The sequence below is a fragment of the Triticum urartu genome, chromosome 7A (genome assembly GCF_056163025.1).
Source record: "Triticum urartu cultivar PI428250 chromosome 7A, HENAU_Tu73, whole genome shotgun sequence".
Lineage (NCBI taxonomy): Eukaryota > Viridiplantae > Streptophyta > Magnoliopsida > Poales > Poaceae > Triticum > Triticum urartu.
In genome coordinates, this window is record NC_141879.1 from 705,098,265 (window position 1) to 705,242,443 (window position 144,179).

Here is a 144,179-nt window from a genome sequence, read left to right on the forward strand (position 1 = left end):
ATCTCTTTCAAAAAAATGTTACACATCATGAAGCATAAGTAGGTGATATTTTAAAAATTATAAAAAAAGATAGTCTGTGCAGTCTGCATACAGAAATCCCTCTTAGCTCACCAGAGGAGCATGATGTTGGGGCCCAATCGAAAACACAGACAAGTTACAGATTTAGACAGCACGATGCGTATAAGTAAGCAAGCATACTACAACAGGCAAAACTATGCTATCATTAGCGTAGTATAAACTAGATTGTGAGCCTCATGCAATAATAGTTGGTTAATAGACTTCAAAGCTTCAGGAACACTTCGGCAGAGTAACTAAATGGTAGGCCTTTAATTATGTTAACTAATAGTGATACAAGTACCGAACATCAGGCATGATTATTTGGGCATCTCATTAAGTGAGGACAAATAAAGCAATTGAAAAGAGAAAACTAACTATGCCTGAAACAAACAAGGAATTGAACTATTGAGTTGCATACAGTGACTTACCTTAGCAGGTTGAAGAGGCTCAGCATAGCTCCTACTTCTCTTGCAAGGCTCCTTCCTAACATCTTGTACTTGGAAATCCTCAATCTTATCTTCATTGCACCCCCTCTGCAAGGTGACACAAACTAGTTATTCGTCTCCTTGGAAGATAAATATGCATACTTTCCAGTCTGTGAACACAAAAGGATGAGATTATAACAAAACAACACCACATAATTATGTCAACTAGTTACTCGTTTCCTTGGAAGATAAATATGCGTACTTTCCTAACATACTTGCCTACTGTAGTGTACAACCAAACCTTTATGTCACCTATGAGTTAGACAAGGCCCCACTACAGCAGCTTAGTGTTTAAATCGTTGACAAGCTCTGTTAGAGTGTTATGTCAAGAATAGCAAGTAATCAAAGCAAACAGTCCTAGTATGGCTGGCTGATGCAAACAAGCAATTGAACAGATGTGTGAGCAAATCTTACATATCAAGAAAAGAAGCAAAGAAGGAGGCTTAAAGACCATCACTTGACTGACCAGATTTAAGGGGCATTTAAACATCATGTGCAACGTATGAACTAACATAAACATTGCATATTCCAGATTCTACAATGGAATGCACATGTATTAGGTTATGCCATCTATGATGATGCCTAAATGTACAGATAGCAGGCAGGAGTGATTCATCATTGCACGCACAATTGAATTGCAGGTTAAGGGCCAGTTCGATTCTGCCTTTTCAGGACATATTGTCAAAATAAGTCATAAAGGATGTAAATAAGTCATTTTTGAGTTATGGGCTTGGGCTTAACTAATTTCGCTTTGGAGGGGGGTGTTTCGGGTAGAACCTCACTAAAAATTGAAGGGAAGGGGATTAATGAAATGACTCTGTTGTCTGCCTATATTACACTCAAAATGCAACTGCTGACGCCCGTGTCACACCTAACCCTCAAGTAAAAACAAACACACAAGCATTCATTCCCCTGCCCGCTTGCATCTCCTCTCCCCTTTCCCTCTACCTCGATCCCCTGCCTGCAGCACTAGGGTTCCTCCAGTGAGTCGTCGCCACTGATCCCATCTGGCCTTGTCCTCGATGATGCTATGTCCAGCTAGGCTACATGGCCGGCAGGTAGGGGCAAATCTCCCTGGCTTCTCCTCCCTCTAGCGCCGCCCCTCATTCTCATGGTCTCTAGTAGCTGCTCCACTTTGGTTCGTCCAACGCACTACTCCGGCGGGCGCTGCACAACTACGGCTGTTGCTACACTACGGGAGAAGGCACCTTATTCGCCCTCCCCTCCGCCCAGGCCATGGCCTTGAGGTGCTGTTGAAGGACGAGCTCATCCAACAAGGTGAGGATCTCCTCTGATTTTTTGCCAAATTTTCATTCTGATCCACTATACGATTAATCGCTATGAGCTGCTTCTGCTGCTGCTATATGATGCATTGCTATGAGCTGCTCCTGCTGCTGCTATATGATGAATTGCTATGAGCTGCTGCTGTATGATGAGTTGCTATGAGCTGCTGCTGCTATATGATGAATTGCTATGAGCTGCTGCTGCTGCTATATGATGAGTTGCTACAAGCTGCTCCTGCTGCTGCTATATGATGAGTTGCTACAAGCTACTCCTGCTGCTGCTATATGATGAATTTCTATGAGGTGCTCCTGCTGCTGCTATATGATGAATTGCTATGAGCTACTCAAGCTGCTGCTATATGATGAATTGTAGACTGCTGATGTTGTATGATGAGTTGCTACGAGATGTTGCTGCTGCTGCTATACGATAATAACCGGCCACTTGGACCATCGAATTTCAATAAATAATTGTCCTTAACTTAAATATGGGTCATGCGTTCTTCGTTTAAATTAGGTAATGGGATCTCTATGGAAAACATTGACCAAAGTAGATTGTGCCAAGTAGATGGTATCTTTGTATTTGCATTTTGAGCAAATAGTGATGGTCTGTCTTCCTATCATATTTGTGATGTTTGCAAGGCAAATTAATTTCCATATGGGCAGCAAAATGAAAAAAATATAATGCAATCTAGACTTTCCACTGATCATACCAAAGATAAGCTGGAAACGCAATGAAAAGAACTGGTTGGCTTATTACATGGAGCTTATATTCACAGGTGCTTATTTTCTTAGGATAACTCGTAATAACTGTCCCTAAGAAACTTGGCTAATCGAACTGGCATACAAATAACATGTCACGATGATTGCAATGGAGGAGTGACGTACCATGGCACATTGTATAGGCTCACCTCTGCCTCTCCTTTTTTTGCGATGTTCCATGAAATTGCCACATACATCTTGTACTTTTTCATTGTGTAACCCTATCTGCAAGTTGACACAGCTAATTTCACACATCTCTACATGATACTACATTGCATATCCCTAGCGCATATTTAAACCACCAATTAACAATTGTGTGCGTACCATAAACTAGCCATGACTCTGTATGCTGGACTAGCAGGCACTCTAAGGGAGCCTAATGTAGTGCACTGGAATTCCTACATGCCACCTACGATTTTGTGTAATGTACTGCCCTGTTCCTAAATATATGTCTTTGTAGAGATTCCATGGACCATATACAGATGTATATAGATGCATTTTCGAGTGTAGATTCACTCATTTTGCTCTGTATGTAGCCTATAGTGGAATCTCTAGAAAGACTTATATTTAGGAACGGAGGTATGAGGTAGTATCATGTATGACATCTACATATCTAATTTAGCAGCCAGTAGTAGAAATCATTGTCTGCACAAAGGGATTACTGGTCGAAAATCCTAGCTAGGCACGCTGGCAGGCACAGACCAATACAAGAGAGAGAGACGCGCTTACAAGATCATAGCAATGCCTCAGTCCAGGATCTTGGTTGGCCAAGCTGTTAGATCTAGAAGAAACATCGTCCTTGTAGTTTTTGCCAGCTGCATAATAGGTAACAGCGACCGGTTAGTATATTTGAAGTACATCAGGCAGGTGATGCTGGACGGGTTTAAAGGTGACAAGTACCTAGGCCGTGGCGGGTGCTTGGCATCTCTCCAGACTGTGGGAATCAGGTTAGAAACGTCGAGGGTGATGACGCTGCGCTTGCTGTCGGGGTCCGTTAAGGAGATCTAAAACCGTCGAGTAGGGTGTTTGTGGAGCGGCTCCGGTAGGGTCGACTACGGTGCGTGAAGCGGGTCTATGGCCATGGACGAGGGCATAGGTGAAGCTGCTCCGGTGGTTGGGTTAAGGATGGTGTCGATGATGCGGATCTGCGGCCGTGGACGGGGCGTCAGAAGCTGCTCCGGTGGTTGGGTTAAGGGTGGTGTCGACGATGCGGATCTGCGGCCGTGGATGGGGCGTCAGAAGCTGCTCCGGTAGGTTGGATGAGGGTCCGAGGAAGCGGATCTGAGGCCGTGGACTTGTGAGTTGGCAAAGCGGCCCCGGTAGGGTTGAGAATGGTATAGGCGAAGCTACTCCGGTAGGGTTGAGGAAGGTGTCGGTCAAGCGGCTTCGGTATGGTTGAGGAAGGTGTCGGCGAAGAGGATCAGAGGCCGTCGACGGGGCGTCGGTGGGGCGGCTCCGGGGGTGTGGACGAAGTGTCTCCGATGGGGAGTATGAATGAGCCGCTGCAGATGCGCGGCGGTTGACGAGAGTACCGGCGAAGCAAATCCGGCGCCATGGAAAAGGCCGGCACTGAATGGGCTGTGGTACAGTGGTGGATGAGCAGTCTACTTGTTTCTAGGGGAGGTGGGAGGGGTAGATGCGGTCGCAAAAGCAGATCCGGAGAGGTGGACGCCGCTGGCAGTGAATGGGCTATGGTACGCCGGTGGATGAGCAGTCTAGGGTTTCGAGAGGGGAGGGGAGAAAGGGCGATGAAGTACGGACGGCGTGATGTAAGATGCTCTGGTGCTGTGGAGTTAGTCGTTTTTGCGGGAGGGGGAGAGGAAATGGGGGTGCCGTGTAGTGGGGGAACCGGAAGTTACTAAAGCAGCCCCGACCTATCATGTAGATGAGGGCGGTATTGTAACTGTTGGTCTCCGTGCACCAAGGACGATTTCACATGCTAAAGACTAAGGTGGCGGAAATTTTGGAAGGAGGCGGGAGATTTTGCCGCCCGCGGGATCATTCGTATCCAGTTTCAACTAATTTTGGACCGTGCTAGCAGGAAGGTCATGCTAGACTGTGTACACGGGGCACGCGTCAGCAGTTAATAACTGGTGTGAAGTCCACCCCAGAAAAAAGACAATAACTCGGGATGATGCGCCGATAACTTGGACGTTCACACGGGCGCGACCAATCGTACGGGTGTAGTGGCGCGTTCACAAAAAAATGGATAAAATGCTCAGCCTATGTATTTCTCGTGTAAATAGATAATTTAGTGCCATTGGTTATTTACTTTAAACATAATGCATTGATGTGTTAGTGTAGAGGCGCACAAAAAGAAATGGATATTGTAGTCAGCTACTTAAAAGTGTTACCTCATATGATTACATAGCCTCCATTTCATAAATTGCGTACCCGTTGAATTCATATATGAATATTACATATATTACTTCAACATACAAACTTAAATCATCCAAGACTAATGAGTTTGAATGCAAGAGTAACAATGGTGCATGTTCATGATAGCTACATTGGTTGTTTGAAGAAACATCACTGTAACTTTGCCATGCACAACTAAAAAGGCTTATTTAAATAGAAAAAATGTGATATGTGAGTGTCCAATCTTTATAGCGTTGAATCGATATTGTACCTTTGGCCACGATATGAAGTAGATATTGACTTATGTTCAAGCGATGCACGTCCACGATCGCTAGATAGTGATACGTGAATGAATTGTGCAATCTCTCTCACACGCATACATATCTCATTTCCGTGTGGGCATCGGAATCACACACGCGCACTTCGTGTATTTCTCTCCCTCCGTCAGGGTTAAATACGTCTTTCTACCCCATCCTACAAGTCTCTCACACAGAAACACACACGCTCTCTATGTCTAACGCGCCCACCCCTTTAATTCCACCCACCCACAGCTACTAATGTCTCTCACACATATGCTATCTACCTATTCCTTAATATAGCTAGATATGTGTCACACAAACTCCTTCTCCCTACTAGCAAGATGCCCATGCGTTGCACGGATGATAACCCACAAGTATAGGGGATCGCAGCAGTTTTCGATAAGTAAGAGTGTCGAACCTAACGAGGAGCTAAAGGTAGAACAAATATTCCCTCAAGTTATATCGACCACCGATACAACTCTACGCACGCTTGACGTTCGCTTTACCTAGAACAAGTATGAAACTAGAAGTACTTTGTATGTGTTTTCGGAAAGGCTTGCAAGAAAGTAAAGAGCACAAAAATAAAACTAGGGGCTGTAAAGGTAAAGAAACAACTAAAGTAAATATAGCGAGTGTGGAAAACTGGTGGTAGGAGTTGCGAAATTGTCCCTTAAGCAATTGACTACTTTACTAGACCGATAGCAAGTATTATCTGGGAGAGGCCACTGCTAGCATGTCATCCCTTACTTGGAATTCTATGCACTTATGATTGGAACTATTAGCAAGCATCTGCAACTACTAATGTTCATTAAGGTAAAACCCAACCATAGCATTAAGATATATTGGTCCCCCTTCAATCCCGTATGCATCAATTTCTATGCTAGGTTGAAGCTTCCGTCACTGTTGCCCTCCAATACATAGTCCTATCAACATATAACTAACCCTAGGGTGTGATCCACGCGCGCAATCATATGATGGGCACCAAAGGACAGAAACATAACCACAAGCAAATTAAATCAATCATAGTAATTCATCAACCAACGATAGGACAACGAAAATCTACTCAGACATCATAGGATGGCAACACATCATTGGATAATAATATGAAGCATAAAGCACCATGTTCAAGTAGAGGGTACAGCGGGTTGCGGGAGATTGGACCGCTGTAGATAGAGGGGGAAGGTGATGGAGATGTCGGTGAAGATGGCGGAGGTGTTGGTGTAGATCGCGGTGATGATGATGATGGCCACGGCAGCGATCCGGCGCCACCGAAAGAGAAGGGGAGAGGGGGCCCCTTCGTCTTCTTCTTCATTGACCTCCTCCCTAGATGGGAGAAGGGTTTCCCCTCTGGTCCTTGGCCTCCATTGCATGGGAGGGGCGAGAGCCCCTCCCAGATTGGATCTATCTCTCTGTTTCTCTCTGGTTCTGCGTTCTCGTCAGGCTCTATTTCACCCTTTCGTATATATATCGAGATCCATGACTCCGATTGGCTTGAAACCTTTGCCATGATTTTTTTCTGAATATTAGCTTTCTTGCGGCAAAAGAAGAGCGTCAACCGCCTTACGGTGGGCTCACGAGGGAACGGGTGCGCCCTAAGGGGGGGTGCGCCCCCCTGCCTCGTGACCACCTCGGGCACTGGTTCACGTTGATTTTCCTTCCGAATTTTCCATATTTTCCAAAAATAAGCTCCATCCATTTTTATCCCGTTTGGACTCCGTTTGATATGGATATTCTGCGAAACCAAAAACATGGAACAGACAGGAACTGGCACTGGGCACTGGATCAATATGTTAGTCCCAAAAATAATATAAAAAGTTGCCAAAAAGTATATGAAAGTTGAATAATATTGGCATGGAACAATCAAAAATTATAGATACGACGGAGACGTATCAGCATCCCCAAGCTTAATTCCTGCTCGTCCTCGAGTAGGTAAATGATAAAAAGATAATTTTTGATGTGGAATGCTACCTAGCATAATCTTGATCATATGTCTAATCATGGCATGAATATTAAGACACGGGTGATTCAAAGCAATAGTCTATCCTTCGACATTAATACAATAATACTTCAAGCATACTAATAAAGCAATCATGTATTTTCAAAATAACATGGCCAAAGAAAGTTATCCCTACGAAATCATATAGTCTGGCTATGCTCCATCTTCACCACACAAAATATTCAAATCATGCACAACCCCGATGACAAACCAAGCAATTGTTTCGTACTTTTGACGTTCTCAAACCTTTTCATCTTTCACGCAATACATGAGCATGAGCCATGGACATAGCACTATAGGTGGAATAGAATATGATGGTGGAGGAGACAAAAAGGAGAAGATAGTCTCACATCAACTAGGCGTATCAACGGGCTATGGAGATGCCCATCAATAGATATCAATGTGAGTGAGTAGGGATTGCCATGCAACGGATGCACTAGAGCTATAAGTATATGAAAGATCTAGCTAAAACAAAGTGGGTGTGCATCCAACTTGCTTGCTCATGAAGACCTCGGGCATTTGAGGAAGCCCATCATCGGAATATACAAGCCAAGTTCTATAATGAAAATTCCCACTAGTATATGAAAGTGATAACTCAAGAGACTCTCTATATGAAGAACATGGTGCTACTTTGACGTACAAGTGTGGAAAAAGGATAGTAGCACTGCCCCTTCTCTCTTTTTCTCTCATTTTTTTGGTGGGCTTCTTTGGCCTCCTTTTTTGATTTGGGCTTCTTTGGCCTCTTTTATTTTTTCTAAAGTCCGGAGTCTCATCCCGAATGGGGGAATCATAGTCTCCATCATCCTTTCCTCACTGGGGCAATGCTCTAATAATGATGATCATCACACTTTTATTTACTTACAACTCGATATTACAACTCGATATCTAGAACAAAGATACGACTCTATATGAATGCCTCCGGCGGTGTACCGGGATGTGCAATGATCTAGCATTGCAATGACATCAAAAAACGGACAAGCCATGAAAACATCATGCTAGCTATCATACGATCATGCAAAGCAATATGACAATGAATGCTCAAGTCATGTATATGATGATGATGAAAGTTGCATGGCAATATATCTCGGAATGGCTATGGAAATGCCATGATAGGTAGGTATGGTGGCTGTTTTGAGGAAGGTATGTGGTGGGTTTATGGTACCGGCGAAAGTTGCGCAGTACTAGAGAGGCTAGCAATGGTGGAAGGGTGAAAGTGCGTATAATCCATGGACTCAACATTTGTCATAAAGAACTCACATACTTATTGCAAAAGTCTATTAGCTATCGAAACAAAGTACTACACGCATGCACCAAGGGGGATAGATTGGTAGGAAAAGACCATCGCTCGTCCCCGACCGCCACTCATAAGGAAGACAATCAATAAATAAATCATGCTCCGACTTCATCACACAACGGTTCACCATACGTGCATGCTACGGGAATCAAAAACCTCAACACAAGTATTTCTACAATCCACAACTACCCACTAGCATGACTCTAATATCACCATCGTTATATCGCCAAACTATTGCAAGGAATCAAACATATCATATTCAGTGATCTACAAGTTTTATGTAGGATTTTATGACTAAACATGTGAATGACCAGTTCATGTCATCTCTCCAAATAGATATAAGTGAAGCAAGAGAGTTTAATTTTTCCTACAAAAGATATGCCTGTGCTCTAACAAATATAAGTGAAGCAAAAGAGCATTCTACAAATGGTGGTTGTCTAAGTGAAGAGAAACAGGCAATCCAAACTTCAAATGATATAAGTGAAGCACATGAAGCATTCTATAAAGCCATACTCAAAAAAATATAAGTGAAGTGCAAAGAGCATTCTATAAATAAACCAAGGACTATCTCATACCAGCATGGTGCATAAAAAGAAAAATAAAAACCTAAATGCGAAAGACACTCCAAGACTTGCACATATCGCATGAACGAAATGAATCCGAAAACATACCGATATTAGTTGAAGAAAGAGGGGATGCCTCCCCAGCATCCCCAAGCTTAGACGCTTGAGTCTCCTTGAATATTTACTTGGGGTGCCTTGGGCATCCCCAAGCTTGAGCTCTTTCCTCTCTTCCTTCTTCTCACATCGAGACCTTCTCAATCATCGAACACTTCATCCACACAAAACTTCAACAGAAAACTCGGTAAGATCCGTTAGTATCATAAAGCAAATCACTACTCTAAGTACTGTTGCAAACCAATTCATATTTTTTTTTGCATTGTGTCTACTGTAATATAACTTTTTCATGAAGTAATCCACTGATATAAATTGATAGTTTCATCAAAACAAGCAAACTATGCATCAAAAACAGAATCTGTCTAAAACAGAACAGTCTGTAATAATCTGAACATTCAGCATTCTTATGATACTTGAATTTTTTTCCAAAATTAGGAAAAATAAAAACTTTATACAGCAAGACAGTGCAAAAAGAATCAGAACAATTTGACGTTCCAGTAAAAAATTAAAATTCATGCACTACAGCCAAAGTTTCTGTCCTGCACCGCACAAACCAACAAGCATCGTAAACATCCTAAAGGCAAACCTTGGCACATTATTTTTATAATACAATGGAATTTTACAAGGGGATAATTATTTTTGTTGAAAAGTTTCTGTGATCAAGATTCACAAAGTTGCCGTGAGCATGAACAAAGTTCAAGGAGCTCTCCCACTTCAACAATGCTTGTATTTCTCACTTTCACTTTCCTTTTTGAAAAAGTTTTGGGTTCCCCTCTTTATTTTTGTTGTTTTTAAATTATATGAAAGCACTCAACAGAAATAAATGACTCTCTAAAACTTCCGGGTTGTCTCCCTGGCAGCGTTTTCTTTAAAGCCATTAAGCTAGGCATATAGTGCTCAAGTAGTGAATCCACCCGGATCCCAAGGTATATCAAAGCCAATTTTAATTAACAATGATTTTTAATTTAGTGGTGAGCACAAAGTAACATATATCATGCAACAACGAAGTCTATCTCTCTTCCTATGCATCGGCATGTCATAAAAGAACAATTCATGCACACATAGTAAAGGCCAATGCATAGTATAAACAGTTTCTTGCAATTTTATCGTATTGGAAACATAGAGAGGTGGAGATATAGTTCCTCTCTCATAATAATTGCAAGTAGGAGCAGCAAGCACATTCATATTATATTCATCAACATCATCATGTGTAGTAGTAAAACGCAACCCATCAATGTAATCCTTAATAAGGGCAAACTTCTCTGATATAGTATAGTCGGGAGAATTCAAAAAGATAATAGGACTATCATGCATGGGTGCAATAGCAAAAATTTCATGTTTAACATAAGGAACTATAGCAAGTTCATCTCCATAAGCGCAATTCATATTGGCATCTTGGCCACAAGCATAGCAAGCATCATCAAAAAGGGATAATTCAAAAGAATCAACGGGGTCATAACAGTCATCATAGCAATCATCCTTCGGTAAGCACGAAGGGGAATTAAACAATGTATGAGTTGAAGAGTTACTCTCATTAGAAGGTGGGCACGGGTGATCAATCCGCTCTTCCTCCTTTTTTCTTCGCTCTCTTCCTCATCTTTTTCATCCAATGAGCTCACAGTTTCATCAATTTCTTTTTCCATAGACTCCTGCAAAATATTTGTCTCTTCTTGGACAGCGGAGACTTTCTTAATAAGTGCATTAATTTTGTAATTGTATTCATAATTCTCATAACAATATTTCAGGATAGCTAAATTTTCAGGTCTATAAACAGCATCATCAAAATCTTCAAACTCTTTAAACATAGATTCAATTTCATAAGCACCCTTAAAAGCAACAGATTCTTTTATTTGTTCCACATCATAGTAATCATATATACCATTAGCATAAGAAGCTAAGGTTTCATTATCATTAAATTCACATGAAAAGGGAACGTGTGGAGCCTTCACCTTAGAGCAACAAGTATAATCATATCTCAAGCATAGTTGCCTAGCATAACAATTCAGTATATGAATTTGATCCCATAATAGTTTCCCTTTTTGTGTCAAGCGGTAATCCCTAAAGTATTCACGTTGATCCAACGTTACTCCCATTACATAATTAAATGGGGTTTTCTTTGGATTATTAAAGTAGTACATAATATCTTTCACATAACCAGCATCGAGGGTTTTAGGAGGTTCCCCATCTCCATGAGCAGAAAGTACACCTAAATTTTTTGGTATTTCATGTTCCATATCCATACACTAGTAGAAAAAGGGCCTATTGTCCCGGTTCGTAAGGGCCTTTTGTCCTGTTTCCTGAACCGAGACAAAAGGGTCGGTACTAATGCCCTGTCCCTTCAGTCCCGGTTCAACCCAGAACCGGGACAGATGGGCCTCCACGTGGCCTGTGCGCGGAGCCCAGGCAGGAGGGCCTTTGGTCCAGGTTGGTGGCACCAACCGGGACCAATAGGCATCCACACATCAGCATTTCTGTGGCTGGGGTTTTTGTTTTTTTTGAAAGGGGGGGGGGTTTGGGGGTTTTGGGGGGTTAATTTAGGAGTTTCATATATTGTGTTAGCTAGCTATAATTAATAGAGAGAAGTGTCCTCTCTTATGTCCGTGCTTGGTCGACGCTACGTACTATACATACGTATAGAGAGGACTAGGCACACTAGCTAGCTAGTAAGCAAATGAAGGAAACAGAAGATCGTCATGAACATATATGCATACAGAGAGAAGTGATATCGACCACCTCTCCTTCTCCGAGAGATTGGTCGAACAACAAGTTCTCATATATCTATCCGACACTACCGGCTACATATATACAATAATTATCTCTTACAAATATAGTCATACGGACTCATGGTCCACATAGTATTCTCCGTCTTCAGGGATCACGTGGTCAAGAAAGAATGCCGCCAATTCCTCTTGAATTGCTCGCATGCGAGCTGGTGCTAGGAGTTCATCCCGCTTCCGAAACATATATATATGAATGAATGAAACTCAACACAAATGATGGTAATAAAATAAAATTGTGAATGTTGTTATTTACGCACTTCATATTGTTCGTCAGAGTAGCCCCGCTCACAAGTCGTGTGGCGGATGGACTCGCAAACGTAGTATCCACAGAAATCATTCCCTTGTTCCTGCCACAACCGCTTTACAAGAAATAGAGGTCAATCAAACTGATAAGCAAGAATGCCAAATGGTATTGATGAAACTAGCGCTTGAATCAATAGGAGATGCGCGGAACATGCTACTATAGTACTTACTTTCGGGTGTCTAAATTGCAGCTTATTCGGGAGTCCCGGAGCTTTTTTGGTGAATTTTTCCAAACCCTGCCAGACAAAGAAAACATTTACTTGATATATCAGGAAATGAACAAAGCTGCTGATATGGTGGATAATGATTGATTTAACTTACTTCTCGAGCATTTGAGTCATGTCCGCATAGTCCTGGGGATCTTTTCGTCTTGAGTCTAAGACGGTTACTAGTCCCTCCTCAAGCTTAATCTCTAGGAGAATATAGTGGAAACTGCACACACATGCATAACTCATCAATTACATTACTATAACCTTGACTAATATATAAGGGAAACCGAATATGCACAAGACAGTAACACTCACTTGAAGATGTAAGGAAAGAGTATTATATCTTTGTATTCATTTATTACCAATGATCGTAGCAAGTTGGCCTCGGTATCTGCGGCATGAAAATTAACCTGAGTTGCACCAATGATATTTGTGTTAATGAATCCAATATAACCGATTTGTCTTTTCTTCAATTCGACGATCTTCAATCTCCATAATATAGTGAGGATAATTATAAATACATGCAATGAAAGAGCTGAGCTATATAGAGCGACTTAATGACAGAAGTGGTACTACTTACAGACAGTAGCAGGTGACTTTTGCTTTATATATGGCCAATTGATTGAAAACCTGAAAGAACTCCTCAAATGGAATAGGCAACAGATCAATTCCAACGAGGTCATGCTCCTTTTTAAGTCTCACAAACAAAGTACTCCTCCCCCCAGACTCTCTGCAAATTTTCAAGTACCAATCATGCAATCTTCGCATCATCGTTGATAGATATCTTTCATCTTTGACGAGAGGCTTCCCGTACTCGTATCTTTGTATCTGCACCTCCATGAAATCATAATGTACACCATCGGGCAGGTAATCTCCAAGATTGTTATAACCGGGCACCATCCTCGGATCATTAGCGACGATGTCGCTAGGCACCTTGAGCGGGGGGGGGGGCACGATTGCTTCGCTTGTTCGCCGAGCTGGGCAATTTGTTTCCCAACTCCTCATTCTTTCAGCCTTTGATCACTGACAGTACTTCCCGACCGCTCCGCTTCGGCAAATTCCTTTCCAATAATGCGCTCATAGTTTCCTTTCAGCAGAGACTTGGGTGGTTTTGTCAGGGCAGCCAGAGTGCGCTTCGCTTTCACCGGATCTACCTTCTCCTCCGGAGGTGGATGTTTCTTTGCTTTCACCCCTTCAAAGAAGTTCCTCACTTCTTCTCACGCGATCTCGGCATTCTCCTCAAGGGTCCTCTAATATGGTAACTTCTCTGGAGTCTTCAGAGAAGGACCGAATCTGTATGTCCTCCCGCCTCTGGATGTACTGCTAGACGCCGGCAAAGCAGACAGAGTGGTTGTCTTTTTACTTTCTTACGAGGCGGAGGAGAAGGACTACGATGTGTCGGAGCAGCCGGAGCGGCGGCAGGTCTCTTCCTCCCTTGCTGACGAGGCGGAGAAGGAGGAGGCTGGCTGCTCGGGCGAGCCGGCGCAGGCGGAGAAGGAGGCGGAGTGCCTCCACGCACCGGAGAAGGAGCCAGCCGAGTGCCCTGATCGTCACTCGCCGGAGGAGGAGGTGGTGGAGGAGGCGGAGTGCCCTGACTCGCCGGAGGAGGAGGAGGAGGGGGAGGCGTCCAGTTCAGAAGGTTGATGAGCTCCTTCTACCATAGGCATGGAGTCTTCAGAGCAGAACCCAGCCGAGTCTCCCCTTCACCTGTAGGGTGGTCAAGCTGGAGGTCCTCAAATCCCTCCGTTATTTCATCCACAATCACCCTAGCATATCCTTCTGGAATTGGCCGGCGGTGAAAAGTTGTGCCGGGTTCAGTAGGAAAAATAGAGCCAACAGCCGCCTTGACCTTCATATTAAACCATTGCGTCATAAGGTGGCAATTTTGAGACTCCGTGATAGCATCCATGGGATAGCTGGCAGGAGCCGTCAAGACATGCTCCGGCTGAAGCAGCTCGGTGGAAGCCACGCTGCTTCTCCGCTGATATGGCGGGGTAGCTTCGGGGGAAGCTTCGGCAGTTCGTTTGCTGTGATCTCAAACTTTTCAATCGGTTGGTCGTCCAGAGGGGTTCAATTGGTTGGTCGTCGGGGGCGATTGCTATGATCTCAAACTTTTCATCCGAGCTCAACTTTCTCTTCAGGCCTCGTCTCTTTACCGAAGTTGTGCTCGATCCGGAGGGCTAGAAAAAAGAACATAGACTTAATTAATATGTGTACATACCAAAACAATGAATGCATCAATTAGCTAGTCTGTAGAAGCTTAACTAATATATATACCTGGCAGGACTCGGTTCGGTCACCGGAGACGTCATCACGGTCTCCTTCTTGTACCGGCATTGTGTCACCGGAGCCGTCCTCACGGTCTCCTTCTTGCACCGGCATTAGGTCACCAGAGCCATCATAATCATAGTCAGCTGCTTCCAGACCATCGGTGTCATTGAGAAACAACAAGCAGATGGCATCACTTCCTCGTGCAATTATGTCCCCCAACAACTCCTCTTGTACTTCATCTCGGGCGGTGTCCATAGTTTCTACAAATATTTACGACATGGCAATTATTATTCAAACATGACAGATGGATATATTAGTGGCAAACGTAGAACTAATATTAATTACTGGCCTCGACGTTGCTTCTCTAGGGTTTGGGGTGGCCTCAACGCTGCTTCTCTAGGGTTTGGAGTGGCCTCGACAATGCTTCAAGGATAAAAAAAGAACAGGAAGAAGAAAAAAAGAGGAGAAGAAAGAATAGAGGAGTAAGAACTCCTCTATTCTTTCTTCTCCTCTTTTTTTCTTCTTCTTCCTCTTTTTTTATCGGGAATGAGGGTCGTCGAGGGTCGCCGAGCGGTAGAGGAAACCCTAAATAGCAAGTATTGTGGGTGTGAGATACATGTGGCCGTCGGTGTCGGACACTACATCCACGTCCCACAAGCGACGTGGATGTCGGACAGTACATCCACGTCACTTGTGGGACGTGGATGTACTGTCCGACACCGATGGCCACATGTATCTCACACCGACGATACTTGCTATTTAGGGTATATCAACCCCCCCTCGTGTTGAAGTTATCGGGAGGTGGTATATATAGACCCCCCCTCATGTTGAAGTTATCGGGAGGGGGTATATCGACCCCCCCCTCGTGTTTAAGTTATCGGGAGGGGGTATATCGAAACCCCCCCTCGTGTTGAAGCTATCGGGAGGGGTATATCGACGACGATAGACCCGATAAAACATAAGAATACGAAGAAGAAATAGAAAGAGGAGAAGAAGAAAGGAATAGAGGAGAAGATCGAAGAAAAAAAGAAGAAAAAAAAGAGGAGAAGAAGAAAGGAATAGAGGAGAAGAAGAAAAAGTAGACTTTTTTTCTATTTTTTCTTCTTCTCCTCTATTCCTTTCTTCTTCTCCTCTTCCTTTTCTTCCTCTCCTCTTCTTCTCCTCTTCCTTTTCTTCCTCTCCTCTTCTTCTCCTTTTTCCTCTTTTTATTTTCCTTTTTCCTCTCCTAAATATATAAAACTTTTCTAGAAATGAAACTAACCTAAAATATACTAAATCAGAGAACATATATAGATAATCCTTTTCTAAATATTTAAATCTAACTTTTGCATATATGAACATATATACACAGAGAACATACAAACATATATACATTTTTATAAAAAAGCAAAATACAAAATACAAACATATATAACTAAATAAAACAGGGGGCCGGACCAACGGAGGGGCAGGGCGACGGCGATGGGCGGGGCGGGGCGACGGCGACGGGCGGGGCGGGGCGATGGCGACGGGCGGGGCAGGGCTATGGCGACGGGCGGGGCAGGGGCGACGGCGACGGGCGGGGCGGGGCGGGGCGACGGTGACGGGTGGGGCAGGGGCGACGACAACGGGCGGGGCAGGGCGACGACGATGGGCGGGCCGGGGGCGACTGCAGGGGCGGCGGGCGAGTCCACGGCCGACGGCGACGGCGCGGTCGGGGGCGACTGCAGGGGCGGCGGATGGCGTCGGGGCAGCCGGACGGCGTCAATGAGCTCGGCGTCGTCGGGGGCAAATGGTCGATGAGAAACTGAAATTTTCACAAGTCCTGGTTATATACCAAGAGCATTGGTCCCGGTTCGCGGCACCAACCGGGACCAAGGCCACCTTTAGTCCCGGTTGGTGCCACCAACCGAGACCAAAGGCCTCTTTTCAGCAGCCCAAAGGGCGGGAAGCGGCGGCCTTTGGTCCCGGTTGGTGCCATCAACCGGGACTAAAGGGGGGCATTGGTCACGGTTTGTGCCACGAACCGTGACCAATGCCCCCTTTAGTCTCGGTTGGTGCCACCAACCGGGACCAAAGGCCTGCGCCTGCCAAAGCCGCGGTGCAGTGGGATGTTTAGTCCCACCTTGCTAGATGAGGAGCGGCCGCACCTATTTATAAGCGCTGCCCCGCCCTCTCCATCGAACTCCTCAGAACTGCAGGCCTTTGGGCCTAAACTCACACCGCTATGCCTGTGGGCCCGCTGGGCCTTCTGCGGGCCTGAATCCTGGCCCATGGATGGGCTTCTAGTCGTATTCAGGCCGTGGTGGCCCAGTAGGTGGCATTTTTGTTTTACTATTTATTTTTTCGTTTCTACTTAGAACTAAATACTTATAGTTTTTTAGTGAGTTTTTTTCTTTTATGTCACAAAAATTATAAACTTTCTATTAGTGCCATTAGTTTTAAAATTTGAATAGTTTAAATTTGAATTCTTTAAAATTTGTGTGAATCACTAGTTTATGAATAACTTTACTATAAAAATTTATTTTTGAGTCATTCTTTTTCCTGCTATTTAATATTACTGTGTGTTATCATTATACTCAATTTTGTAATTTTAGTTAGTCATAACAAATATTATAGGCATTTTTTTCTTTTTTGCTATTTATTTTTATATTTCTACTTAGAACAAAATACTTATAATTTTTTAGTGATTTCTTTTTTCTTTTAGGTCACAAAAATTATAAACTTTCTATTAGTGCCATTAGTTTTCAAATTTGAAAACACTTTTTTTGTTTTTTTTGCTTTTAGTGCCTATTTTTTCTAGTTTTTTTGTTTTGTTTTCTGCATTATTTATTTTCTTTTGTTTTTTTCTTTATTTTTAAATTTTTTTGCTTTTAGTTTTAGAAAAATTATAAACTTTCTGTTAGTGCCATTAGTTTCCAAATTTGAAAACACTTTTTTTTTCTTTGTTGCTTTATTTATTTTATTTTGTTTCTACTCACAACAAAATACTTATTGTTGCTATTTTTATTTTTTTTAGTTTTTTTGTTTTGTTTTCTGTATTTTTTTTTTGCTTTATTTTTTAATTCTTTTTGCTTTTAGGTCTGCAAAATTATAAACTTTCTGTTAGTACCATTAGTTTTCAAATTTGAATAGTTAAAATCCGAATTATTTGAAATTTGTGTGAATCACAAGTTTGTGATTAACTTCACTAAAAAATGAACATAGATGCACCTATAGAGAAAATTCGACCTAAATTCATAGTTTTCAATTGAACTCTGAAAAAGTTGGCATAGCATACTCGTGTGTTACAAAGTTGGCATGGTATCATCATAATAGTTGCGGGAGAAAGTCTTCACTTTTTCTTCGGTTGTGTCATTTGCTTATTGCGCCATAACCATGGATAATCTTCATCTTTTATCAGGATGCTTGGGTCAGCCTTGACACTGAAGGGAGGAATTTCATGAAACTTTTCATAATCTTTAGACATGTCTGTCTTGCCCTCCACTCCCAGGATATCCCTTTTTCGCGAAAGAACTATGTGGCGCTTTGGCTCATCATATGATGTATTCGCTTCCTTATCTTTTCTTTTTCTCGGTACATGTCCTTCACATAGATAACATGTGCCACATCATTGGCTAGGACGAACGGTTTGTCGGTGTACCCAAGATTTTTTAGATCCACTGTTGTCATTCCGTACTGTGGGTCTACCTATACCCCGCCTCCTGACAGATTGACCCATTTGCACTTAAACAAAGGGACCTTAAAATCATGTCCGTAGTCAAGTTCCCATATGTCCACTATGTAACCATAATATGTGTCCTTTCCACTCTCGGTTGCTGCATCAAAGCGGACACCGCTGTTTTGGTTGGTGCTCTTTTGATCTTGGGCGATCGTGTAAAATGTATTCCCATTTATCTCGTATCCTTGTAAGTCAATACAGTCAAAGATGGTCCCATGGACAACAAGTACAGCTCATCACAAATAGTGTTGTCACCTCTGAGACGTGTTTCCAACCAACTGCTGAAAGTCCTGATGTGTTCACATGTAATCCAGTCGTCGCACTGCTCCGGGTGTTTGGAGCGCAGATTGTTCTTGTGTTCATCGACATACGGGGTCACCAAGGTAGAGTTCTGTAGACCAAGAATATCCGTCCCTGCATATTATTGAGTCACTTCCAAGAGTGCCTTTTCCAGTCAGTCTCCCCTCATACCGCGATTTAGGGAGACCTATCTTCTTAAGGCCAGGAATGAAGTCAACACAAACCCGATAACATCCTCTGTTTGATGGCCCGTGGAGTAGCTTCCTTCTCGCTTAGCGCGGTTACGGACATATTTCTTTAGGACTCCCATGAACCTCTCAAAGGGGAACATATTGTGTAGAAATACGGGCCCAGGATGACAATCTTGTCGACTAGATGAACTAGGACGTGCGTCATGATATTGAAGAAGGATGGTGGGAACACCAGCTCGAAACTGACAAGACATTGCGCCACATTACTCCTTAGCCTTGGTACGATTTCTGGATCGATCACCTTCTGAGAGATTGCATTGAGGAATGCACATAGCTTCACAATGGCTAATCAGACGTTTTCCGGTAGAAGCCCCCTCAATGCAACCAGAAGCAGTTGCGTCATAATCACGTGGCAGTCATGAGACTTTAGGTTCTAAAACATTTTCTCTGGCATATTTATTATTCCCTTTATATTCGACGAGAAGCCAGTCGTGACCTTCATACTGAGCAGGCATTCAAAGAAGATTTCTTTCTCTTATTTCGTAAGAGCGTAGCTGGCAGGACCTTTATACTGCTTCGGAGGCATGCCGTCTTTTTCGTGCAAACGTTGCAGGTCCTCCCGTGCCTCAGGTGTATCTTTTGTCTTCCCATACACGCCCAAGAATCCTAGCAGGTTCACGCAAAGGTTCTTCGTCACGTGCATCACATCGATTGAAGAGCGGACCTCTAGGTATTTCCAGTAGGGTACGTCCCAAAATATAGATTTCTTCTTCCACATGGGTGCGTGTCCCTCAGCGTCATTCGGAACAGCTAGTCCGCCAGGACCCTTTCCAAAGATTAATTATGTGTAAATCATTGACCATAGCAAGTACGTGATCACCGGTACGCATGGAGGACTTCTTCCGGTGATCTGCCTCGCCTTTGAAATGCTTGCCTTTCTTTCAGCATTGATGGTTGGTCGGAAGAAATCGATGATGGCCCAGGTACACATTCTTCCTGCATTTGTCCAGGTATATACTTTCAGTGTCATCTAAACAGTGCGTGCATGTGTGGTATCCTTTGTTTGTCTGTGCTGAAAGGTTACTAAGAGCAGGTCAATCGTTGATGGTCACGAACAGCAACGCCTTTAGGTTAAATTCCTCCTGTCTGTGCTCATCCCACGTACGTACACCGTTTCCATTCCACAGTTGTAAAAGTGATTCAACTAATGGCCTTAGGTACACATCAATGTCGTTGCCGAGTTGCTTAGGGCTTTGGATGAGAATTGGCATCATAATGAACTTTCGCTTCATGCACATCCAAGGAGGAAGGTTATACATACATAGAGTCACGGGCCAGTTGTTGTGATTGCTGCTCTGCTCCCCGAAAGGATTAATGCCATCCGCGCTTAAAGCAAACCATACATTCCTTGGGTCCTTTGCAAACTCAACCCAGTACTTTCTCTTGATTTTTCTCCACTGCGACCCGTCAGCGGGTGCTCTCAAATTCCCGTCTTTCTTCCGGTCCTCACTGTGCCATCACATCAACTTGGCATGCTCTTCGTTTCAGAACGGACGTTTCAACCGTGGTATTATAGGAGCATACCACATCACCTTCGCAGGAACCCTCTTCCTGGGGGCCTCGCCGTCAACATCACCAGGGTCATCTCGACTGATCTTATACCGCAATGCACCGCATACCGGGCATGCGTTTAGATCCTTGTATGCACCGCGGTAGAGGATGCAGTCATTAGGGCATGCATGTATATTCTCCACCTCCAATCCTAGAGGGCATACGACCTTCTTTGCTGTGTATGTACTGTCGGGCAATTCATTATCCTTTGGAAGCTTCTTCTTCAATATTTTCAGTAGCTTCTCAAATCCTTTGTCAGCCACAGCATTCTCTGCCTTCCACTGCAGCAATTCCACTATGGTACCAAGCTTTGTGTTGCCATCTTCGCAATTGGGGTACAACCCTTTTTTGTGATCCTCTAACATGCGATCGAACTTCAGCTTCTCCTTTTGACTTTCGCATTGCGTCCTTGCATCGACAATGACCCGGCGGAGATCATCATCATCGGGCACATCGTCTGGTTCCTCTTGATCTTCAGCAGCTTCACCCGTTGTAGCATCATTGGGCACATCGTCTGGTTCCTCTTGATCTTCACCAGCTCCCCCCGTTGCAGCATCAACGTATTCAGGGGGCACATAGTTGTCATCGTACTCTTCTTCTTTGCCGTCTTCCATCATAACCCCTATTTCTCCGTGCCTTGTCCAAACATTATAGTGTGGCATGAAACCCTTGTAAAGCAGGTGGGAGTGAAGGATTTTCTGGTTAGAGTAAGACCTCGTATTCCCACATTCACTGCATGGACAACACATAAAACCATTCTGCTTGTTTGCCTCAGCCGCATCGAGAAACTTATGCACGCCCTTAATGTACTCGGAGGTGTGTCTATCACCGTACATCCATTACCGGTTAATCTGCGTGCATTGTATATAATTAAGTGTCCAAATGAATAGAAGTTCATCATCACATTCAAACCAAAGTACATACATAGTTCTCATCTAACAACATATAGCTCTCCAGAGCATCTAATTAATTAAACCATACATTGAAACTATGTAAAACATTTCAATGCGAAAACAAATGCGATCATAATCGCAACCAAGGTAACAATTGATCTAACGGCATAATGATACCAAGCCTCGGTATGAATGTCATATTTTCTAATCTTTCTAATCTTCAAGCGCATTGCATCCATCTTGATCTTGTGATCATCGACGACATCCGCAACATGCAACTCCAATATCATCTTCTCCTCCTCAATTTTTTTTATTTTTTCCTTCAACAAATTGTTTTCTTCTTCAACTAAATTTAACCTCTCGACAATAGGGTCAGTTGGAATTTCCGATTCACATACATCCTACATAAATAAAATCTATGTCCCGTTGGTCGGCATAATTTTCATAAACAATAAATGAACCAATAGTTATAAAGATAATATATATACCACATCCGAATCATAGATAGGACGAGGGCCGACGGGGGCGGATACCAAAACCATCGCAGTATATAAGTTGCAATAATAAAAGTAAGAAAATAATACAAGTATCTATGTAAACATACAAGTAAGAATATTTTTCCTTTCAAAAAGAAGATAAGAACAAGAGGCTCACCACGGTGGTGCCGGCGATGAGCTCGGCGCGGGTGATCGACGGCGGTGAAGACGGGGACGGGGCGTGATGGACTACTAAACCTAGACAAATATTCAGGGAAATGGAGCTTGGAGGTCGAGCTTGGAGAGGAGAAAGCTTAAGTAGTGTGGCTCGGGCATTCCATCGAACACCTTGTGTGCATTGGAGGTGAGCTAGAGTACAACCAATCCCTCTCCCCCTCGGCCAGAAAAAAACCGAGCAGTGTGCTCTGCTCTTACGCGAGGGGGTATATATAGGCACCTCATTGGTCCCGGTTGGTGGCATGAACCGGGACTAAAGGGGAGCCTTTTGTCCCGGTTCAAGCCACCAACCGGGACCAATGGTGGTGGGCCAGGCGCGAGGCCCATTGGTCCCGGTTCGTCCCACCAACCGGGACCAAAAGGTCCAGATGAACCGGGACCAATGGCCCGCGTGGCCCGGCCGGCCCCCTGGTCTCACGAACTGGGTCCAATGCCCCCATTGGTCCCGGTTCTGGACTGAACCGGGACTAATGGGCTGACCCGGCCTGGACCGTTGCCCCCTTTTCTACTAGTGATAACTAAAGATATAGAACAACTAAGAACAACAAATTGCTCCCCGGCCTTGACCGTTGCCCCCTTTTCTACCGTTGCCCCCTTTATTACTTAGTGATGAAGAAAACAAGCACACACGAGAATATTCACCCCACGCTATTGCTCCCCGGCAACGGCGCCAGAAAAAGGTCTTGATAACCCACATGTATAGGGGATCGCAACAGTTTTCGATAAGTAAGAGTGTCGAACCCAACGAGGAGCTAAAGGTAGAACAAATATTCCCTCAAGTTCTATCGACCACTGATACAACTCTACACACGCTTGACGTTCGCTTTACCTAGAACAAGTATGAAACTAGAAGTACTTTGTAGGTGTTTTCGGAAAGGCTTGCAAGAAAGTAAAGAGCACGAAAATAAAACTAGGGGCTGTTAAGGTAAATAAACAACTAAAGTAAATATAGCGAGTGTGGAAAAGTGGTGGTAGGAGTTGCGAAATTGTCCCTTAAGCAGTTGACTACTTTACTAGACTGATAGCAAGTATTATGTGGGAGAGGCCACTGCTAGCATGTCATCCCTTGCTTGGAATTCTATGCACTTATGATTGGAACTATTAGCAAGCATCCGCAACTACTAATGTTCATTAAGGTAAAACCCAACCATAGCATTAAGATATATTGGTCCCCCTTCAATCCCATATGCATCAATTTCTATGCTAGGTTGAAGCTTTTGTCACTCTTGCCCTCCAATACATAGTCCTATCAACATACAACTAACCCGAGCGTGTGATCCATGCGCGCAATCATATGATGGGCACCAAAGGACAGCAACATAACCACAAGAAAATTAAATCAATCATAGTAATTCATCAACCACCGATAGGACAACGAAAGTCTACTCAGACATCATAGGATGGCAACGCATTATTGGATAATAATATGAAGCATAAAGCACCACGTTCAAGTAGAGGGTACAGCGGGTTGCGGGAGAGTGGACCGCTGTAGATAGAGGGGGGAAGGTGATGAAGATGTTGGTGAAGATGGCGGAGGTGTTGGTGTAGATCGCGGTGATGATGATGATGGCCACGGCAGCGTTCCGGCGCCACCGGAAGAGAAGGGGAGAGGGGGGCCCTTCGTGTTCTTTTTCCTTGACCTCCTCCCTATATGGGAGAAGGGTTTCCCCTCTGGTTCTTGGCCTCCATGGCATGAGAGGGGCAAGAGCCCCTCCGATATTGGATCTATCTCTCTGTTTCTCTCTGGTTCTGCGTTCTCGTCAGGCTCTGTTTCACCGTTTCGTGTATATATGGAGATCCGTAACTCCGATTGGCCTGAAACCTTCGCCGTGTTTTTTTCCGAATATTAGCTTTCTTGCGGCAAAAGAAGAGCGTCAACCGCCTTACGGTGGGCTCACGAGGGTAGGGGCGCGCCCTAAGGGGGTGCGCGCCCCCTGCCTCGTGACCACCTCGGGTAGTGGTTCGCGTTGATTTTCCTTCCGAAGTTTCCATATTTTCCAAAAACAATCTCCATCCGTTTTTATCCCGTTTGGACTCCGTTTGATATGGATATTCTTCGAAACCAAAAACAAGCAACAGACAGGAACTGGCACGGGGCACTGGATCAATATGTTAGTCCCAAAAATAATATAAAAAGTTGCCAAAAAGTATATGAAAGTTGAATAATATTGGCATGGAACGATCAAAAATTATAGATACGACGGAGACGTATCAGTGGAACATCAAGATGCATTTGTATGAGAAGTTTATCTTGTGGGAGAGAAGGATGAACGAGGGAATGCCTTATTTGCATATGCGGAGAGGGGTGTGGGTATCTTTTTGCAAAATTGCCATAGTTTCCTTTCTGTCCGTCGGATATAAATCGGATGGCCTATAATGCAGGATGGCAGGAACACCGTCATCACCAACTCTGTTTTTTATAAGAATAGAGATATGTGAGTGTCACTGCCCCCCCCCCCACACACACACCCACACTTCCCAACACCAAAGGAGTAGGGTGACACCTCGATTTTGATACTAATCTATCGACTGGCTTCTCTCTCAAACATACACACACACACTACCCGGCACCGAAGGAGTAGGGTGGCACATCGATCTTGATAATAATCTATCTACTCCTCTTTCAAACACACACACACACACTCGCTGGTTGTGCCTCTGTGCCTACCGCGCACACTCTCAATACGTCTTTCTCTCCCCCCCCAACAATGACAGCAAAAGGGTGACAACTCGATCTGATCATAATCTGTCAATTGGTTTCTCTCTCAAACATTGTGTCTCGGTGCCTCGCTTAGTAGCCCCCTCGATATGTAGACTTCTTGCGCGCGCACAACTGTAGTGACGATGACGCTGAACCCAGTGTGCCTTGTTTTTACCGGCCTCATGTGATAGTTTTCACGTTGTTTTCTGTTAATTAACAAGGCAGCCTTTTCTTTGTTACTACTAGTGAATCTCAAATCATTCGGGGCAGACATAAAATATATCACTTCAACCTAATTATTATAGCAACTATTTTAAAAGAAATTAGCTAGCTGCCCGTGCGTTGCACGGAACATCAAGATGCATTTGTATGAGTAGTTTATCTTGTGAGAGAAAAGTTTGAACGAGGGAAGGCCTTATTTGCAAACGTGGAGAGACGTGTGGGTATATTTTTGCAAAATTGCCATAGTTTCTTTCCTATCCGTTAGATATAAATCCGACGGCCTATATTGCAGGATGGCACGCACACCATCATCACCAACTCTTTTTCTACTCCCTCCGTCCGAAAATAGTAGTCATCAAAATGGATAAAAAGAGATATATCTAAAACTAAAATACGTCTAGATACATTTCCTTTTATCCATTTTGATGACAAGTATTTACGGATGGAGGGAGTATTTGTCTTTTTAGATATTTCAACAAGTGACTATGACCGGACCTTACCAACATACTCGAAAAAGTAGTCCATAATTTTGATGTTACCCTTTTTGTTTTGGCGGTGCAGTGCCATCTGGATACCTCATAAATAAATCAAGGACAAATCTGACCCCTTCTTGAAAAGACATACGGAGCAAAATGACTGAATCTACACTCTAAAATATGTCTACATACACATCCGTATGTGGTAGTCCAGAAATCTGAAAAAGACAAATATTTAGGAACGAATGGAATATATATAAGAGTAGACATGGAGATATATCTCCAGCATGGTGTACAACAAAAATGTGCTGGGCTGGTTAACGCCGGATGCTCGCAACACGATGACATGAGTTCGAATTTTGTCTTTTAACTTTATATATTTATATTATATATTACTCTACTTATTTAATATATACTTCTTTTGCTACTGTACTAACAGTGGAACCCACAGAGTACTTAGAATACAAGATTAAGGATGGACTTGTTTCTTTTTAACTTTCTGTATGAAGCTGTAGCCACCCTGCAAGTCACGTGTACACTGTACATGCAATTAACTTCTTATAGAGGGACAATCATACAGGCAATTAACTCAAATGGATTTGATGTCACCAACATAAAGAGCATCTCCAACGGCAGCCAGCAAATTTCCTCCCGCTTCCTCAAGCGGAGGACGACATCAAACGCCAGAGGCATACATTTTTACAACTCTAATCAACCAACCAGATGAAATTCGTGCAAACACGGACTGATTTCATATAAGCATGAAGGATTTCGTATTAAAAAGTCGGATCTTCATATAAACATGATGGATTTCATTACATTTACATGAACTAAGAGGTGCCAATCCGGCTCTCTTGTATAATTAGTACTCCCTCCGTCCGGAAATACTTATCCTAGAAATGGATGTATCTAGACTTATTTTAGTCCTAAATGGCCGCCCGCGAATCCCGTTGTCTTCCTCATGTCCATCAGACACTTGCGGTGTCGACGAAGGTCCTTGGAAGAGACGAAGCAGCAAAGAAACCACCTGAATCCGCAGTCGTCGCCTCGGCGGTGGCTTTCATGGGTCCCAAGTGGCGGCGGACTCCCGTGTTCTACTTCTCCTCGATGATGGCGGCGGACACGGAGAAGCTGGCCACCTTCTCGTCGCTCTGCACGCACCCGGCTTCTGTCTCTGCCTGCATGGCGCTGCCACAGGCACGAGAGGCGCGCCCACAGACATGGGAGGCGCGGCCACCATAGACACTGGTGGCGCGGTACAACGCGACAGGGACGGCGCCCGTACTGGCATGCTCGCCGCCGTGCCGGCGTGGAGCAACTTGCCACTCCTCATCAAGCTGAACTGGACCGGCGAGTTGATGAACCACGTGCCTGCTTGGGGCGGCAACTGGCTCCGTCGGGCCAAGCGAGGTTGGTGAAGCACCAAGCGGTCTTGCCTGTATCCGGAGGGCTCGGCGGGCCACCCAGCCGGGTAATATGCCGGTGAACGGCTCATCGGAAGCCATCGGAAGAGTGGAGAAAATGGTGAAGTAGGAGATGGGGAAGCGGTGGAGGGGTGCGATTCTTGCCCGCTGTCTGTCTGGCCTCGTGTAAATAGAGGGCGGATGGTAGGAGCTTGCCCGGCGTCTGGCCTCGTTTAAACTGAGGGCGGACGGGAGGAGCTCGGGCGGTGTTGCGTTTAATTCCGGCCCGCACATGAATGGACATGTGGCTAGAGTAGGATTCTCGGTTTTCATGCGGGTTTAACGGAGGGGTTTAATGGAGGCGCCGGGCGTGCAGCGGGCGGCGCAGTACTATTCAATTTGACTGCAGTAATGAGCCGGCAAATCACAAAGGCCCTCGCCTCTCGTGAAACCGACCGAGCTAGACTGCCCCGCCCTCTAGCCATTTAAAAAATGCATATACTCCACTTTTGTATAGTAGTACTATTAAAAAGGCTTGTCACAATAATGGTGTCCAGCATTAGTGCACAACCCACCCTTCAAATAAAACTAAGCACCCTGGAATTCTTTGACAAAACTAAGCACCCTGATATTCTTTGACAACTAAACTGCTGGCTATATGATGTTGGCCATATATATTGTACGTATATAATGTGAAGAAACGAGTGGTTTTCGTAAGATGAATTAATACTCACCTAGACGGAGGGAGTACTCGATTTGACAGCAGGCGGTGCAGTTCCCGATACGGCTTTAATGCAGACGAGGGAGGGAGTAGCGGTTCCCGATATGTTGAACGGCCAATGCATCCTCCTTCAATTAATGCATGAGGGAAGTAATGGGAGGAGGTCCGGGAAAAGAGGCTGCATGATGTGAATGCAACGCAGTTGGCCCTCATTGCCCTTATATAAAGGCGCCCCTCCATTCCAATGCATCTACCACATCGTGCGCACATAAGCATTTGCCTAAGCACCTACACTAAGCGCAAAAGAGCTCACTCCAGACCCATGGCGGCGATGCGTGTGAGCGGCCAGCGGGTGTGCCAGATGGTCCATGACGCCGGCCTACGGCATGGCGCCGAGGATCGTCTCCAGACGGTGTTGGAGACCGGCTGGTGGATGGCCGCTGTCGACGCCAACTACGACTCTCAATTGGACCAGATGATCGTTGCCACCAGCAACAAGTTCACCGTCCTCAAGAAGCTCGCGGACGACATCGCCGTACTCCTTCAACCCGCGCACCCGGGCTCCTCATTGTCTGCCACCCTAATCGGCCTCCATGGCTGGAACCTATTTCAAGCACTGGTGGCCCTGCGACTGCCCGTCAATGCCACGAAGAATGTCCACCTGGAGGTCGCGCTCGCCGCGAGGCGCCTCGCCCTGCAAGAATTCGTCGACCTACACATCCACGTGTATGAGAAAATCATGTACATAGGTATCTACAAGGCCAGTGAGGACGCTATGACGTTGGCCTTCCTCAACCGGCTGGAAGCCTTGGATGCCTTTGTTAAGAAGCACCTCAACCTCGCCACAAAAGCCGCCGCTCCTTAGCTGATGGTCGGTGGCCCGGCGCACTAAGTTGAGGAGGAGGAGGTCGTACGTTCGTGGATCCATCTTTCTTCTTGCCTTCTATAACCACCACTGCGATCGCAACATCATGGCCTTAATTCTTATTGTGGTGTTGCATTCTCGTTCCAGTCAATACCGACATGTGTGATTCCTTTGCTTAATTATATGCATCACTGTAACTAGTACTCCATCCATCAATTTATAAGTTGTTCTTATCTTTTCCATCAACTTCGTGCAACGCGCGGGCATCTTGCTAGAAACACCAGAATATGTCTATATAATTCATATGTGATAGTCCATTTGAAATCTCAAAAAAGACAAATATTTAGGTACGGAGGGAGTAATATATTAGGAGTATATCAAAACAATAGTGATTTCTTTCAAGTTTGTGAACAAATACTACTATTCTACTACTTTGGATCCGTCGCAACGCACGGGCACATTGCTGGTAAAAGGAAAAGGCCTACCGCATTCGCGTCGCACCCCCACACGCCCGGGAATCAGGAGTACAACACGGCCCGGCCGGCATGACACATAGCTTAGGGAAGGCGGGTTGCCTAGCATTTTCACTTTCATGTGGGACCGCCGTTGAGCAAACCGACACCCCACCCACCGCCGGGTTGGAAAACAGAAATGAGGGGAAGATCTAGCTGCACGGAAGCCAAGAAATTTGGTGTCAGACGGGGCTCGTTGATAGATTAGGAGCATTCCGTACTAGTACTACTCCTACTAGTACCAAGTTTGTACTCGTAATACTATATTACTAGTACTAACACTATACAACTAGTAGGTACGTGCACGGCACAGCATCGTAGGAACAAAAAATGGGAAGATCTTGTTTTGGGTGATTTATCTTTTTTTCAATCAACATAGTATGAATAATATGATGTGGGGGGCACCCATGAAGCTTATGTGGCTTGGTTGCATGGCTACAGAAGGTTAGAGAAAAATAAATAGATAATGTGTTTAGAGTGCACTCCACTAAATAGATATACTTTGGATCCATTGCAATGGACCGACACATCTATATCTATACCCCCTATATAGTGTGTGAAAAACTTTGAAAGTTGGTCGTTGGATGAAGCCAATCCGACAGTACAAAGATGGAAAATCCAAGCACTATTGGCCGTTGGATATTATCCACCAGATTCTGCCACGTGTATAATCTAGAAGACTCCATGGTTGAACTTAATTCATGACTAACTTTGCCACAACTAAGCTTAGGCGAAGTTATTAGTTCTTCAAAATGAGAGCCACAAGTTGCAAGCCTAAGGGAATCTTGCCACATTTTTGTGTGTATGTAATGTGGGGCCTTTGTGTGGCTTGCCTAAGGTGTGGCTTGAACCAAACACTCACCTTAGTTAATCAAACTTGCCTAACCTTACATTCCACCAGATTTTGCCACATGTTAGAATCCAGAAAGCTCCACATGTAGAAGCATAATGCACAAACCACCAGAAACTCATGCTTGCAATGCACGTGTACCTTACTAGTACTAGTTGGTAGTAGTAAGAAACTAATTCCAGTTTTGGCATGAGCTCGTACTGCGGGAGCACCACAAGGCCTGCCGCAGGAGTTACATTTCCCTCTCGGGGCCGACGGGACCGAACTTCAGTGGCTTAGTGCCCGGCCTATGAGTCAATGACATGCGGACCTTAAATGCGGCTGGCCCACATGTCATTCTCATGGTGGTGGCATGGTTTGCGACTCACTCGTTCGAGATGAACTAGCCGGTGGTGGCGTGGCCGTGGCGAGGGCGCCACAGCTGGGCGTCGGGGCGTTACGAGGCATAGATGGCCACACCGGCGGGTACTACATGTAGTACATAAGTACTCCAGCTGAGGATTGATGCCCGAGACGAAATGTGTCACAGCCGCTGGATGAAAATTCGATGGTGCGGGAGTACGGATCGGAGCACGGCAGCGGAGCAGGCAAACCGCGTCCAATCGGGTGTGTCTGTGGTAGAAAGTTGATGGTCGCCGCAGTTCAGCTGGCCCGCATGTCATGCACACAAAGGCAGAGGAGCGGTGGGCCCAAGAGGGATGAGGGGCACGTCGGGGGGATGAGGACCCCCTGACGCGAACAATCCTACCGTTCTGTCACTGACATGTGGGACCCATAAGCGTGGGTCCCACCTGTCAATGAAGGAAAGGCAGGGTAAGGCAGTGATAGCCACGTGAGAGGATCCATGTCCATGTCGGGGGACGTCGTGCCGTGGGTTGGAGCGGCATCGTGGGAATCGCGTGTGGGTGTGGCAGTGGTAGAAACAAGAAACGTGATGGTCGTCGTGGTTCAACTTCCATGGACAAGCTGTCATGTCTGCTGACACATGTATATCAAAACTAGAGTGCTTATATTTCAAGCACGTGAACAAGTATTATTCTACTACTTTGGATCCATTGCAACGCATGGGCCAGCACATTGGTAGTAGCAGTGTCCATCTCTATCTCTAGAGGCCTTCCCTCGTTCATCCTTTTCTCTCACAAGATAAACTACTCATACAAATGCATCTTGATGTTGCATGGAACGCACGAGGATGTTTCCTTGGGGGTCTCTCCAGCGTGGCGTGGCCGTAGTTGCAAGTTGACGCCCCTTGAGATGCCGACATTGAGGGGCACTCGGATTTCCTCCGATGAGCAGGTAAGATGAGTTTGATCATGTAGTAAATGCATTCTAAAGACTACTTCTGTGTCCATTTCCTAATTCTCCCCCTGCCCACGGTTTCATAGGTTAGGCTCGGTGCGAGTGGAGATTGGCTTGCATATGTACGGGAGGATACCAACATCAATTTGCACAACATTTACAACGGTGAAACCATTCCCGTAGAACCTTTGTCCAACATTGGGATCAGCCATGCAACGGGCCACCGTATGAATTGGTACGATGGAACCACGGTGAGATTGAATAAGATAGCACGAACCTTGCACATGGCGGTCAAAGGCGGACCATGCTGTCTGCGGCTGATTTGTTGCCGTACGAGTAGGAAGACGTTGTGCTCCTTTCTAACCGCATCTTCGCGGTGACAAACCAGGGGACTTATTTTGTATGGGACACATCCTACGATATACTCCCTCTCTCCCAGTTTATTTGTTTTGAATCTTTTCATTTTATAAGTTTCAAATTCAAATTTAGAGCTCCCCATCACATGTTGAGATTACAATGCCCATTAAATCGTTGCGTGCATGTATAGTAAAGAAACAAATCTTGAGTTTGGCACGAGTTAGTGCTGCGGGAGCACCACAAGCCCTGGCGCAGGAGTTACATTTCCCTCTCATGGCCGTTGGGACTGAGCTTCAGCGCCTTACTACACCTACCTTTGAGTCAATAACATGTGGACCCGATAGGTGACTGGTCCACATGTAATGCTCCCGTAGGCAGAGGGGCAGTGGGGCCAGGAGGGGTGAGCCGCAGGTCGGGGGACGTGTGGTTTCATGGGTTCGAGCGGCGTCGTGGGAATCACGGGTGGCTGTGGTAGAAACTTGATGCTCGCCGCTTTTTAGGTGGCCCACATGTCATGCACACAAAGGCAGAGGGGCGGTGCAGCATAGATGGGTGAGGCGCACGTCGAGGGGCGTGGTGCCTTGGGTTGGAGAGGCGTCGTGGGAATCGCGAGATGAAACGTGATGGTCCCCGTAGTTGAACTTCCATGGACAAGCTGTCATGTCTACGGACACATGCACTGCATACCGATCACTGGAAGGAGTAGCAGAGAAAGCTATATATGCGGATAAATAGTTCCTTATAGTCAAGCGGACCCACCCTACTACTCTGTTCCAAAGACATGCACACCATCGAAATAGTCCATCTATATCAATATACACTGAGAGGGAATAATTTTTTTTACAAGAGAGGAAATAGTTCATCCATCCATAATGACCTCCTGCTGGTCCAGCCTTTTCTTCTTCTTCCTCTTCTTCTTCTTCTTCTTCTTCTTCTTCTTCTTCTTCTTCTCATTCTCTGTGGGAGACGGCTTCACAGCATGCTCTTTGGACCTTGCAGCTATCTCGAAACTCACATGGGCATCGAGGGCAACATATTTTATCCGCTCGTACGTCAAGGGATAATTCTCCCATCCAGACGACCTTAATGCCACCGTCTCGTCACCCTTCTGAAGATTTGTATCGAGCACAAAATTTGCTACGTCGAATAGGGATGGTGTCTGTTTATCACAAACTTCTACAGGAATTTTGATTCTGGTTTGTAGGTCAGGATGCTATTCAAATTAAGGTTGTACGGCTCCAGTTTCTGTTTGTCCCCTTCGATGGCTTCCCCATAGAAGTATACGTCCTCCCGAGACAAGAAATCGTGAAGCTCACATGGTATGGAGGGCGAGTGTATGATGTGGTACACCAAAACTTCATCTTCTAGGCATGGCTGATGGACGGCGGCGCGCTGGATCTTTCTAGGGGCACGCTCCGTGTACTCTGCGTCGGGACCGATGACCCTCGTCTCTACCTTTTCGAGGGAGTTGGATACATTGTTGATCCACTGCTGAACAACCCTTGGGTGGACCGTGATGGTGGCAACTATGCGCATCGAGCCTTCGACGAGGACATGTTGGACGCTAAAAACCTGCATCTCGATCTCTATCACCATTTGGAACCGCTGGAATGGAGGGCTATGGTTTGGAGAATTAGGATTAGATGGCTAGTCTAACTGAAGTAGTAGATGATTATTTAAAGAGGTTAAAACAATGTGAATGTAGTGGGGTTTGGATGCAAATGAAGATGAAGGGGAGGTGAAGAAGCCGAGGAGAATCGGTTCCCGATGGAGAAGTAAATGGGAGAAGTGGCGTGCAGGCAGTTGATTAGATGGCTAGGTAGACTAAACGAAAAGGCTATGTGGGTAGACTGATGAGTCGTACCTATTCGTGTATGTGCCCATCCTTCCTGATAGGTGGGACCTATGCAAACAGATAAAAAATGTGTCTTAGTTTTTTTTTGAGGGCGTGAGTGGGAGACACAACATTCTCTGGTTAAGGAATACTCCCTCCGTTTAGGTGAGTATAAGTCACCTTATGAAAATCAGGTTTTCCCAAAACCTTTAGGCATGGAGCATTAACTTCCTGCTCGATCCCCTCCCAGCCTCGTTAGCCAGCGTTCTCTTCCTCTGCTGCCGTGTTCTACCTTTCCATTTTTCCTCTTCTCAAGTGTGGAACGATCTGCATTCCGTCCTTGATCACCAGAACAACCACTTCATGCATCGCGGCAGAGCGTTGATTGGGCATGCACGAGAATTTGGTTTTGCTCGCAATATCGATGATACCTGAACGATGAAGTGAACAGGCATGCTAGAACGGGAGACCTATTTACGCTATACAATACTGGAGTAGTCATGTACCTACTACTAGTAGTAGTAGTAGTAGTAGTAGTAGTAGTAGTAGTATAACTCTGGTACACTTGATGGTCAAAATACTATTCATCCGGTCCTCATAGTGAAGTGACAACACCCTGTGCCTGACACTAGTCCAGGCGGCGTGTTCAGGTTACCAAAGTCAGCCTCACCCTGTGCACAGTGCAGTCTGTCACCGCCGCTGTACAGCACATTGGCGCCTCGCCTCGTGTCTCTCTCCGCTCCCATAGCATCACTCCATCTCCATCTCCTTCTCCGTCTCCATCTCACTGTGCCCCCGTGTACCGTCGCTTCACTCGCCTCCCCAGTACCACAATTCCCTCGCTAGCCGCTCCAGCACCGACAAACTTCTCCCCCGTAAATCAAGCCCCCTTCCAAACTCCACCATGGCCGAACTCGAACCGCGCAGCATCCATATGAGTCGCCATTGGAGAAATCTCCCCAATGACATCCTCGACCTCTGTTGTTCGTGTATGGATATGTTGAGCGCCCTGCGGCTGGCTTCATGCTCGAGGGACATGCACATGGCCATCGTCGAAGCGAGGCCTAAGCTTTTCAAGACACCCTGTTTGCTGCTATCTGGTCTTGTGAGATTAGCTCACCATGATACGGAGGCGTGCATGATGCCCCTCGACTTTAATCCGATCTCCATTAGCCGAAACTTCTTTTCAAGTATGTAGTGGGTCGCCGTACATCATTTCCCTCGACATCGATCCGATCACCATCGCCCGAAACTTCTTGGCAGGTATGTACTGGGTCGGCATGAACCCCAACTGGATGGCTGCCTTCAGAGAAGACGGTAAAAAGTTGGTGCTCGTGAACTTCCAAACCTCCCATGAGATTATCCTTCCTCCGTTGGATTATATAGAGTATTACCATCGCGGTCCAAGTCATCTAGATTACTACATCAGTTGGATGGACCTTGTTTTGCAGAAGATTATAATCTGCCAAGTGCCCACACGACATGCGAATTACGCAGACTTCAAGCTAATTGCCTTGTTCGACCGCGGACACGCCTATCTTTACGCCGGTGCCTTCTTTAGCTGGAGACAACTCGGCTCGCAGTGGATCATCATCAAAGCTGATACACACTTCTGTGATGCTATTGAACACAATGGCATCATCTACGTGATCGACAAAGCAGATGGCACCACGTATTGCTGGGACGGCGCATGTAAGTTGTTTCCTCTCATGTTAATGATGACGCCATGACACTGTTTGGACTTTTTGTGATGATTGGCATATCTCTGTTTGAGCAGAATTTGAGTAGAACTATGGCAATGTATTAGAGATGCCATAAATCAACTATATTTGGAATGAGTTAATTCATGCGATTGTGACCATGTCATTACAGCCAATTTGTACCCTGAATAATCAAACGGTTAGGAATATATGGATATTATTCGTATTTTATAGTAATCTATATACTACTACTAAATATGAGTGTGTATCAATGGCCATGTTAGTTTCCTCGTTTTCATGATGTAAAAACATGCACCACACTGTTGGTTTCATCTAACCATACATTAGGGAAGTAAATGTGCATATGGAGAACTCTATATTTGGAAGTAGTGAAATCCTATAATGCTTACCATGTGTACATACCTATATTCGCCCTTCAGCAATCAATGGCTAGAAGAGTATCCTCACAAAATTTTTGTCCACAGAACACGAGTATATAACAATGCACGGTCTGTTAGTTACCTTGAAGAATTTGTTTGTGAGGATAGAACATGATTACATAACATGCATGACATGGTAGTTTCCTGTGAAGAATCGATTGCGAGATAACATGAGTATAACCATGCATGGCACTTCTATATTTTCGAACCCAGTATACATTTCCCTGTATTTTCCTCCCAGTTCTAACAGGGACATATCAATGTTGTTTCTTGCATTATCCTACTCATACTCTGAACAATGCTAATCTTACATTAACAATGCCTGTCCTGTTTGATATGATGCAGTGTCCCTACAGTTACTGCCCTTTGTAATCACACCACCTTTGCCAAAAATAGGGAAGCACAATTGGTTCCTCGCTCGATCAGACGATGGCAAAAGACTGATGATCATTCGGACACATGAGCAGGAAAAGTTTTATTGCAAAAACCCCCACTGTATACAAGCACCGTGTAATACGTGAGTATCCGGACAATGGCTGTTACGTCTATGAGCAGGATACCGGCTTGTTGGGGCCTTTAGGATTTTATAGTTGGAGGCGGGTAAACAGCCTTGGTTCACACTCTCTATTCTCGGACTCAATTATCCGATTAACCAGGAGATCACCGTTGGCAAGAACCTTGATGGCAGAGAGGCTCTGTTTGCTATGGAAAACTGTGTCTACACGGTGAGCCCTAGGAGTTCGGGAGCAAACTCCCCTGATTGTCAACGATACAACCTGCAACCAAAAGAAGGTGAGAATGGCAAAGGCATCCGGATTAACTTTGATCCTTGGATGTCTCAATTACGACAGGCAGTGATGTGGTTCGAGCCTTCAGGTTGATAGGTAATTGGGCTGTTGCATCGAAAGGGTGGAGTACTGGTGTCTCCGGATCACTGGTCGCTGAAGCGGGGCTGCAAATTATGATGGTGTTGGATCATCTCTTCGAATGACTTTGTTGTCTTTGCTGCTGGTTCTGGATGGGTAGTTCTTTCTTTTGTTATGCATATTCCTTGTCATTTGGTCATCCTCGTCTATGTCACTCTTACTATGTAATAGTTGCTTCTGTTTAGAATGTCATTCTCGTCTGGATCACGAGAGTCTGAGCGCTGCAGATGGGTGCGTTTTGGTGGTGTAGCAAGATTTCTTATGAACTATCATGTCTTGCTGTTTATGTCGGTAGTAGTCACTAGTCAGTGTTTGAATGTTGTATATATCGTTGTTTCGAACTTTTTATTGTCTCGAACTACTGGTGGGCTAAATGAGGGCATCACCATTCTCCAGTGTTCAGAGTATATCTCCTTTTTTCAAGTTATATAATTTGAGCTCAGTGTCTTTTCGATGATGTACACTTGTTTGGGCCAGTGACGTGTCGTTGAATATGGGCCGAGTAGTAACGCAATGCCAAACAGGTCAATTATGACTCTCAGGCCGGGCTCTCAAAAGATCCTGGAAAAAAAAGGTCGGGCACTCCAAAAAAGAATGAATAAGAACTCTTAGGCCGACATGTGGGCGCCACCGGTGTTTTCGTGCGCTTGCGCGCCGAGAGCATATTGGCGCGTACTCGAAATTCATGCTACCTTTTCATTCGCAGTCTCCCGCCCCTCCCCCACCTCTGGAATCTCGATTCCTACTCCAGTTCCCCAAATCCCCCTCCTGTACTCCCTGTACTCAAGCGCACTATCATGTCGCCGGTCAACGCGGATCTCCGAGCCGGAGATCCTAAGGTCCGTCCAACCTTCGGTCGCTGCGTACTGTCGCTCAAAAGTGGCATGGCGGCGCTTGACGACCAGTTTGCCGGCAAAGTGCTGATGGTAACCATCAACGGCGACCGACCTCCCGTCTCCCCGGATGACCTTGTCAAAGCTCTTGGCATTGCGCACGGCATCCAAATAAGTGACTTGCTCGTCGAAATCTGTCCACCACCGGCTGATTTCTTTGTCAAGTTCCGGATAACTTTTGACTGCAGTCATGTGTTCGAATCTTCCAGGCGTTTGTTTTGCAATGGCACGCTGGTGAGCTTTGATCGGTGGCACCCAGGATGGAGGTCGGTGCCCTCTGAGCTTGAGTTTTTAACAAAGCTTAACTTCCACGGCATGCCTCGACGTGCTTGGAACAGCGAGTCCATGAATGAGCTTATCAATGACCTTGGAGGTGAGCTCGTAAGTATGTTTGTTCCTCCAGACAGCTGGGCTCTGACAGTTATGGCATGAATGAAGAAGCCGTCCACCATACCGAAGGTGATTGGTGTTGAGATACCGGTGCAGGAACCGGGGTTGTACTATTCGTCGCCACCAAGGCCGCCGCGGACCACGTTAGGGATGTACCTGTATCGAGTGTTCGTGCATGTCGAAGAAGTGGTCAATCCATCAATTGAAGTCCTGCCGCCGCCGCTGGTGCCAGGGTCCATCGACGACGTCCATTACTGGAGTCAACGTCAGAATTTCCCCGTGTTGCTCGGAACGATGGATGGCACAGGGCCTACTCCATCGCGCGGCGGAGGCCACTGCTTCTTTGGGAGAAGAGGCAGGGATGGCTGCCTGGATGTGCTCTAATTTGAGGTAACAACTGAATCTTGTCAGATACTAGTTAAATCCGAGCTATGGGTGTGAAGCACTGATATGCCAGTACATTTGATTGTGACCTGTTCTAATTTTGTACCTGAACTTTTTTAGAAAGGACTGTAGGTCAACTTAATGTGCTAGGAGAACTTATTGTGTTGTCTGTCTGTTTTATTTGCACAACATTCAAGATATTTCCCCGTCATTGATAAAGACGATGAAACGTTATGTATGACTTCGTTGGTTTCAACATAGCCCTTCCCGTAGCGATCCACTGCTTCCATCCTGATTGTGCCGCCTACGTGAAATTTTTGTATTCAAGTTCAGTGTGCTATGATGTTCTATATGATTGTGTCAACTATCTAAGTTTTTACTGAGCATCAGCAATGCATATGGCTGAAAGATGTATTTACGAGCATCGGCCGATGGGTCTCTCTCTATCTCTCTCTCTCTCTCACACACACACACGCGCGCGCGCGCGCACACGCACAAGTGGGACCCGTTGAAATATTTATTTGTTCGTGACAGCTTTTAATTAGGTTCCACTATAATCTAAATTTCTTCTTAAGTTATTAATTGAGCTCAGTGACTTCAAAAAGTTGTACAGAAGCCTTGTTTGGGCCTTTTCGGCGTCACTGAATGTGGGCTGAGTAACCATGTTAGGTTGTACTGTACTACACATGCCTTTTTTGCTATTTTTTTAAATAATACATTTTTTAATTAATTTTCATAAATATTACGCTGGGTAAAAAATTTCGAAAATAATACACCGTCGGCCCGCTGCAGGCCGACTGGGCCTAGTCGGCCCACAGCAGGCCGATTGGATTCCAGTCGGCCTACAGCTGGCCGACTGGCCCCTGTCGGCCCACTGTGGGCTGATTGGGTCCTGTCGGCCCACTGTGGGCCGACTGGAGCTAATTGGCTCGCTGTGGGCTAGTTGTTTTTGCAAAAGTGTTAATCATGTATTTAAAAAATATGTGTATTGTGACCTCCTCCGCTCGCTGTGGGCCCACTGTTGACTAAAAAATATGTTTTAAAGTGTTAATCATGGATTTAAAAATTGTTAAATGTGTGTATAAAAAATGTTCCTTATCTATACAAAAAAATTATACGTGTGTATAAAAAATAGCTTTTTTTCAACATCAGTAATGCAACTGGGCCGACAGTTGTACACAATATCCGGGTTAACTTATTATTCTCCACCCCGCTGGGCTGCAAACTTTCCTAGTAGGTATGCATTAGGCTTAACAAGAAAATGGATTTTAACAAATAATAAATGAGATGTCTATCTGTCTGTCTATCTATCTATCTATCTATCTATATCTATCTATCTATCTATCTATCTATCTATACCTTTCTATACTAATTACCGACTCCCTAGAAATTATCACATTAATTAGAAATTAGGAGCCGTTAATTTTGTGGGACCTAATTATAACGGTGTAGATCTACCTAATTTTTTTAGGTTAATCTAATCAAAACCTGAGAAAATCTGTGGAGATCTACCTATTTTTTAGGTTAATCTATAATCAAAACCTGAGAAAAAATAATGTGAAATAAACTTCTAACCATCAGATTATGCTTGGAATCATCTCTAGCTATTAGATAGTCCCACGCACCACCCCCAAAAAAAAGATAGTCCCACGCGCATACGTCTCCTGTCTGCCTCTCCCGCACGTCTCCTCTCCACCCCCGTCTGCCGCCATCTATCTGTCATTGAAGATCTCTATTGGCAACCTCCTCCGTCTGCTGCTATCACCCAGCCCTCTCGCTGGCCCTAATCGGCGCACGTCTCCTCTCCACTCCTCCTTCAGAGTATGCGCACATGTGGAGGCCATCGATTTATCCATCATGGACGATTTCAATGGCCGCTTCGTCTGCCTGTTGCCGTCACCCTGCCCTAATCCATCCTCTTACCTCCGTCGATGGTGCCGCAGGTTAGCACATCCTCCTCTGCCCTCTTTCTCCATCATCTCCCTCGCCAATCCTGCTCTAGGAAGTCTCCTTCTTCTATGATTGATGTTGTCCTTCTCCAGTCGTGAGTCTCCGCAGGTTATATGTCTCCTCCTTAGATTTCCCTTCCATTGCAAAAGATAGGAACGCCTTTCCCATACCTTCAATAGTGGCTTCAATTCAAGTCGCAAAAGTTTCTATAGAACAGGTAAACTTCCCTACTCTATTTTTGATTTTTACTGTTTTTTCAGTAGATAAGATCTGAATCATAAGTTATGATATATGTGTTTCGATGGGCTTCATGATATGGATGCTTATATACCTCCATTGAAAAATTTCTTACATGTTCTCCTTGATGTTTCAGTTCAGTTGTCAAAGTTCCATTAGCCTGCAAAACATTCTCTCAAATCTGGAGCCTACTCAAGCATGACGACTCCACCGTTGTGTGCTCACCTTCTTGGCTGCCACTTCTCATCAGCTTAATCTTCTGTCACAAACTCATTTCGGCAGGGAGCTCCACACGCCATAGTCCCTCCCTCTCTCTCTATATGATTACGACTCCCTCATAGATACCACAATCGCTCTCCGATGTGCACATATTAGCCATGGTGTACCCATCGTTTATACCAGTCAATACTTGCATACGAAGTTAGCACACCTGCATTGGCATGGGTAGCCCCAATGCTTACACCAGTCCATCCTATAAGGTACGCAAGGATCAATAATGTAGTAGGTTTTCATTTTGTGGGTTTTTTATGTTATTCATCCTGTAGTTTCAGGCATGGTCTGTAATGAGCACATACAGTCTAAGTTTTCGTTTTGAGGGGATCTTGATCACGTGCATTCATTAGTTTCAGACCTGTCATAGATACTTTGATGGGTAAGATTTGTAGGTGTTGTACAGTTCAGTTTGGGGATTCAGTTCGCTAAAGATGTGGATATACATCTACACAGTGAACTCGACCATCTCTTCTTATTTTGTTGATAAGTGGATAAGTCATAAGTGGATATACATCTACACAGTTTGTTAAATCTACTACTCTACATTTTTTACAAGCTAAATATATCGTTTTGTTAACTTGGATCTGTTTTTCTATTTTATGCCCATGCAGTGATCCAGTAAAGATACGTGCATCTGAGAAGCATAAATTATGCTCTATTCTAATGAAATTTCTTTCAACAGTGCTCTTTGCAAACTTGGAGTGTATATGAATTCTGAAGGTCAAGAAGGCAGCACCTTAGCAATATTTATTCAAAGCAACACGGAAGATCGAAAAATGATGGGTAAGTTAACCTCTTGGCAGTTCTTCCTCATAAATTTTTCTACTTTGCTATTTTAAAGTCACCCATTTTCTGAATTGGTGTACTAATATAGAACAGGTAAGAGTTCGTTTTTGTACATTTACGTATTCTGTTGTATATATAGTGCTCTGACTTGCTTAGTAAGATCTGCTTTGTACTTAAGGTCTAATTGGTAACACCAAGCAACTTCCAAGAAATTTATATCTACTGACTAATTCCATGATATTAAACTGTATGCTGTTGTCGTTGATATATAGGTTATACATACATGTACAGACTTTACTAGACACATATTGTCAGATAAAGTTCAGTCTCTTTTTCTTTGTTTAAGCAAAATAGATGGCCTTATATGCATCTATTTCCGTTCTGATATAACTGAAAGGATCATGTTGTATGATCTAATACGTAATAGATAAATGGAAGGAGTAGGGTCACTAGTAGAAAACAAGGCTATGGTCCAGGCCGGCTCAGCCCATTAGTCCCGGTTCAGTGTAGAACCGGGACTAATGTGGGCATTGGTCCCGGTTCGTGAGCCCAGGGGGCCGGCCGGGCCACGTGGGCCATTGGTCCCGGTTCGTCTGGACCTTTTGGTCCCGGTTGGTGGGACGAACCGGGACCAATGGGCCTCGCTCCTGGCCCACCACCATTGGTCCCGGTTGGTGGCCTGAACCGGGACCAAAGGCTCCCCTTTAGTCCCAGTTCTTGGCACAAACCGGGACCAATGAGGTGCCTATATATACCCTCGCCCGCGAGCAGAGCACTCCAGTGCTCTGTTTTTCTCTGGCCGGCGAGGGGAGGGGTTTGTGGTGCCCTAGCTCACCTCCTATGCACATGAGGTGTTCGATGGAATGCCCGAGCCACACTACTTAAACTTTCTCCTCTCGAAGCTCGACCTCCAAGCTCCATTTTCCTCGAGATTTGTCGAGATTTAGCGGTCCGTCACGCCCCGTCCCCGTCTTCACCGCCGTCGATCACCCGCGCTGATCTCATCACCGACACCACCGCGGTGAGCCTCTTGTTCTTATCTTCTTTCTGAAAGGAAAAATATTCTTACTTGTCTGTTTAGATAGATACTTGTATCATTTTCTTACATTTATTATTGCATCTTATATAGTGCGATGGTTTTGGTATCCGCCCCCGTCGGCCCTCGTCCTGTCTATGATTCGGATTTGGTATGTATATTATCTTCATAACTATTGGTTCATTTATTGTTTATGAAAATTATGCCGACCAACATGACATAGATTTTATTTATCTAGGATGTATGTGAATCGGAAATGCCAACCGACCCTATTGTCGAGAGGTTAAATTTAGTTGAAGAAGAAAACAATTTGTTGAAGGAAAAAATAAAAAAAATTGAGGAGGAGAAGATGATATTGGAGTTGCATGTTGCGGATGTCGTCGATGATCACAAGATCAAGATGGATGCAATGCGCTTGAAGATTAGAAAGATTAGAAAATATGCCATTCATACCGAGGCTTGGTATCATTATGCCGTTGGATCAATTGTTACCTTGGTTGCGATTATGATCGCATTTGTTTTCACATTGAAATGTTTTACATAGTTTCAATGTATGGTTTAATTAATTAGATGCTCTGGAGAGCTATATGTTGTCAGATGAGAACTATGTATGCACTTTGGTTTTAATGTGATGATGAACTTCTATTAATTTGGACACTTAATTATATATAATGCACGCAGATGAACTGGCAATGGATGTACGGTGACAGACACACCCGCGAGTACATTTAGGGCGTGCATGAGTTTCTCGATGCGGCTGAGGCAAACAAGCAGAATGGTTTTATGTGTTTTCCATGCATTGAATGTGGGAATACGAGGTCTTACTCTAACCGGAAAATCCTTCACTCCCACCTGCTTTACAAGGGTTTCATGCCACACTATAATGTTTGGACGAGGCACGGAGAAATAGGGGTTATGATGGAAGACGGCGAAGAAGAAGAGTACGATGACAACTATGTGCCCCCTGAATACGGTGATGCTGCAACGGGGGGAGCTGGTGAAGATCAAGAGGAACCAGACGATGTGCCCAATGATGCTGCAACGGGTGAAGCTGCTGAAGATCAAGAGGAACCAGACGATGTACCCGATGCTGATGATCTCCGCCGGGTCATTGTCGATGCAAGGACGCAATGCATTAGTCAAAAGGAGAAGCTGAAGTTCGATCGCATGTTAGAGGATCACAAAAAAGGGTTATACCCCAATTGCGAAGATGGCAACACAAAGCTCCGTACCGTACTGGAATTGCTGCAGTGGAAGGCAGAGAATGCTGTGGCTGACAAAGGATTTGAGAAGCTACTGAAAATATTGAAGAAGAAGCTTCCAAACGATAACGAATTGCCCGACAGTACATACGTAGCAAAGAAGGTCGTATGCCCTCTAGGATTGGAGGTGGAGAAGATACATGCATGCCCTAATGACTGCATCCTCTACCGCGGTGCATACAAGGATCTGAACGCATGCCCGGTATGCGGTGCGTTGCGGTATAAGATCAGATGAGATGACCCTGGTGATGTTGACGGCGAGCCCCTCAGGAAGAGGGTTCCTGCGAAGGTGATGTGGTATGCTCCTATAATACCACGGTTGAAACGTCTGTTCAGAAACGAAGAGCATGCCAAGTTGATGCGATGGCACAGTGAGAATCGAAAGAAAGATGGGAAGTTGAGAGCACCCGCTGACGGGTCGCAGTGGAGAAAAATCGAGAGAAAGTACTGGGATGAGTTTGCAAAGGACCCAAGGAATGTATGGTTTGCTTTAAGCGCGGATGGCATTAATCCTTTCGGGGAGCAGAGCAGCAATCACAGCACCTGGCCCGTGACTCTATGTATGTATAACCTTCCTCCTTGGATGTGCATGAAGCAGAAGTTCATTATGATGCCAGTTCTCATCCAAGGCCCTAAGCAACCCGGCAACGAAATTGATGTGTACCTAAGGCCATTAGTTGAAGAACTTTTACAGTTGTGGAATGGAAACGGTGTACGTACGTGGGATGAGGACAGACAGGAGGAATTTAACCTTAAGGCGTTGCTGTTCGTGACCATCAACGATTGGCCCGCTCTCAGTAACCTTTCAAGACAGACAAACAAAGGATACCACGCATGCATGCACTGTTTAGATGACACTGAAAGTATATACCTGGACAAATGCAGGAAGAATGTGTACCTGGGCCATCGTCGATTTCTTCCGACCAACCATCAATGTCGAAAGAAAGGCAAGCATTTCAAAGGCGAGGCAGATCACCGGAAGAAGCCCGCCATGCACACCGGTGTTCACATGCTTGCTATGGTCAATGATTTACACTACGTAATCTTTGGAAAGGGTCCCGGTGGGCTAGCTGTTCCGAATGACGCTGAGGGACACACACGCATGTGGAAGAAGAAATCTATATTTTGGGACCTACCCTACTGGAAAGACCTAGAGGTCCGCTCCTCAATCGACGTGATGCACGTGATGAAGAACCTTTGCGTGAACCTACTAGGCTTCTTGGGCGTGTATGGGAAGAAAAACGATACACCCGAGGCACGAGAGGACCTGCAACGTTTGCACGAAAAAGACGGCATGCCTCCGAAGCAGTATAAAGGTCCTGCCAGCTACGCTCTTACGAAAGAAGAGAAAGAAATCTTCTTTGAATGCCTCCTCAGTATGAAGGTCACGACTGGCTTCTCGTCGAATATAAAGGGAATAATAAATATGCCAGAGAAAAAGTTTCAGAACCTAAATTCTCATGACTGCCACGTGATTATGACACAACTGCTTCCGGTTGCATTGGGGGGGCTTCTACCGGAAAACGTTCGATTAGCCATTGTGAAGCTATGTGCATTCCTCAATGCAATCTCTCAGAAGGTGATCGATCCAGAAATCGTACCAAGGCTAAGGAGTGATGTGGCTTGATGTCTTGTCAGTTTTGAGCTGGTGTTCCCACCATCCTTCTTCAATATCATGACGCACGTCCTAGTTCATCTAGTCGACGAGATTGTCATTCTGGGGCCTGTATTTCTACACAATATGTTCCCCTTTGAGAGGTTCATGGGAGTCCTAAAGAAATATGTCCGTAACCGCGCTAGGCCAGAAGGAAGCATCTCCATGGGCCATCAAACAGAGGGTGTTATCGGGTTTTGTGTTGACTTCATTCCTGGCCTTAACAAGATAGGTCTCCCTAAATCGCGGTATGAGGGGAGACTGACTGGAAAAGGCACTCTGGGAAGAGACTCAATAATATGCAGGGACGGATATTCTTGGTCTCAAGCACACTACACAGTTCTACAGAACTCTACCTTGGTGACCCCGTATGTCGATGAACACAAGAACAGTCTGCGCTCCAAACACCCGGAGCAGTGCGACGACTGGATTACATGTGAACACATCAGGACTTTCAGCAGTTGGTTGGAAACACGTCTCAGAGGTGACAACACTGTTTGTGATGAGTTGTACTGTTGTCCAGGGGACCATCTTTGACTGTATTGACTTACAAAGGATACGAGATAAATGGGAATACATTTTACACGATCGCCCAAGATCAAAAGAGCACCAACCAAAATAGCGGTGTCCGCTTTGATGCAGCAACCGAGAGCGGAAAGGACACATATTATGGTTACATAGTGGACATATGGGAACTTGACTACGGACCTGATTTTAAGGTCCCTTTGTTTAAGTGCAAATGGGTCAATCTGTTAGGCGGCGGGGTACAGGTAGACCCATAGTACGGAATGACAACAGTGGATCTGAAAAATCTTGGGTACACTGACGAACCGTTCTTCCTAGCCAATGATGTGGCACATGTTATCTATGTGAAGGACATGTCTACCAAACCGAGACAAAGAAAAGATAAGGAAGCGAATACATCATACGATGAGCCAAAGAGCCACATAGTTCTTTCAGGAAAAAGGGACATCCTGGGAGTGGACGGCAAGACAAACATGTCTGAAGATTATGAAAAGTTTCATGAAATTCCTCCCTTCAATGTCAAGGCTGACCCAAGCATCCTGATAAACAATGAAGATTATCCATGGTTACGGCGCAATAAGCAAATGACACAAGCGAAGAAAAAGTGAAGACTTTCTCCCGCAATAAGCAAATGCTATGTGGGTGAAATTATTATACCATCCCAACTTTCAACTTTTTTAGAGTTCATTTGAAATGCTTTCATGTTTTATGGTTCGAAACTTTGATACTTCGAAAGTGATTGTCCATTTTGTACACGAAGTGCATCAGGTTTTTGTCGTAACCCTCTCTACTTTTTGGAACATGCTATGTGGGTGAAATGATCAGACCATGCCAACTTTCAACCTTTTCAGAGTTCATTTTGAAATGCTTTCCAATTTCAGAGTCATTTAGCTCAAAGAATGAATTAATAGCAAACAGAATGAACTACAAAACTTTTATGAAAATAAAAACAATCAATTAAAATATTATGTTATGATCAACTAAAATAAAACTATAATATTCTTCAATAGCAAAAAGAATATAATTTGTGTGACCTAAAATCAAACTATAATTTGTGTGACCTAAAATAAAAAATAAATATCAAAGAAGAAAAAAATAAATAGAAAAAAAATTTCTAATTTTATAGTAAAGTTATTCATAAACTAGTGATTCACACAAATTTTTAAAAATTCAAATTTAAACTATTTAAAATTTAAAACTAATGGCACTAACAGAAAGTTTATAATTTTTGTGACCTAAAAGCAAAAAGAAATCACTAAAAAACTGTAAGTATTTAGTTGTAAGTAGAAATAAAAAATAAATAGAAAAAAAATTCTAATTTTATAGTAAAGTTATTCATAAACTAGTGATTCACACAAATTTTTAAAAATTCAAATTTACACTATTTAAAATTTAAAACTAATGGCACTAACAGAAAGTTTATAATTTTTGTGACCTAAAAGCAAAAAGAAATAAAAAATAAAAAACCAAAAAAATGTAGAAATAAAAAAGAAAAAACCAAAAAAAAATGCCACCTACTCGGCCTCCACGGCCTGAATACGACTAGAAACCCTACATGGGCTAGGATTCAGGCCCGCAGAAGGCCCAATAGGCCCACAGGCAAAGTAGTGTCAAATTAGGCCCATAGGCCTGCAGTTCAGAGGAGTTCGAGAGGGAGGAGGCAGCAGAGCTTATAAACTGGTGATGGGCGCTGTCAACTAGCGATGTGGGACTAAACTTTTGGGCGCGGGGCGCACAAGGGCATTGGTCCCGGTTGGCGGCACCAACCGGGACTAAAGGGGCCATTGGTCCCGGTTCGTGGCACCAACCGTGACCATTGCCCCCCTTTAGTCCCGGTTGGTGCCACCAACCGGGACCAATGGCCTTCGCTTCCCGCCCTTTGGGCTGCCGAAAAGAGGCCTTTGGTCCCGGTTGGTGGCACCAACCGGGACTAAAGGGGGGCAATGGTCACGGTTGGTGCCACCAACCGGGACCAATGCTCTGGCTATATAAGCCGACACTTGCGAAAATTTTGGATCAGTTCTTCAAGCCGCCCCGACGACGCCGCCAGGCTGCCCCTCTGCTCACCTCGCCGTCGTCGCCGTTGCCCCTGCCCCGCCCCCGAGCGCGCCCTGCCTCGCCTCGTCCGCGGCCGCCCGTCCACCGCCCCTGATCACCCCCTGCGCCGCCGAGCACCCTCTGCGCCTCGCCCTCGATGCCGTTGTCCCTGCCCCGCCCCCGAGCGCGCCCTACCCCGCCGTCGTCGCCGGCCGCCCGTCCACCGCCCCCGAGCACCCCCTGCGCCCCCGAGCCCGTCCGCCGTCGCCCTCGCCCTCGCCCTCGCCGACCCCGAGCCCGTCCTCGTCGCCGTCGCCCCCGACGTCGGCCGCCCGCATCTCCTCCCCGATCCCTCCGGGAGACGTAGCTACCGCCTCCTCCCCCCTTCCTTCCTTCCCTGCTCCTGAATTTGCAGATGTATGTATGTATGTATGATGAATTTTGATATTTGTTCATATATATACTGTAGATGTATGTATGTATGATGAATTTTGATATTTTTTTGTTCATATATACTGTTCATATATACTGTAGATGTATGTATGATGAATTTTGATTTTTTTTGTTCATATATACTGTACATATATACTGTAGATGTATGTATGATGAATTTTGATATTTTTTTGTTCATATATAATGTAGATGTATATGTATGTATGGAATGATATCGATGGATGTATGTATATAGAACATTCGTAGAAAATATAATGAGAGGAAGAAGAGGATAAAAAAGAAGAGGAATAAGAAAAGAAAAAAGAGGAGAAGAAAGAATAAAGGAGAAGATCTCCTCTATTCTTTCTTCTCCTCTTTTTTTTCTTCTTCTTCCTCTTTTTTTTATCGGGAACGAGGGTCGTCGAGGGTCGCCGAGCGGTAGAGGAAGAAGAGGATAAAAAAGAAGAGGGAGAAAAAAAAGAGAGGGGTCGACGGTCGCCTAGGAGTCGAGGGTCGAGAGGGGGTCTAGGGTCGCCGAGAGGGGAGAGGAAGACGAGGAGAAATAAATAAGAAGAAGAAAAAAGAAGAAAAAGAAGAGGAGAAGAAGAAAGGAATAGAGGAGAAGAAGAGAAAAATAGAATATATATTCTATTTTCTCTTTTCTCCTCTATTCCTTTCTTCTTCTCCTATTTTTTTCTTCTTTTTTTTTCTTCGACACGTGGGGGGGGGTCGAGAACGTCGGACATTCATGAGAGAGGCGAGGACGAAGGGGAAGAAGAGGGAGAAGAAGAGGAGAGGAAGAAGAGGAAGTCTTCTCCTCTATTCTTTCTTCTCTTCTTTTTTCTTCTTCTTCTTCCTCTTTATTTTATCGGGAACGAGGAAGAAGAGGAGAAACCCTAAATAGAAAGTATCGTCGGTGTGAGATACATGTACCGTCGGTGTCGGACACTACACCCACATCCCACAAGTGGCGCGGGCTTCGACGCCCACGTCACTTGTGGGACGTGGATGTAGTGTCCGACACCGAAGGCCACATGTATCTCACACCCACGATACTTGCTAGCTATTTAGGGTTTCCTCTACCGAAAAGAAGAGGAGAAATAAATAAGAAGAAGAAAAAAGAAGAAAAAGAAGAGGAGAAGAAGAAAGGAATAGTGGAGAAGAAGAGAAAATAGAATATATTCTATTTTCTCTTTTCTCCACTATTCCTTTCTTCTTCTCCTCTTTTTTTTCTTCTTTTCTTCTTCTTCTTCTTCTTCTTCTTCTTCTTATTAGCCGGAAGTAGAGAGAGGTTTCCTAGTGTCAAAGTGTTGAAGAAATCCATGCCTTCATCATTAGCCGGAAGTAACCAGGGCATGTTGGTACGAAGTTCTGCAAAGTTATTCTGGAATGGAGTCCTGGATAGAATAATCCGCTTTTTGGTACGAATTCAGCAAAGGCCTTCCAAATAGCGATATTCGGAAGGCTCTTGCTAAACTTTGTACCAAAAAGCGAATTATCCTATCTGGGACTCTGTTCCAGAACAACTTTGAAGAGCTTCGTACCATCATGCACATGTTACTTTCGCCTAATGATGAAGACATGGTTTTGTTGAATCCTTTGACACTAGGCAACCTCCCGACCCCTCGGCGATCCTCTTGAACATGAGAGGAAGAATAGGGTCGTCTAGGGGTCGAGGGTTCCAGGGTCGTCGAGGGTTCGAGGGGTCGAGGATCGCCGAGGGGTCGAGAGAGGTTTCCTAGTGTCAAAGTATTGAAGAAATCCATGCCTTCATCATTAGCCGGAAGTAACCAGGGCATGTTGGTACGAAGTTCTGCAAAGTTGTTTTGGAATGGAGTCCCGGATAGAATAATCCGCCTTTTGGTACCAATTCAGCAAAGGCCTTCCAAATAGCGATATTCGGAAGGCTCTTGCTGAACTTTGTACCAAAAGGCGGATTATCCTATCTGGGAGTCCGTTCCAGAACAACTTTGAAGAGCTTCGTACCATCATGCACATGTTACTTTCGCCTAATGATGAAGACATGGTTTTGTTGAATCCTGAGACACTACGCAACCTCCCAACCCCTCGGCGATCCTATCGAACATGAGAGGAAGAAGAGGATAAAAAAAGAAGAGGAAGAAGAAAAAAAGAGGAGAAGAAAGAATAGAGGAGATCTTCTCCTCTATTCTTTCTTCTCCTCTTATTTTTCTTCTTCTTCCTCTTTTTTTTATCGGGAACGAGGGTCGTCGAGGGACATAGATGTAGTGTCGTCATTGTCGATATATACCCCCTCCCGATAGCTTACTATGATTAGGTAGCTAGTTCTACGTTTGGCACTAATATATCCATCTATCATGTTTGAATAATAATTGCCATGTTGTAAATATTTGTAGAAACTATGGACACCGCCCTAGGCGAAGCAACAAAAGAAGCGTTGTTGAGGGACATAATCGCAGAAGGAAGTGATGCCATCTCGTTGTTTCTCAACGAAACCGATGGTCTGGAAGGAGAGGGTGAACAAGCTGGCTACGGTGACCTAATGCCGGTGCAAGAAGAAGAACATGAGGACGGCTCCGGTGATCGAACCGAGTCCGGCCAGGTATATATATTAGTTAAGCCTATGCTGACTAGCTGATTGATGCATTCACTGTTTTGGTATGTACACATATTAATTAAGTCTTTGTTCTTTTTTCTAGCCCTCTGGATCGAGCACAACTTCGGTAAAGAGACGAGGCCCGAAGAAAAAGTTGAGCTCGGATGAAAAGTTTGAGATCATAGCAATCGCGCCCGACGGCCAACCTATTGAACCCCTCCGGACAAAGAGCGCATTTGTTGCTCAGTGCGGGGTTCTGGTTAGGGACAAAATCCCGATAAGCATCCAGCAATGGTTTAAGCCGGCTACAGAAGACCCTGAGGTCTCTTATGTCAATGATATGCAGAAAAATGATCTTTGGACTGAGCTGAAGTCAAATTTCACCCTACCGCCTGAGGATAATCCAGAGAACCCAGTTAAAGAGAAATTAATCAAGTCTTTTGCTATGAAGAGGATGGCAGAACTATTCAGGAGGTGGAAGAAAGAGCTGAATAAGTTTGTCGAAAATAATGAGACACCAGAATTTAAGGGCAGATATGAGAATATTAGAGATCACTGGCCCGCATTTGTGGCCCACAAGACATCGGAAAAGAGTAAGAAGATGTCGGCGACAAACAAGCAAAATGCTGCGAAGAAGAAGCTTCACCATCGCACGGGGTCAGGTGGCTACCTCGTAGCCCGGCCTAAGTGGTCCAAGACTGAGAATGATCTGGTTCATAAAGGGATCGAACCAGAGACAATTAATGGCCAGACCGTTGCCGAACTTGGTTCTTCGGGGCTGGCGGAACACTGGACCCTGTAACAGGGAAGTGCATTTGGACGAACGATCAAATGGACATACCAGTCAGTAAGCTTAAGCAGTATATCGAAGCAGCGCAGGAAGGGACGTTCTTTCCAGACAGAGAGAACGACGAGCTCACAATGGCCCTCGGGAATCCTGAGCACCCTGGATGGACACGAGGCATGCTAGGCTCCATTCCGTGGAAGGTTGGGTTTCCGGACGCAGGCGGTTACAAATCCCATGAGAGGAGGAAAAAAGTGCAGCAGACCCAAATGCAAGCACTGCAAGCAAGGGTAGACGCGATAGAGGAACGAGAAGCAAATCGCAGCAAACGTACTGCCGAAGCCTCCCCCGAAGCTACCCCGCCATCTCAGCGCAGAAGCAGCGTGGCTTCCACCGAGCTGCTTCAGCCGGAGCATGCCTTGACGGCTCCTGCCAGCTATCCGGTGGATGCTATAACAGAGTCTCAAAATTGCCACCTTATGACGCAATGGATGAATTTGAAGGTCAAGGCGGCTGTTGGCTCTGTTTTTCCTACTGAACCCGGCGCAACTTTTCACTGCCGGCCGATTCCAGAAGGATATGCTAGGGTGATGGTGGATGAGATAACGGAGGGATTTGAGGACCTCCAGCTTGACCACCCTACCGGTGAAGGGGAGACTCGGCTGGGGTCTGCTCTGAAGTGTCCATGCCTATGGCGGAAGGAGCTCATCAACCTTCCGAACTGGACGCCACCGCCTCCTCCTCCTCCTCCGGCGAGTCAGGGCACTCCGCCTCCACCGCCTCCTCCTCCGGCGCGTGACGATCAGGGCCCTCGGCCGGCTCCTTCTCCGGCGCGCGGCGGCACTCCGCCTCCTTCTCCGCCTGTGCCGACGCGCCCGAGCAGCCAGCCTCCTCCTTCTCCGCCTCGTCAGCAAGGGCGGAAGAGACCTGCCGCCGCTCCAGCTGCTCCGGCGCGTCGTAGTCCTTCTCCTCCGCCTCTTAAGCAAGTAAAGAAGACAACCGCTACGTCTGCTCGGTCGGCGTCTAGCAGTACAACCAGAGGCGGGAGGACATACAGATTCGGTCCTTCTCTGAAGACTCCAGAGAAGTTAGCATATGAGAGGACCTAGGAGGAGAACGCCGAGATCGCGCAAGAAGAAGTGAAGAAATTCTTTGAAGGGGTGAAAGCAAAGAAACATCCACCTCCGGAGGAGAAGGTAGATCGGGTGAAAGTGAAGCGCACTCTCGCTGCCCTGACAAAACCACCGAAGTCTGATTCGCCGAAAGGAAACTATGACCGCATTATTGGAAAGGAATTTGCCGAAGCGGAGCGGTCCGGAAGTACTGTCAGTGATCAAAGGCTGAAAGAACGACGAGATGGGAAACAAATTGCCCAGCTCGGCGAACAAGCGAAGCAATCGTGCCCCCCGCTTAAGGTGCCTACCCACAACGTCGCTAATGATCCGAGGATGGTGCCCGGTTATAGCAATCTTGCAGATTACCTGCCCGACGATGTACATTATGAACCCATGGATGTGCAGATACAAAGATACGAGTACGGGAAGCCTCTCGTCAAAGATGAAAGATCTCTATCAACGATGATGCGAAGATTGCATGATTGGTACTTGAAAATCTGCAGAGACTCTGGGGGGAGGTGTACTTTGTATTTGAAAGTTAAAAAGGAGCATGACCTCGTTGGAATTGATCTGTTGCCTGTTCCATTTGAGGAGTTCTATCAGTTTTTCAATCAATTGGCCCTCGATAAAGCAACTGTCACCTGCTACTGTCTGTAAGTAGTACTACTTCTGTCATTAAGTTTCTCTATATAGCTTAGCTCTTTCATTGCATGTATTTATAATCATCCTCACTATATTATGCAGATTGAAGATCATCGAATTGAAGAAAAGACAAGTCGGTGATATTGGGTTCATTAACACATATCTCATAGATGCAACTCAGGTTAAATTTCATGCCGCAGAAACCGAGGCCAGCATGCTACAATCGTTGATAATAAATCAAAACAAAGATATAATACTCTTTCCTTACAACTTCAAGTGAGTGTTACTGTCTTGTGCGTATTCGGTTTCCCTTATATATTAGTAATGTAATTGATGAGTTATGCATGCGTGTGCAATTTCCACTATATTCTCCTACATATTAAGCTTGAGCAGGGACTAGTAACCGTCTTAGACTCAAGACGAAAAGATCCCAAGGACTATGAAGACATGACTCAAATACTTGAGAAGTAAATTAAATCGATCATTATCCACCATATCAGCAACTTTGTTCATTTCCTGATATATCAAGTAATTGTTTTCTTTGTTCGGCAGGGTTTGGAGAAAATTCACCAGAAAAGCTCCGGGACTGCCGAAGGAGCTGCAATTTAGACACCCGAAAGTAAGTACTAGCTATAGTAGCATTTTAAGCGCATCTACTAGTCATTCAAGCGCTAGTTTCATCAATACCATTTGGCATTCTTGCTTATCAGTTTGATTAACCTCTATTTCTTGTAAAGTGGTTGTGGCAGGAACAAGGGAATGATTTCTGTGGATACTATGTTTGCGAGTCCATCCGCCACATGACCTATGAGCGGTGCTACACTGACGAACAATATGAAGTACGTAAATAACAACATTCACAAGTTTATTTTATTACCATCATTTGTGTTGAGTTTCATTCATTCATATATATATGTATTGACCCCCTTCTTTAAATTAGATGTTTCGGAAGCGGGATGAACTCCTAGCACCCACTCGCATGCGAGGAATTCAAGAGGAATTGGCGGCATTCTTTCTTGACCACGTGATCTCTGAAGACGGAGAATTCTATGTTGACCCTGAGTCCGTATGATTATATTTGTAAGAGATAATTACTGTATATATGTAGCCGGTAGTGTCAGATAGATATACGAGAACTTGTTGTTCGACCAATCTCTCGGAGAAGGAGAGGTGGTCGATATCACTTCTCTCTGTATGCATATATGTTCATCACGATCTTATGTTTCCTTCGTTTGCTTACTAGCTAGCCAGCGTGTCTAGTCCTCTCTATACGTATGTATAGTACGTAGCGTTGACCAAGCACGGACATAAGAGAGGACACTTCTCTCTAGTAATTATAGCTAGCTAACACAATATATGAAACACCTAAATTAACCCCCCAAAACCCCCAACCCCCCCCCCCTTTCAAAAAAAAACCCAGCCACAGAAATGCTGACGCGTGGATGCCTATTGGTCCCAGTTGGTGCCACCAACCGGGACCAAAGGGTCTCCTGACTGGGCTCTGCGCACTGCCCACGTGGAGGGCCTTTAGTCCCGGTTCTGGATTGAACCGGGACTAAAGGGGGGAGGTATTAGTACCAACACTTTAGTCCCGGTTCAGGAACCGGGACTAAAGGCCCTGACGAACCGGGACTATAGGCCCTTTTTCTACCAGTGGGTATGCCCTAATTAACTCTGACATCATATTCGATAATCAGTGTCTTTCTTTTACATGGACGGGATACTTATGAAGAGAATCTTGGCATGTATTCTTTGGATGCTCTCAAGTTTGCACGACACATTTAATTAAATTTAAATTTTATCAAATGATCAAATGCTTAGTTGGGAAATTATTAATTTGTAATTCCGCTCATCTTTTAAGTAGAGGCATACTTGGCTGAATTTGTTGCAACAGTTCATTATTCATGGCAGCTCTTATTTCTTTTCTATTTTCATGTGAGCTCAATTAATTAATGGGCAGACAAATAAGATGCTTCTCCATATAGATGGTGCTACTTAGTATAAAATGATATGTTTTGGTTCTACACACACATGCTAGATTATGCATCACTTTAAGAATTGACTGAAGTTATTTGTTAGTAGTACACAAAATGATCTGTATTTTTGGAACGACCACATGAGCGTCTTCTGCAACAATTCCAAGATAACCTATTATTCTTTCTTCATAAATATTTATTGATCCAAACAGATTGTTCCGCCCTATTTATATGAGATTATGGATGAATATATTTCCAAAATTTTCAAGCTTGCCCTAAACTCTTTCAATTGCTCTACAATTTCCTGTATTCTAAACAAATAGTGCATCCAGACATTATTGTAAGCTGAACAAAGTATTGACCTCCACCACATGTACAGATTTCCGGAATGGAAAGGGTCTACGGACATATTGGGTGAATGTGTCAATGCTATTACGTAAACATATCAATATCACACTTATCATGTTGAACGGTTACTTTCAATAATCTTACAACTATTTTAATATATTATTTATTGTATGCATAAAATATATCTTAAATGATGCAATATGTGTTTCCTCTTTCTGACAATAAGCGAGTGTATTTGGTTGTTTGCATTATTTGTAACTATTATTTTGATCTCTAACCCTTAGTTTCTGCAAACCTTTATATCGTAGTGCCTCGCTGTCTTGGGTTGATTTGCCAATCAAGTGCTATTTTTTATTTTAGTTCTGGAATATCACCATGATGGTGCAATGAGAGTTGATTTCCCTATTCACTGCAATATCGGAGGAATGGCAGGACTGCTAGAGAACTATAACGTGGGTTGATTTGACATAGATAATCCATAGCTTGGTGTGTCGTGTGCACATCCATCGTCGGGTATGTATAATAGTAATCCATCTCATCATGGGATGTTAGTGTTGACAAGATTAAGGCGAAAGATAAAAAAGGAAGATTTATGGGTGCATATTACTACATAATCTTGCTGCATGCTCTTCCTTCGATATTAAGTATTTGTGTTTTGGCATTACAATCTACTTTACCTTTGAGTTTCTCATTTACTTTTTTTATCATAAGTTCATGTTGGCATATATTGTTGAAATTTTTCTTCCACTTAAATATAAAATGCGAAAAATCACATTATAATTTTTTAAAATACCAAATAAGTGATATTGCTTTAACCAATGCATTATTTATATAGCTGGTAACACGTAGCGGTATAGTTGACAGCGTGATACATTCTCATGTAAAAGAGCTTTTTTGTGTACATGGTTTATTGGTACTACTATTCCATCATTTATTGGAAACTCACATGTAGTGCTGGAATGTAAATAACTAGCCCGTGCGAACGCATGGGTTGACGACTAGTAATTATAATAACTGGATAGTTACTATGCACCAAACACGTAATTAGTTTGAAAAATATAAATTTTAATTTCATTACTTGTTGCGCGCGCAATATTTCGTTGGATTTTAACGTAATACAACTTTATTTGAAATTATATTTAACCTGACTAGAAATTTCGGATAAAAATATTTCGGATCCCATCAAAATGTGAGAATTTTTTTTGAATTCTATTTTGACCGGTTGTTTGAAATTATCAATCATTGTCCTAGCTAGAAGTTGGGCTGTACTTTTAACAAACTGTAAATGGGCTGTAGTAAATTACATTAGAATTAAAAAATAGGCTGTACATTCTTACAAATTGCAAATGGGCTATATGTTCTATGCCAAATCCGAGCTGTGGGCCTACTAAGTTGACGCGTACCAAGGGCTTTGTCAACTTAGTCAATATAAACGATTCTAGCTACAGCGATCGTACGATGTCCATCCAACGGCCGTAGTGCATTTTCAACCTCTGGTCTTCTTGCTCCAGCCGCCCAAAGCAGCGCCGGTCGTGTTGCATGCTCCTGCCTCCCGTGGCCGGCTGTGATGCCGCGGAGGCCTCACCGCCCCGTACTACTCCCACCGTTGGTCAGGCCATCCCTCTACTCACCCACACCCCTTATTATTCTACGGCGACGGCAGCCTCACACCGCAGCCGAACCAGTGAACCCTCGTACTCCTCTCCGTGTGGGCTTCCACTGCTGCGTCTTCCCCGGCTCCGCGTCGTCCCCTTCCTAGGCCTCGCTGTCGTCCAGACCACCGCCCTGGTGCTCTCGGCGTGGCGTGATCAACGACCGACTTCCATCGGAAGAGTACTGTACGTGGAGAGGCTGACAGCTGGGTCCACGGCAGCCGCAAGGAAGTGCCTCCTTATTACACGCAAAATAATTATTCCTCCACCTGACAGCGGGGACCCACCGGAAGGGCCACCGTATTTCGCGAAAAAATGATTCGCCCCCTGACTGCTCCGACCCATGAGCTACATCTTCGCACGCAAGAAAGTGCGTCCAGAAAAAAATAATTCACCCCCCTGACTGCTGGGACCCACCAGCCCCCCGACTGCTGGGATCCACCAGCTACACCTTCGGATGCAAGGAAGTGCGTCCGGGCAAAATAAACGATTTTCCCCCTGACTGCTGGGACCCACCAGCTACATCTTCGCAGGCAAGGAAATGCCTGACAGTCGGGACCCATCTGGTCGAAGCATACGTAGCGTTGTCATTCTGGTCGCAAACGTGTACGTACATACTGGTCGATGTAGAGGCGCGCACGTGTCGTAGTAGAGGCGCGCACGTGTCGTAGTAGAGGCGCGCACGTAGCATGTACACGTACGTACAGTGACCATGGTGCAAGAAAGAAAATACGGCCATGTATGTGTACATACGGGCGGGGTCTCGAACGCGTACTCGCGCATACGTACGGCCAGGGCACGTGTGCATGGCTGGGTCGGAACGGAGAAACAGCGTCGTAGTCGTGTTCATGGGGAGGCAACGAAATGTGTCGTGTTCATGGGGAGGCAACGGAATGCGTCGTGTTCATCGGGAGGGCTTGGACGGAACAGGCGATGGAAACGAGGCCTGGCGTACCGCGGAACGGGGGAAACGGCCTTGTGTTCGACCGGCCACGTTCGAAACGGGATCCTGTTCATTGGGAGGGGTCTGGTGTACCGCAAAACGGAGGAAACAGACCTCCTATGGTCGAAACGGGAGTCCCGTTGATCGGGAGGGGTGTGGTGTACCGCAAAATGGACGAAACGGACTTGTGTTGGAGCGCTACGGTCGAAACGGGGGTCCTGTTCATCGGGAGGGGTGTGGTGTACCGCAAAATGGGACTCCACGGGATACTGTTCATCTCCACCATCGACCTCCTCCAGCCTCGACGGGCTCCTGTTCATCCAGCCTCCACGAGCTCCTGTTCATCCAGCCTCCACTGCGCGCTACTCCACCAACTACTGTTCAACCATCCCTCCACCGTCTATCGTTCATCCAGCCCTCCACACTATGGGGTCCTGTTCAAGTACCCCTCCACGGGCACCCATCCACCGTCTACTGTTCATCCAGCGCTCCAGACCACGGGGTCCTGTTCAACCACTCCTCCACCGTCTACTGTTCATCCAGCCCTCCAAACCACGGAGTCCTGTTCATCCACCCCTCCACGGGCACCCCTCCACCGTCTACTGTTCATCCTGCCGTCCACCATACCACGCGGTCTTGTTCATCCAGAGGCAACGCCACCGTTCACTCTTCATCCAACCCCCCCCCCGCAACGTTCACTGTTCATCCCATCGGTCGGCTTCACTTAGCAGCAGTAGCGAAGGAATCGCTCGATCGGGTTCAGTTAATAGCCATCAATCGATTGCTCGGGTTCAGTAACGCGTAGCCTGCAGTGCAATCGCTCGGGTTCAGTTAGAGCCCAACGCCTCGCTCGGGTTCAGTTAGAGCCAACGCCTGGCACACACGCGCGTACGTGTACGAGAGAAACGCGCATCGCTCGGCCCCCGACCTCCCACCGTAACCGGGAACTCCCCGAAATTTTCCTCGCCCTCGCTTCTACCACGGTTTTCTCCGTCATGGACGGCCCAAAGAATGTCATGCAGCTGCGTCTCCGGCCCGCCCAGGACGAAAAGCCCATTTTCTGTCATGATTTTTTGTCATAGAAGTAGGAGCCCACCACATCTATGATGATACCGGGTTTTGTCACAATTATCGTCATAGAAGTGTCATATGTATGACAGAAAAAAAATTCGTTCGGCCCAAAATGTCACGGATGTTTTTTTTTTGTAGTGCCGGGGTGCCGTGAATCTGACAGAGCTTGTCGAGAATTTTTTTAGGCCAGATTGTCTTTCTCTGCTGCCTTTCAAAGGCTTTTCCTGCTGACCTGGTCGGGAGCCCCTGAATCCGGCGTTTACCGCCGTATTATCTGGGATACCTTCTTTATTTCGACGCTTGTTTTTGTTGCGTCATGGTTTACCATTGCCATCCCTTACTTCGGATGTGCTTGGGTCGCTGGTGCTGCTACGGGCCAACCAGCTGTCCTCGCCCGCACAAAAGCGGGTCATGAGGCTTGTTAGAGCTGCCATTGTTCTTGGTTTTTCTTGACCGAGGTGTCTGGCGAGCCATTCATCTCGGACGCTGTGTTTAAAAGCTGCTAAGGCTTCGGCGTCCGGACAGTCAACTATTTGGTTTTTCTTGGTGAGGAACCTGTTCCAAAGCTTTCGGGCGGACTCTCCGGATTGTTGGATTATGTGACTTAAATCGTCTGCATCTGGAGGTCGGACATAAGTCCCTTGAAAATTGGCCCGAAAAGCGCCCTCGAGCTCCTCCCAACTTCCAATTGAGTTTTCGGGGAGGCTTTTCGGCCAGTGCCTAGCTGGCCCTTTAAGCTTGAGGGGCAAGTATTTTATGGCATGGAGATCGTCTCCACGAGCCATATGAATATGGAGGATGAAGTCCTCTATCCAAACTCTAGGGTCTATGGTTCCGTCGTGTGCCTCTATGTTCACTGGTTTGAATCCTTCTAGGAATTCGTGATCCAGCACCTTGTCAGTGAAACATAGTGGGTGTGTAGCACCCCTGTATTGGGATGCGCCATAGTGTTCGGACAGTTGTAGTATTCGGTGCTGGTTGTGTACCGTAGCGCGCTTCCTAGATCCATAGATAGATCTAGTCGCGCCGGATTTTTGACGCAAGTTCTCACGTAGAACGTGTGTTGACTCATGCGTGACTTTGTTAGTCGCTCTATCGCGTTCACAGGGCGGTGGATCCGGCCGGTTGGCCGTATCACTTATCGGTTGTATGGGCTCTAAGGACTCGTCATCGAATTCCGGTAATGGCTTGCGCTTTGGATAGCTATTTGGGTGGTAGCTTCTACCATACTTTGTTACTTTGTTCCACTTGCTGTTGAGCGTATCTTGTGCGACCTTGAGCCTTTGCTTCTGTTTCTTCAGTCCTCTCGTTGTGGCAGTAAGCCTTCTGCAGAGGTTCTCTTGCTCCAAGTGTGTTTCCAGGATGATGGGTGCATCATCGTTCGGACTATTTTCTTCCCTAGATGGGGATTGATGATCCTTATCTTTGTCGTCATCGTGTTCAGACGTCGGATCTGTACTATGTTTGCTCTTTGCATCTTGATCGTTTTCTGCCACCGGGGTGGTGCAGTTGTCGTCTTTTCCGGAGTCGTGTAGACTATTGTTATCGCTGTTTTTGCTATGGCGGGACTTAGGGTGGCGCCGCTGACGCCGGCGCTTGGGTTTCTTCTTGGAGGGGTCATCCTCCGTTTTCTCGTTGCCATTGGCTTCGTTTGGGGTGTCCACCATGTACACGTCATGTGATGAAGTAGCGGTCGAGCGCCCTATGGGCGGTGGTTCCGGTTCGTCTCCGGCTTCGTCGTCCATACCATCGAAGTCCTCGGAGCCGAAGTCGAGCATGTCGGTTAAGTCGTCGACAATGGCTACTAAGTGGGTGGTGGGTGGGCGGCGAATTTCTTTGTCGTCCGCATCCCATTCTAGCCGGACATAGTTCAGCCAAGGTTCTCCTGACAGGGAGAGAGACCTTAATGAATTTAGCACATCTCTAGAAGGTGAGTGCTGAAAAATATCCGCGGAGGTGAACTCCATGATCAGCGCCCAGTCGGACTCGACGGGCGCGGATACAAGCGGCTCGGAGTCCGTGACCGAAGATGGATCCAGTGGTTCGGCAACACGGCTCTCGTAAGGGGTGAAGTCAGTATCCGGCTCTATCACCACTGAGAGTGCGGCCTCCATGGCGGGGTCCATCCCTCCGTTCTCGGATGGCGTGACTTGCTCCGGATTGATGGACGGAGTGGCTGCGGATGCGATCTCCTGAATACTGTCCGATGGCAGAGTTACGTCATGCTCGTCAAGACTGTACGACGCGTCCGACATGGGCTCGAATCCGTCGAAGATCAAGTCTCCGCGGATGTCGGCCGTGTAGTTCAAGTTTCCAAATCTGACCTGGTAGCCAGGGGCGTAGCTCTCAATCTACCCCAGATGGCCAAGCGAATTGGCCCGGAGTGCAAAGTCGCTGAATGTGAAGATCTGTCCGGGGAGGAAAGCCTCACCCTGGACCGCATCGCTAGCGATGATCGAAGGAGCCATCGAGCCTTATGGTGACGACACAGTGGAACTCTCAATGAAAGCACCAATGTCGGTGTCAAAACCGGCGGATCTCGGGTAGGGGGTCCCGAACTATGTGTCTAAGGTGGATCGTAACAGGAGGCAGGGGACGCAATGTTTTACCTAGGTTCGGGCCCTCTCGATGGAGGTAATACCCTACGTCCTGCTTGATTGTTCTTGATGATATGAGTATTACAAGAGTAGATCTACCACGAGACCTGAGAGGCTAAACCCTAGAAGCTAGCCTATGGTATGATTGTCTGTTGTCATACGGACTAAAACCCTCCGGATTATATAGACACCGGAGGAGGCTAGGGTTACACAAGGTCGAGTACAAAGGAGGAGATATCCATATCCGTATTGCCTAGCTTGCCTTCCATGCCAAGTAGAGTCCCATCCGGACACGGGACGAAGTCTTCAATCTTGTATCTTCATAGTCCAACAGTTCGACCAAAGAATATAGTCCGGCTGTCCTGAGACCCCTAATCCAGGACTCCCTCATTTAGGTTCAACACTAATCCCGAAGGTAGAGGGAGTATGCGATGGTGATCTTATCGACCATGGAATCTCTTCCAACACACGTCATCACTTTGCCCTCAACTAGTCTTTGTTCATTTTGTAACTACTGTTTCGAGTTACTAATCTTAGCAACTGAACCAGTATGAAATACCATGGGGTTGCGATGAACATTAGTAAAGTACACATCAATAACATGTGTATCAAATATACCTTTCACTTTTCCATCCTTCTTATCCGCCAAGTATTTGGGGTAGTTCCGCTTCTAGTGACCATTCCCTTTATAGTAGAAGCACTCAGTTTCAGGCTTAGTTCTAGCTTTGTGTTTCTTCACGGGAGTGGCAACTTGCTTGCCATTCTTCTTGAAGTTCCCTTTCTTTCCCTTGCCCTTTTACTCAAAACTAGTGGTCTTGTCAACCATCAACACATGATACTTTTCTTGATTTCTACCTTCACCGATTTCAGCACCGCGAAGAGCTCGGGAATCATTTTCGTCATCCCTTGCATATTATAATTCATCACGAAGTTCCAGTAACTTGGTGATAGTGACTAGAGAACTCTGTTAATCACTATCTTATCTGGAAGATTAACTCCCACTTGATTCAAGTGATTGTAGTACTCAGACATTCTTAGCACATTCTCTCTGGTTGAGCTATTCTCCTCCATCTTGTAGGCAAAATACTTGTGAGAGGTCATATACCTCTCGACTCGGGCATGAGTATGAAATACCAATTTGAGCTCTTGGAACATCTTATATGTTCTGTGGCGTTCAAAAACATTTTTGAAGTCCCGGTTCTAAGTTGTAGAGCATGGCTCACTAAACTATCAAGTAGTTATCAAACCGAGCTTGCCAAACGTTCATAATGTCTGCATCTGTTCCTGCAATAGGTCCGTCACCTAGCGGTGCATCAAAGACATAATTCTTCTGTGCAGCAATAAGGATAATCCTCAGAGCACGGACCCAGTCTGCATCATTGCTACTTTCATCTTTCAACTTATTTTTCTCTAGGAACATATCATAAAAAACGGGGAAGCTATACGTGAGCTATTGATCTACAACATAGATATGCAAATACTATTAGGACTAAGTTCATGATAAATTAAAGTTCAATTAATCATATTACTTAAGAACTCACACTTAGATAGACATCCCTCTAGCCATCTAAATGATCACGTGATCCATATCAACTAAACCATATCCGATCATCACATGAGATGGAGTAGTTTTCAATGGTGAACATCACTAGGTTGATCATATCTACTATATGATTCACGTTCGACCTTTCGGTCCCAGTGTTCCGAGGCCATATCTGCATATGCTAAGTCCGTCAAGTTTAACCCGAGTATTCCGCGTGTGCAAAACTGGCTTGCACCCATTGTATGTGAATGTAGAGCTTATCACACCGATCATCACCTAGTGTCTCGGCACAAGGAACTGTCACAACAGTGCATCCCAGGGAGAACACTTATACCTTGAAATTTAGTGAGGGATCATCTTATAATTCTACCGTCGTACTAAGAAAAATAAGATGCATAAAAGATAAACATCACATGCAATCAAAATATGTGACATGATATGGCCATCATCATCTCGTGCCTTTGATCTCCATCTCCAAAGTACCGTCATGATCTCCACCGTCACCGGCATGACACCATGATCTCCATCCTCTTGATCTCTATCAATGTGTCATCACATAGTCGTCTCGCCAACTATACTTTTGCAACTATTGCTATCACATAGCGATAAAGTAAAACAATTATATAGCGCTTGCATCTTATGCAATAAAGAGACAACCATAAGGCTCCTGCCAGTTGCCGATAACTTTAACAAAACATGATCATCTCATACAACAATTTATATCATCATGTACTGACCATATTGATAATCCCCAAGTGTAGGGAATCATCGTAGCAATTCCCAATGGTGGAAGTGATAAGTATGGAATCTCGAACCCACAAGGAGCTAAAGGTAAGATCAATATTCTCTCAAGCCATATCTGCCACTGATAGGACTCTACGTACACCGAACGTTTGCTTCCAACTAGAAACAAGAAGTAAAACTACGTTGTGGGTATGAAGTGGATAACTTTGTATGATATCGGAGAGCTAAAATATAAAAGTAGGTGATGTTATCATGAATTTAGAATATATTACTAAATATTATAGATAGCGAGTGTGGAATAAGGTTGGATTGGTGTGCGGAATTGTCCTAGTCAATTGTTAACAAGACCGGTAATCACTATTGTAGTTTCATATGAGGGAGTGGCATAAGCTAGCATACTTTCTCTACATGGATCATATACACTTATGATTGGAACTTTGGCAAGCATCCGCAACTACTAAAGATCATTAAGGTAAAACCCAACCATAGCATTAAAGCATCAAGTCCTCTTTATTACCATACGCAACAACCCCCTTACTCGGGTTTGTGTTTTAGTCACTCACCAACCCACTATAAGTGAATCATGAACGTATTGCAACACCCTACAGCAGGCCTCCCCCCTAGATGGGGAGAGGTTCTCCCTCTGGTCCTTGGCCTTCAATGTGATGATGGCCCCTCTGGGATCCTCCTCCATGCCCTCCGGTGATGATGGCCCCCTCCGGCAGGGTGCCAGAGAGGGCCTAGATTGGTTTTCCTTGGCTACGGAGGCTTCTGGCGGCGGAACTCCCGATCTAGGTTAATTTTCAGAGATTTCTGTATTTATAGGAATTTTTGGCATCGGTCTCAAGTCAAGGAGGTGCCCGAGTCGTCCACGAGGCAGGCCCTCGCGCCTGGGGTGGGTGAGCGCGCCCCCCAGCCTCGTGGACGCCCTGGGACTCTTCTGCCCCGACTCTTTTACTCCATTGTCTTCTTTTGGTCCATTAAAAATTGTCAAAATTTGGCACGTCAATTGGACTCCGTTTGATATTCCTTTTTTGTAAAACTCAAAAACAAGGTAAAATAGAAACTGGCAATGGGCTCTATGTTAGTCCCAAAAACCATATAAAATAGCATATAAATGCATATAAAATATCCAAGGTTGATAATATAATAGCATGAATACTTCATAAATTATAGATACGTTGGAGACGTAGCAGCATCCCCAAGCTTAATTCCTGCTCGTCTTCGAGTAGGTAAATGATAAAAGAAATAATTTATGAAGTGTGAATGCTAGCAAGTGCATCAGTTTCATCAATGATAGTTCCAATCACTTTTTCTAGCATCATTATATATCATAACAGTAGCTCATTTTCATAAAGCTTTTCATGATCAGGTAACAAGCTATTCACATGTTAAAGTATAGATCATAAACTTTCTTGAAACTAGCAAACTATATTCTCAGTCATCAAACAATTGCAATTCATCTTATTTTCAGGAAGGGTCTATGTCAGAGCTTTGATTTTGCAAACTCCACATACTCAACTACCATTTAATCTTTCATAATTGCTAACACTCACATGATATTTATGGGTTCAAAGTTTTAATCATACACAGAGAAAGATAGGGGCTTATAGATTCGCCTCCCAACCTTTTACCTCAAGGGTAATGTCAACAATAATAGTTCATGATAACTTACATCGATCCAATTGGATATATATATCAGGATCTTTCCAACACAATGTGCTTGCCAAAGGATAAAATGTAAAAAGGAAAGGTGAATATCACCATAACTCTTGTAGAAAGGTAGAAGATAAAAGTAAAAGATAGGCCCTTCGCAGAGGGAAGCAGAGGTTGTCATGCGCTTTTATGGTTGGACGCACAAAATCTTAATGCAAAAGAACATCACTTTATGTTGCCACTTGTGATATGGACCTTTATTATGCAGCTCATCGCTTTTATTTCTTCCACATCACAAGATTGTATAAAGCTTATTTTCTCCACATTAATAGATCATACATATTTAGAGGGCAATTTTTATTGCATGCACCGATGACAACTTACTTGAAGGATCTTACTCAATCCATAGGTAGGTATGGTGGACTCTCATGGCAAAACTGTTTTAAGGAATGTTTGGAAGCACAAGTAGTATATCTACTTGGTGCAAAGAATTTTTCTAGCATGAGGCGGAAAAATCAAGCTCAACATGTTGGATGATCCAAGACAATATACTTTATTTCAGATATAAGAAAACATAACCCATTACGTTGTCTTCCTTGTCTGACATCAACCTTTTATCTTGTCATATTTTAATGAGTGCTCACAATTACAAAAGATGTCCAAGATAGTATATTTATATGTGAAATCTCTCTTCCTTCAATATTCTTTCATCAATTGTTCAAGTGACAAATTCTACGTTTGCTAACTTTCAATAAGTTTACTACCTATACTTATTCTATGTGAAGTCATTACTCCCCATGGTATAAGCATATGAAACATATATAAATTCAAATTTATGATATTCAATTATTCAACCATTTACTCATAGGATATACATGAATCACGTGAGTAAATGTCAACTACTCCAAAAGATAATAGTGAAGGACACTGAGTAGTCAAATAATTAACTAGCCATGGGAGGATTCTTTTTAATTTAATAATTCAGATCCAATGATTTTATTCAAACAGCAAGTAAAAGTGAAAATACTCTCCAAGAAAAAACACATATCAAGTGACGAATAAAAATATAGCTCCGAGCAAGGTATACCGATAGTTTTGAAGATTAGGCGCTTGAGTCTTCCCTGAATATTACCTTGGGGTGCCTTGGGCATCCCCAAGCTTAGGGTCTTTCCACTCCTTATTCTCCTCATATCGATATCTCACCCAAAGCTTGAAAACTTCAATCACAGAAAACTTAACGGAAATTCGTGAGATAGGTTAGTACGATAAAGAGTAAACCATTCACTTTGGTACTGTCAAAGACAAGGTTAATAATTGTTCTCACACAATGCCTACTGTACCATATCATTTCTACAATTTATATTGAGGAATATGAGTCATAGAAACTTGAAAACAAGCAAACTATGCAATGAAAACAGAATCTATCAGAAACAGAATAATCTGTAATGATCTGAACACTAACCATACTTCTGCTACTCAAAAAATTATGAAATAAATTGGTGGGCGTGAGGAATTTGTCTATTAATCTTCTGCAAAAAGAATCAACACCAAATCACTCTTCTGTAAAAGAGGGCAGCTAATCTCGTGAGCGCAAAGTTTCTGTTTTTTACAGCAAGATTACATTAACTTTCACCCAAGTCTTCCCAAAGGTATTACTTGGCACTTTATTGAAACAAAAGCTATGCTTACTGCAGTATCTTAATCATGTAAACACACAAAAACATTAAGGGTAAATATTGGGTTGTCTGTCAACAAGCGCTTTTCTTTAATGCCTTTTAGCTAGGCATGATGATTTCAATGATGCTCACATAAAAGATAAGAATTGAAGCATAAAGAGAGCATCATGAAGAATATGACTAGCACATTTGAACCTATCCCACTTCCTATTCCTAGGGATTTTGTGAGAACACAATTTATGGGAACAAGAATCAACTAGCATAGGAAGGCAAAACAAGTATAACTTCAAAACTTTAAGCACATAGAGAGGAAAACTTGATATTATTGCAACTCCTACAAGCATGTATTCCTTCCTCATAATAATTTTCAGTAGCATAATGAATGAGTTCAAAAATATAACCATCACATAAAGCATTGTTTTCATGATCAACAAGCATAGAAATTTTTCTATTCTCCACATAAGCAAAATTCTTCTCATTCGGAATAGCGGGATCATTAGTTCCTAAAGTTGACACTCTTCCAAACCCGCTTTAGATAATATTATTATTCATAATCCAAAATATATAAGTGAAATTCATGGAGCATTCTACAATTAATATAAACTAACCAATATCCAAGCTCAAAATGTGTAAGTGAAGCACACGAAGCATTCTATAAAACCATACTCAAAAGATTTAAGTGAAGCACAAAGAGCAATTCTATAAGATCATACTTAAAAGATATAAGTGAAGCACATGAAGCATTCTACAAACCAATGAAATGCTATCTAATACTAGCATTGTTCTTAAAGAAAAAGAAAAACTTAAAGGACACAAATCATGTGAACAAAACAAAAACCGAGGTTTACCAATAATTGTTTAACAAGAAAGATGGGATGCCAACCGGGGCATCCCCAAGCTTAGATGATTGAGTATCCTTAGAATATTTACTTGGGGTGCCTTGGGAATCCCCAAACTTGAGCTCTTGCCTCTCTTTATTCTTCTCACATCGGTAACTCCTCGTTCTTCGAACACTTCATCCACACAAAACTTTAACAAAAACTTTGTGAGATCCGTTAGTATAATAAAGCGAATCACTACCTTTAGGTACTGTTTCAAACTCCTTCCAAATTCATATTATAACTTTATCTACTGTATTCCAACTTCTCTATGGTTCATACCCTCCGATACTAGCCATAGATGCATCAAAACAAACAAACAACACACGAAAATAGAATCTGTCTAAAACAGGACAGTCTGTAGTAATCTGGAGGTTTAGTAAACTTCTGTAACTCCAACAATTATGAAATAAATTTGACAATTTGAAAAATTTATACATAAGTTATGTGAAAAACGTTTCAGACCCTTTTGACTTTCCATTGAAAAATGTAAAATCACGCGCTACAGCCAAAGTTTCTGTTTTTGTTCTGCACATAGTAAGCAAGCAATCTAATCATCCTAAAACCAAAGCTTGGCACATTATTTTTATAATACAATGGATATATATAAGGGGATAATTATTTACAGAGAAACTTCCATGAAAAATTCTACATTGTTGATGACCCACAAGTATAGGGGATCTATTGTAGTCCTTTCGATAAGTAAGAGTGTCGAACCCAACGAGGAGCAGAAGGAAATGATAAGCGGTTTCCAGCAAGGTATTCTCTGCAAGTACTGAAATAAGTGGTAACTGATAGTTTTGTGATAAGATAATTTGTAACGAGCAACTAGTAACAAAAGTAAATAAGGTGCAGCAAGGTGGCCCAATCCTTTTTGTAGCAAAGGACAAGCCTGGACAAACTCTTATATGATGTAAAGCGCTCCCGAGGACACATGGGAATATCGTCAAGCTAGTTTCCATCACGTTCATATGATTCGCGTTCGGTGTTTTGATAATTTCGTATGTGGGTGGACCGTTGCTTGGGTGATGTCCTTACTTGGACAAGCATCCCACTTATGATTAACCTCTATTGCAAGCATCCGCAACTACAACAAAAGTATTAAGGTAAACCTAACCATAGCATGAAACATATGGATCCAAGTCAGCCCCTTATGAAGCAACACATAAACTAGGGTTTGAGATTCTGTCACTCTAGCAACCCATCATCTACTTATTACTTCCCAATGCCTTCCTCTAGGCCCAAATAATGGTGAAGTGTCATGTAGTCGACGTTCACCTAACACCACTAGAGGAGAGGCAACATACATCTCATCAAAATATCGAACAAATACCAAATTCACATGACTACTAATAGCAAGACTTCTCCCATCTCCTCAGGAACAAAAGTAACTATTCACAAAGCATAAACATGTTCATAAGCAGAGGGGTATTAATATGCATATAGGATCTGAAAATATGATCTTCCACCAATTAAACCAACTAGCATCAACTACAAGGAGTAATTAACACTACTAGCAACCTACTAGCACCAATCCCGGACTTGGAGACAAGAATTGGATACAAGATATGAACTAGGGTTTTGAGATGAGATGGTGCTGATGAAGATGTTGATGGAGATTGCCTTCTCCCGATGAGAGGAGCGTTGGTGATGAAGATGGCGATGATTTCCCCCTCCGGGAGGGAAGTTTCCCCGACAGAACAGCTCCGCCGGAGCCATAGATTGCTTCCGCCAAGGTTCCACCTCGTGGCAGCGGAGTTTCGTCCGAGAAGATGGCCTATGATTTTTTTCCATCGAAAGACTCCATATAGCAGAAGATGGTCACCGGAGGGCCACCAAGGGGCCCACGAGGTAGGGGGCGTGCCCAGGGGGGTAGGGCGCGCCCCCCACCCTCGTGGGCAGGGTGTGGCACCGCTGGTGAAGTTCTTGCTGTCAGTATTTTTTATATATTTGGAAAACATCTTCCGTGAAGTTTCAGGACTTTTGGAGCTATGCAGAATAGGTCTCTAATATTTGCTCCTTTTCCAGCCCAGAATCCCAGCTACCGGCATTCTCCCTCTTTATGTAAACCTTGTAAAATAAGAGAGAATAGGCATAAGTATTATGACATAATGTGTAATAACAGCCCATAATGCAATAAATATCGATATAAAAGCATGATGCAAAATGGACGTATCAATTGTTTCCGTGAGCATGAACACAAGTGCTCAAGGTCGACCATCACTTCTTCAATGCATAACTTTCCAATCACTTCTCTTTTTGAAAAACTTTTTAGGCATGAGAGGCATGTAAATTTTTTTTGGATTTTCATTCTTTTAAAAAAATTGTATGTTTCACCCACAACTAAACAGAAACAAAAAGGAAAAACAAGATCTACTTAGTGAAGAAAGCAAACAAGCAAACTGATACTTCTCCAACGTATCTATAATTTTTGATTGCTCCATACTATATTATCTACTGTTTTAGACATTATTGGGCTTTATTTTCCACTTTTATATTATTTTTGGGACTAACCTATTAACCGGAGTCCCAGCCCAGAATTGTTGTTTTATGCCTGTTTTAGGTTTTCGAAGAAAAGGAATATCAAACGGAGTCCAAACGAAATGAAACCCTCGGAAATGTGATTTTCTCATCAGATAAGATCCAGGAGACTTGGACCCTCCGTCAAGAAAGCCACGAGGTGCTCACGAGGGTAGGGGCGCCCCCCTAGGGCGCGCCCCCTGCCTCATGGGCCCCTCGAAGATCCACTGACGTACTTCTTCCTCCTATATATATCCACGTACCCCCAAACGATCGGGGACGGAGCCAAAAACCTAATTCCACCAATGCAACTTTCTGTATCCACGAGATCCCATCTTGGGGCCTGTTCCGGAGCTCCGCCGGAGGGGGCATCGATCACGGAGGGCTTCTAAATCATCATCCAAGCCACTCCGATGAAGTGTGAGTAGTTTACTTCATACATACGGGTCCATAGCTAGTAGCTAGATGGCTTCTTCTCTCTTTTTGGATCTCAATACAATGTTCTCCTCCTCTCTCGTGGAGATCTATTCGATGTAATCTTCTTTTTGCGGTGTGTTTGTTGAAACCGATGAATTGTGGGTTTATGCTCAAGTCTATCTATGAATAATATTTGAATCTTCTCTGAATTCTTTTATGTATGATTGGTTATCTTTGCAAGTCTCTTCGAATTATCAGTTTGGTTTGGCCTACTAGATTGGTTGTTCTTGCCATGGGAGAAGTGCTTAGCTTTGGGTTCAATCTTGCGGTGTCCTTTCCCAGTGACAGAAGGGGCAGCAAGGCATGTATTGTATTGTTGCCATCGAGGATAACAAGATGGGGTTTTTATCATATTGCATGATACTATCCCTCTACATCATGTCATTTTGCTTAAGGCATTACTCTGTTTTTGACTTAATACTCTAGATGCATGCTGGATAGCGATCGATGAGTGGAGTAATAGTAGTAGATGCAGAATCGTTTCGGTCTACTTGTCTCAGAAGTGATGCCTATATACATGATCATACCTAGATATTCTCATAACTATGCTCAATTCTGTCAATTGCTCAACAGGAATTTGTTCACCCACCGTAGAATACTAATGCTCTTGAGAGAAGCAACTAGTGAAACCTATGGCCCCCGGGTCTCTTTTTCATCATATCAATCTCCATCACTTTACTATTGCTTTGTTTTTACTTTGCTTTTACTTTATTTACTTTGCATCTCTATACCAAAAATACCAAAAAATATTACTTATCGTCTCTATCAGATCTCACTTTCGTAAGTGACCGTGAAGGGATTGACAACCCCTAAGCGCGTTGGTTGCATTGAGCTATTGTTTTTGTGTAGGTACGAGGGACTCGAGCGTAGCCTCCTACTGGATTGATACCTTGGTTCTCAAAACCTGAGGGAAATACTTACGCTACTTTGCTGCATCATCCCTTCCTCTTCGGGGAAATCCAACGCAGTGCTCAAGACGTAGCAAGAAGAATTTCTGGCACCGTTGCCGGGGAGTGTGCGCAAAAGTCAACATACCAAGTACCCATCACAATCCCTATCTCCCGCATTACATTATTTGCCATTTGCATCTCGTTTTCCTCTCCCCCACTTCACCCTTGCCGTTTATTCGCCCTCTCTCTCTCTATCCTCCCTCTCTATTTGCCTCTTTTGCCCGTTTGCTATTGTTTGCTTGTGTGTTGGATTGCTTGTTTGTCGTGATGGCTGAAGATAATAATAAATTGTGTGACTTCACCAATACCAACAATAATGATTTCCTTAGCACTCAGATTGCTCCTCTTACCGATGCTGAATCTTGTGAAATTAATATTGCTTTGTTGAATCTTGTCATGAAAGATCCGTTCTCCGGCCTTCCTAGTGAAGATGCCGCTACACATCTTAATAGCTTCGTTGATTTGTGTGACATGCAAAAGAAAAAAGATGTCGATAATGATATTGTTAAATTGAAGCTATTTCCTTTTTCGCTTAGAGATCGTGCTAAAGCTTGGTTTTCATCTTTGCCTAAATATAGTATTGATTAATGGAACAGGTGCAAAGATGTTTTTATCTCTAAGTATTTTCCTCCCACTAAGATCATCTCTCTTGGAAACGATATTATGAATTTTAAACAACTTGATCATGAACATGTTGCACAAGCTTGGTAGAGAATGAAATTAATGATACGTAATTGCCCTACTCATGGTTTGAATTTATGGATGATTATGCAAAAAATTTATGCCGCATTGAATTTTGCTTCTAGAAATCTTTTAGATTCATCCGCGGGAGGCACTTTTATGGAAATCACTTTACGAGAAGCTACTAAACTCCTAGATAATATTATGGTTAATTATTCTCAATGGCATACTGAAAGATCTACTAAAAAGGTGCATGCGATAGAAGAAATTAATGTTTTGAGTAGAAAGATGGATGAACTTATGAAATTATTTGCTAATAAGAGTGTTTCTTCTGATCCTAATGATGTGCCCTTGTCTACTTTGATTGAGAATAATAATGAATCTATGGATGTGAATTTTGTTGGTAGGAACAATTTTGGTAACAACGCGTATAGAGGAAATTTCAATCCTAGGCCTTACCCTAGTAATCCCTCTAATAATTATGGTAATTCCTAAAAAAATTCTTATGGAAATTATAATAAGATGCCCTCTGATTTTGAATCTAATATTAAAGAATTTATTTCTTCGCAAAAGAATTTTAATGCTATGATTGAAGAAAAATTGCTTAAGATTGATGATTTGGCTAGGAACATTGATAGAATTGCTCTTGATGCTGATTCTTTGAAACTTAGATCTATTCCACCTAAGCATGATATCAATGAGTCTCTCAAAGCCATGAGAATTTCCATTGACGAGCGCAAAGAAAGAACTGCTAGGATGCGTGCTAAGAAAGATGCCTTTATAAAAGTGTGTTCTTGTAGTTCCTATGAAAATAATGATGAAGATCTAAAAGTTATTGATGTGTCCCCTCTTAAATATTTGTTTTGCAATATGAATCTTGATAATGATGGGACTGAATATGATCCACCTTTACCTAGAAGGCATTCTAAGAATTCGGAATTTGTTGATCTTGATGCTAAATTTGATAAAAGTGGGATTGAAGAAATTAAAACCATAGAGATTGCTAAACCCACTATTATGGATTTCAAGGAATTTAACTATGAAAATTGCTCTTTGATTGTTTGTATTTCCTTGTTGCAATCCGTGCTAAAATCTCCTCACGCTTATAGTCAAAATAAAGCGTTTACTAAACATATCGTTGATGCCTTGATGCAATCTTATGAAGAAAAACTTGAATTGGAAGTTTCTATCCCTAGAAAACTTTATGATGAGTGGGAAACAACTATTAAAATTAAAATTAAAAATTATGAGTTTTATACTTTGTGTGATTTGGGTGCTAGTGTCTCTACTATTCCCAAAACTTTGTGTGATTTACTTGATTTCCGTGATTTTGAGGATTGCTCTCTAAACTTGCATATTGAGGATTCCACTATTAAGAAACCTATGGGAAGAATTAATGATGTTCTTATTGTTGCTAATAGGAATTATGTGCCCATATATTTTATCGTTCTTGATATAGATTGCAATCCTTCTTGCCCTATTATACTTGGTAGACCTTTCCTTAGAACGGTTGGTGCAATTATTGATATGAAGGAAGGGAATATTAGATTTCAATTTCCATTAAAAAGGGCATGGAACACTTACCTAGAAAGAAAATAAAATTACCATATGAATCTATCATGAGAGCCACTTATGGATTGCCTACCAAAGATGGCAATACCTAGATCTATTCTTGCTTGTTATGCCTAGCTAGGGGCGTTAAACGATAGCGCTTGTTGGGAGGCAACCCAATTTTATTTTTATTCCTTGATTTTTGATCCTGTTTAGTAATAAATAAATTATCTAGCATCTTTTTTGGTTGTGTTTTTTGTGTTTGTGCCAAGTAGAACCATTGGGAAGACTTGGTGAAAGTCTTGTTGAACTTGCTGTAAAAACAGAATCTTTAGCGCTCACGAGAAATGCTTTCATTTTTATTTGGAAAGTGCTATTTAGTTAATTCTTTTTGCAGATGATTAATAGATAAATTCCTCACGTCAATCAATTTATTTTAGAATTTTTGGGGTTCCAGATCTTGCGCTAGCTACAGATTACTACAGACTGTTCTGTTTTTGACAGATTCTGTTTTTTCGTGTGTTGTTTGCTTATTTTGATGAATCTATGGCTAGTAAAATATTTTGTAATCCATAGAGAAGTTGGAATACAGTAAGTATAACACCAATATAAATAAAGAATGAGTTCATTACAGTACCTTGAAGTGGTCTTTTGTTTTCTTTCGCTAACGGAGCTCACGAGTTTTCTACTTTAAGTTTTGTGTTGTGAAGTTTTCAAGTTTTGGGTAAAGATTTGATGGATTATGGAACAAGGAGTGGCAGGAGACTAATATTGGCGATGCCCATGGCACCCCCAAGATAATCTAAGGACACCTAAAAGCCAAAGCTTGGGGATGCCCCGGAAGGCATCCCCTTTTTCGTCTACTTCTATCGGTAACTTTACTTGGAGCTATATTTTTATTCACCGCATGATATGTGTTTTGCTTGGAGCGTCTTTTATGATTTGAGTCTTTGCTTATTAGTTTACCAAAATCATCCTTGCTGTACACACCTTTTGAGAGAGCCATACATGATTTGGAATTTGATAGAATACTCTATGTGCTTCACTTATATCTTTTGAGCTTTATAATTTTGCTCTAGTGCTTCACTTATATCTTTTAGAGCACGGTGGTGGATTTGTTTTATAGAAACTATTGTTCTCTCATGCTTCACTTAGATTATTTTGAGAGTCTTAATAGCATGGTAATTTGTTTAAAATCCTAATATGCTTGATATGCAAGATTAATAATAAAACTTTCTTATGAGTGTGTTGAATACTAAGAAAAGTTTGATGCTTGATGATTGTTTTGAGATATGGAGGTAATAATATCAAAGTCATGCTAGTTGAGTAGTTGTGAAATTGAGAAATACTTGTGTTGAGGTTTGCAAGTCCCGTAGCATGCACGTATGGTAAACGTTATGCAACAAATTTGAAACATGAGGTGTTATTTGATTGTCTTCCTTATGAGTGGCGGTCGGGGACGAGCGATGGTATTTTCCTACAAATCTATCCCCTAGGAGCATGCACATAGTGCCGAGGTCTGTGATGAATTGTAGATTTTTGCAATAAGTATGTGAGTTCTTTATGACTAATGTTGAGTCCATGGATTATACGCACTCTCACCCTTCCACCCTTGCTAGCCTCTTCGGTACCGTGCATTGCCCTTTCTCACATTGAGAGTTGGCGCAAACTTCGCCGCTGCATCCAAACCCCGTGATATGATACGCTCTTTCACACATAAACCTCCTTATATCTTCCTCAAAACAGCCACCATACCTACCTATTATGGCATTTCCATAGCCATTCCGAGATATATTGCCATGCAACTTTCCATCATTCCGTTCATCATGACACATTCATCATTTTCATACTGCTTAGCATGATCATGTAGTTGACATAGTATTTGTGGCAAAGCCACCGTTCATAATTCTTTCGTACATGTCACTCTTGGTTCATTGCATATCCCGGTACACCGCCGGAGGCATTCACATAGGGTCATCTTTTTTCTAGTATCGAGTTGTAATCATTGAGTTGTAAATAAATAGAAGTGTGATGATCATCATTATTAGAGCATTGTCCCAAGTGAGGAATAAATTAAAAAAAAGTGAGAAAGGCCATAAAAAAGAGAAGGCCAAAAAAATGAGAGAAAAATAGAGAAGGGACAATGTTACTATCCTTTTACCACACTTGTGCTTCAAAGTAGCACCATGATCTTCATAATAGAGAGTCTCTCATGTTATCACTTTCATATACTAGTGGGAATTTTTCATTATAAAACTTGGCTTGTATATTCCAACAATGGGCCTCCTCAAGTGCCCTAGGTCTTCGTGAGCAAGCAAGTTGGATGCACACCCACTAGATTCTTTTGTTGAGCTTTAATACATTTATAGCTCTAGTGCATCTGTTGCATGGCAATCCCTACTCCTTGCATTAACATCAATAGGTGGGCATCTCCATAGCCCATTGATTAGCCTCGTTGATGTGAGACTTTCCCCTTTTTTGTCTTCTCCACATAACCCCCCTTCATTATATTCTATTCCACCCATAGTGCTATGTCCATGGCTCGCGCTCATATATTGCGTGAAAGTTTATAGGTTTGAGATTACTAAAGTATGAAACAATTGCTTGGCTTGTGATCGGGGTTGTGCATGATGATAGCATTCTTGTGTGATGAAAATGAAACATGACTAAACTATATGATTTTGTAGGGATGAACTTTCTTTGGCCATGTTATTTTGAGAAGACATAATTGCTTAGTTAGTATGCTTGAAGTATTATCATTTTTATCTCAATATGAACTTTTGTCTTGAATCTTTCGGATCTGAATATTCATACCACAATTAAGAAGATTTAAATTGAAATTATGCCAAGTAGCACTCTGCATCAAAAATTATGTATTTATCATTTACCTACTCGAGGACGAGCAGGAATTAAGCTCGGGGATGCTTGATACGTCTCCAACGTATCTATAATTTTTGATCGCTCCATGCTATATTATCTACTGTTTTAAACATTATTGGGCTTTATTTTCCACTTTTCTATTATTTTTGGGACTAACCTATTAACCGGAGGCCCAGCCTAGAATTGTTGTTTTTTGCCTGTTTTAGGGTTTCAAAGAAAAGGAATATCAAACGGAGTCCAAATGGAATGAAACCTTCGGAAACATGATTTTCTCATCAGATAAGATCCAGGAGACTTGGACCATCCATCAAGAAAGCCACGAGGTGCTCACGAGGGTAGGGCCCCCCTAGGGCGCGCCCCCTGCCTCATGGGCCCCTCGAAGCTCCACCGACGTACTTCTTCCTCTTATATATATCCACGTACCCCCAAACGATCGGGGACGGAGCCAAAAACCTAATTCCACCGCCGCAACTTTCCGTATCCACGAGATCCCATCTTGGGGCCTGTTCCGGAGCTCCGCAAGAGGGGGCATCGATCACGGAGGGCTTCTACATCATCATCCAAGCCCCTCCGATGAAGTGTGAGTAGTTTACTTCAGACCTACGGGTCCATAGCTAGTATCTAGATGGCTTATTCTCTCTTTTTGGATCTCAATACAATGTTCCCCTCCTCTCTCATGGAGATCTATTCGATGTAATCTTCTTTTTGCGGTGTGTTTGTTGAGACCGATGAATTGTGCGTTTATGATCAAGTCTATCTATGAATAATATTTGAATCTTCTCTGAATTCTTTTATGTATGATTGGTTACCTTTGCAAGTCTCTTCGAATTATCAGTTTGGTTTGGCCTGCTAGCACTAGTAGAAAAAGTGTCAAACGTGAAGCATATTATTGCTGGTTTGAATTTCAGCCGGCACTAATGTGTACATTAGTGCCGGTTCCAACGGCTAGCCGGGCCGCTCTCATTAGTACCGGTTCGTGACGAACCTTTAGCACCGGTTCGTGCCACGAACCGGTACTAAAGTGAGTGGTGGCAGGATGTTGTCAGTCCGGGGCCCCTCCAGCACCTTTAGTGCCGGGTCGTATCACGAACCGGTACTAAAGGTCGTCCTACATAGACCCTTCGTCCACCCAAGCTCGCTCTGTTCTTCCCCTTTCCCCTCTCCTCTCTGTTCTTTTCCCTCTTCCTCTCAAGCTCATCACACATTTTGCCCAAGATTTGAAGGCCCCCATCCATTCAAATGATCACAAAGGTTAGCAACTTTTTCCTTTCATCTCTCATTGCTAGATTAGCTCGTGCAATGCTTTATATAGTGATTGATTTTTGAGTTTAGTAATTTGGGAGGAATTATATATATGTGCTAGTATTTGATTTATATGCAATTTGAGGTCAAAAATAACACTTAATTTTGCATATGTAGGTCTGGTTTACTTAGTACCTTCTAAATCTCCGTCGTAACCACCGTCGATCGCTCGCAACGTCCCGTCGCCAGCACCACCTTGTGGTGAGCCTCTTGTTCATGAAGTTTTATATAAAAAAATGATGTTTGTGTGATTTGGATATATAGTTACTCGTATAATTATCTTACCCATATGTTGTTTGTTATGCATAGTGCCATGGTTTTGATATCCGTCCCCGTCGGCCCTCGTCCGGGTTATGATTCGGATGTGGTATATTCTCTTTTAAAACTATTCATTGCATTTCGTGTTTATGACAAATTATGCCCGTCAAGTTGACATAGATATTTGTATGTAGGAGGTAGTTGAACCCGAAATTCCAACTGACCCTATTGTCAAGAGGATAAATTTAGTTGAAAGAGAAAACGAGGATTTGAAGGAAAAATTGAAAAGAATTGAGGGGGAGAAGATGGAATTGGAGTTGCATGTTGCCGATGTCGTCGATGATCACAAGATTAAGCTAGAGAAAATGCGCTTGAAGATTAGAAAGATTAGAAAATATGCCATTCATAGTAAGGCTTGGTATCATTATGCTGTTGGATCAATTGTTACCTTAGTTGCGATCTTGATTGCATTTGTTGTTGCATTTAAATTCTTTAGCTAGAGAGTTATTTGTTTGTTGCATTTTAGTGTTGTATGATCTTTATGTATGAACTTTATGTATTGTATTAATTTGATGTTTTCGGTGCTGTGTATTGAAGATGAGCCGGCAATGGATGTACGATGACTGATGCTCTCCCGAGTTCATTAATGGCGTGCGTACTTTTCTGCTTGCGGCTGAGGCAAACAAGTGAGCGGATGGTTTTATGCATTGTCCATGTGCTGGCTGTAAGAATGGTCGCAATTACTCTACGTCAAGAACCATTCACGTCCACCTGTTTGAGTCCGGTTTCATGCCCCACTATAATGTTTGGACCAAGCATGGAGAAAGAGAGGTTATGATGGAAGACAATGAAGAAGAAGAGGACGACAACAGCTATCCCGGCCATGGGTTCCCTGAATACGATGATACAACAATGAGGGAAGAAGCTGAGCCGGTAATGCGGGAAGAAGCTGAGCCGGCAATGCGGGAAGAAGCTGAAGAAGAGGCATCGGAGGAGCCCGTTGATGATCTAGGTCGGGCCATTGCCGATGCAAAGAGAAACTGCGCAAGTGACTTCGAGAAGAAGAAGTTGCAGCACATGTTAGAGGATCACAAAAAATTGTTTTACCCGAATTGCATAGGTGACAAGAAAAAGCTGGGCACCACACTGGAATTGCTGCAATGGAAGGCAGAGAATGGTGTATCTGACAAGGGATTTGGAAAGTTGCTAGTAATGATAAAGGATATGCTTCCAAAGGACAACGAATTGCCCGAGAGTACGTACCAAGCAAAGAAGGCTATCTGCCCTCTAGGGTTAGAGGTGCAGAAGATACATGCATGCCCTAATGATTGCATCCTCTACCGCGGTGAGTACGAGGATTTGAACGCTTGCCCGGTATGCGGTGCATTGCACTATAAGATCAGTCGCGATGACCCTGGTGATGTCGAGGGCAAGCGCCCCAGGAAGAAGATTCCTACCAAGATTCCTGCCAAAGCAAAGAGCATGCCAAGGCGATGCGATGGCACAGAGAAGACCGTAAGAAAGACGGAAAATTGAGAGTACCCGCTGACGGGTCGCAGTGGAGAAAAATCGAAAGAAAGTACGGGAAGGAGTTTGCAGATGACGAAAGGAACGTATGGTTTGGTCTAAGCGCAGATGGCATTAATCCTTTTGGGGAGCAGAGCAGCAACCATAGCACCTGGCCTGTGACTCTATGTTTGTATAACCTTCCTCCTTGGTTGTGCATGATATGGTCAAGGATTTGAAGGTGGTCTTTGGAAAGGGTCCTGGTGGACAACCTGTTCCGAATGACGCTGACGAACGCGCACCCATGGGGAAGAAGAAATCTATATTTTGGGACCTGCCCTATTGGAAAGACCTAGAGGTCCGCTCCGCAATCGACGTGATGCACGTGATGAAGAATCTTTGTGTGACCCTGCTTGGCTTCTTGGGCGTGTATGGGAAGACAGAAGATACACCTGAGGCGCGGGAGGACCAGCAACGTATGCACGGAAAAGACGGCATACATCAGGGTCATGCAAGCTACGCTCTTACCAAAGTAGAGAAGGAAATCTTCTTTGAATGCCTGCTTAGTATTAAGGTACCGTCTGGCTTCTCGTCGAATATAAACGGAATAATAAACATGGCAGAGAAAAAGTTCCAGAACCTAAAGTCTCATGACTGCCACGTGATTATGACGCAACTGCTTCCGGTTGCATTGAGGGGGCTTCTACCGGAAAACGTTCGATTAGCCATTGTGAAGCTATGTGCATTTCTCAATGCAATCTCTCAGAAGGTAATCGATCCAAAAATCATACCAAGGTTAGAGAATGATTTGGTGCAATGTCTTGTCAGTTTCGAGTTGGTGTTCCCACCATCCTTCTTCAACATCATGACGCACATCCTAGTTCACCTATGCGAAGCGATTAACGTTTTGGGTCCTGTATTTCTACACAATATGTTCCCCTTTGAGACGTTCATGGGAGTCTTTAAGAAATATGTTCATAACCGTGCTAGGCCAGAAGGAAGAATCTCCATGGGCCATGAAAATGAGGAGGTCATTGAGTTTTGTATTGACTTTATTCCTGACCTTAAGCCGATTGGTGTTCCTGAATCGCGGCATAAGGGCAGACTGGATGGAAAAGGCACGCTAGGAGGGGAACAAATAATATGTATGGACGGACATTCTCTCACTGAAGCACACTACATAGTTCTACATAATCCCGCCTTGGTGGCTCTGTATATGGATGAACACAAGAATTTGCTACGCTCCAAACACCCGGAGCGGTCTGATGACTGGATTACACGTGAACAAACCAGGAGGTTCGCCAGCTGGTTGCTGACACGTACCATGCATGACACCTCTATTGAACATGACCTGTACTTGCTATCCCAGTTACCATCTTCGAATATAATGACTTTAAAAGGGTACGAGATAAATGGTAATACATTTTACACGATCACCCAAGATAAGAAGAGCACCAACCAAAACAGTGGTGTCCGCTTTGATGCAGAAACCAAGACAGGAAAGGAAACATATTATGGTTATATACAGGACTTATGGGAACTTGACTATCGACGTGGTTTGAAGGTCCCTTTGTTTTGGTGCAAATGGGTCAATATGACACGAGTCGGGGTAACGGAAGACCCGCTGTACGGAATGACAATAGTGGATCTCAACAATCTTGCGTATGCAGACGAACCATTCGTCCTAGCCAATGATGTGGCACAGGTTTTCTATGTGAAGGACATGTCTACCAAGCCAAGAAAAAGAAAAGATAAGGAAGCGAATGCATCGTACGATGAGCCAAAGCGGCACATAGTTCTTTCTGGGAAGAGAAACATCGTGGGAGTGGATGACAAGACAGACATGTCAGAAGATTATGAAAAGTTTGATGAAATTGCTCCATTCACAGTGAATATTGACTCGAGCATCCCGTTAAATGATGAAAATTTTCCATGGTTACGGCCAAAGGGACACACGCGAAGAAAAAGTTTCACACCCAAAGATCTGGGATGTGATCGGCTTCACTATCATCACTTTCTTCTGTGTTTCACACCCAGGAGGGAATCTCTGTAATAGTTAGGGTAGTTATGTGTTTTGGCATTTGAAACGCGAAGAAATTTTATGTGCAAACAAATTCTTTCATGCCTTACTGATTTTTAAAGTTAAGTTATTCACAAACTAGTGATTCACACTAATTTCAAATAATTCAAAATTTAAACTATTCAAATTTGAAAACTACGGGCACTAACAGAAATTTTGTAATTTTTTGTACCTAAAGCAAAAAATATTCACAAAGACACTCTAAATACACAAAAAAAACAACTAAAAAATAAATAAAGCAAAAAAATAAAAAAAAGCCTGCCTACTGGGCTAGAGCGGCCTGCATACGACTAGAAACCCAACCTGTTGTTGGGCCAGGACGCAGGCCTGCAAAGGCCCAGTAGGCCCACAGTGCAGCACAGAACATGTAGGCCCAGTAGGCCTGCTTTGGAGAGGAGCTCGAGAGAGCTACCGCACGGGGGTTTATAAACCAGTGCGGACGCCCCTCAGCTAGCGAGGTGGGACTAAACTTGCCGCATAGCACCTTGCCAGCGCAACCCCTTTAGTATCGGGTGGTGGCTCCAACCGGTACTAAAGGCCCACCTTTAGTACCGGTTGGAGCCACCACCCGGTACTAAAGGGTGTGCGGTTCCCGCCGCTTGGCCTGGCCAAAACAGGCCTTTAGTACCGGTTGGTGGCTCCAACCGGTACTAAAGGTCCATCCTATATAACTAAACACTTCAAAATTTTCAGTTTCTCATCTGCTTCTTCTCCTCTGCCCCGTCGCCCGCCGCACCCGTCTCCATATCCCTCGTCGCCGTCCCCTCGTCCCCGTCGTCACCGCCGCACCGTCCCGGCCCGTCCCGCGTTGTCCCCGTCCCCTTCATCGCCGCCCCATCCCCGTCGTCGCCGCGCCGGCCCGTCCCCGTCGTCGCCGCCCCGGCCCGTCCCCGTCGTCGCCGCGCCCGTCGCCGTCCCCGTCGGCGCCCCCCGTCGCCTCTCACCTCGCAAGTGAGCACACACATACACATACATTTTTTAGTTTTTTAGTTATAGAAATAGTTATAAAAATGTTAGAAATTTTTCTTTTTTTAGTTATAGAAACAGTTAGTTATATAGCATTGTTAGAAATGTTATAGAAAAGTTAGAATTGTTAGGAATTTTTCTGTTTTTTAGTTATAGAAATAGTTATAAAAAAGTTAGAAATTTTTCTTTTTTTAGTTATAGAAATAGTTAGTTATATAGCATTGTTAGAAATGTTATAGAAAAGTTAGAATTGTTAGGAATTTTTCTGTTTTCTAGTTATAGAAATAGTTAGAAAAAAGTTAGAAATTTTTCTTTTTTTTTAGTTATAGAAATATTAAAATGTTATACAAATGTTAGTTATATATATAGAAATGTTATAATTTTTTCTGTTTTTTAGTTATAGAAATATTAGAAATGTTATGGAAATGTTATTTATATAGCATTGTTAGAAATGTTATAGGAATGTTAGTTATATAGAAATGTTAGAAATTTTAGTTATCAAAATCCAATCATTAAAAAAATGTTACTTTTTGCGGGCATATAGCTAGTATTTGTTCTCCACGATGCCAGGCCCGCATCCTCGCCGTCGACCCGTCCGCAATGACGTCCGGCTGACCCATGTCCGGGACTGGGCTCCGCCGGGCTGGCACTGGGAGGTGCTGCCTGGAGGGGCGCGCCGCTTGATGAGGAACCCGGCCCCGGTCGTCGACCCTGATCTCGTTTGGTGGCGTTCGCGTGGGCCAGTTTTGGTGCGGAGGGAGCCGGCCCCGCCGAAGGTGGTATGTCGCCGTGTCAGGGAGGAGGACGAGCACGTCCATCGCTACATGGTTGCATTAGAGGGCGGCAGGTTCTCCAATACCTGGCAGTTTCTTCAGGGATCTCACTTCAGCTATGATCCTGTGAGGGTTCCTTCTCTTTGGGTGTCCACCGCCCGCGCCGCATGATTTAAATGACTTGAAGATATCTATTATTCGAGATGATGTATTCGAGATTATATCTATTATTCGAGATGATGTATTCGAGATTATTTCTATTATTCGAGACGACGTATTTGAGATTATATTCGATGATGCTTATTATGTACTATGATTGATTCAGTTTTTCCTAATTAATTGATTGCATCCATGCATTGTAATTTGAATATATTTCTTTTGTATTAGTTAAACAAAACCTATGGCAGACAATACCGACAGAGAGGGAGAAGAGGCCCTGTTTAATATCATACGCTATCCTCGGGGGCCAGATGATGATCAGAATGAAGAAGATTATGACGGCTCCGAATATCTAAACAACACCGGGGAGGGTGATATGATATTCGATCGCGACGACCGAATTGATGAAGTCATGAACTATGAACATGACGAAGAAAATGTAGATCTTGAAACAACAAAGACCGGCGAGGTATATATATTTATATAAGCAGGCATCTGGTGATCATCACATGTTTTAAATGACTTGAAGATATATTAACGAATCGATCTTTCTTCTTTCAGCCATCCGGATCGAGAAAATCTTCAGGCAACAGGACGAAACGAGGCCCGAACAAAAAGTTGAAGGAGGGCGTAAAGTACAATATCGAGGCAATCAGACCTAATGGCGAACCATTCGCGCCTAAGAAGATTGCGGACAAGTTCGTTCGTCAGTGCAGAGTTCTTGTGAAGGACCAACTCCCGATCTCCCTTCAAGAATGGAGAGAGCCAGCAAAGCCACGTCCAGGAGTTACTTTTGTCGACAACAGACAAAAACATTTGCTTTGGGAAACGCTCATGGAACATTTCACCCTACCAGATCATTTCACTGATGCAGATGTGGAGAAAGTCAAGGACGCTGCTCTTAGGAAGAAGGCGGTTGCATTCAAGAACCACAAGATTCGTGAATGGGCCAAGTACGTCAATGGAGGAAGGAAGACTCTAGTATTCGAGGGAACACTAGAGAACCAAAGTGCTCATTGGGACGATTTTGTGAAATTCAACGATTCGGAATTATCTAAGGAACGGTCGAGAATAAACAAGGCCAATGCCGCAAAAAAGGATAAGTTCCATAAGCTGGGGCCAGGTGGCTATGCGGTGGGAATGCCTAAGTGGGATAAGTCTGAGAAAGAGATGTTGGATGCAGGTGTCACTCCAGAAACATTGAGCTGGCCCCCCAGGTGCAGGACTTGGTTCTATGCGCATGGGGGGGAGTTGGACCCGAAGACAGGCAAAGTTTTGAAGAAGGCATGTCTGGACGGAGCCGAAGATAAGCTACTTGTGTAAGTGCATCTAGTGCCACCCCTAGTTGGTTTTGGAGTATTGACGACAAACCTAGTTGAGGGACTAATGTGTTTGTGAGAATTGCAGGATAACACAGGTAGAAGTCCCTCATTGATTCGGTTTTCCTACCAGAGATGACCCCTAAAAATGTATGAATACATTGAATTCAAAGGTGGTATATGAAGATATTCACATTGAAGACTATGACAAGAGAAGACACCGCATGAAGCCTATTGAGCTCGAAGACTTAGATCTTTCATAGTTCTCTTTCTTCTGTGTTGAGTCATAGGAACCACCGTACTGTTAAGTGGGGTCCAAGAGAACCAGCCAGAATGATTGAAGTGATGCTTAAACAAAACCTATGTCTTTGAGTGAAGACTTTGAGAGCGAATCTTGTCCAGAGTCGGGCAAGTCAGCTTTGCTTGAAGCCCAAGTAAAGTTGCCGTGTGAGTTTGAAATCTGACCATTGAACACGTGTCAGTTCCTTAGTGACCCAGGGTCATTTCAGACAAATCAGGTCGGGTTGCCAAGTGGCTATAAATAGCCCACCCCCTACAACCATAAACGGTTGGCTGCTCAGATTCAGAGTACGGCTTTTGTCGTTTGAGAGCAACCCACCTCAAAGCCTTTGAGAGTGAATTCCTTGCGAGGATAAAGTCCTAACCACCCAGAGCCAAAGAGAATTAGGCATCACTTAAGTCTTCTTATCTGTGTGATTTGAAGACTTATTACACTTGAGGACTGTGCATCCTCCAGTCGGTTAGGCGTCGTGTTCTGAGCATCCAAGAGACATTGTGGATTGCCGGTGAATGAAGTTTGTGAAGGTTTGGGAGTCTACCTTGAAGACTTACCAGAGTGATTGGGCGAGGTTTGTGTGACCTTAGCTCAAGGGGAATACGGTGAGGGCTGGGTGTCCTGAGCTGCGTGTTCAGGACTGGGTGTCCGGGACTGGGTGTCCTAAGGTTTAAATACCAAGCCGCCCTAACCAGATGTACAGTTGTCACAACAACTGGAACTGGTCCAACAAATCATTGTCTTCAGCGAGTCACTGGTTTCATCTTCCCTTCCCTTTACCTACTGTTACTCCTTGTGAAGTCATTGTATGTTCGCACTATCTTTTGTCTTCACTGAGTGACTGCGTGTTCTGTGTGGCTTCACAATATCTTCCTACCTGATCCTTACTACATTGCTGCTATTAGTCATTGTGCTTTCACTCTATTGAATACTTGACTATGGCTTGGCTAGTGTAGTCTACCTTCCACTGCAGGGTAATAGGTTTATTTCTATCGTTTTTCTTCATAACTTCCACGTTTTGAAGACTTTCATAAAAATCGCCTATTCACCCCCCCCCCCCTCTAGTCGATATAACACACTTTCAATTTGTATCAGAGCAATGTGCTCCCTTGTTCTGTGTGTTTCGGTTTAACCACCTGGAGTTTTAGCTATGTCGACTGCAGTGATAATTAAAGTCTCCGCTGCGTGCCCCATCTTCGATGGAACTGAATATCCCTACTGGAAGAATAAGATGCGCATGCATCTTGAAGCCATTGACGTCGACCTATGGTATGTCGTCAAGAACGGCGTTCCCAAGGCTGGAGAAGGTGTCACTGCTGCTGATGTCAAGAAGTTCATTCAACTGGACTCTACTGCCAAGAATATCATTTGTGGTCATCTGACCAAAGGATAGTATGGCCGTGTGAGTGCTTTGGAAACATCTAAGCTGGTCTGGGACTGGCTCTCCAAGGTCAATGAAGGCGTCTCAACCCAGAGAGATCAGAGAATCAGTGTCCTTCGCAACCTCTTCAACCGCTTCAAGCGAAATGACAATGAGAATGTCCAGCTCACATTTGACCGACTCACTGACATCACAAATGAGCTTCAAGCCCTCGGCGCTACTGAGATCACCAAACATGAAGTCGTCAAGACACTACTGAGATCACTTGATAGTTCGTTTGACACCCTAGCCCTGATGATTCAAGAACGTCTTGATTTCAAGACACTCGATCCGTCTGACATACTTGAGAGGCTCAACACACATGAGTTTCAGCTTTCTGAGAAAAGAGATATCTACGGTCCAAACTATGGGCGAACTCGTGCCTTGAAGGCAAAAGCTGTCTCCTCATCTGAAGAAGAATCTGACAGCAGTTCGGATGATCCTGAAGACATTGGAAGGGAACTTGCTATGCTTGTGAAGAAGTTCCAAAAATTCACCAAGAAGAAAGGTTTCAGAAAGTCATCCCGATCAAGCTCAAGGAATGATGAAGCTTCTGCTCACGACTACAAGAAAAAACATGTCACAAGTGCAAGAAACCTAGCCACTTCATCTCTGAGTGTCCACAGTGGGACAATGAGAACAAAAAGAAGAAGAAGAGCAAGGAATATGACTCTGATGACAAGAAGAAGAAATACTCAAAGTCTTCTTCCAAGTCTTCCTCAAAGTCTTCATCACACAAGAAGAGCTCATCTGGCAAGGAACGTGTGTTTGTTGGCAAGGAAATGGATTCAGAGGAGGAGTCCGCTTCTGAGGAGGCGGAGGTGGAGTCTGAGGAGGAGTCCGATTCAGGCATCGCAAGTCTGGCTATAGCATACATTGCCAAGTCCATCTTCAACACTGAAGACAATGACGTCATCACCGACACCGATGCAAATGACAAGGACTACTCCGCTTCTACCTACTGCTTCATGGCACGCGGTGCCAAGGTAAACACACGCACTACTCACTATCAAACATCTAGTGACGATGACTCTGATTGTGGTTCAAAACCCAGCTACAAAACACTTGCTAAAATTGCAACTGAACAACAGAAAGCTATGGAACATATTCAAAAATTGTTAGACAAAAGCGATGATCTGTTAGGTGCTGAAATGACTCGATCTGAATCCTTAATTGAAGACATAAAAAATCTTCACGTTAAGTATGAGGAACTTGAAAGTCATCATGAAACTCTCTCAACAGCTCATGAAAGGCTTTCCTATGATTATCTTCACAGGAAGCAAGATCTTGAGAAATTGAGAGCGGCTCATGAAGATCTTCAAAAGGAAAACGAGTCACTTCACGCCAAACAGATCAGTTCCACTCAGGAAGGATTTGAACCACCATGTCTTAAATGCATTGAGCGTGATAATTCTACTTCTGTTGCTGAATGTTCTACTGCTACTACTGTTGCAATATCTTGAACTGTTGATGTGGTAACTAACCCCTCTGTTGAGGATACCACTGCTATTGCTGATGAGAATGCTAGGTTGAAGACATTGCTTGAAACAGGGATGTACAAAAGTATTAAAGGGTATCAGACACTATGTGATGTCCTCAAAAAGCAGATTCTGAACTGAAACCCAAGGAAAGAGGGTGTTGGGTTCGTAAGGAAAATGAATGCTCATGGCTCTTACTGGAAACCTGAGCAGTACCCCCAAAACCACGTGGGTTGCTGCAAAGGAACCTTCAGCAGATCCATCTAATCTATCTGGCTTCACTTGTGCTAACCCCATTATCATTGATGAATCCCTTGATGCAAACTATAAACTGTTTAAGAATCAGAATGGTGAAGTGTTTGCCAGGTACATTGGTACTAACTGCAGGAATGGACCGCCTATGAAGAAGATCCGGGTTCCGAAAAGGTGTCTCGAGAATCTTCCTGTGAATGTCATCATGACACCTCACGTGAAGAAGACAAACCTCAGACCAAAGGCTTCATACGGTCCAAAGGCTTCATACAGACAGAGGACTCACCTAAGTCGCACTAACGCAAATGTTTTGCAGGGAAACCATACTCAGGCATATGAATATGAGAGCGGTTCATCAAACCGCCATGTTCATAAGACCAAGAACTATTCTGCTTATTCTTATGAGTACTATTGTCCGCCTGCAAGACTGTTTGCTAGGGCTCCAAAGCCAAAGTTCTCAGATGCTGCACTTAGACTTATTGCTTCTAAGCCACCCTTGAAGATGTGGGTGGCTAAGAAAGCTTAACTCTCTTTTGCAGGGAAAGGTCTCCAGCAGAAAACCAAAATCGTCTGACGCTATTGCTGGGGACCTTAAACATCTTGTAGGGCGCAAGATCAAATGCCCGAATGGTCTTACTATGTACTTCGTTCCTGAATCGCTTGCTACTCTCCCTATTAGTCCTAATCTAGATCTAAGCTTTCATAACCCACTGGTTCATCAAATGTTTTTGCTTCACAATGCTCTTCGTGAAGCCTATCCCCCTAACTGCATTGTAGGGTACGACAGCAGCGTCTTCAGAATGGATTATTGATAGTGGGTGTACAAATCACATGACTGACGAAAGAAGCCTTCTTATGGACTCAACGTTACGTCCATCCGACAAGAGCCACATCACATTTGCTGACACTGGTAAAAGTAAGGTATTGGGTCTAGGTAGAGTTGCAATCTCAAGGGATCAACACATGGATAAAGTCATGCTTGTTGAATCCCTTGGCTTCAACTTAATGTCTGTCTCAATGCTTTGCGATTTAAACATGATCGTAATATTTGGAAAATATCGTTGCCTTGTTCTAATGGAATCTGACAAGTCTCTAGTATTTGAAGGGTATCGAAAAGATGATTTGTACGTGGTAGATTTCTCAGCAGGACCACAGCTTGTCGTATGTCTTCTAGCAAAAGCTTCAAAATGCTGGCTCTGGCATCGGAGGCTTGGGCATGCTGGCATGAGGAACCTCCACACCCTGGCAAAGAAGAAGCATGTCATAGGCATCGAGGGCGTAAAGTTCAAGAAAGATCACTTATGCGGTGCCTGTGAGGCAGGAAAGATGACGAGGGCCAAACATCCCTCGAAGACAATCATCACCACTACTCGACCCTTCGAACTGCTTCACATGGATCTTTTCGGTCCCACTCATTACTCATCTCTTACTACTACTGCCTGTTTCTATGGCTTTGTCATTGTTGATGATTATTCTAGATATATTTGGGTGCACATAATCCTTTACAAGACTGAAGTGCAGGATGTCTTCAGACGCTTCGCCAATCGAGCAATGAACAACTATGGCGCCAAGATAAAGCATATCAGAAGTGACAATGGCACTGAATTCAAGAACACTAGCCTTGATACATATCTTGATACCTTGGGCATCACACATGAATTCTCAGCCCCGTACACGCCACAGCAGAATGGGGTCGTCGAACGCAAGAACAGAACACTCATTGAGATGGCCAGAACGATGCTAGATGAATACAAGACTCCAAGAAAATTCTGGCCTGAAGCCATTGATACTGCATGCCATACAATCAATCGTGTTTATCTTCACAAGCTTCTGAACAAGACATCTTATGAGCTCCTTACTGGCAAGAAGCCAAATGTCAGTTACTTCAGAGTATTTGGCGCCAGGTGCTGGATCAAGGACCCACATCACACCTCAAAGTTTGCACCAAAAGCACATGAGGGTTTTATGCTTGGATATGGAAAGGATTCGCACTCCTACAGAGTCTTCAATCTCTTTCATTACAAAGTGGTTGAAACAGTGGATGTGTGGTTCGATGAGACCACCGGTTCACAAAGAGAGCAACTGCCAAACGTGCTAGATGAAGTTCCATCCAGTGAATCAATCAAGCTAATGGAAACTGGAGAAATCATACCTTCTGAAGATCATCCTGAAGAAGAACTTATCATCTCAGCACCTGATCAACATGAAGACAATGCTCAGCCTGAAGACATTCCTTCTAACAACGACAATAATCAGCAAGAGCAAAATATTCGCCCTGTACATCCTCGCGTTGCCAATGAAGTGCAGATTGAAAGAATAATTGATAGCACCAATGCACCGGTCCACTCACTCGTTCAAGGGCAACTCAACTAGCAAATTTCTGTGGGCACTTCGCATTCGTCTCAATAACAGAACCCAAGAAAGTTGAAGAAGCCTTCATGGAACCTGAATGGATTCAAGCTATGCAAGACAAGCTTCAACAGTTTGAGCTGAATAATGTATGGGAACTGGTCAAGCGTCCCGATCCTCGGAAGCACAACATAATAGGCACCAAATGGATATACCGCAACAAGCAAGATGAGCATGGTCAAGTTGTCAGAAACAAAGCTCGTCTCGTTGCTCAAGGATATTCTCAAGTAGAAGGCATTGACTTCGATGAAACATTTGCTCCTGTGGCTAGACTTGAAGCCATACGCATACTGCTGGCCTATGCAAATCATCACAACATACTTCTTTATCAAATGGATGTGAAGAGTGCCTTCCTCAATGGCAAGATTGAAGAAGAAGTGTATGTTGCACAACCTCCTGGCTTTGAAGATCCAAAACATCCTGACATGGTATACAAGCTCAACAAGGCACTGTATGGCCTCAAACAAGCCCCTCGGGCCTGGTATGACACACTCAAATACTTCCTGAAGAGCAAAGGCTTCATACCTGGTTCCCTCGACCCCACTCTCTTCACGAATACATATGATGGTGAACTATTTGTGTGCCAAATATATGTGGATGACATTATCTTCGGTTGCACCAATCAGAAGTACAGTGAAGAGTTTGGATATATGATGCAAGAGCAATATCAAATGTCTATGATGGGAGGGCTGAAGTTCTTTCTCGGTCTTCAAATACGACAGCAACGCAACGGCATCTTCATATCTCAAGAGAAGTATCTCAAAGATTGCCTGAAGAAGTTCGGTATGCAAGACTGCAAAGGCTTCACGACGCCAATGCCAGCCAAGCATCATCTGGGTCCTGACGACAATGGTAAAGAGTTCGATCAAAAGGTATTATGCTTGGTTCTTTACTTTATCTATGTGCATCTAGGCCAGATATTATGCTTAGTGTTTGCATGTGTGCTCGATTTCAAGCTGCACCAAAGGAGTCGCATCAGTTAGCTGTGAAGCAAATTCTTCGATATTTGGCTCACACCCCAACTCTAGGATTATGGTATCCAAAGGGCTCAGAGTTTGATCTGGTTAGATTCTCGGATGCTGATTATGCTGGTGATAAAGTTGATCGCAAGTCTACATCAGGCACATGTCACTTTCTGGGACGATCACTTGTATGTTGGTCTTCAAAGAAGCAGAACTGTGTATCTCTCTCCACTGCTGAATCTGAATACATTGCTGCTGGATCTTGCTGCGCTCAGCTTCTGTGGATGAAGCAAACGCTCAAAGACTATGGCATTCATCTGAAGCAAGTGCCACTCTACTGCGACAATGAAAGCGCCATCAAGATTGCCAACAATCCAGTTCAGCACTCAAAGACAAAGCACATTGAAATTCGTCATCACTTTCTCAGAGATCATGTTGTGAAGGAAGATATTGATATCATACACGTCAACACTTAAGAGCAATTGGCAGATATCTTCACCAAGCCCTTGGATGAGAAGAGATTTTGCAAGTTACGGTGTGAGCTAAATATCCTGAAATCCTCAAATGTCCTGTGATCAGGCACACATCCTAACCCTTATGCATATTGATGACTTAGATGAGCAACACACGAAGTAAAGTATATCTTCAATCAATGAAGACATACATTCTAAGTGTGAATACATTAATGTGGAATTTGACTTTGGAGCGCCACGATAATTGTGCGCCATGTCTGGGTCTAATACTTCCTATATTGTGGGTAACGCCACCACCAAATGTTCTATTTTGAAGTGTTTCACTCATGACGTTACCTTGCTATGTCTTCACATTTGGTTTGGCTTCAATCTCAACATGTCTTCATGATTATCTTCACTATGTTGATTATATATATATATATATATACTAGTGTTCTGTCCTCTACAGCATTCACTTATAGCTATGTCTTCTTTTTGAATCTTTTGAACTAAGTGAATGTGATCGGACCCTAACCTCTCTATGCTATCTATCTCAAACTCTATCTCTTCAAATCATATGCATTCTATTGAAACTGTCGAATATCTTCTCTGCGTCCTTGTCAGCAGAAGATACAAAGACAAACCTTAAGTCCACCTTCAATGCTCATTCCTCCACATGAAACCCGGAGAAGTAGGAATGACCACCCGACAATCCAGGCGTGCATGGAACATGGAACAAACCCCAAAATTCTGCATGATGGCCACGTGTTCCTCAAATGCGAATCGCCAGGGGCACCTGTGTAATAACGCAGTGCCGCCCCTGTACCTATAAATACACACTTCACAGCGGTCATTATCTCTTCTTCCACTCTCGCACGAACCCTAGCGCCACCGCTAGCCCTCGACAACGCCGGCGACGAAGCGCTTCACTGCCGCAACCTCTCCGATGCCGTCTTCATGCCGACCGCGGACATCGTCCTCTCTGCCGTCGCCGTAGGTGTCCTCCGTCGCCAAGTTAGGGCATGGAAGATCGAACTGCTCGGCCTCATCTTCCACTCCGTCTAGCAGTTCTTAGTGTGGTAAATAAAACTTCCTTTTTATGGCACCGTTGATCCTATGGCTTTGTCACTTTCTACCACAAGCAGTTTCTATTCACACAAGTTAGATCTCTCTCATACTGCATCTCATAACATGCCTAGTATATTCACTTATGCTTCACAAAGTAGTTAGATTCCTCACTTGTACTGATCTCTGGATTCGTACAAATCTGGAACCAACTCCTTATCTATGATTGAATGTCTTCGCACGATGAGGTCAATGTCTTCTAAACTGATTTATATTCAAAATGTTCTGAGAATGCATATGACCTCTTCCCCTTCCCTCGCACCTTAATGCTATCACAGGTACATGTCCGTGGGAGAATCCCTTGGTTCTCATAGTCTGCATTCATTTGCAGAATTCTTACAGCATCATATAAATTCTCCCGAAGCAAGTTCCTGTTTGTCCAGCAAGCAAAAATCTTTGAAGCCTTTGAATGTGTTGAAGCCTTTCAGTTTAAAGCTAATGGCTTCAGAGAAACCGGCAAGGAAGGGTGGCAGAAAGCGTCGTGGAGAAACATCTAGAGATCTGCCAGATGACCTCTCAGAACTGTACAAGACAGATCCTGAAGAGGATTACAATCAGCGCAAGACCTGAATCCAATGGATTCGAAGATATTGGGCAGAACAATGGTTCAAATACCGATTTGTAACCCAGGAATATGCTGAGAAAAATGCCATCAAGAGACCGTGGGGAGACATCCTATACAAGAATCTTCAACCGAGGTCCAGAGATGAAGCCATTGAACAAGGCTTCTATCCCTGCATGGTCCGTGGGCCACAGCCTACTGATGCACACCCATCGTCACTACTATGGTGTCGTGACGACATTCTGTTCAAGCGCAACTTCTAGTTTGCCCAGAACTTAGCGAAGCAAAACAAGAAGACATTAGGACTAGACTTCAACCCTGGTCCCTCAGCTCCAAGGGCTGATGGCACACGAGATGCAGAACCCAATGTCGCCGGTCCTTTCTACAACCTTGAAGGCCTCATCACCCATATCTTGGTTCAAGGGACTGCAGTGAATGAGCCTGCAGCTGACGCTGAATCAGATGAAGAGCCTGCAGTGCCGAAGCCAAAGAAGTTGAAGAAGCCTAAAGCTTCAAAGCCAGCCCCTTCACCAAAAATCTCACGAGTGATGCCACTGGCAACTGCACCTCCTGAAGACAGTGTGCAGTCTGAAGATTTATCACGCATCTCCAAGCCCCCAGATGGTCAAGATGCCTCTGCCACACACCGGCCAAGAGCTAACAACTGCTGCCATTCTGCGCAATGATGCCATTGGTCTGTCAAGTGATGAAGATCTTGCAGATGACGCTCTTGAGCAACTCATCAAGAGCAAAGAAGAAGCAGAAATCTTCAATGATCTGCCTCTCTTTGATGTAAAAATCATCCACAACTTCATTGATGAGTGGTTTGACACGCCAAACATCAGCTTCGAAGATCTGCAACTACCCATTGGCCTCAGTGTCGCCTTCCATGGCGCCATTGCTTCAGAACTAGCTATCGCCCAGCGCATTGTTGAACTGAAGCAGAAGATTGACTTTGAAAAGGCTCAGTTCAAGAAGCATATGGCCAAGCTTAGCGTGCAAGAAGTGAAGAACTTCAAGATTATGCTGCACGAGCTCAAGGAAGCCTTTCTAAAGAAACGTGCAGAAGCTCAGGGTTCGCGTGAGCGCATGAAGGTTCTGGCTGACAGATGTGTGCAAGCCTACAATGAGGCTGAGAAGCGCAAGGCCCTTGGGCGTCCTGGCATCGACCCCAGAATGGCCGCAAAAAAGAAGAAGAAGCCCGCTATGGCTGAACCTGAAGCACCAAGGCAGGAGGCAGATCCCCTTGTCTTCCCAACTAGCATGACTGGCCCGAAGCCAAAGGTCAGGTCAACCGCTTCAGAACTGAAGAAGACCAGGACTGCTGAGGCTGAAGTAAGGAAGAGAAAACATCCTGAAGCCTCTGCTACTGCCCCCGCCAAGAAGAAAAGAATGACCAAGAAGGAACGGGCTGCTCCCACAGAGCCCTTGATTGTTGAACCCATTTCCATGGTTCACCCCGACGCCGATCCACAAGAACGTCAACTGACTGTCCATGAGCCTTCTTTCACAGAGGCTCATGAAGTTGAAGACTTTCCAGCAGCTAATCCCATCGCTGCTAAAGACATTGGTCATCATGACCATGTTGAAGATGATGCAGCCCTTCCTCAGCTAGAACATCAACAGGTATCATCGCCTGTGCTAACGCACAGCGAACTCATCAGCATTGGTCGTCCACTGACGCCAATTGCACAGGATGCTTCATGCGCGGATCGCCCACAAGAGAATGAAGACCTTGAGGCCCAGCCAACAGCAACTCCACAGGCGTCACCCGCATTGCGCAGGCTTCGCAAAGGTCCAAGGCCTCAAGTCTCTGCTGAAGACAATCCGGTTGCCACCAACAACACCACTGAAGCCACTGAAGTTGTCATGGCTGAAGCTAATGTGGAGCCCTCACCAACAAAAGCACCAGAAGTCAGCGAAGCCACTGATCCCGCCACTTCTGTTCCTGAGTCTACTGCCGGTCCCCAGTTCGACTATCATGTTGAGCACAGGCCTCAGGTACAGAAGCCAATACCAAGATTGAGAAGGTTCCCAAGTCCTGCATCAGCACCTGGCTCCTTCAATATCAATGGCTTCAGAGCAGACAACACATTCTTCAATAGCTCCAGGAACCCCTACTCCAGGGAAAGAATATCATCTGATCGGTTCTGGAGTTATCCGCAGTGAAGCTATTACTCATGCGTTCTTTACAACCAAGGTCACATCTTCCCACACAAGCGCCTTGACATTGAAGCAATAGCTAGTCTGCCCTGTCTGGAAGAAGCTCTGGATTGCTTCAAAGAGGTTGGACTGCTGCCGTTCGTCACTGACCAAGAGCATTGGAATGAAGAGTTGCTGCTCCAATTCTATGCCACACTTCACATCCGCGGGTATAGCAGATATCCGAAGACTTGGGTCCTGGAGTGGATGACAGGAAATGTTCATCACGAAGCCAAAGCCTTTGACATCATTGAGCTCACTGGTTTTCCCACTCCTGGCGATCTCTACGAGCATGGCTGTCAGCTTCATAGTGAAGCTATTGAGAGCATCTTTCAGAAGACTGAACCTAATATGAGTCAGATGCTCAGTATGATGAAGCCATTGCCCCAAGATGCTGCTTATCCCACGGAGTTCTTCGTTGAAGACCTTGAGTATCTGCCAAGAACCATTTATCACATCATAAGGAAAACTCTCTGGCCAATCAAAGGACATTCTCCCCATGCCAAGCTGGAAGGTGCAATGAAGACTTTGGTCTTCTACATTCTTCATGGAAAATGCTTCAATACACAGGATTTCTTCATTCGCCAACTTGCTTCATCTGGCTCTGATCTGTTTGGTTTGAAGTTCTACGCCCCTTGGGTGATGCGGCTGATCAAACTTCACTCCGCTATCTCATATCAGCCCTCGGCCCGCAACCATCGAATCTTTGTGCCTGATGTGGATATGTCTATTGAAGCCATCTATCCTGAGCCTGCCAAGGAACCTCTCTGTTTTCAGAATGCAGAGCATCAAAGTTTCACTCAGAACGTTGAAGGCGTGGAAGCCGTAACTCATGTGTATCCTTTGGCTGGCACTACACATGCACCGCATCCTGCTCTCACTGAAGCCACTAACAGTACAACTGCTCCACGACCCAAGAAGCACACTCGTGTTCTCAACGACTGAGAGCTTCTTGTGGCTCTTCATCAGAAACAGGATAGGCATCATGACTAGCTGAAGCGTCAGATGCAAAGCCTCTTGGTGGATGTTAATCGCATTCGCAATCTTGCCACCAAGAATGCTTTTGTTGCCCATGAAACCTCTCGCCGCACATGGAAAGGGCTAACGCTGATGTGTTCTGAAGATGATCTTCAAGAGGATGGCTTCACTGAGCGATTCAAGTTTGACTCCACACCTCCTCGAAGGGCAGTGCTGCGACGAACTCCATCCCTTGAAGACTCTGAGTTCTCTTCCTCTGCTGCAACTGTGAATGCCAGAGTGATCGAGGATGAAGACGATGCTACTTCACCGCCACCTCCTTCAGCACGCTTCGACTCTGCTCCAAGCTCTTCAGCACCGCCAAACACCACCAACGACCCTGCTGCTTCACCTACTCCTCATGGGAACGAGTAGATGCTCTATGTCTTCAAACCTTTTTGGTCCTTACTGACAAAAGGGGGACAAGCATATGAGGTTGATAGTCTTCAAGCGGGTCCATATGGGCAGGTGCTTTATATTTTGCTTCGTGCTTACAACTCTCGTTTTGCTACATTTGGTTCTTTGAGTTGTAGCACTTAAACTCGATGGTCGTCTGCTACTTATCTGCCACCTTGTGTTGCGATGATAAATTCCGCATGTGCGACGATAAATTCCACACTTAGATCATTCTGCAGACGTCCATTTTCCATTATGCATGTCATTATCTTCATATACTTTCACATGCATAGCGGATTGTCATCATAAGTTGAAGTGGATCTCCACAAGTACAACCTGCCATGTGCATTTGCATTCCAAAAGCAAATTACTTATATGCACATCTAGTGCCACCCCTAGTTGGTTTTGGAGTATTGACGACAAACCTAGTTGAGGGACTAATGTGTTTGTGAGAATTGCAGGATAACACAGGTAGAAGTCCCTCATTGATTCAGTTTTTCCTACCAAAGATGACCCCTAAAAATGTATGAAGACATTGAAGTCAAAGGTGGTATATGAAGATATTCACATTGAAGACTATGACAAGAGAAGACACCACATGAAGCCTATGGAGCTCGAAGACTTAGATCATTCATAGTTCTCTTTCTTCTATGTTGAGTCATAGGAACCACCGTACTATTAAGTGGGGTCCAAGAGAACCAGTCAGAATGACTGAAGTGATGCATAAACAAAACCTATGTCTTCGAGTGAAGACTTTGAGAGAGAATCTTGTCCAGAGTCGGGCAAGTCAACTTTGCTTGAAGCCCATGTAAAGTTGATGTGTGAGTTTGAAATCTGACCGTTGGAACACGTGTCAGTTCCTTAGTGACCCAGGGTCATTTCGGACAAATCAGGTCAGGTTGCCAAGTGGCTATAAATAGCCCACCCCCTACAACCATAAACGGTTGGCTGCTCAGATTCAGAGTACGGCTTTTGTTGTTTGAGAGCAACCCACCTCGAAGCCTTTGAGAGAGAATTCCTTGCGAGGATAAAGCCCTAACCACCCAGAGCCAAAGAGAATTAGGCATCACTTAAGTCTTCTTGTCTGTGTGATCTGAAGACTTATTACACTTGAGGACTGTGAATCCTCCAGCCGGTTAGGCGTCGCGTTTTGAGCATCCAAGAGACATTGTGGATTGCCGGTGAACGAAGTCTGTGAAGGTTTGGGAGTCTACCTTGAAGACTTACCAGAGTGATTGGGCGAGGTCTGTCTGACCTTAGCTCAAGGGGAATACGGTGAGGACTGGGTGTCCTGAGCTGCGTGTTCAGGACTGGGTGTCCGGGACTCTGTGTCCTAAGGTTGAAATACCTAGCCGCCCTAACCAGACGTACAGTTGTCACAGCAACTGGAACTGGTCCAACAAATCATTGTCTTCAGCGAGTCACTGGTTTCATCTTCCCTTCCCTTTACTTACTGTTACTCCTTGTGAAGTCATTGTATGTTCGCACTATCTTTTGTCTTCACTGAGTGACTGCGTGTTCTGTGTGGCTTCACAATATCTTCCTACCTGATCCTTACTACATTGCTGCTATTAGTCATTGTGCTTTCACTCCATTGAATACTTGACTATGGCTTGCCTAGTGTAGTCTACCTTCCGCTGCAGGGTAATAGGTTTATTTCTATCGTTTGTCTTCATAACTTCCACATTTTGAAGACTTTCATAAAAATCGCCTATTCACCCCCCTCTAGTCGATATAACGCACTTTCAACTTGTTGCAATAGAAGAGGCTCGATCCGGGTTGTTCGAGCCCAACAGAGAGAACGATGAGCTTACGCGTGCCCTGGGCAATCCTGAACACCCGGGAAGAACACGAGGCATGGGCGCTATTCCGTGGTATGAGGTGTTTTCGGACTGGAACCCCGACTACAGAACCCGTGCGAGAAAGAAGATTGTGGAGGAGAAGAAGAGGAAGATGGAGGAGGAGCAGAGGAAGCTAGACTATGAACGCCTTCAAGTCCTAGAATCAGCGCACGCGGACTTGGCAATCAAATTCCAGCGGCAGCAGGAGCAGATCGACTCACTTAGCCAGCAAAGGGGGTCTCAGCAGCTAGCGGACGATCCACCAATGGATAGCACCGTCCCATCCATGCCGAGAAGCAGCGTGGGTTCCGCCCCGGGCGACGCATTGCTGGATAGCTACCCAGTGGATGACATCATGGAGAACATTAACTGCGAGCTACACTTCAAAATGAAGAACATATCCATGAAGGTGGCAGACGCCCTTTCTTTTACAAATCCCCCTGAGGCAACCTTCCATTGCATCCCCATTCCAGCGGGGTATGCTCGTGTCTTGGTTGATGAGGTGGTGGACCAATATTCGGGGCTAGAGCTTGACATTCCTGGAGGTGACGATGAGCACACACTACGATAGGCCAACCATCGTATCATCCTATGGAGAAAGGATTGCATCATCTTTCGAAGGCCACCGACACCGCGTCATCCGACTCCTCATCGCAGTCCGCCACCGAGTCAGCAGACTCCCGCTCCTCCAAGTCCACCAACGCGTCAGGCCACTCCTCTTCCAAGTCCGGCACAGCTTCAGGCCACTCCTCCTCCAAGTCCGGCAATGCGTCAGGCCACTCCTCCTCCAAGTCTGGCACAGCTTCAGGCCACTCCTCCTCCAAGTCTGGCATAGCTTCAGGCCACTCCTCCTCCAACTCAGCCACGTCAGCCGTCTTCGCCGCCTCAGCTATGGTGCGTAGCAGTACAAGTCGCGGTAGTACTGCAGGTACAGGCGGAGGCAAGCGATTTCAATATGGTCCAAGCCTCGCGCCTCTTCCGCAGAGGCATTATGACAAGTCCGAGGAGGAAAACGTAGCCATATCGAAGGCCGAGGTGGAAGCCCATTTTGCACCGAAACCGCCACCGCCGCCAAGGGAGAAAGTGCCTGTGGAAAAGATTGACCACTTCATTCGTATGGCTAGACCACCAGCTCCCTAGCCTGTTGACACAGACTATGAGCGCCACATCAGGAAGTTAAATCGAGCACGTCTACAGAAAGAGGCGAGCTCGAGCTCGAGCAAATCAGCTGGCAAAAGGAGCGGTAAAACCGTTCCCCAGCTGGGAGAACAGGTGGCGGAATCAATCCCCCTGCTTGTTGTGCCAACAACGCATGAGAGTAGGCGCGCCCAATATTATTGTGGGCAAACTGTTAACGTTCCCGGGGTGGGCGATGTGGTAATAACCGAGGAGCATATTGCGCAGGCTGAATCGATCGGGATAACTGTTGGACAACTCCTCGATATCGAGCCCATGTCTCCGACTAGAGAGGAGGAAATAAAACGGAAATATGCCCGGGGCCAACCTTTGGTCGAGCCAGAGGAGGTCAATAAGCTCCCAACGAGAATGTATGAATTGCATCAATGGTACATGGACATTACCAAGATTTCCAATCGAGAGTCCCTCATGGTGAACGTCAACGAGGAGCATTACTACCATAAGAAAGCTATGACCGTTGAGTATTCAGAACTTTTTCAGCTATACAATAAAGACGCTCTCGATAAATCTATCGTCAGTTACTATTGTCTGTAAGTGATTTCTATCTGTAATTTAAGTGTCAAGCTAGCTGATCATTTTGATCAATCATTACCTGTAATTATCCTCACTATATTCTTTTCTGTGGTATTATGCAGGATGAAGATTTATGAAATGAAAAAAGGTGGACGCTATGGCATTGGGTTCGTTGACCCAAATACCATTAATGAATACACATGGAAAATAGATCCATATCACGCAAAATGGGTAGAGGAAAGCATGCTACAGTTCTTCAAGGAACTCAAATACAATAAAGATATACTACTTCCTTACAACTTCAAGTGAGTCACACTGTCTTGTACTACAAATTCTGTTATCCCTACTAGCTATAGCTACATGTTTTTTCTTACATATGCCCGCTTAATTAAGACATGCAAACGTGTGTGCATGCAGATTTCACTGGATCTTGTTAATCATTAAAGTTGATGAAGGAACAGTTGAAGTACTAGACTCGCTATTTAAGAAAGCAAGTGACTACACCATCGTGAAGGGGATAGTCAACAGGTAATTTCAATCATTATTAACTATATCTCGGCCTATTTAATTAGTTCGTCATTTCCTGATAACAACTATTTAATAACCCATTTGTTCATTTTCTTTGTCGGCGGGCAGGGCTTGGGAAAAGATCATCAGGGTCACTCCAGGCCCATGGAAACAAAGTCTGAAATGGTATCGACCCAAGGTAAGTAATTAAGTAGTACTAGCTAGCTGCCATCTCTTTAATTATCATGCTTGATTAATTATTATCTGATCAAATTCCATTCTCGTAAAGGCCCTGAAGCAGGCGTCGGGGAATGATCTATGTGCATACTACGGTTGCGAGAACATTCGCATGATGGCGTCTGAAAGGAGCAAATCTCAAAGACAGGAGTGGGTACGAAATCGATTGTTAGAACACTATTCACAATTTTTACACCATTATTGATATCTAGTCACACAACTAATACACATGCATATTGATCTCCTTCCTAACAGTTCAAAGAGGTGCGGGACAAGCTCCTAGCACAGGACCGCATAGAAGCAATTCAAGAGGAAATAGCAGGATTTTTGCTCGACCAGGTCATAGATCCCAAAGGAGAATACTATTACCCGCTACCGCCCCCATGAACCACTTCCAATTGTTATCGTGCTCCGAAGGAACCAATTAGCTAGGCTAATGCCACTGGCTCCTAAGGCACAAATTAGGAGAAATTGTATATATATATATATATATATTTGTGTGTGTGTGTGTGTATGTGTGAATTCATTAATGGTGGTTGTGATACATTCGATGATATATATATATATATATATATATATATATATATTATGATCGGTTCTACTAGAAATTCTATTTATATATATGCATAACGTGTACAATATGTAGTATCGTAAAATACCACCAAACGAAAAACAAATAAATGGAAAACACAAAATTAAATTAAAAAGAAATCATAAACCCAAACCCCCCAACATTTTAATACCGGTTGGTGACACCAACCGGTACTAAAGGGCTCCCTGCCCCCGAAGCTGGCTCGTGCCACGTGGTTGCCCTTTAGCACCGGTTCGTGCTGAACCGGTACTAAAGGGGGGGCCTTTAGTGCCTACATTTTAGCGCTGGTTACCAAACCGGCACTAAAGGGCCTTACGAACTGGTGCTATTGCCCGGTTCTCCACTATTGTAGATTGGTTGTTCTTGCCATGGGAGAAGTGCTTAGCTTTGGGTTCAATCTTGCGATGTCCTTTCCAAGTGACAGAAGGGGCAGCAAGGCACGTATTGTATTGTTGCCATCGAGGATAACAAGATGGGGTTTTTATCATATTGCATGAAACTATCCCTCTACATCATGTCATCTTGCTTAAGGCGATACTCTGTTTTTAACTTAATACTCTAGATGCATGCTGGATAGCGGTCGATGAGTGGAGTAATAGTAGTAGATGCAGAATCGTTGCGGTCTACTTGTCTCGGACGTGATACCTATATACATGATCATACCTAGATATTCTCATAACTATGCTCAATTCTGTCAATTGCTTAATAGTAATTTGTTCACCCATCGTAGAATACTTATGCTCTTGAGAGACGCCACTAGTGAAACCTATGGCCCCCGGGTCTCTTTCTCATCATATCAATCTCCATCACTTTACTATTGCTTTGTTTTTACTTTGCTTTTACTTTATTTATTTTGCATCTCTATACCAAAAATACCAAAAAATATTATTTATCATCTCTATCAGATCTCACTTTCGTAAGTGACCATGAAGGGATTGACAACCCCTAAGCGCGTTGGTTGCATTGAGCTATTGTTTTTGTGTAGGTACGAGGGACTCGAGCGTAGCCTCCTACTGGATTGATACCTTGGTTCTCAAAAACTGAGGGAAATACTTACGCTACTTTGCTGCATCATCCCTTCCTCTTTGGAGAAAATCCAACGCAGTGCTCAAGAGGTAGCACACACACGAGAATATCAACCCGACGCTATTGCTCCCCGACAATGACGCCAGAAAAGAGCTTGATAATCGCCAAGTGCAGGGAATCATCGTAGCAATTCCCAATGGTGGAAGTGATAAGTATGGAGTGTCGAATCCACAAGGAGCTAAAGGTAAGATCAATATTCTCTCAAGCCCTATCTGCCACTGATACGACTCTACGTACACCAAACGTTTGCTTCCAACTAGCAATGAGAAATGAAACTAGGTTGTGGGTATGAAGAGGATAACTTTGTATGATATCGGAGAGCTAAAATATAAAAGTAGGTGTTGTTATCATGAAGTTAGAATATATTACTAAATATTATAAATAGCGAGTGTGGAATAAGGATGGATCAGTGTGTGGAATTGTCCTAGGCAATCGTTAACAAGACCGGTAATCACTATTGCAGTTTCATATGAGGGAGAGGCATAAGCTAGCATACTTTCTCTACTTGGATTATATGCACTTATGATTGGACCTCTAGCAAGCATCCACAACTACTAAAGATCATTAAGGTAAAATCCAACCATAGCATTAAAGCATCAAGTCCTCTTTATTCCCATACGCAACAACCCCCTTACTCGGGTTTGTGTTTCTGTCACTCACCAACCCACTATAAGTGAATCATGAATGTATTGCAACACCCTACAGCGGGGATCCCGCACGCTTGTGCGACACGGAGGGCACCATAGGACAACACCAAAGTAAAACATATAACTCATACCATTCTAGATCATCAATCAACCCAAAGACAAAGGATATCTACTCAAAACATCATAGGATGGCAACACATCATTGGATCATAATATGTGGCATAAAGCACCATGTTCAAGTAGGGATTACCGCGGGATGCGGGAGACTGGACCGCGTACATAAAAGATATGAGGATCGTGATGTTGATGAAGACGATCACCGCGGCGATGATTCCTCTCTCGATGGCACTCCAGTGCCACCAATAGAGAGGAGGAGAGGTTCTCCCCCTTGTGCTTCCTCCTCCATGGCCTCCCCCCTAGATGGGGAGAGGTTCTCCCTCTGATCCTTGGCCTTCATGGTGATGATGGCCCTTCCGAGATCCTCCTCCGTGCCCTCCGGTGATGATGGCCCCCTTCGGCAGGGTGCCAGAGAGGGCCTAGATTGGTTTTCGGTGGCTACGGAGGCTTCTGGCGGCGGAACTCCCGATCTAGGTTAATTTTCGGAGGTTTCTGTATTTATAGGAATTTTGGGCATCGGTCTCACGTCAAGGAGGTGCCTGAGTCGTCCACGAGGCAGGCCCACGCGCCTGGGGGGGCACCCCCACCTTCGTGGATGCCCCGGGACTCTTCTGGCCCAACTCTTTTACTCTGGGGTCTTCTTTTGGTCCATAAAAAATCGTCAAAAATTGGCATGTCAGTTGGACTCCGTTTGATATTCCTTTTCTGTAAAACTCAAAAACAATGAAAGAAACAGAAATTGGCACTAGGCTCTAGGTTAATAGGTTAGTCCCAAAAACCATATAAAATAGCATAAAAATGCATATGAAACATCCAAGGTTGACAGTATAATAGCATGAATACTTCATAAATTATAGATACGTTGGAGACGTATCACATATCACATCACAACATGCCCTGCAAAAACAAGTTAGACGTCCATTACTTTGTTGTTGCAAGTTTTACGTGGCTGCTACGGGCTTAGAAAAAACAGTTCTTACCTATGCATCAAAAACCACAACGATTTTTCTTCAAGTAGCCCCCGAACCAGGCTTCAATGACGATGAGTCCGGCGCGCAGTGCTGTCTTCGGCATTGCAAGGCGGGTTCTTCTCCAAATTTCGAACGTTTGTTAAGCAGTGTCCGGTCCCATAAATGTTGAACCTCTTGGCTTCTGCGCCCAATAAGGGCTATCTTCCATGCATCGAATGAATGCGAGGCACCAGGGCATTTTTACATTCGCCCCCCTAGCCAGATAAATAAATTTTCTATTAAAGGGATGGGGATTCTTACATCCAATCCATAACATCCTCCCCCAGCGAGAATCCATCGGAGCACGCTTCGGAAAGATCCACTCCAGCATGGCCGACCTTCGCAGCTCCTCCTCCCTCCCCCGTAGCCCTAAGCCCGGTGATTGGGAGAGGTGTTCAGTCCCACACAGTCGTTTAGTCGAACTGCAGACTAAGGGATTTCTCCCTCCAGCGTATATGGTGCCCGTCCAAGCCGGGCCCGCCACCTACAATGGCGGGGAGCAAGCGGAGAGCTTCCCCAGCCCCTCTACGGGGGAGCGGGTATGCCTTGTTCCTTATTTATTGAGGGGACTCGGATTTCCGATTCATCCGTTCCTCCGCGGACTCCTGGAGTTTTACAGCCTCCAACTGCATAATTTCACCCCTGCTTCCATTTTACACATCGCTGGCTATGTTGCCCTCTACGAGTTATTCCTCGGCTGCGAGGCTCATTTCGAGCTGTGGAAAAGGTTATTTTGCCTCATCCCTCGCACACAGAAGGGGTCAATTTATCAAGTGGGCGGAGCCGAAATATGGAGCATCACCGAAAACAGATACCTGTCCGGTACTCCGAAGAAGACGTCCGAAGGCTGGCCTTCGGAATGGTTTTATATGGAGGACGTCCCCCTTCTGGACCCTGTTCGGCGGGGTCTTCCTGAGTTCAGCAATGCTCCTCTGAAGAAACACCAAAGTTGGCGCTCACGGAGCCCCCAGGAGGAAGACAACGGAGAAGTCCTTTACCTGATGAACCGAATTAAAGCGCTGGCTCAATCAGGACTGACAGTAATCGAGGTTATGTCAATATGCATAATGCGGGGAGTGCAACCACTTCAATATCGAGGGCACCCCTTGTGGTGTTTTAACGGGGAAGATGACGCCACCCGTTGCGGGCGTAAGGGTCCGGACAACGCTGCCGCTTTAGCAAAAATTATGTCCGAATAGTTCAAGGGAGGGGAAGAGGAGTTCATCCGCATCAAGCCACGGGATGGATTCTCCATGTACAACCGTCCAAGCTGGGTGAGTTATATCTCCTTACTCCCATTCTTCCCGCATTCTTTGTCGTAGGTACTCACCTTGCCATTTTGCGGCAGGAACTGCGAAAAGCCATAAGGGAGGTCAGCAGCCCATTTCCACAACCAGAGGACCCTGACCGGGCCCTCGGTCCCGGACTCGAAGAACATCCGGACATATTCGTGGAGCTGATAGACCAGCAGTTCCATTAATTAAGCTATGATGACACCATGGTGGCCATTACGGCCGACTATCCCGGACTGCTTCCTGCATCGCACGTAAGAAAAACCAAAAATCCCAACTCCAAAAACTAGGATCCCCTTTTAGACACTTCACCTACCATAAACATATTGTGTTTTACAGGGAAGGCATTCGGGACGCCATGCCGAACCCACAACAACTCGCCAACAAGAGGCACAGAGGCCGGGCCGGCCAAAAAGGAAGGCGGTCAGGACGGAGACGCCGGCGCAGAGGTATGACAGAAACCCCGCTCCGTGGTAGTCGTATTTCTGGAAATGAAATGACGTCCATGTTTCTTTAACAGAAGAAATGCTCGCCAGAATATGTCCGGTGAGGCTGCGGATCACGCTTCCACTAGTCGGGCTCCAGGACCAGACATAGAGGCGGAAGCCGACACGGGGCGGACACCGGATACTCCCCCTACAGAGGATGTGGATAGGCTATCCGCTACAAATTCAGAAGTGGAGAGCGCCATGAATCATAGGCGGCGTCGGGCCGTACTCCACGACGCTTGCTTCTCACCAGATGCATTTGATGCCTTCTATTCTAGAGAGGCGTACCTCCGGGCTGCTCAAAATTGTCTAGCCAGAGCCACGGACCAGTATGTAAAGGATGTACGGGTAAGAAAATCTGACGATTATATGTATCAGTAGCCCCTGAGACTTGAAACAATTAGCAGAACTGATTTAAGGATCATCTTATTGTGCAGGTTCTTACAGAGAAGAATACTCGACTGTCACAGGAGCTGGAGGAATGCAAGACCCAACTTCGGGCCGTTGTTGCCGCATTGAAGGAACCTAAAAAGTCCCCAGCTGGTAACATTTCTTTCAAAGAATGACAGGAACCATATAGCGTGCGGCGTGGCTGCAGATCTAACAATAGATATTGCAGATGAATCCGGAGACAATCCGGAGGACCAGCATGCCGTACGACAGCTAAAGGCTGGCGAACGCGTGCTGACTGAGGTCAGGCGGGAGAAAAAAATCTCCAAGACGCCAATACCAAGCTGAGCATGGAACTGAAAGATGTTCGAGCCCAGCTTGCGGACTCCGAGAAGGAGAATAAGCGGCTTCAACGCGGCATTTTCAGTAAGTGCTTGAACGAACCCTTAAAAAAGGGGTCGGCGGAGAAGCCGGCTAATAGAGTTATCTCTGCAGCTATGCTGACGGGTCATCCCGCGGAGGAGATGCCCGGGTCTGCGGGTGATCTTCTATCGGAGCTCTCACAACTACACGAACAAGTTCGGCAGGTGAAGCAAGGTTTTGCCCAGGCCTTGTGGCCAACCGTCTCCCTGCCAGAAGGCATTGGAGAGCTTGCGGAGAAGCTCAAGGGAGCACGGCGACGCTTCCAATTATGGAAGATATCGGCCTGCCGTCAAGGTGACAAGGAAGCCTGGGCCATGGTGAAGACGCGGTATACCAAGACTGACCCGAACCACATGGCCGAGGTCGGACCTGGATTTCACCGTTTGGCTGGTACTGGGGTGGGGACTGCATTGCTTTGTGAGCTCGGAACGTGCCAGGCAGTCTTGTTGCCGATTACTCCAAGCTTGCTTGAAACTGTCCGGGTCTTGAATCACCGAACTGGTGGAGTGCCTTAAGAGGCTGCTTTGTGCTTCTGCTGCAAGGGCCGCAGTGTGCTCCTCCGTACGGAGAGAGCGCTCTGTGTTTCCATTGACTGTGATGACCCCCCGAGGTCCCGGCATCTTGAGCTTGAGATATGCATAGTGTGGTACTGCGTTGAATCTCGCAAATGCGGTTTGCCCGAGCAGTGCATGATAGCCACTGCGGAATGGGACTATATCGAAGATTAACTCCTCGCTTCGGAAGTTATCCGGAGATCCGAAGACCACTTCCAATGTGACTGAGCCTGTGCAATGGGCCTCTACACCTGGTCTGACGCCTTTGAAGGTCATTTTTGTGGGTTTGATCCTTGAGGGGTCTATACCCATTTTGCACACTGTGTCCTGATAAAGCAGGTTCAGGCTGCCGCCACCGTCCATAAGGACTTGAATGAGGTGAAATCCGTCGATGATTGGGTCTAGGACCAGTGCGGCAAATCCGCCGTGACGGATACTAGTGGGGTGGTCCCGGTGATCGAAGGTGATCGGACAGGAGGACCATGGGTTGAACTTTGGGGCGACTGGCACACTTAGTGAAACAGAAACAGAAACAAAAAGGAAAAACAAGATCTACTTAGTGAAGAAAGCAAACAAGCGCACTGATACGTCTCCAACGTATCTATAATTTTTGATTGCTCCATGCTATATTATCTACTGGTTTAGACATTATTGGGCTTTATTTTCCACTTTTCTATTATTTTTGGGAGTAACCTATTAACCGGAGGCCCAGCCTAGAATTGTTGTTTTTTTGCCTGTTTTAGGGTTTCGAAGAAAAGGAATATCAAACGGAGTCCAAATGGAATGAAACCTTCAGAAACATGATTTTCTCATCAGATAAGATCCAGGAGACTTGGACCATCCGTCAAGAAAGCCACGAGGTGCTCACGAGGGTAGGCCCCCCCTAGGGCGCGCCCCCTGCCTCGTGGGCCCCTCGAAGCTCCACCGACGTACTTCTTTCTCCTATATATATCCACGTACCCCCAAACGATCGGGGACGGAGCCAAAAACCTAACTCCACCGCCGCAACTTTCTGTATTCACGACATCCCATCTTGGGGCCTGTTCCGGAGCTCCGCCGGAGGGGGCATCGATCACGGAGGGCTTCTACATCATCATCCAAGCCCCTCCGATGAAGTGTGAGTAGTTTACTTCAGACCTACGGGTCCATAGCTAGTATCTAGATGGCTTCTTCTCTCTTTTTGGATCTCAATACAATGTTCTCCTCCTCTCTCGTGGAGATCTATTTGATGTAATCTTCTTTTTTATTTTGCGGTGTGTTTGTTGAGACCGATGAATTGTGCGTTTATGATCAAGTCTATCTATGAATAATATTTGAATCTTCTATGAATTCTTTTATGTATGATTGGTTATCTTTGCAAGTCTCTTTGAATTATCAGTTTGGTTTGGCCTACTAGCACTAGTAGAAAAAGGGTCAAATGTGAAGCATATTATTGCCGGTTTGAATTTGAGCCGGCACTAATGTGTACATTAGTGCCGGTTCCAACGGCTAGCCGGGCCGCTCTCATTAGTACCGGTTCGTGACGAACCTTTAGCACCAGTTCATGCCACGAACCGGTACTAAAGTGAGTGGTGGCAGGATTTTGTCAGTCCGGGGCCCCTCCAACACCTTTAGTGCCGGGTCGTATCACGAACCGGTACTAAAGGTCGTCCTACATAGACCCTTCGTCCACCCGAGCTCGCTCTGTTCTTCCCCTTTCCCCTCTCCTCTTTGTTCTTTTCCCTCTTCCTCTCAAGCTAATCACACATTTTGCCCAAGATTTGAAGGCCCCCATCCATTCAAATGATCACAAAGATTTTTGAGTTTAGTAATTTGGGAGGAACTATATATATATGTGCTAGTATTTGATTTATATGCAATTTGAGGTCAAAAATAACACTTAATTTTGCATATGTAGGTCTGGTTTACTTAGTACCTTCTAAATCTCCGTCGTAACCACCGTCGATCGCTCGCAACGTCCCGTCGCCGGCACCACCTTGTGGTGAGCCTCTTGTTCATGAAGTTTTATAAAAAAAATGATGTTTGTGTGATTTGGATATATAGTTACTCGTATAATTATCTTACCCATACGTTGTTTGTTATGCATAGTGCCATGGTTTTGATATCCGTCCCCGTCGGCCCTCGTCCGGGTTATGATTCGGATGTGGTATATTCTCTTTTAAAACTATTCATTGCATTTCGTGTTTATGACAAATTATGCCCATCATGTTGACATAGATATTTGTATGTAGGAGGTAGTTGAACCCGAAATTCCAACCGACCCTATTGTCAAGAGGTTAAATTTAGTTGAAAGAGAAAACGAGGATTTGAAGGAAAAATTGAAAAGAATTGAGGGGGGAGAAGATGGAACTGGAGTTGCATGTTGCCGATGTCGTCGATGATCACAAGATTAAGATGGAGAAAATGCGCTTGAAGATTAAAAAGATTAGAAAATATGCCATTCATAGTGAGGCTTGGTATCATTATGCTATTGGATCAATTGTTACCTTAGTTGCGATCTTGATAGCATTTGTTGTTGCATTCAAATTCTTTAGCTAGAGAGTTATTTGTTTGTTGCATTTAAGTGTTGTATGATCTTTATGTATGAACTTTATGTATTGTATTAATTTGATGTTTTCGGTGCTGTGTATTGAAGATGAGCCGGCAATGGATGTACGATGACCGATGCTCTCCCGAGTTCATTAATTGCATGCGTACTTTTCTGCTTGCGGCTGAGGCAAACAAGCGAGCGGATGGTTTTATGCATTGTCCATGTGCTGGCTGTAAGAATGGTCGCAATTACTCTACGTCAAGAACCATTCACGTCCACCTGTTTGAGTCCGGTTTCATGCACCACTATAATGTTTGGACCAAGCATGGACAAAGAGATGTTATGATGGAATACAATGAAGAAGAAGAGGACGACGACAGTTATCCTGGCCATGGGTTCCCTGAATACGATGATACAACAATGAGGGAAGAAGCTGAGCCGGTAATGCGGGAAGAAGCTGAGCCGGCAATGCGGGGAGAAGCTGAAGAAGAGGCATTGGACGAGCCCGTTGATGATCTAGGTCGGGCCATTGCCGATGCAAAGAGAAACTGCGCAGGTGATTAGGAGAAGAAGAAGTTGCAGCGCATGTTAGAGGATCACAAAAAATTGTTGTACCCGAATTGCGTAGGTGACAAGAAAAAGCTGGGCACCACACTGGAATTGCTGCAATGGAAGGCAGAGAATGGTGTATCTGACAAAGGATTTGGAAAGTTGCTGGTAATGATAAAGGATATGCTTCCAAAGGACAACGAATTGCCCGAGAGTACATACCAAGCAAAGAAGGTTGTCTGCCCTCTAGGGTTAGAGGTGCAGAAGATACATGCATGCCCTAATGATTGCATCCTCTACCGCGGTGAGTACGAGGATTTGAACGCTTGCCCGGTATGCGGTGCATTGCGCTATAAGATCAGCCGCGATGACCCTGGTGATGTCAAGGGCGAGCGCCCCAGGAAGAAGATTCCTGCCAAGGTGATGTGGTATGCTCCTATAATACCACGGTTGAAACGTTTGTTCCAAAACAAAGAGCATGCCAAGGCGATGCGATGGCACAGAGAAGACCGTAAGAAAGACGGAAAGTTGAGAGTACCCGCTGACGGGTCGCAGTGGAGAAAAATCGAAAGAAAGTACGAGAAGGAGTTTGCAGATGACGCAAGGAACGTATGGTTTGGTCTAAGCGCAGACGGCATTAATCCTTTTGGGGAGCAGAGGAGCAACCATAGCACCTGGCCTGTGACTCTATGTTTGTATAACCTTCCTCCTTGGTTGTGCATGAAGCGGAAGTTCATTATGATGCCAGTGCTCATCCAAGGCCCTAAGCAACCCGGCAACGACATTGATGTGTACCTAAGGCCATTAGTTGAAGAACTCTTACAACTATGGAATGGAACAGGTGTACGTGTGTGGGATGAGCACATGGGGGAAGAATTTGACCTAAAGGCGTTGCTGTTCGTGACCATCAATGATTGGCCTGCTCTCAGTAACCTTTCAGGACAGACAAACAAGGGATACCGCGCATGCACACACTGTTTGGATGATACCGACAGTATATATTTGGCTAATTGTAAGAAGAATGTGTACCTGGGACATCGTCGATTTCTTCCGAGCAGGCATCCCGTAAGAAAAAAAGGCAAGCTTTTCAAAGGTGAGGCGGATCACCGGACGAAGCCTCGCCACCGTACTGGTGCTGATGTACATGATATGGTCAAGGATTTGAAGGTGGTCTTTGGAAAGGGTCCTGGTGGACAACCTGTTCCGAATGATGCTGACGGACGCGCACCCATGTGGAAGAAGAAATCTATATTTTGGGACCTGCCCTATTGGAAAGACCTAGAGGTCCGCTCCACAATCGACGTGATGCACGTGACGAAGAATCTTTGTGTGACCCTGCTTGGCTTCTTGGGCGTGTATGGGAAGACAGAAGATACACCTGAGGCACGGGAGGACCAGCAACGTATGCACGGAAAAGACGGCATACATCAGGGTCATGCAAGCTATGCTCTTACCAAAGAAGAGAAGGAAATCTTCTTTGAATGCCTGCTTAGTATTAAGGTACCGTCTGGCTTCTCGTCGAATATAAAGGGAATAATAAACATGGCAGAGAAAAAGTTCCAGAACCTAAAGTCTCATGACTGCCACGTGATTATGATGCAACTGCTTCCGGTTGCATTGAGGGGGCTTCTACTGGAAAACGTTCGATTAGCCATTGTGAAGCTATGTGCATTTCTCAATGCAATCTCTCAGAAGGTAATCGATCCAGAAATCATACCAAATGTTAGAGAATGATTTGGTGCAATGTCTTGTCAGTTTCGACTTGGTGTTCCCACCATCCTTCTTCAACATCATGACGCACGTCCTAGTTCACCTATGCGAAGCGATTAACGTTTTGGGTCTTGTATTTCTACACAATATGTTCCCCTTTGAGAGGTTCATGGGAGTCTTAAAGAAATATGTTCATAACCGTGCTAGGACAGAAGGAAGCATCTCCAAGGGCCATGAAAATGAGGAGGTCATTGAGTTTTGTATTGACTTTATTCCTGACCTTAAGCCAATTGGTGTTCCTGAATCGCGGCATAAGGGCAGACTGGATGGAAAAGGCATGCTAGGAGGGGAACAAATAATATGTATGGACGGACATTCTCTCACTGAAGCACACTACACAGTTCTACAGAATCTCGCCTTGGTGGCTCCGTATATGGATGAACACAAGAATTTGCTACGCTCCAAACACCCGGAGCGGTCTGATGACTGGATTACACGTGAACAAACCAGGAGTTTCGCCAGCTGGTTGCAGACTCATACCATGCATGACACCTCTATTGAAGATGACCTGTACTTGCTATCCCAGTTACCATCTTTGAATATAATGACTTTCAGAGGGTACAAGATAAATGGTAATGCATTTTACACGATTGCCCAAGATAAGAAGAGCACCAACCAAAACAGTGGTGTCTGCTTTGATGCAGAAACCAAGACAGGAAAGGAAACATATTATGGTTATATACAGGACATATGGGAACTTGACTATCGACGTGGTTTGAAGGTCCCTTTGTTTCGGTGCAAATGGGTCAATATGACACGAGGAGGGGTAACGGAAGACCCGCAGTACGGAATGACAATAGTGGATCTTAACAATCTTGCGTATGCAGACGAACCATTCGTCCTAGCCAATGATGTGGCATAGGTTTTCTATGTGAAGGACATGTCTACCAAGCCAAGAAAAAGAAAATATAAGGAAGCGAATGCATCGTACGATGAGCCAAAGCGGCACATAGTTCTTTCTGGGAAGAGAAACATCGTGGGAGTGGATGACAAGACAGACATGTCACAAGATTATGAAAAGTTTGATGAAATTGATCCATTCACAGTGAATATTGACCCGAGCATCCCGTTAAATGATGAAGATTTTCCATGGTTACGGCGCAAAGGGACACACGCGAAGAAAAAGTTTCACACCCAAAGATCTAGGATGTGATCGGCTTCACTATCATCACTTTCTTCTGTGTTTCACACCCAGGAGGGAATCTCTGTAATAGTTAGGGTAGTTATGTGTTTTGACATTTGAAACGCGAAGAAATTTTATGTGCAAACAAATTCTTTAATGCCTTACTGATTTTTAAAGTTAAGTTATTCACAAACTAGTGATTCACACTAATTTCAAATAATTAAAAATTTAAACTATTCAAATTTGAAAACTACGGGCACTAATAGAAAGTTTGTAATTTTTTGAACCTAAAGCAAAAAATATTCACAAAGACACTCTAAATACATAAAAAACAACTAAAAAATAAATAAAGCAAAAAAATTAAAAAAAGCCCGCCTACTGGGCCAGAGCGGCCTGCATACGACTAGAAACCCAACCTGTTGTTGGGCCAGGATGCAGGCCCGCAAAGGCCCAGTAGGCCCACAGGGCAGCACAGAAGATGTAGGCCCAGTAGGCCTGCTTTGGAGAGGAGCTCGAGAGAGCTACCGCACGGGGGTTTATAAACCAATGCGGACGCCCCTCGGCTAGCGAGGTGGGACTAAACTTGCCGCACAGCACCTTGCCAGCGCACCCCCTTTAGTATCGGGTGGTGGCTCCAACCGGTACTAAAGGCCCCCCTTTAGTACCGGTTGGAGCCACCACCCAGTACTAAAGGGTGTGCGGTTCCCGCCGCTTGGCCTGGCCAATACAGGCCTTTAGTACCGGTTGGTGGCTTCAACCGGTACTAAAGGTCCTTCCTATATAACTAAACACTTCAAAAATTTCAGTTTCTCATCTGCTTCTTCTCCTCTGCCCCGTCGCCCGCCGCCCTCGTCTCCATATCCCTCGTCGCCGCCCTGTCGTCACCGTCGTCACCGCCGCGCCGTCCCGGCCCGTCCCGCATCGTCCCCGTCCCCGTCATCGCCGCCCCGTCCCCGTCGTCGCCGCCCCGGCCTGTCCCCGTCGTCGCCGCCCCGTCCCGGTCCCCGTCGTCGCCATCCCCGTCGTCGCTGCGCCCGTCGCCGTCCCCCGTCGCCTCTCGCCTCGCCAGTGAGCACACACACACATACATTTTTTTAGTTTTTTAGTTATAGAAATTGTTATAAAAATGTTAGAAATTTTTCTTTTTTAGTTATAGAAATAGTTAGTTATATAGCATTGTTAGAAATGTTATAGAAAAGTTAGAATTGTTAGGAATTTTTCTGTTTTTTAGTTATAGAAATAGTTATAAAAAAGTTAGAAATTTTTCTTTTTTTAGTTATAGAAATAGTTAGTTATATAGCATTGTTAGAAATGTTATAGAAAAGTTAGAATTGTTAGGAATTTTTCTGTTTTTTAGTTATAGAAATAGTTAGAAAAAAGTTAGAAATTTTTCTTTTTTTTAGTTATAGAAATATTAGAACTGTTATACAAATGTTAGTTATATATATAGAAATGTTATAAATTTTTTTCTGTTTTTTAGTTATAGAAAATATTAGAAATGTTATAGAAATGTTAGTTATATAGCATTGTTAGAAATGTTATAGGAATGTTTGTTATATAGAAATGTTAGAAATTTTAGTTATCAAAATCCAATCATTAAAAAATGTTACTTTTTGCGGGCATATAGCTAGTATTTGTTCTCGACGATGCCCGGCCCGCATCCTTGCCGTCGACCCATGTCCGGGACTGGGCTCCGCCGAGCTGGCACTGGGAGGTGCTATCTGGAGGGGTGCGCCGATTGATGAGGAACCCGGCCCCGGTCGTCGACCCTGATCTCGTTTGGTGGTGTTCGCGTGGGCCAGTTTTGGTGCAGAGGGAGCCGGCCCCGCCGGAGGTGGTATGTCGCCGTGTTAGGGAGGAGGACGAGCACGTCCATCGCTACATGGTTGCATTAGAGGGCGGCAGGTTCTCCAATACCTAACAGCTTCTTCAGGGATCTCACTTCAGCTATGATCCTGTGAGGGTTCCTTCTCTTTGGGTGTCCACCGCCCGCGCCGCATGATTTAAATGACTTGAAGATATCTATTATTCAAGACAATGTATTCAAGATTATATCTATTATTCGAGACGATGTATTCGAGATTATATCTATTATTCGAGACGATGTATTCGAGATTATATTCGATGATGCTTATTATGTACTATGATTGATTCAGTTTTTCCTTATTAATTGATTGCATCCATGCATTGTAATTTGAATATATTTCTTTTGGATTAGTTAAACAAAACCTATGGTAGACAATACCGACAGAGAGGGAGAAGAGGCCCTGTTCAATATCATACGCAATCCTCGTGGGCCAGATGATGATCAGAATGAAGAAGATTATGACGGCTCCGAATATCTAAACAACACCAGGGAGGGTGATATGATATTCGATCGCGACGACCGAATTGATGAAGTCATGAACTATGAACATGACGAAGAAAATGTTGATCTTGAAACAACAAAGACCGGCGAGGTATATATATTTATATAAGCAGGCATCTGGTGATCATCACATGTTTTAAATGACTTGAAGATATATTAACGAATCGATCTTTCTTCTTTCAGCCATCCGGATCGAGCAAATCTTAAGGCAACAGGACGAAACGAGGCCCGAACAAAAAGTTGAAGGAGGGCGTAAAGTACAATATAGAGGCAATCAGACCTAATGGTGAACCATTCGCGCCTAAGAAGATTGCGGACAAGTTCGTTCGTCAGTGCGGAGTTCTTGTGAAGGACCAACTCCCGATCTCCCTTCAAGAATGGAGAGAGCCAGCAAAGCCACGTCCAGGAGTTACTTTTGTCGACGACAGACAAAAACATTTGCTTTGGGAAGCGCTCATGGAACATTTCACCCTACCAGATCATTACACAGATGCAGATGTGGAGAAAGTCAAGGACGCTGCTCTTAGGAAGATGGCGGTTGCATTCAAGAACCACAAGATTCGTGAATGGGCCAAGTACGTCAACGGAGGAAGGAAGACTCCAGTATTCGAGGCAACACTAGAGAACCAAAGTGCTCATTGGGACGATTTCGTGAAATTCAAGGATTCGGAATTATCTAAGGAACGGTCAAGAATAAACAAGGCCAATGCCGCAAAAAAGGATAAGTTCCATAAGCTGGGGCCAGGTGGCTATGCGGTGGGAATGCCTAAGTGGGATAAGTCTGAGAAAGAGATGTTGGATGCAGGTGTCACTCCAGAAACATTGAGCTGGCCCCCCAGGTGCATGACTTGGTTCTATGCGCATGGGGGGGGAGTTGGACCCGAAGACAGGCAAAGTTTCGAAGAAGGCATGTCTGGACGGAGCCGAAGATAAGCTACTTGTTGCAATAGAAGAGAATCGATCCGGGTTGTTCGAGCCCAACAGAGAGAACGACGAGCTTACGCATGCCCTGGGAAATCCTGAACACCCGGGAAGAACACGAGGCATCGGCGCTATTCCCTGGTATGAGGGGTTTTCGGACTGGAACGCCGACTACAGAACCCGTGCGAGAAAGAAGATTGCGGAGGAGAAGAAGAGGAAGATGGAGGAGGAGCAGAGGAAGCAAGACTATGAATGCCTTCAAGGCCTAGAATCAGCGCACGCGGACTTGGCAATCAAATTCCAGCGGCAGCAGGAGCAGATCGACTCACTTAGCCAGCAAAGGGGGTCTCGGCAGCTAGCGGATGATCCACCAATGGATAGCACCGTCCCATCCATGCCGAGAAGCAGCGTGGGTTCCACCACGGGCGACGCATTGCTGGATAGCTACCCAGTGGATGACATCATGGAGAACACTAACTGCGAGCTACACTTCAAAATGAAGAACATATCCATGAAGGTGGCGGACGCCCTTTCTTTTACAAATCCCCCCGAGGCAACCTTCCATTGCAACCCCATTCCAGCGGGGTATGCTCGTGTCTTGGTTGATGAGGTGGTGGACCAATATTCGGGGCTAGAGCTTGACATTCCTGGAGGTGACGATGAGGACACACTAGGAGAGGCCAACCATCGTATCATCCTATGGAAAAAGGATTGCATCATCTTTCGAAGGCCACCAACACTGCGTCATCCGACTCCTCGTCGCAGTCCGCCACCGAGTCAGCAGACTCCCGCTCCTCCAAGTCCACCAACGCATCAGGCCACTCCTCCTCCAAGTCCGGCACAGCTTCAGGCCACTCCTCCTCCAAGTCCGGCAAAGCGTCAGGCCACTCCTCCTCCAAGTCCAGCACAGCTTCAGGCCACTCCTCCTCCAAGTCTGGCACAGCTTCAGGCCACTCCTCCTCCTCCAACTCAGCCACGACAGCCGTCTTCGCCGCCTCAGCAATCACGGAAGAGAGCCGCCTCAGCTATGGTGCGTAGCGGTACAAGTCGAGGTAGTACTGCAGGTACAGGCGGAGGCAAGCGATTTCAATATGGTCCAAGCCTCGTGCCTCTTCCGTAGAGGCCTTACGACAAGTCCGAGGAGGAAAACGTAGCCATATCGAAGGCCGAGGTGGAAGCCCATTTTGCACCGAAACCGCCACCGCGCCAAGGGAGAATGTGCCTATGGAAAAGATTGACCACTTCATTCGTATGGCTAGACCACCCGCTCCCAAGCCTGTTGACACAGACTATGAGCGCCACCTCAGGAAGTTAAATCGAGCACGTCTACAGAAAGAGGCGAGCTCGAGCTCGAGCAAATCAGCTGGCAAAAGGAGCGGTAAAACCGTTCCCCGGCTGGGAGAACAGGCGGCGGAATCAATCCCCCGCTTTTTGTGCCAACAACACATGAGAGTAGGCGCGCCCAATATTATTGTGGGAAAACTGTTAACGTTCCTGGGGTGGGAGATGTGGTAATAACCGAGGAGCCTATTGCGCAGGCTGAATCGATCGGGATCACTATTGGACAACTCCTCGATATCGAGCCCATGTCTCCGACTAGAGAGGAGGAAATAAAACGGAAATATGCCCGGGGCCAACCTTTGGTCTTGCCAGAGGAGGTCAATAAGCTCCCAACGAGAATGTATGAATTGCATCAATGGTACATGGACATTACCAAGATTTCCAATCGAGAGTCCCTCATGGTGAATGTCAACGAGGAGCATTACTACCATAAGAAAGCTATGACCGTTGAGTATTCAGAACTTTTTCAGCTATACAATAAAGACGCACTCGTCAAATCTATCGTCAGTTGCTATTGTCTGTAAGTGATTTCTTTATGTAATTTAAGTCTCAAGCTAGCTGATCATTTTGATCAATCATTACCTGTAATTATCCTCACTATATTCTTTTCTGTGGTATTATGTAGGATGAAGATTTATGAAATGAAAAAAGGTGGACGCTATGGCATTGGGTTCGTTGACCCAAATACCATTAATGAATACACATGGAAAATAGATCCATATCACGCAAAATGGGTAGAGGAAAGCATGCTACAGTTCTTCAAGGAACTCAAATACAATGAAGATATAGTACTTCCTTACAACTTCCAGTGAGTTACACTGTCTTGTACTACAAATTCTGTTTTTCCCTACTAGCTATAGCTACATGTTTTTTCTTACATATGCCTGCTTAATTAAGACATGCAAACATGTGTGCATGCAGATTTCACTGGATCTTGTTAATCATTAAAGTTGATGAAGGAGTAGTTGAAGTACTAGACTCGCTACTTAAGAAAGAAAGTGACTACACCATCGTGAAGGGGATAGTCAACAGGTAATTTCAATCATTATTAACTATATCTCGGCCTATTTAATTAGTTCGGCATTTCCTGATAACAACTATTTAATAACCCATTTATTCATTTTCTTTGTCGGCGAGCAGGGCTTGGGCAAAGTTCATCAGGGTCACTCCAGGCCCATGGAAACAAAGTCTAAAATGGTATCGACCCAAGGTAAGTAATTAAGTACTACTAGCTAGCTGCCATCTCTTTAATTATCGTGCTTGATTAATTATTATCTGATCAAATTCCATTCTCGTAAAGGCCCTGAAGAAGGCGCCGGGGAATGATGTATGTGCATACTACGTTTGCGAGAACATTCGCATGATGGCGTCCGAAAGGAGCAAATCTCAAAGATAGGAGTGGGTACGATATCGATTGTCAGAACACTATTCACAATTTTTACACCATTATCGATATCTAGTCACACAACTAATACACATGCATATTGATCTCCTTCTTAACAGTTCAAAGAGGTGCGGGACAAGCTCCTAGCACAGGACCGCATAGAAGCAATTCAATAGGAAATAGCGGGATTTTTGCTCGACCAGGTCATAGATCCCAAAGGAGAATACTATTACCCACTACCGTCCCCATGAACCACTTCCAATTGTTATCGTGCTCCGAAGGCACCAATTAGCTAGGCTAATGCCACTGGCTCCGAAGGCACAAATTAGGAGAAATTGTATATATATATATATATATATCTGTGTGTGTGTGTGTGTGTGTGTGTGTGTGTGAATTAATTAATGGTGGTTGTGAGACATTCGATGATATATATATATATATATATATATATATTATGATCGGTTCTACTAGAAATTCTATTTATATATATGCATAACGTGTACAATATGTAGTATCGTAAAATACCACCAAACGAAAAATAATTAAATGGAAAACACAAAATTAAATGAAAAATAAATCATAAACCCAAAACCCCCCCAACATTTTAATACCGGTTGGTGACATCAACCGGTACTAAAGGGCTCCCTGCCCCCGAAGCTGGCTCGTGCCACGTGGTTGCCCTTTAGCACCGGTTCGTGCTGAACCGGTACTAAAGGGGGGCCTTTAGTGCCTACATTTTAGCGCCGGTTACCAGACCGGCACTACAGGGCCTTACGAACCGGTGCTATTGCCCGGTTCTGCACTAGTGTAGATTGGTTGTTCTTGGCATGGGAGAAGTGCTTAGCTTTGGGTACAATCTTGCGGTGTCCTTTCCAAGTGACAGAAGGGGCAGCAAGGCACGTATTGTATTGTTGCCATCGAGGATAACAAGATGGGGTTCTTATCATATTGCATGAAACTATCCCTCTACATCATGTCATCTTGCTTAAGGCGATACTCTGTTTTTAATTTAATACTCTAGATGCATGTAGGATAGCAGTCGATGAGTGGAGTAATAGTAGTAGATGCAGAATCGTTTCGGTCTACTTGTCTCGGACGTGATACCTATATACATGATCATACCTAGATATTCTCATAACTATGCTCAATTCTGTCAATTGCTCAACAGTAATTTGTTCACCCACCGTAGAATACTTATGCTCTTGAGAGAAGCCACTAGTGAAACCTATGGCCCCCGAGTCTCTTTCTCATCATATCAATCTCCATCACTTTACTATTGCTTTGTTTTTACTTTGCTTTTACTTTATTTACTTTGCATCTCTATACCAAAAATACCAAAAAATATTATTTATCATCTCTATCAGATCTCACTTTCGTAAGTGACCGTGAAGGGATTGACAACCCCTAAGCGCGTTGGTTGCGTTGAGCTATTGTTTTTGTGTAGGTACGAGGGACTCGAGCGTAGCCTCCTACTGGATTGATACCTTGGTTCTCAAAAAATGAGGGAAATACTTACACTACTTGGCTGCATCATCCCTTCCTCTTCGGGGAAATCCAACGCAGTGCTCAAGAGGTAGCACACACACGAGAATATCAACCCGACGCTATTGCTCCCCGGCAACAATGCCAGAACACAGCTTGATAATCCCCATGTGCAGGGAATCATCGTAGCAATTCCCAATGGTGGAAGCGATAAGTATGGAGTGTCGAATCCACAAGGAGCTAAAGGTAAGATCAATATTCTCTGAAGCCCTATCTGGCACTGATACGACTCTACGCACACCAAACGTTTGCTTCCAACTAGCAATGAGAAATAAAACTAGGTTGTGGGTATGAAGAGGATAACTTTGTATGATATCGGAGAGCTAAAAGATAAAAGTAGGTGTTGTTATCATGAAGTTAGAATATATTACTAAATATTATAAATAGCGAGTGTGGAATAAGGATGGATCGGTGTGTGGAATTGTCCTAGGCAATCGTTAACAAGACCGGTAATCACTATTGCAGTTTCATATGAGGGAGAGGCATAAGCTAGCATACTTTCTCTACTTGGATCATATGCACTTATGATTGGACCTCTAGCAAGCATCCACAACTACTAAAGATCATTAAGGTAAAGCCCAACCATAGCATTAAAGCATCAAGTCCTCTTTATTCCCATACGCAACAACCCCCTTACTCGGGTTTGTGTTTCAGTCACTCACCAACCCACTATAAGTGAATCATGAACGTATTGCAACACCCTACAGCGGGGATCCCTCACGCATGCGCGACACGGAGGGCACCATAGGACAACACCAAAGTAAAACATATAACTCATACCATTCTAGATCATCAATCAACCCAAAGATAAAGGATATCTACTCAAAACATCATAGGATAGCAACACATCATTGGATCATAATATATGGCATAAAGCACCATGTTCAAGTAGGGATTACCGTGGGATGCGGGAGAGTGGACTGCGTACATAAAAGATATGAGGATGGTGATGTTGATGAAGACGATCACTGCGGCGATGATTCCTCTCTCGATGGCACTCCAGTGCCACCAATAGAGAGGAGGAGAGGTTCTCCCCCTTGTGCTTCCTCCTCCATGGCCTCCCCCCTAGATGGGGAGAGGTTCTTCCTCTGATCCTTGGCCTTCATGGTGATGATGGCCCTTCCGAGATCCTCCTCCGTGCCCTCCGGTGATGATGGCCCCCTTCGGCAGGGTGCCAGAGAGGGCCGAGATTGGTTTTCGGTGGCTACGGAGGCTTCTGGCGGCGGAACTCCCGATCTAGGTTAATTTTCGGAGGTTTCTGTATTTATAGGAATTTTTGGCATCGGTCTCACGTCAAGGAGGTGCCTGAGTCGTCCACGAGGCAGGCCCACGCGCCTGGGGGGGCACCCCCACCTTCGTGGATGCCCCGGGACTCTTTTGGCCCAACTCTTTTACTCTGGGGTCTTCTTTTGGTCCATAAAAATCGTCAAAAATTGGCATGTCAATTGGACTCCATTTGATATTCCTTTTCTGTAAAACTCAAAAACAATGAAAGAAACAGAAATTGGCACTGGGCTCTAGGTTAATAGGTTAGTCCCAAAAACCATATAAAATAGCATAAAAATGCATATAAAACATCCAAGGTTGATAATATAATAGCATGAATACTTCATAAATTATAGATACGTTGGAGACGTATCACATATCACATCACAACATGCCCTGCAAAAACAAGTTAGATGTCCTTTACTTTGTTGTTGCAAGTTTTACGTGGCTGCTACGGGCTTAGAAAAAACCGTTCTTACCTATGCATCGAAAACCACAACGATTTTTCTTCAAGTGTACTGTTTTAACCTTCAACAAGGACCGGGCGTAGTCACATTCGATTTTACTAAAGCTGGAGAAACAGACACCCACTAGCCACCTGTGTGCGAAGCACGGCGGTAGAACCAGTCTCATGAACATGGCCATGTAATGTGGGTCTGGGCCGCTTCATCCAACAATACCGCTGAATCAAAGTATGACATGGTGGTAAGCAGTATGACTATTATCACCCACAACTCTTTGTGTTCTACTCGTGCAGATAACATCTACACATAGACCTGGCTCGGATGCCACTGTTGGGGAACGCAGTATTTCAAAATTTTCCTATGATCACGCAAGATCTATCTAGGATATGCATAGCAACGAGAGGGGACAGTGTGTCTACGTACCCTCGTAGACCGAAAGCGGAAGCGTTGAGTAACGCGGTTGATGTAGTCGAACATCTTCGCGATCTAACCGATCAAGTACCGAATGCATGGCACCTCCGCGATCTGCACACGTTCAGCTCGGTGACGTCCCTCGTACTCTAGATCCAGCTGAGGACGAGGGTGAGTTCTGTCAGCATGATGGCATGTTGATGGTGATGATGAAGTTACTGACGCAGGGCTTCGCCTAAGCACTACGACAATATGACCGAGGTGTAAAACTATGGAGGGGGGCACCGCACACGGCTAAAGATCAACTTGTGTGTCTATGGGGTGCCCCCTTCCCCCTTATATAAAGGAGGGGAGGAGGAGGAGGGGAGGCCACAAGGGGCACGCCCAAAGGGGGGAATCCTACTCCTAGTAGGAGTAGGTTTCCCCCTTTCCTAGTCCAAGTAGGAGAAGAAGGAAGGAGAGGAAAAAGAGAAGGAAAGGGGGGTCGGCCCCCCTAGTCCTAGTCCAATTCGGTTTGGGCTAGGGGGCGCGCGCCACCTCTTGGCCTGCCTCCTCTCTTTCACCACTAGGCCCATAAGGCCCAATAACTTCCCGGAGGGGGTTCCGGTAACCCCTGGTACTCCGAAACTTATCTGAAACAACCTGAAACATTCTGATGTCTGAATATACCCTTCCAACATATAGATCTATACCTCTCGAGGATTTCAAGACTCCTCGTCATGTCCGTGATATCATCCGGGACTTCAAACAAACTTCGGTCATGAAATCACATAACTCATAATATAAATCGTCATCGAACGTTAAGCGTGCGGACCCTACGGGTTCGAGAACTATGTAGACATGACCGAGAAACATCTCCGGTCAATAACCAATAGCGGAACCTGGATGCTCATATTGGCTCCTACATATTCTACGAATATCTTTATTGGTCAAACTACAGAAGAACATACGTTATTCCCTTTGTCATCAGTATGTTACTGGCCCGAGATTCGATCTTCGGTCTCATCATACCGAGTTCAATATCGTTACCGGCATGTTTCTTTACTCTTTCCGTAATGCATCATCCCACAACTAACTCATTAGTCACATTGCTTGCAAGGCTTATAGTGATGCTCATTACCGAGAGGGCCCAAAGATACCTCTCCAATACTCGGAGTGACAAATCCTAATCTCGATCTATGCCAACCCAACAAACACCTTCGGAGACACCTGTAGAGCATCTTTATAATCACCCAGTTACATTGTGACATTTGATAGAACACAAGGTGTTCGTCCGTTATTCGGGAGTTGCATAATCTCATAGTCAAAGGAATATGTATAAGTCATGAAGAAAGCAATAGCAATAAAACTGAATGATCAACATGCTAAGCTAAGGGATGGGTCTTGTCCATCACATCATTCTCCTAATGATGTGATCTTGTTCATCAAATGACAACACATGTCTATGGTCAGGAAACTTAACCATCTTTGATTAACGAGCTAGTCAAGAAAAGGCATACTAGGGACACTCTGTTTTTCTATGTATTCACACATGTACTAAGTTTCCGGTTAATACAATTCTAGCATGAATAATGAACATTTATCATGTATAAGGAAATACAAATAACAACTTTATTATTACCTCTAGGGCATATTTCCTTCAGTCTCCCACTTGCACTAGAGTCAATAATCTAGTTCACATCATCATGTGATTTAACGCCAATAGTTCACATCTAACTGGTGCGCGTCGGTCCTAAACAAACGGTTTCTTACCCCTTTCCGCGACGGCATTTGGAACCATCGCCAAGTGAGTGTGGGTGATAGGGGGGTCCTTCCGACACGACCCAGAAACTGTCGGGGATAGGGAGCCTTGATGCATACAGTTGTCCCTATATAACCGTTTCCGATATCTCGAATATCCCAAACGCTTCATCCTTGCTACTCGTTTGTGCTCGCATTGCCATCGCAGTTGGAGTTTTGTGGTTCTGCCTAAAAACCAGGCAGATTCTAGGCACAGGAGCTTTCCAGGCAGATTCTAGGAAGATTACAGGCACAAGAGATTTACGATGCCTGGCACATCACAAACAGTTCATGATTATAAACCGTGTACGACAGGTAGAAAATCACACACATTTAGTTTTCCCGCACCGTATGTAATAGTGTCTGACATCACACACGCTTTGCAAACGGCAACTGTGTGCATGCTTGCACATGTTTCCTCTTTGTGAACCATCTCGGATTATGGCATATTAGATCATGATCGCGCGTGTTGCTGCGCCTGTTCATTTAGAAAAATAGAATATTGTGTAAATATTTGAAAAAATATAAAGAGAAAACATTTACATAAAGTACACCTATATTAGATGATGATACAAATATAATATGATAGTAGGCAATGCTTGCTAAGGGGCCAAACTTTGATGCCAATCCTACCGTGACGTCACCATGACACATCAAATGACACATAAGAAATAAGCATGTATAAAATATAATAACCCACCGAAGCTTTAAAGGATCATCAACATAATTTCAAGAACTCTTTCACATACATGAAGTAAACATGCGGCAATTTAAACAAAAAGAGTAATATTTTCATTGTTTCATAGGCATATACAACAAGTGACAATTTTCACAGTGGATAATATTTTTCTTACAGCATAACACATAAATGTCAAAGAAGAGTAAAGGAGATTTTAATTTTTTTAGACATATAATAGTGAGCAACAATTTTTAAAAAACGTGATTGTTTGAGATTCCCTCTTTGCAGGGCTTACATAAAAACGTGATTATGGTGTGGCTTACATAATGTGTGCTAGAGAGAAATTGAATGACTTAAGATGCGTGCGTGCCATCAAACTTTTCAGGGCTCAAAACCTTTCGGTGGTTTCGGAAAATATCTGATGTTTCTCTAATAAAATGGTCATCTGTGTATACTAAATTGCACAAAGTATCATCGTTAGTAGTGCAACGTGGGGGACTATTGCAAACCAAACCCATAGTGCGATTCAAAACTTGTGTTTCTCACTTTCCGAGAATATATATCAAAATGATGATTTCACATAATTGGAGACTTTTTTAGGGAAATAATGGGAGACTTTCTAGAGGTACATATATGAGGATAGGCATCCCAACCTCACCAACTGAGAGACACAAAAATGGATAAATTGATTATGTCAACGCCACCACCAAAGAAGCATCCAGACGGGACTAATGAATCATCCGCAGTTGATGTGCAGATACTTCTTGGCATTCCTAACTTAACCCTAACAAAAGGCCATGGGCATATGTCCGCATGTGCATCACACACGACACATGGTAAAAAAACAGAAAGACATTGACACCATTCCATAGTCTCAATGGGGTGGATATAAAAGTGTCTCTTGGGACAATTTCTTTTTTTTTGAGTCACAGTTTCCTGGGACAAATAAGTAAGATCAATTCAAGAAAAAGTTGGGAGCCTAAAGTATTAGCAGTGCTCACGGCCGGCCGCTGGTGAAAGCACACACCACTTATGAATGCACGCAACCGCTGGCCCAATAAGCATTCGCAGCCCGATTAATCACAGCTCGCCCAGATAGCACCACGGAGCAGTGGCCCAAGAGAAATATCAGGACATCCAAACAGAAAGCGATCGACCTAATTGGCTAGCGATGGCAAAGCACTGACGATTGATCTGATCGGACGGCTAGTGATGGCAAAGCGTTGTGGTGGCTCCTAACTAGCTAATTGGCTAGCGATGGCAAAGCACTGACGATTGATCTGATCGGACGGCTAGTGATGGCAAAGCGTTGTGGTGGCTCCTAACTAGCTGACTTATACTGTTTAGTAATATCGCAAACCTTTGTGTTTTACCAATCATGTTTGCCGTAATGACCTGCATAATGTAATTTCGCCCTAATTTAATTGCTGCTATTTAAAATTGTACCTAATTTAAACTTGAAAGTAGGCTATAGGTTTATTCATATCCATTAGGTTCAAACAACCAATGCATTATTCGATTCACAGGTACATATGTTTAAGAATTACAGAAGCACCAAATAAAGAGTGATGTACCAGGGTTCTATACTTGTACTATTACAGATGGTAAAGAAAGAGGGGACAGACATTCCAGTTGCTGAACAAGGTGAGGCGGAATGGCCCTATTGTGCTCTCCTGGATGCAGAAGGCATGCATGACTCTAGTACAACCCCTTGTGATGGCCGGCCACTAATCATGTAGTTTGAGAGATAATCTTGAGTAAACTACTTCAGGATCCACTGCAAAAGAAAAAAAATTAGATATTGTCATCTAACACAACTTATTGCAGGCAGTAAAAAGAAGGCTACAGGGTTCTTACTTACCATCCTGCAGTTCACTGTTGTCTTGCATAAAATGTAAACAAATAGTTCGATTGACATCTTTTGTCCCATTCTAGTAACAATCTTTATCAGTTTCCTCACTTGATGTTGGTTCAAGAATATCTCATTGCCCCATGCGCAGAAAGGGTCGAAGTGTGGATCTTTGGCAATGATATATGTACCTAAAAGCACCAAGTTAATATTAGAAGCTAAACAACAATTAAAAAATGATGTAGTACAACATTCCATCCATCCCATTATATAAGATTTTATTACATGTATATTTAGACATCATCAGAACATTAAGGTAATACTCTTCCTTGTTGCTATGCAGCCTGGGATTGCATATTTAGTCATTCAGTACAATGCATGTTGCTAAACAACAATTGAAAAACGAAAAGGCATGTTCACTGCAATATCCTTAATAGAAACCAAATGTCGTAATTCATAGTGGTATTGTTCAAACTGTTATTGATAAAATTGAACTGCACAGCAAATAGTTGCACATATAGAGCATCACATTGTGAAGAACTGAAATAAAAAAGTCATAGGGACATCTCTAGGCGATCCTTAAAAAGTTAAAGGACTAAAACCCCTAGTGCATATATATATACACTCTAGCAAATTTTGGCCTTTTCTAGTCAATCCCCTAAACTTAAGGTTGTAAACTTCGATTTGATAAGTTCAAAGCAGGTTCAACCGACAGTAGCACGCATTCAAACATAAACATAGATAGTTTTGCATAAACGAACATAAAACATAAATTTAAACTAAGCTATACTACTTTCAGGCGAAGTAGAGGTCGAGCTAATCCTTCCTCGTCATGTATGGAGTGCCGTGTGCCGGGTCAGGCTAGTAACGTCGTCGGGGTCGTTTGGGACGGCACTCCTCCACTTGTCGACATCGATCTCCTCGTCCTGGGGGCCCACCTCGACGTCCTCCCGCCGCCGTCGCTGCCGCCTTCGACCTCGTCATCAGAGGAGACTGTGATAACCTCGCCGCCCTCCACGCAGCCGTCCTCGCCGCCTTCGACCTCGTCATAGGAGGAGAGCGCGATAACCTCACCGCCCGCCGCTCCGGCAAAGATCGCCCGCTCCACCTCCATGAGCTCTGGGTGCTGCCGGTGGAGCTATTGCATGTAGGCCTCGTCGGTGGACTCGGCCTTGAGATGATCCCACGCCTAGCGGTCCTCCCATGCCATAGCCGAGCTCACCACCCCTGGTTCTAGTGGAATGAGGTGGACCGGACGTGTGCTGAAGGGGAAATTCAGCCTAGCCGCCGCGCCATGGTAGTGGACCTGCCAGTGGTCGTACTCCATGGCCGCGAGCTTAGCCATGTGGAAGCTACTGAGCCACCGATGGGTGTGGGTCTATCGATCTGTAATCTCGTCGACCCACGTCCCCCACCGCCGTTGCCAGACCCCGAGGTAGGACTTCGTCGGCTGCCGGGTCCGGGGAAGGACGGGGAAGTCCTCGAACTGGCGTAGGGGCGCGGCGGCGGGCGGATCGGGGGACCGGCGATGGCGGACCGGGCACGCGGAAGACGACGGGGACACCTCGGCGGCCACCTCGTCGGCGTCAGGCGAAAAGGCCGCGATAAACCTCTTTTTGGCCATTGTCTACTCGAGATCCCCGGCACACAGACAGACATTGAGGATGGAGGAGCCGGCAATGGTGGTGAACTGCCAATGGTTTCGAGGGTTGTGTGTGTCTGTGTGAGCGGAGGTTGTGTTTGCGGAAATTGATACATCTCCAACATATCAATAATTTATGAAGTATTCATGCTATTATATTATCAACCTTGGATGTTTTATATGCATTTATGTGCTATTTTATATGATTTTTGGGACTAACCTATTAACCTAGTGCCCAGTGCCAGTTTTTGTTTTTTCCTTGTTTTTGAGTTTTATAGAAATGGAATATCAAACAGAGTCCAATTGACGTGCCAATTTTTTATGATTTTTTATGGACCAAAAGAAGACCCCAGAGTAAAAGAGTTGGGCCAGGAGAGTGATGTCTACTACACAACCTTCTTGTAGATGTTGTTGGGCCTCCAAGTGCAGAGGTTTGTAGGACAGTAGCAAATTTCCCTCAAGTGGATGACCTAAGGTTTATCAATCCATAGGAGGCGTAGAATGAAGATGGTCTCTCTCAAGCAACCCTGCAACCAAATAACAAAGAGTCTCTTGTGTCCCCAACACACCCAATACAATGGTAAATTGTATAGGTGCACTAGTTCGGCGAAGTGATGGTGATACAAGTGGTATATGGATAGCAGATAATACTTTTTGTAATCTGAAAATATAAAAACAGCAAGGTAACTAATGATAAAAGTGAGCGTAAACGGTGTTGCAATGCGTTGAAACAAGGCCTAGGGTTCATACTTTCACTAGTGCAAGTCCTCTCAACAATAATAACATAATTGGATCACATAACTATCCCTCAACATGCAACAAAGAGTCACTCCAAAGTCACTAATAACGCAGAACAAACGAAGAGATTATGGTAGGGTAGGAAACCACCTCAAAGTTATTCTTTCCAATCAATCCGTTGGGCTATTCCTATAAGTGTCACAAAAAGCCCTAGAGTTCGTACTAGAATAACACCTTAAGACACAAATCAACCAAAACCCTAATGTCACCTAGAAACTCCAATGTCACCTCAAGTATCCATGGGTATGATTATACGATATGCGTCACACAATCTCAGATTCATCTATTCAACCAACACAAAGGACCTCAAAGAGTGCCCCAAAGTTCTACGGGAGAATCACGACAAAAATGTGTGCCAATCCCTATGCATAGGTTCATGGGCGGAACCCGCAAGTTGATCACCAAAACATACATCAAATGAATCACGTGGTATCCCATTGTCACCATAGATACGCACGGCAAGACATACATCAAGTGTTCTCCAATCTTTAAAGACTCAATCCAATAAGATAACTCCAAAGGGGAAACTCAATTCATTACAAGAGAGTATAGAGGGGGGAAGAAACATCATAGGATCCAAATATAATAGCAAAGCTCACGATACGTCAAGATCGTATCACCTCAAGAACACGAGAGAGAGAGGGAGACAGAGAGAGATCAAACACATAGCTACTGGTACATACCCTCAGCCCCGAGGGAGAACTACTCCCTCCTCGTTATGGAGAGCACCGGGATGATGAAGATGGCCATCGGAGAAGGATTGCCCCCTCCGGCGGTGTGCCGGAACGGGTCTAGATTGGTTTTCGGTTGCTACGGAGGCTTCTGGCGGCGGAACTCTCGATCTATTGTGCTCTCGGATGTTTTTAGGGTATATGGAGATATATAGGCGGAAGAAGTACGTCAGGGGGGCCACGAGGGGCCCACGAGGGTGGAGGGCGCGCCCAGGGGGGTGGGCGCGCCCCCCTGCCTCGTGGCCTCCTCGTAGATCCCCTGACATGCACTCCAAGTCTTCTGGGCTTCTTTCCTTCCAAAAATGAGTTTCATGAAGTTTCAGGTCAATTAGACTCCGTTTGATTTTCCTTTTCTTTGAAACCCTAAAACAGGGTAAAAACAGAAACTGGCACTGGGCTCTTGGTTAATAGGTTAGTCCCAAAAATGATATAAAAGTGTATAATAAAGCCCATAAACATCCAAAACAGTAGATAATATAGCATGGAGCAATCAATAATTATAGATACGTTGGAGACGTATCAGCATCCCCAAGCTTAATTCCTGCTCGTCCTCGAGTAGGTAAATGATAAAAACAGAATTTTTGATGCGGAGTGCTACTTGGCATAATTTCAATGTAATTCTTCTTAATTGTGGCATTAATATTCAGATCCAAAAGATTCAAGAGAAAAGTTCATATTGACATAAAAATAATAATACTTCAAGCATACTAACTAAGCAATTATCTCTTCTCAAAATAACATCGCCAAAGAAAGCTATCTCTACAAAATCATATAGTCTGGCTATGCTCCATCTTCACCACACAAAATATTTAAATCATGCACAACCCCGATGACAAGCCAAGCAATTGTTTCATACTTTTGATGTTCTCAAACTTTTTCAATCTTCACGCAATACATGAGCGTGAGCCATGGACATAGCACTATAGGTGGAATAGAATGGTGGTTGTGGAGAAGACAAAAAGGAGAAGATAGTCTCACATCAACTAGGCGTATCAACGGGCTATGGAGATGCCCATCAATAGATATCAATGTGAGTGAGTAGGGATTGCCATGCAACGGATGCACTAGAGCTATAAATGTATGAAAGCTCAACAAAAGAAACTAAGTGGGTGTGCATTAAACTTGCTTGCTCACGAAGACCTAGGGCATTTTGAGGAAGGCTGTCATTGGAATATACAAGCCAAGTTCTATAATGAAAGATTCCCACTAGTATATGAAAGTGACAACATAGGAGACTCTCTATCATGAAGATCATGGTGCTACTGTGAAGCACAAGTGTGGTAAAAGGATAGTAGCATTGCCCCTTCTCTCTTTTTCTCTCATTTTTTCATTTTTTGGGCCTTTTCATTTTTTTGGCCTCTTTTCTATTTTTTTATTTGGGCTTCTTTGGCCTCTTTTATTTATTTATTTTCGTCCGGAGTCTCATCCTGACTTGTGGGGGAGTCATAGTCTCCATCATCCTTTCCTCACTGGGACAATGCTCTAATAATGATGATCATCACACTTTTATTTACTTACAACTCAAGAATTACAACTCGATTCTTAGAACAAAATATGACTCTATATGAATGCCTATGGAGGTGTACCGGGATATGCAATGACTCATGAGTGACAAGTATGAAAGAATTATGAACGGTGGCTGTCGGTGTCAAAACCGGCGGATCTCGGGTAGGTGGTCCCGAACTATGCGTCTAAGGCGGATGGTAACAAGAGGCAGGGGACACAATGTTTTACCCAGGTTCGGGCCCTCTTGATGGAGGTAAAACCCTACGTCATGCTTGATTATTCTTGATAATATGAGTAGTACAAGAGTTGATCTACCACGAGATCGGAGAGGCTAAACCCTATAAGCTAGCCTATCGTATGATTGTATGTTGTCCTACGGACTAAACCCCTCCAGTTTATATAGACACCGGAGGGGGCTAGGGTTACACAAGGTCGGTTACAAAGGAGGAGATATACATATCCGTATTGCCTAGCTTGCCTTCCACGCCAAGTAGAGTCCCATCCTGACACAGGACAAAGTCTTCAATCTCATATCTTCATAGTCCAACAGTCCGGCCAAAGGATATAGTCCGGCTGTCCGGAGACCCCCTAATCCAGGACTCCCTTAGTAGCCCCTGAACCAGGCTTCAATGACGATGAGTCCGGCACGCAGTGTTGTCTTCGGCATTGCAAGGCGGGTTCTTCTCCAAATTTCGAATGTTTGTTAAGCAGTGTCCGGTCCCATAAATGTTGAACCTCTTGGCTTCTGCGCCCAATAAGGGCTATCTTCCATGCGTCGAATGAATGCGAGGCACCAGGGCATTTTTACATTTGCCCCCTAGCCAGATAAATAAACTGTCTATTAAAGGGATGGGGATTCTTACATCCAATCCATACCATCCTCCCCCAGCGAGAATCCATCGGAGCACGCTTCGGAAAGATCCACTCCAGCATGGCCGACCTCCGCAGCTCCTGCTCCTGCCCCCGTAGCCCTAAGCCCGGTGATTGGGAGAGGTGTTCAGTCCCACACAGTCGTTTAGTCAAACTGCAGACTAAGGGATTTCTCCCTCTAGCATATATGGTGCCCGTCCGAGCCAGGCTCGCCACCTACAATGGCGGGGAGCAAGCGGAGAGCTTCCCCAGCCCCTCTACGGGGGAGCGGGTATGCTTTGTTCCTTATTTATTGAGGGGACTCGGATTTCCGATTCATCCGTTCCTCCGCGGACTCCTGGAGTTTTACGGCCTCCAACTGCATAATTTCACCCCTGCTTCCATTTTACACATCGCCGGCTATGTTGCCCTCTGCAAGTTATTCCTCGGCTGCGAGGCTCATTTCAAGCTATGGAAAAGGTTATTTTGCCTCGTCCCTCGCACACAGAAGGGGTCACTTTATCAAGTGGGCGGAGCCGAAATATGGAGCATCACCGAAAACAGATACCTGTCCGGTACTCCGAAGAAGACGTCCGAAGGCTGGCCTTCGGAATGGTTTTATATGGAGGACGTCCCCCTTCCGGACCCTGTTCGGCGGGGTCTTCCTGAGTTCAGCAATGCTCCTCTGAAGAAACGCCGAAGTTGGCGCCCACGGAGCCCCCAGCAGGAAGACAACGGAGAAGTCCTTTACCTGATGAACCGGATTAAAGCGCTGGCTCAATCAGGATTGACAGTAATCGAGGTTATGTCAATATGCATAATGCGGGGAGTGCAACCACTTAAATATCGAGGGCACCCCTTGTGGTGTTTTAACGGGGCAGATGACGCCACCCGTTGCGGGCGTAAGGGTCCGGACAACGCTGGCGCTCTAGAAAAAATTCTGTCCGAATTGTTCAAGGGAGGGGAAGAGGAGTTCATCCGCACCAAGCCACGGGATGGATTCTCCATGCACAAACCTCCAAGCTGGCTGAGTTATATCTCATTACTCCGATTCTTCCCGCATTCTTTGTCGTAGGTACTCACCTTGCCATTTTGCGGCAGGAACTGCGAAAAGCCATAAGGGAGGTCAGCAGCCCATCTCCACAACCAGAGGACCCTGACTGGGCCCTCGGTCCCGGACTCGAAGAAGATCCGGACATATTCGTAGAGCTCATAGACCAGCAGTTCCATCAATTAAGCTATGATGACACCATGGTGGCCATTACGGCCGACTATCCCGGACTGCTTCCTGCGTCGCACGTAAGAAAAACCAAAAATCCCAACTCCAAAAACTAGGATCCCCTTTTAGACACTTCAACTACCATATACATATGGTGTTTTACAGGGAAGGCATTCGGGACGCCATGCCGAACCCGCAACAACTCGCCAACAAGAGGCACCGAGGCCGGGCCGGCCAAAAAGGAAGGCGATCAGGACGGAGACGTCGGCGCAGAGGTATGACAGAAACCCCGCTCCATGGTAGTCATCTTTCTTGAAATGTAATGACATCCATGTTTCTTTAATAGAAGAAATGCTCGCCGGAATAAGTCCGGTGAGGCTGCCGATCACGCTTCCACCAGTCGGGCTACAGGACCAGACATAGAGGCGGAAGCCGACATGGGGCGGACACCGGATACTCCCCCTACAGAGGATGTGGATAGGCTATCCGCTACGAATTCAGAAGTGGAGAGCACCATGAATCATAGGCGTCGTCGGGCCGTACTCTGCGACGCTTGCTTTTCACCAGAGGCATTTGATGCCTTCAATTCTGGAGAGGCGTACCTCCGTGCTGCTCAAAATTGTCTAGCCAGAGCTACGAACCAGTATGTAAAGGATGTATGGGTAAGCAAATCTGACGATTATATGTATCAGTAGCCCCTGAGACTTGAAACAATTAGCAGAACTGATTTAGGGATCATCTTATTGTGCAGGTTCTTACAGAGAAGAATACTCGACTGTCACAGGAGCTGGAGGAATGCAAGACCCAACTTCGGGCCGCTGTTGCCGCATTGAAGGAACCTAAAAAGTTCCCAGCTGGTAACATTTCTTTCAAAGAATGACAGGTACCATATAGCATGCGGCGTGGTTGCAGATCTAACAATAGATATTGCAGATGAATCCGGAGACAATCCGAAGGACGGCATGCCGTACGACAGCTAAAGGCTGGCGAACGCGTGCTGACTGAGGTCAGGCGGGAGAAAAAAAATCTCCAAGACGCCAATACCAAGCTGACCGTGGAACTGAAAGATGTTCGAGCCCAGCTTGCGGACTTCGAGAAGGAGAATAAGCGGCTTCGACGCGGCATTTTCAGGAAGTGCTTGAACGAACCCTTAAAAAAGGGGTCGGCGGAGAAGCCGGCTAATAGAGTTATCTCTGCAGCTATGCTGACGGGTCATCCCGCGGAGGAGATGCCCGGGTCTGCGGGTGATCTTCTATCGGAGCTCTCACAACTGCACGAACAAGTTCGGCAGGTGAAGCAAGGTGTTGCCCAGGCCTTGTGGCCAGCCGTCTCCCTGCCAGAAGGCATTGGAGAGCTTGCGGAGAAGCTCAAGGGAGCACGGCGACGCTTCCGATTATGGAAGATATCGGCCTGCCATCAAGGTGCCAAGGAAGCCTGGGCCATGGTGAAGACGCGGTATACCAAGACTGACCCGAACCACATGGCTGAGGTCGGACCTCGATTTCACCGTTTGGCTGGTACTAGGGTGGGGACCGCATTGCTATGCGAGCTCGGAACGTGCCAGGTAGTCTTGTTGCCGATTACTCTGAGCGTGCTTGAAACTGTCCAGATCTTGAATCGCCGAACTGGTGGAGTGCCTTAAGAGGCTGCTTTGTGCTTCTGCTGCAAGGGCCGCAGTGTGCTCCTCCGTATGGAGAGAGCGCTCTGTGTTTCCATTGACTGTGATGACCCCCCGAGGTCCCGACATCTTGAGCTTGAGATATGCATAGTGTGGTACTGTGTTAAATCTCGTGAATGCGGTTTGCCCGAGCAGTGCATGATAGCCACTGCGGAATGGGACTATATCGAAGATTAACTCCTCACTTCGGAAGTTATCCGGAGATCCGAAGATCACATCCATTGTGACTAAGCCTGTGCAATGGGCCTCTACACCTGGTATGACGCCTTTGAAGGTCGTTTTTGTGGGTTCGATCCTTGAGGGGTCTATACCCATTTTGCGCACTGTGTCCTGATAAAGCATGTTCAGGCTGCCGCCACCGTCCATAAGGACTTGAGTGAGGTGAAATCCGTCGATGATTGGGTCTAGGACCAGTGCGGCGAATCCGCCATGACAGATACTAGTGGGGTGATCCCGGTGATCGAAGGTGATCGGATAGGAGGACCATGGGTTGAACTTTGGGGCGACTGGCTCCAACGCATATACGTCCCTTAACGCACGCTTCCGCTCCCTCTTGGGGATGTGGGTTGTGTATATCATGTTCACCGTCCGCACTTGTGGGGGGAACCTCTTCTGTCCTCCGATGTTCGGAGTCCGGGGCTCCTCCTCGTCATCGATGTGTGAACCCTTATCTTTGTTTTCGGCATTTAACTTGCCGGCCTGCTTGAACACCCAACAATCCATGTTGGTGTGGTTGGCTGGCTTGTCGGGGGTGCCGTGTATTTGACACGAGCGATCGAGTATATGGTCCAAACTGGATGGGCCCGGAGTGCTTCTTTTGAATGGCTTTTTCCGCTGACCGGGTTTAGAGCCTTTGAATCCGGCATTGACTGCCGTATCCTCGGTATTGTCGCTGTTAATGCGGTGCTTATGTTTGTTGCGACGTGACCTGCCATTGCCATCCTTAGTATCCGAAGTACCATGGCTCTTTGATATGTTATTGTTGCGAGCCAGCCAGCTGTCTTCTCCCGCGCAAAAGCGGGTCATGAGTGTCGTGAGGGCTGCCATAGATTTTGGCTTTTCCTGGCCAAGGTGTCGGGCGAGCCACTCGTCGCGGATGTTGTGCTTAAAAGCTGCTAGGGCCTCTGCATCCGGACAGTCGACGATTTGATTTTTCTTTGTTAGGAACCGTGTCCAGAATTGTCTGGCCGATTCCTCTCGCTGCTGAATTATGTGGCTCAAGTCATCGGCATCTGGTGGTTGCACATAAGTGCCCTGGAAGTTGTCAAGGAATGCGGCTTCTAGATCTTCCCAATAGCCAATGGATTCTGCTGGCAAGCTGTTGAGCAAATGTCAAGCTGGTCCTTTGAGCTTGAGTGGGAGGTATTTGATGGCGTGTAGATCATCACCGCGGGCCATGTGGATGTGCAGGAGGAAGTCATCGATCCATATCGCAGGATCTGTTGTGCCGTCGTATGATTCTATATTTACGGGTTTGAAACCCTCTGGGATTTGATGATCCATTACTTCGTCTGTGAAGCATAGGGGGTGTGCGGCGCCTCTGTACTGGGCTATATCGCGACGCAGCTCAAATGAGTCTTGTCCGCTGTGTTCGGCCCGGCCGGACTTACTTTTGCTGTATCTGGCGTGACGGTTATCGTCTCGCATAGTGGCGCGCCCTTGCGATCCGTAGATCGATCTTGCGTGTTTTGCTTTGTCCTCCAATACGTCTCGCGGGTCTGGCGTATTTCCCCATGTCTTGGCATTTTTAGTTGAGTGGCGTCGGGGTGCGGGCTGAACTTTTGGCTGGAATGCCTCTTTGTCGCGGCCACGAGGTGGCCGATCAGCAGCGTCATATGCTAGAGATGTAGGTTTTGGTGCTTCCTCCTCTAGTCAGGGTAGCAACCTGCACTTTGGGTAACTCTTGGAGGTGCGTTCGAGTTTATATTCCTCGGCCGCAAGGACTTTAGTCCATCTGTCAGCTAGCAAATCTTGATCAGCTTGAAGCTGCTGTTGCCTTTTATTAAGGCTATTTGATGTGGCTATAAGCCGGTGCTTGAAGCGCTCTTGTTCGACGGGATCCTTAGGCACGACGAATTCGTCATCGTCGAGGCTTGCCCCGTCTTCGGAGGGAGGCATGTAATTATCATCCTCCGCCTCTCCATCTGCCGCTCTCTCGGGAGGGCTGGCTTCTCCATCCTCCTGCCCTAAATCTTGCTAGAGGGGATTGTTGTCGTCTTCGGCACTGTCCGAAGTGCTATTATCTCCTGTGCCGGTGTCACCACTTTTGCTTCGGCGAGACTTAGAGCGGCGCCGCTGACGTCGGCGCTTGGGTTGCTTCTTGGAGGGGTCATCCTCCGCTGTCCCGTCGCCATTGCCTTCTTTGGGTGTGTCCATCATATATATGTCATATGACGAGGTGGCTATCCAGTGCCCTGTGGGCAGTGGTTCCTGTTCTCCTCCTGCATCATCGTCCATGCCGTCGATGTGTTCGGAGTCGAAGTCAAGCATGTCGGTTAAATCGTCGATAGTGGCTACTAAGTGGCTGGTGGGTGGGCGGCGAATTTCTTCGTCATCCGCATCCCAATCCCGCCCGACATAGTTCGGCCAGGACTCTCCTGACAAGGAGAGAGACCTTAATGAGTTCAGTATGTCGCCGAAGGGCGAATGCTGAAAGATATCCGCGGAGGTAAACTCCATGATCGGCACCCAGTCAGATTCGATAGTCACGGGCGCAGGCGGTTCGGAGTCCATGGCCGGGGAAGGATCCGGCAGCTTGGCATCACGGCTCTCGTGAAGGGTAAGGTCGATATTCGGCTCGATCGCCGCTGAGGATACGGCCTCCGTGTCAGGGTCTATCCACCCGTCCATGGATGGCGCAACTGGTTCCGAATTGAGGGTCGGAGCGGTTGCTGGTGCGATCTCCTGAACACTTTCCGATGGTAGAGCTAAATCATGCTCATCGTGACCGTGTGGCGCACAAGGCAGGGGATCGAATCCGTCGAAGATCAAGTCTCCGCAGATATTGGCCGTGTAGTTTAAGCTTCCAAACCTGACCTGCTGGCCAGGGGCGTAACTCTCGATCTGCTCCAGATGGCCAAGCGAGTTGGCCCGCAGTGCGAAGCCGCCGAATGCAAAGATCTGTCCGAGGAGAAAAGTCTCACCCTGAACTGCATTGCTATCGATGATTGAAGGAGCCATCAAGCCTAATGATGACAACATAGAGGAACTCTCAATGAAAGCACCAATGTCGGTGTCAAAACTGGCGGATCTCGAGTAGGGGGTCTCAAACTATGCATCTAACGCGGATGGTAACACGAGGCAGGGGACACGATGTTTTACCCAGGTTCGGGCCCTCTTGATGGAGGTAAAACCCTACGTCCTGCTTGATTATTCTTGATAATATGAGTACTACAAGAGTTGATCTACCACGAGATCGGAGAGGCTAAACCCTAGAAGCTAGCCTATGGTATGATTGTATGTTGTCCTACGGACTAAACCCCTCCGGTTTATATAGACACCGGAAGGGGCTAGGGTTACACAAGGTCGGTTACAAAGGAGGAGATATACATATCCGTACTGCCTAGCTTGCCTTGCACGCCAAGTAGAGTCCCATCCGTACACGGCATGAAGTCTTCAATCTCGTATCTTCATAGTCCAACAGTCCGGCTGTCCGGAGACCCCCTAATCCAGGACTCCCTCAGTGGCTTTGCCACAAATACGATGTCAACTACATGATCATGCAAAGCAATATGACAATGATGAAGTGTGTCATAATAACGGAACGGTGGAAAGTTGCATGGCAATATATCTCAGAATGGCTATGGAAATGCCATGATAGGTAGGTATGGTGGCTGTTTTGAGGAAGGTATATGGTGGGTGTATGATACCGGCGAAAGGTGCGCGGTATTAGAGAGGTTAGCAATGGTGGAAGGGTGAGAGTGTGTATGATCCATGGACTCAACATTAGTCATAAAGAACTCATACTTATTGTGAAAATTTACAAGTTATCAAAGCAAAGTATTACGCGCATGCTCCTAGGGGGATAGATTGGTAGGAAAAGACCATCGCTCGTCCCCGACCGCCACTCATAAGGAAGACAATCAATAAATAAATCATGCTCCGACTTCATCACATAACGGTTCACTATACGTGCATGCTACGGGAATCACAAGCTTCAACACAAGTGTTTCTCAAATTCACAACTACTCAACTAGCATGACTTTAATATCACCATCTCCATATCTCAAAACAATTATCAAGTATCAAACTTCTCATAGTATTCAACACACTCATAAGAGAATTTTTATTAATCTTGGATACCTAGCATATTAGCATTTTAAGCAAATTACCATGCTATTTAAGACTCTCAAAATAATCTAAGTGAAGCATGAGAGTTCATCTATTTTTACAAAATGAAACCACCACCGTGCTCTAAAAGGATATAAGTGAAGCACTAGAGCAACGACAAACTACTCCAAAAGATATAAGTGAAGATCAATGAGTAGTCGAATAATTATGCAACTATGTGAAGACTCTCTAACATTTAAGAATTTCAGATCTTGGTATTTTATTCAAACAGCAAACAAAACAAAAGTAAATAAAATGATGCTCCAAGCAAAACACATATCATGTGGCGAATAAAAATATAGCTCCAAGTAAAGTTACCGATGAATGAAGACGAAAGAGGGGACGCCATCCGGGGCATCCCCAAGCTTAGGCTCTTTCCACTCCCTATTCCATAGTCCATCGAATCCTTACCCAAAACTTGAAAACTTCACAACACAAAACATAACAGAAAACTCGTAAGCTCCGTTAGTATAAGAAAGTAAATCACCACTTCAAGGTACTGTAATGAAATCATTATTTATTTATATTGGTGTTAAACCTACTGTATTCCAACTTCTCTGTGGTTTATAAACTATTTTACTAGCCATAGATTCATCAAAATAAGTAAACAACACATGAAAAACAGAATCTGTCAAAAATAGAACAGTCTGTAGTAATCTGAATCAAATGTATACTTCTGGAAACAATAAAATTCTCAAATAAATTTATCTATTAATCATCTGCAAAAAGAATCAACTAAATAGCACTCTCCAAATAAAAATGGCAGCAATTCTCATGAGCACTAAAGTTTCTATTTTTTACAGCATGATCAACAAGACTTCCCCCAAGTCTTCCCAAAGGTTCTACTGGGTACAAACACTAATTAAAATCATAAAACCACATATAAACAGAGGCTAGATGAATTATTTATTACTAAACAGGAACAAAAAGCAAGGAACAAAAATAAAGTTGGGTTGCCTCCCAACAAGCGCTATCGTTTAACGCCCCTAGCTAGGCACGATGATTTCAATGATGCTCACATAAAGGAGAAGAACTGTAACATAAAGAGAGCATCATGAAGAATATGACTAGAACATTTAAGTCTAACATACTTCCTATGCAAAGGGATTTTGTGAGCAAACAACTTATGGGAATGAGAATCAACTTGCATAGGAAGGTAAAACAAGCATAACTTCAAAATTTTAAGCACATGGAGGGGAAACTTGATATTATTGCAATTCCTACAAGCATATGTTCCTCCCTCATAATAATTTTCAGTAGCATCATGAATGAATTCAACAATATAACCACCACCTAAAGCATTCTTTTCATGATCTACAAGCATAGAAATTTTATTTCGCTCCACATAAGCAAAATTCTTCTCATTCGGGATAGTGGGAGTATCATAAGAGACTTGGATACTATAAATTGTTTCCACATTAAAAGAGTAATGTTCATAAAAGGGGTAACCATAATCATGACAAGTTTTATAAATATAATCCTCACTACTTTTTATAGCATATGTATCATCACAATAATTATCATAAGTAGGAGGCATGTTATTATCATTATAAATTTGCATATCAAAACTTGGGATACAAAAAATATCATCTTCATTAAGCGTAGCATCCCCAAGCTTGGGACAAACATTAATTGCAGAAAATATATTCTCAAAAACATCATCTTCATCAAACATAGCATCTCGAAGCTTTGGCCTTTTCATATTATAAGCATAATCACTCTCATCATTAATAGTATGGATAGGACCAATAGTATAGCAATTATCATATTCTTCCAAGCAAGTGCCAAAAAGATTTTCAAGATCATAAGAAGTATCATTATCTTCCATAATTATATTTTCATGAGGCACAATAGTAATAGGGGCAACATTATTTGGGAGAGACATCTTTTTACCTCTCTTCCTTTTTCTTTTCTTCTTCTTCACCACATCATGTGTGGGTTCAATCCTCTTTTTGGAGCTCCTTATTAATGAGATTGTTTGAATAGGAGGCTCCTCCTCGTTACCTGATTCATCATAAGAA